Here is a 144,179-nt window from a genome sequence, read left to right on the forward strand (position 1 = left end):
CCCACATCAACGCCAGAGCTTGCACTTGGGCATCGCGTGACACAGAGACAACCCCTAAGGCAGAATGCGCTGGTCCCGAAGGAACTAGTAGTTGTTGGTGACTCTATTGTCAGGGAAACGGGGAACATGCTTTGTAAAAAAGATAGGTGGAACAGGACCAGGGTATGTCTGCCAGGGGCAAAGGTTGATGACGTTGTAGAGCGAATATCATCTTTTAAGAGCACAAAAGGTGATATAGTTGTACACGTTGGCACTAATGATATTAAGAGTAGGAGACCGGCAGAATTACTTAACAAGTACAGGTCACTGTTGAACAAAAGCCGAGAATTAGGGTTGAATTTGAAAGTGTCTGCAATTCTGCCCAGACACGATAGGAGGGAGTATATGATGAGAGCCTTGTCGATCAATTCGGCCCTGGAGGGACTGTGCAAGGCTCAAGGGGTAGAATTTTTTTCAGCCTGGACTGTACTTGTTAACAGGAGAGATTGCTTCTACAGGGATGGGATACACTTAAATAGAATGGGTGCAAGAATATTTGCTGATGCTATCGAGGCAGTGTTAGGTGGGTCGGAAAACTGCTAGCTTGGGGGGAGACAAAGACCAATAGATTGACAGTAGCCACTGGCAGAGGTGAAAGAGATTCTTGCACTGCTTCTATTAGAATGAGCAGAAGCCTGAAAAACAAGATGCATGGTATTTCAGAGACTGCTGGGAGCCATTGCGGTACAAGTAAACACATGGGTTGTGTTAGGGTAGCTAAGAATAGAAACAGGTGCAGGTATACTTGCGTGTACACCAATGCTAGGAGTTTAGTAAATAAATTTGATGAATTTGAGGTATTGCTCAAAACATCGAAGGCAGATATTGTTGGGATATCAGAGACGTGGTGTCACACAGATATAAGGGATGCAGAACTGCAATTTGGGGAGTACAACGTCTACAGAAAGGATAGACAGGATAGGAAGGGAGGAGGGATTATGTTATTAGTTAAGAAACACATAAAAACCAAGGAAGTGAAGCCAGTTGACATCGCTGGACAGTGCAGTGTGGATTCAGTTTGGTGTGACATAAACATTGGGAGATCAAAATTGAGAGTAGGAGTGTGCTATAGGCCTAATGACTCTGATGAGTATAATAAGGAACTGTACAGGGAAATAGAGTGGGCCAGTAAATCAGAGATTCTTATAATGGGGGATTTTAATTTCCCAGATATTGACTGGAATTTGGGGGCTGGTTACTCACACACTAGCAGGACTTTTGTGGATTTATTGGATGATTGTTTTCTACATCAGCATGTTCGGGAGGCAACTAGAGGGAGTAATACTCTTGATTTGATCATCAGCAGTGATTCTTCATGCATTAAGAATCTGCAGATAAATGAACCACTAGGTGGCAGTGATCACAGTGTGCTGAAGTGGGATTTACTCAAAGAGGTAACTACCATTAGGGGTAAAGGGAAGGGTTATTGCTTCCGTAAAGGCGACTACGATGGACTGAGACAGTATTTAAATTCTATACAGTGGTACCACCTGATGATGTTACCAACAGCAAATTCAAAATGGGAAGCATTCAAAGAACTTATCTTGGAAGCTACTAGGCTTTACATACCAACTAAGAAATATTGTTCAAGGTTTAGGCCAAAATGGATGTCAGATGAACTAATGAGGCATATGGCAGAGAAGAAAAATGCATGGGATACATACAAATTAACACATGACACAGAAGCCTATGATAGATACAAGTTGATATGCAACCAAGTTACAAAGGAGGTTAGGCAGGCGAAGGCAGATTACGAGAAATCCTTGGCAAGGGATGCAAAGAAAAACAGCAAAGAGTTCTTTACTTATGTAAACTCTGGAAGGAAGGGGATGAATCAGATTGGTCCACTTGATATTGATGGGTCAAGTGTTGATGATCCTGCTCAGGTAGCTAACAAACTAAATGAATATTTTGCATCGACATTCACACATGAGGAGTTATTCAGCGAGGGGAATGCCAGAGGTGTATTCAACTCTAGCAGTAAGCTACAGAATCTTGAAATTACTGGGAGTAAAGTGGAGGAGAAACTGTTGAAGATAAACACAAGAAAGGCACCCAGGGTGGATGGGATCTATCCAGTTATATTAAAGGAGGCAGCAAAGGAAGTAAGCAAACCCTTAGCCATAATTATGAGAGCTTCCTTGGACTCAGGGGAGGTACCCATAGACTGGAAATGTGCAAATGTGACCCCAATTCACAAAGGAGGATCAAAGGCTGACACAAGTAATTATAGACCTGTGAGCTTAACTTCTGTTCCAGGAAAATTAATGGAGGCACTGGTTAAAGAAGCACTGCAGGATCATTTAGACAAGACTTTAGTTATAGCTCAGACACAGCATGGTTTTGTTAAGGGGAAGTCTTGCTTGACCAACTTGATTGGATACTATTATGCAGTCACAAAAGAACTGGATGCAGGGAATAACTTTGATATTATATACTTGGATCTTAGAAAGGCTTTTGATACTGTTGCACATGGAAGACTGCTACACAAATTGGAGCAGTGTGACATTGGAGGCAAATTGCTGCTATGGATAAAGGGGTGGTTGAGGGGGAGAAGACAGAGAGTGGTAATCAATGGACACTGCTCATCGTGGACTGATGTTATTAGTGGAGTCCCTCAGGGCTCAGTGTTGGGTCCATTATTGTTTTCTGTATTTATAAATGATATTGATGATGGTATATCGGGCTTAATGTCCAAGTTTGCAGACGATACAAAGGTTGGCAGGGTTGTCAAGGACACTACTGACACTATGCTGCTGCAACAGGATCTGGAAAGGTTGAGCAGATGGGCTGAGAGGTGGCAAATGAAGTTTAACATTGATAAATGTAAAGTACTACACATGGGAAACAGCAACCCCAGAGCAACGTATAAACTCTGTGGTACTACACTGACAGTGGTAGAGAATGAAAGGGACTTGGGGGTGGTTGTGCAGGCAGATATGAAGTTCTCTGAGCAGTGCAGACGGGCTGCAAGAGTAGCTCATGGAGTATTGTCAATGATATACAGGAATTTTTCCAGCAGGGATAAGGAGGTGATTATTCCATTGTATAAGGCGATGGTCAGGCCACACCTAGAGTACTGTATACAGGTCTGGAGACCTCATTTCAAGAAGGATGTAGAGCTGCTGGAACAAGTACAGAGAAGGGCAACAAGATTAGTGAATGGAACAAAGGGGTGCTCTTACGAAGAAAGGCTTAAGTTTTGCAAATTACAGTGTCTGGAGACTAGGCAGATCACCTCTATCAGATCACCTCTAGCAGATCACCTCTATCAGATCACCTCGCTGGTGATCTGATAGAGGTGTATAAAGCCTTGAATGGTTTAAGCATGCTCAATGCTGATGGGATTCTTCCTCTAGCTCAGAAAAATCACCTGAGAGGGCATAAATTCAAATTGAGGAAAGACAGATGTAGGATAGACGTGCGGAAATTTGCCTTTAGCCAGCGGGTGGTTGGTTGGTGGAACAGACTTCCATCCCTTGTGGTGGAGGTTGATAGCCTAAATAAGTTTAAGGCTCAGCTGGACAGGTATTTTGAACGAACAGAGGGGTGAAGTGGAAGTGGGTTTTTTTTTTTTTTTTTTTGGCTGATGCTGCATAAGCTTGCTTTCTTGCATCAAATGCCTCTACTAATGCTAATGCTAAAGTTTATTTTTATAGTGAATAATTACAGTGAATTTATTTCAAGTTTGTCTTTTAAATTTATGCTTTTTTCTAATAAAATTATATTTTATTCACAATCTTTATTGAAATTATTAAATAAGATTTTATAATAATTTTTCATTCAATATTTCTCTCTTTCATTGTGGTTTCTGGTATTTGTCAAACTTCATTTATTTCTGTTAAAATTAATGTTTCTGCTACCTGGCAGAAGGCCACAATCAGGTGGATTACTATATATACATTAGTGTCCTATCCGATACATGTTTTTTAATATAAAAATATCTGAAAATAAATAGAAAGTAAATCTAAGGAAATAGAGCTATCTTGTCTAACTGAATAACCTTATTATCCTGTCTTGCTCTTTTCAGTTTTTACACAAAATGAGTGATGTTTCATATCATAGTAATTTGCAGAATTCACAGTATCACTTTTATAATACAAAAAAACCATACCAGGCTTGCCAGATGGTTTCAATAAACATATTGGATATGTATGAGGAAAGTTTGGTGGTGGTGGTGGGGGGCTACTCTATTCATTGGAAGGGGTAGATTACTGAGTAACAAATATAATTTGAAATATAATAAAACTAAAATTTAAACTTTATGCAAAATAATAATCTATAACTTTGAATTTGATTGTGAAACCTTGTAAAAACAACTTCAACTTCTCAAATATCCACCACCCATTCCTTAAAAGCTGATCCCCAGGCAATTCTCTAGCAGGGCAAAGATAACTTAGTTAATTTTAATCCTTCTAAAACTCAGTCCTCTTTTATAGCTCACAAGAGGCACATTATAGCCACAGCAGCTTGTGCCATCAAACCCCCATAACAACAGTAGCTCACAAAAAGAGGCTACTCATCCTATGCATATCTTTTGATGACACTCAGATTTCTACAGAAGATCACAAATCTCTATTAGGGATTACCCTAACTCTTGGTATAAGCATATATTACAAATAGTTTCCCTTTCAACTAAAAAAAACTGGGGTTTATCTTTCACTCTTGGTTTTACTTTTCTTCTAAAAACTACCTGTTCTGTACAAATCTGAAGTGCACCCTACCATGGAATATTGTTCCCACATCTACTGTGGTGTCCCCAAAACCTCTCTCATGTTTCTAATGTTAATTAAAGAACTGTCTCTTCTTACTAAGCCTCTCCACTCTGTCTAATAAACATTGTTTCTGCTGCAAATTCCCTTCCTATAGATACTTGCATTGTCACTATTCTTCTGAATTGTTATTTATAATACCCCCCCCAATCCAAACCAGTCCCAACGCAAACCATAAGATGGCATCCATTTACTGCCCAACTCAAAGAACCAACTTTTCTTCATCCTCACTGATCCCTTAAACTTTGGGTTTCTGGAACAGCTTTCTTTCACATGTATTTCCTCAAAATTACATCTACAGAAATTCAAGTCAACAAGTTCTTCAGTCTTTTTCAACCTTTACCCCATGCATGCACTAAGTAATAACTTTGGGTTTTGTAAAAAAACCCCAAACACTGAATTATTCTACTGTTATGTAAATAATAAAGATATAAATTTAAAAAATTTAAATTTATATCTTTATTTATTCACTTTTTTTTTATTTATTATATATTTCATTTTGGCTGTTCTCAATTTTTCATATCCAAAGTATAAATATAATGAACAAAAAAGTACTTATCCATTAATACACATTACTTTATTTAATCATTCATTTTTCATATCCAAATTATAATTCACAAAAAAGTAACTATCTATTATTAAATATTATATTTTTAATGCAATTCTCATGCTTTATCAATACTTTTGAGTTGCCTAGATTTGTTGAAACTGACAGTTTGAGAAACTGCTCTATTCCATACCCAAAGTCACACTATCTACCACTGCTGGGCCAGTTTACTTTAAATGCCGAGGCTGATTTCTTGTCTCAGTCTGTCATAGAGAAAAACTCCAGATATGGCATGTTGTTGTGTGAGCAAATTCCATCCCTGTAATCTGGAACCCAAAAGTTCAGCTCACTCTTTGAAAGATTTAAATCTTCATCAGGTCACTTAGTTCTCCTAGAATAATCAAATGAAGTTGACTCTCTTTGGTATATGTTCTTCAATTGTCAGACACTTCTGTATATTCTGCCCACCCACTGAATTAAAAATTGAATTGAAAAAAAAAAAAATAAATAATAATAAATAAATAAATAAATAAAATAATATAATAATAAATAATAAAAAAATAAAAAGTGAAAGAAAAATTGAATTGAAAATGAATTAAAAATTAAAAAATCCAAATCATTTTCATGGGCTGTTTTTTTGTTTCTTCTTTAAGACTGTTACTGTTGCTTAAAACAGCCTAGGCAAAAATTGTTTGTTGGCTTAGTAAACATACGAAAAGCCTTCAAGTCTTCATAAAGTAATGGGTTCTGCAAATTTGGCTTATTCAGAGGTTCCAGATGTGTACATTTCTTTCAAGTGAAAAGAGGGAACAAGTGTATACGAGTTACCATTCTGAAGTGCTCCTTTTAGATTTATTTTAGAGGAATTGAACAATCTCAATTCACTTGCTTCATAGACAGCAGCTTCCAGTTTACATATCCATTCATATACTGTTGCAATAAACATCTTGATTAAAATGTTATGAATGCTCTCAATTTCTGTACAAGTAATACAGATCCTGTTCAAAGGCAAATTATTTTTTTAGCAAAATTATACTCTGTTGGATTTGTACATACCTTCAAGAAAAGAGAGTGCATCCACAGCTTCAATTGAAGACTCTAAGAACAAAAAGAAATTTCTCATTTAAGAAAAAATTTCAAAAGAATATACAAATACCAATTAAATACTCTCATTCACAAGTAAATAAAACTCTTGATTAAAGTACTGATATTTAAAAGCATCTCTATGGCCATTTACTTTGAAATGATCAAGGAAAATGAAAGTGTTTGATCTGAATGTCCATTCTAAAGACTAAGTGTATAAGCACTGTTGTTCTACCTCACAGAGCAGTGAACAGCTACAAGAGCTTAGAAAAATTTATGAAAAAAAAAAAATATATATGTACATATATATATAAAATTGATATATATATATATATATATATATACGCACACACACAGTGAAATCTCATTAATACAAAGTTCAAGGGACTTAAATTTTCACGTTTTGTAATAACAAGGTTTGTAGTAACAAAGTCCCCCCAAAAGTGTCAAAATTTTACCTTTTTTTGGTACATACTGTATATCTAAGAATAATAATAATATCAAAAATAAATTAATAAAATAAAATAATAAAAACAAAGGCCTTGTCTATCAATAGAGTAATAGGAACAACATATTTTTTAAAGATTTTGTTTGTAAGATAAACTAAGAAAAAAGCAATATTAACGGAAATGAAAATATTGTACAGTATATATTTTGATATATACAATATTTTAGTATCACAGTAAAAAAAATTACAATCTTAATATAAAAGGAGACATACAATCCATTAAATTTTTAATAAATTAATCTAATTTAAAAAACGAATCCAATGTTGTTTCCACAGTTTTTGTCCTATATGCATTTTTAACTGCAGCACAGACGTTATCAAATGAAATAGCTGTTTCTTTATCAACGTTACCTTTTTTTTTTGTTAGTTGTTGGCACATCAGCTTCTGTGGCCATAATGCACCTGCCAAGGAATTTTTTTCACTACTGTGATCCAAGCCCGAGGCGGGATTCGAACCGGCGACCTTTGGGTTGCCAGGCAGGCACTTTACCCACTCGGCTAGCCCGGTCAGCATCAACGTTACTGCAGGCCAACACATTCTCTATTATGTTCAATGCATTTTGGGTACCTTTTTTTAGATGGCAGTATGCGTGTTTCTTAACTTTCGCTGTTGCTGGTAACAAAAATATCACAGTTTTGTTTGGTACCCAGCAGCTCTTCTGGTGTTGGCGTTGCAGTGGTAGCAACTTCATCATCCACCTTCAAAAACTCTTCAAATTCAACAAAATCCATGTGCTCCTTCAAATTCCTCCATTCCTCACTGTTGCTATCACATTCGTCGGCTGGACCATGTTTTTGGATGATGTTCTCGCCAAAGCCACTCTTTCTGAAGCAGTTGATTATTACACTTGATGTAATACTTTCCCAAGCAATAACAAGATTACGGATAGCATCCAAGTCATTCCAATTTGGCTGCAAATTGTTCCCTCCTATGTTGCGGATCAAGTACCTTATCAGGCAAGCTCTATATGCTCTCTTGAGGTTATAAATAATGCCTTGATCCAGTGGTTGCATTAAACTGGTGGTACTGGAAGGAAAAAACAACAGCCATATATTTGTCAACTTAAGTATCTTGGCAGAATGTGCTGTACAACAGTCTAGAATCATCAAAATGTTTCTTTTTTCTGAAGCCGCTCTTCTGTCCAATTTTGATAACCAAGACTGAAAAATTTTGACTGTAAGCCAAGCACTTCTATTGGCCTCATAATCACAGGGAAGTTGATTAACTGCTTTAAAACATCTTGGCTTGGAAAACTTACCAATCACAAGTGGGTGTAGTTTTGTACTGCCATCTGAACTGCAGCATAACAGAACAGCGAGTCTTTGTTTACTTAATTTTCCAACACAACAAGACTCTCCTCGAACAGCAAATGTTTTGTTTGGCAGCAAATTATAAAATAAACCTGTCTCGTCAAGATTAAAAATATCCTTTGCCTCATATTTTTCAAGGATGGACCGTACAGAACACAACCAGTCTGTAGCCTTTTCTTTGTCGACTAATTCAGACTCACCGCAAACATTTCGCGAAACCAAGTTATTCCTGTCTTTAAATCTTTGGAGCCAGCCACTGCAGCATTTGAAGTCGCTAATCCCACGTTGCTGAGCTAGATAATTTGCCCTTTCTTGCAAAATCAGACCTGATATTGGCAAATCAGACGCACGCATTTGGTGGTACCACTCAAAGTTCTGTTTCAAGCTCCTCGTGTTTTGCAACACAAATTCGTTTCCTGTTTTTCATCGCTGCTCCAGTGTCACGCACTTTTTCAAGTCTTTTTTGGTTTTTCAATATTGTAGATGAAGTAGGTAAAGGGATGTTGCATTCCTTTCCAATGTCTGTTTTGCTTCTTTCCATCCTATCAGCCTCTTGTATAATTTCAATTTAATTTCCAGACTTAATTCTGTCCGTCTATATTTTGTTGCCATAACACTGCTAGATAAGATTTAATATAAACAAATTTTAAATTAATTTAAAGACAAGTTCCGAAAAAGACATCGGCTCAGATAAAATGGCACAAAAAATAGACTGCTATATACGATAGCAAAAGACTCTTTGAACTGGGGTAACAATTGCAACTGACCTTATTCCCGTGTAGAGCGAGGGAGTGCATGTAAACAACTTAGAAAAACTTTTTATTCTTTTGTTAATTTAACAACTCATCCTTCAGAAGGATGTTTTTCAGAGTGCACTTGACATTGCAGCTACCACAAACTGGTTTTGTTTACACAAAACTAATTTCTAACAAGTCAGTGCCATCCTTCAGGAAGTAGGTGGCCAGGGGCAATAATCGGATCGCTCTGCCAAGATTTGTATTAAACAAACAAAATGACAATATTTATTTCTCACGGGGTGAAAAAGAACTTTGTAATACATAAACTGAATTTTGTAATAAACGAATATATTTACACAGAAAAGCCGATGCTTTCACAGGGGAATGGTATGTGCTTCATATTAACGAATACTTTGTATAAACCGAGTTTGTATTAACGAGATTTTACTGTATATACAGGGTGTCTCAAAAATATTGGTACAAACGTTTAGGGGAGGTAGGTAACATCTAAAGGAATGTGAATCGCATAGCAACCCATAACCGGAAACGTCACGGGAAAGTAGTAGCAGAGGCACAAATGACACAAGACAGTAATTAGTGGCAAACATTTATTTCACATTATATTAACAATGGAGTACGAGATGGATTAATTTCATGATGTTACAACAGATGCTTGAAGGTTTCACCATGAGACGCGATGCATACATGACACCGACGCAGCATGGATTGGCAGACACGGTCGAACATACCTGGAGTTTCTTTGACAGTAGCAGCAGTGCAGAGGAGTCTCGCCATGAGATCTATTTCCATCTTCACAGGCGATTCATACACGATATATTTGAGGGCCCCCTACAGAAAGAAATCAAGGCTCGATAAATCAGGTGAGCGTGGGGACCAGGCAACGGGTCCACCACAGCCAAAACGCCTGTTCAAATGGTCACAAACACACCTTCCATAATGGGCAGGCGCCCTGTCATGTTGAAACCAAATGTTGCGTCTCACATTTGCTGGAACATCGTCAAGTAACCCTGGTAGAACTTGTTCAAGAAAGATCCGATATTTAGCGGAGTTCATGCGGGACGGTAACAGGTATGGGCCAACTAAGCGGTCACCGACCATACCTGCACACACATTTACTGTGAAGCAATGTTGTGCCACATGGGGGTGCACATCATGTGGGTTGTCGTGAGCCCACACATGAGCATTGTGCTGATTGAATAAGCCTTCCCGAGTGAAATAAGCCTCATCCGTGAACAAAACATAGGCTGGAAAATTCAAGTCTTGAACACTTTCTTGGAGAAACAACTGTGCAAAAGCCACACGTGCAGGATGATCTTGGGGGAGCAGTAACTGAACCCTTTGGAGATGAAAGGGGTGTAAGGAATTGTTGTGCCACACATGCTGAACACTGCAATGAGACATTTCTAAGGCAGGGGCAATGGCACGTGTGCTGGTAGTAGGATTATTCTGGACGGCATTCAACACACTTTCTTCCATGGCAGGAGTTCGCATCGAACGTGGTCTGCCCGCACTACTCCTGTTACCTACTTAACTACCTCGCCTAAATGACCCATAATAGAAAAAATTTTGATGCACACGTGCAAACAAACGGTGGTCCGGTACATGTCTATCTAGGAAGCGTTCTCCATAAATTCATTGAGCTGCTCGTCCATTGCTCTCTGCTAATCCATACACTAGGTGCATGTCTGCCAGCTCACAGTTCATATATCGATGAATGCTCTTCGTGCGGCGACTACTGCTTGAATGAGTAAATCAGAAATTTTCCCCCTCGCGAACTGATGAACAGCACCGTCTACCGACTTACGGTAGCGTTTCCGGTTATGGGTTCCTGTGCGATTCACATTTCTTTAGATGTTAACTACCTCGCCTAAACGTTTGTACCAATATTTTTGAGACACCCTGTATATATACACACACATGACCTTAACAAAAATGTTTTCAAAATTTAATAGATAACAAGGAAATGTTGCTAAAGACCACAATATTATATAATTAATCTTTACATTTTGTGTAACATTTGAGATTAATAGAATACATTATATAGTATTTAGAATACAAAATTCCAGTTTATCTGAAACACTTAATATACTTAAGCAATTTTTTATTATAAATTTCAATCCACATTTTTCTGTAGGCCTTGTAAAATATAAATTTTCCACTAAAATTCTTACAGCAAAATTAAATTTTTGTAGTTCTCATCAAAATTTACTTTTACATTCAGCATACTGATATCTATACATCTATACATATACTAGTGTGCAAGTATGTATATTAATGTAGATATAATTTGATATGTTCATTAATACTGATTATTAGAACACGCACAAAATGTTTCACCAACTGGCCAGGATATCAAAACAAACTAAACAAAAAAAATCTGTACTGCCCTGGCTAAATCATTCATATTCATATTAAACTCAGGATTATAATCAAGTTTTCTTGGAAAAATTTTATAAAAATTTAAAAAAAATTAATCTAAAGTAAATATAAGAAAAAAAAAATTCCTAGGTTTACCAGTATATATATAATTTCAGTTCTATTATTACAGAAAAAGAAACTTATTTTTATGTATGAAATTTCTGCACTAATGCTAATCTTAACAGCAAAGTTTTGCCCTGTGTAAATAAAAAAAATCAATGTTTGCCAAAGAACTCGAAAGTGACTCAATGAGTAGTAGTGGCATGTGATGCAAGAAAGCAAGTGTATGAGCTTATGCAGCATCAGCCAAAAAAAAAAAAAAAAAATCACACCATTCCCTCCAAATGCCTGTCCAGCTTTCCACCTTATTTTTATTCAACCTATCAACTTCCACAACAACAGATGGAAGTTTCTTCCAGCAATTAACCATCTGCTGGCTAAAGGCAAATTTCCGCACATCTATTTTACATCTGTCCTTTCTTAATTTGAATTTATGCTCCCTTAGGTTCGTAATCTGAACAAGTGGAAGGATCCCATCAGAATTCAGCGTGCTCAACCCATTCAAGGCCTTATACACCTCAATCAGATCACCGCACAGGTGCCTAGTCTCCAGCCACTGCAATTTGCAGAATTTAAGCCTCTCTTGGTAAGAGAATCTATTCATTCCTCTCACCAATCTTGTTGCCCTTCTCTGTACACGCTCAAGCAAATCTACATCCTTCCTAAAATGAGGCTTCCAGACCTGTACGCAGTACTCAAGGCGTGGCCTGATCATTCCCTTATACAGAGGGACAATCACCTCCTTTTCCCTGCTAGCAAAATTCCTACATATCATTGACAAAACCCCATGACCTGCCCTGGCAGCCTGTCTGCATTGCTCCGAAAACTTCATATCTACCTGCACAATTACTCCCAGGTCTTTTTCATTTTCTACCACCTTAAGTCTAGTACCACACAGTTGGTACGTTTCTCTGGGGGTTACTTCTACCCATATGCAGTACTTTGCATTTGTCAAGGTTAAACTTCAGTTGCCACTTCTCAGCCCATCTGCCCAAATTATCTAGATCCTGTTGCAGTAGCACACTGCCATTACTGTCATTAACAACCCTGCCAAACTTTGTATCATCTGCAAACTTCGATATTAAGCCTGATATACCTTCATCAATATCATTGATAAATATACAAAACAACAGAGGACCCAACACCGAACCCTGTGAGACTCCACTAATAACATTAGTCCACGAAGAGCAGCACCCATTGATTACCACCCTCTCTCTTCTCCCACTTAACCATCCTTTTATCCATTGTAGCAACTTACCCTTAATACCATTCTGCTCCAATTTGTACAATAGTCTTTCATGTGCAACAGTGTCAAAAGCTTTCCTGAAATCCAAATATATGATATCAAAATTATTTTTTGCATCCAGTTCCTTTGTAACCACATCATAATATCCTATCAAATTTTTCAGACAAGACTTTCCCTTAACAAACCCATGCTGGGTCTGAATTATTGCTGCAGTCTTGTCTAGATGATCCTGCAATGCATCTTTAACCAGTGACACCATTATTTTACCCGGAACAGAAGTTAAACTAACTGGTCTGTAATTACTCGTGTCACCCTTCGATCCCCCTTTGTGAATTGGGGATACATTTGCACATCTCCAGTCCGTGGGAACCTCCCAAGTCCAAGGATGCTCTCATAATTATGGCTAAGGGTTTGCTTAGTTGCTTTGCCACCTCCTTTAATATAACTGGATAGATCCCATCCACCCCAGGTGATTTCCATATGTTTAACTTCAACAATTTCTCCTCCACTTTGCTCTCAGTTATTACAAAATCATTAAGTATCCTGCTACAATTTGATAACCTTCTGCCATTTTCAAACCTTAATTCCTCATGTGTGAATGTAGATGCAAAATACTCATTCAGTTTGTTTGCTATTTGAGCAGGATCATCAACAGTCGAACCATCAATGTCAAGTGGACCAATCAGATTCATCCCCTTCCTTTTAGAGTTTATATAAGTAAAGAAATCCTTGTTGTTTTTCTTAGCATTTTTTGCCAAGGATTTCTCATAATCTGCCTAACCTCCTTTGTGTCACTAACCTCCTTTGTGACCTGATTACAGACTAGTTTATATCTGCCATAGGCTTCTGAGTCGCTTGATAATTTATATGCATCCCATGCATTTTTCTTCCCTGTTACGAGTCTCATTAATTCATTAGATAACCATTTAGGCCTAAACCTTGAACAATATTTCTTAATAGGTATGAAACTTTTAGTAGCATCCACGATTAATTGCTTGAATGCTTCCCACTTAGAATTTACTGTTGGTAACATTGTCAGTTGATCCCACTTACAAATTTAAAAGATTTCTGAGACCACTGTACTTACCTTTACGGAAGCAAAAACCCTTTCCTTTATCCCTGATGGCAATTAAATCTTTAAGTAAATCCCACATCAGTACACTGTGATCACTGCCACCTAGTGGTTCCTTTATCTGCAAATTCTTAATACACGAATGATCACTGCTGATAACCAGATCAAGAGTATTACTCTCTCTGGTTGCCTCTTAAACATGCTGCTGCAGAAAACAATCATCCAATAAATCCACAAAAGTCTGACTAGTGTGTGAGTGACCAATCCACAAGTTCCAGTCAATATCTGGGAAGTTAAAATCCTCCATTATAAGACATTCTGATTTACTAACCCACTCTATTTCTCTGTACAACTGTTCATTGTACTCATTTGAGTCATTAGGCCTATAACACACTCCTACTCTTATTTTTGCTTTCGTAGTGCTTAAGTCACACCAAACTGACTCAACAGTACACTGTTCATCTATATCAACTGGGTGCACTTCTTTTGATTTTATATTTTTCTTAATTAACACCATAACACCTCCTCCCTTTCTATCCTGTCTTTCCTTTCTATACACATTGTGCTCCCCAAATTCCAGTTCTGCATTCCTTATATCTGTGTGATACCACGTCTCTGCTATCCCACCAATATCCACCTTTGATGTCTTGACCAACACTTCAAATTCATCAAATTTATTTACTATACTTCTAGCATTGGTATACATGCAAGCATACATGTGCCTATTCCTAGTTACCCTAACATATCCCATATACCCACCTATTTCAGGATGACTGCCATCCATCCCTGAAACCCCCAACACCCCTCGCTCCAGGTCGCTACTTATTCTAATAGAAGTTGTGCAAGAATCACCTTCACCTCTGCCTACGGCTACTGTTAAACTATTAGTCCTTGTATCCCCCCATGCTATCAGTTTTCTGACCCACCTAACACTGCCTCGATAGCATCAGCAAATAACATAAAAACAAGTACATAAAACAATTTATATAATGCTGCTGTATATAAATATTTTTTTGGAAGTTTTTCCTTGTTAATAGTATAAGTAGTGACAAATTATGAAAGAAACAAGCTTATACATTATTAGCCAAAAAAAAAAAAAAAAAGCTTCTCACTTCACCTATCCAACCCAACTTCCAAAAGTTTATCTAATTCTTCCTTGAATTTATTCAAGCTATCCACTTCCACAACATCAGATGGAAGGTTGTTCCAGCAATCAACCACCCACTTGCTAAAGGTAAACTTCTGCACATCTATTCTGCACCCATCCATCCTCAATTTGAATTTATAACCCCCCCTTCGTGTGTAGTCTGAGTAAAAGGAAGAATCCATCAGCATTGAGCTGGCTCAATCCATTCAAAGTCTTAAACACCTCAATTAGATCACCTCATACGTGCCTGGTCTCCAGACACTGCAAATTTGCAGAGCTGAAGCCTACCTTGGTGAGAGAACCTGCTTTGTTCCCCTCATCAATCTTCTTGCCCTTCTCTGTACCCATTCGAGCAGCTCTACATCCTTCCTAAAACGAGGCCTCCAGACCTGTATGTAGTACTCAAGATATGGCCTGATTATTGCCTTATACAATGGAATAATCAGCTCCTTATCCCTGCTAGAAAAATTCCTATATATCATTGACAAAACCCCGTGTGTTACCCCCAGGTCATTTTCATTTTACACTACCCTGAGTACAGTGCCACACAATTGGTATGTTAATCTGGGATTACTGCTGTGTGCAACCCTTTACATCTGTCAATGTTAAACCTGAATTGCCATTTCTCAGCCCAACTGCCCAATTTTTCTAGATCTTTTTGCAGTAGCATACCATCATTACTCACCCTGCCAACCTTCATCAACATCATTAAGAAATACAGAAAACAACAATAGGCCCAGAAATGAACCGTGGGTTACTCCATTGATAACATTAGTCCAAGAAGAGCAGTGTCCATTGATAGCAACTCTCTATCTTCTCCCACCCAACCAAACCTTTATCCATAGCAGTAACTTGCCTTTAATTCCACCACACTACTCTAATTTGTACAGCAGTCAATTATGAGCAACAGTATCAATAGCTTTCCCGAAATTCAAGTACAGGCACTCCCCGATTTACGTAAATTCAGCTTTATGTAAGATTTTGCTGGCAGGTGCAAACTGAAAAAAATATGGAAATGTATTTTGCATCCCATAGGAATAAATCGAGGTATTGTGAAAATATCGTAATGTGAGACCCAATAACACTTTTTTTTTTTTTTTTTTGTAATTCATTCCAAGACCTCACAAGTTGAAATTTTTGCTATTTAATCATTTTTATAATGGAAATTGTATTAGTTTTATATAAATTTATGTCAAATAAGCACAACAAAAATATCACTTTTGACTAAAGGATGCAAAAACGAAACACGTGGCCAACACGTTTACAAATGCTACTATTGGCTGGGAGGAAGGACCACGCAGTCTGGCTAGAGAATGCACTATACTTTCATCATTATCATATGTTGTGTTATAAGAATCAATTTTGAATGCCTTTGTGATATTTTTCTAAAGCATATTTCTGGAGGTCACGACCATAAAACTTTAAAAAAAATTTGCACTTTCCGATTTATTGGGCTTTTCTGTTAGTAAAATATATTATAAACTGGTAGTAAACTCTATCTTATCTGGAAAATAGTATTACCTAATTCCCGTGCAGTAGATGACAAACTTTGCAGGACAAAGTTTGTCATCTATTGTACGAGAGAATTAGGTAATACTATTTTAAAGGACAATGCACATATAAAAGAGCATGTTAAAGGACCAATGCATTTAAGATCAACAGTGATCACAAAACAGCTTTCCGGTGCTATATTGAAAACGGAAAAGCTATTAATAATATGGATGGAAAATCAGATTCAGAAGCAAGTGCCCCTGAGTCTAATGGGCATTCAAGCAAAAGCAAAAAGTATTTATGAAGATATTAAGGATGGATAAGTGCAGCAAACCCCAAGCCAAGTTCGTGGCAAGCAATGGGTGATTTAATAGGTTCAAGAATCGCACTGGTTTTCACAACGTCAAAGTAAAATTTTTGTAATTGCACACTTTTGTAATTTTGTACACTTTGAAATTTTTTCTGCAGATGAGATAAAAAAAAAATTGAATAAATAATTCTATTTATATGTTTGTTGAACATTTTTTTTTGTTCAATCATCTAAAAAAACAAATTTTCAGAATCTTCTCTTCATTCCTATTTACTTATTACAATGATGAAGGGAAAGCAACCAACAGAAAGTGGTGGCAATGCTAGGACCCAAACAAAACTGATTTAGAAATAAGGATGAAAATTATTAAGAAGTAAGAAGCAGGACAAAGTTTGTCATCTACTGAATGGGCATTAGGTCTCCTGCTTCAACAGTGAATACTATTTTAAAGGACAGTGCATATATAAAAGAGTATGCTAAAGGACCAATGCATTTAAGATCAACAGTGATCAAAAAACAGCATTTCACAAAACAATGTGCATAGTTGCTGTTATTTGGTTTTTAGGAGCATTAGCAACTAAGGCCATATTGCTCGGGGGATATGCAGTGGTCATTCCCTGACCTTTCTGCATCCTCCGTATTTGGTGGTGACAGGCTCGAACCCTGGTTTAATCAAGAAGCATGTGCTACGCACTGCTGCTCCTTCCCACCTGGCTACGGAAGCGCCATGTGCACAGTTGTGAGTGCTGTGTAAGCCTTTAGGGAAATTCGAACTTACATAAAATTTTGACTTACATAGAGTTACAACGCAACCCTTACGTAAGTTGGGGAGTGGTTGTATATGATATCAAATTATTTTTTACATCCAGTTCCTTCATTACTGCATCACGGTATCCAATCAAATTGGCCAGACATGATTTCCCCTTAACAAACCCATACTGTGTCTGAACTATAACTGCAGTCTTGTCTAGATGATTCTGCATTACTTCTTTGACCAGTGACTCCATTATTTTCCCTGAACAGAAGTTAAACTAACAGATCTGTAATTATTCATAACACCTTTTGATCCTCCTTTATGATTTGGAGATACATTTGCAACTCCAGACCATGGAGAATTCCCCTGAATCCAAGGATGCTCTCATAATTAAGGCTACATAAATATGTACATTAGTATACATGTATACTAATGTAGATACAATTTGATTTAATAAATTAAATTTAATGGTTTGCTTACTTTCTCTGCTGCCTCCCTTAATATAACTGATAGATCCCATCCACCCCAGGTGCCTTTCTCATGTTCAACTTCAACAGCTTCTCTTCCATTTTCCTCTCAGTTATTACAAAATCATTTAGCTCCCTATTATACTTTGATAAACTTGTGGCATCTCCTTCATTAAAGAATTCCTCATGTGTGAATGTAGATGCAAAATACTTATTCAGCTTGTCAGCAACCTGAGCAGAATCATCAACATTTGAACCATCGATATCAAACGGACCTCTGATTTATCCATGTCCTAGTGTTTACATAAGAAAAGAAGTCTTTGCTGTTTTTCTTTGCATCCTTTCCAACCTTCATATACCTTCATCAACATCATTAAGAAATACAGAAAATGATAGGTCCAGCAATGAACCATGGGGTACTCCACTGATAACATTAGTCCAAGAAGAGCAGTGTCCATTGATAACAACTCTCTTATCTTCTCCCACTCAACCATCCCTTTACCCATAGCAATAACTTGCTCTTAATTCCACACTGCTCTAATTTGTACGGCAGTCAATTATAAGCAACAGTATCAAAAGCTTTCCTGAAATTCAAGAAATCTTTGGATTTCTCATAATCTGCCTTAGCTTGCCTAACCTCCTCTTTGCCTTGATTGCAAAACTAGTTTATATCTACCATATGCTTCTGTATCATCTGATAATTTATATGCATCTTATGCATTTTTCTTCTCTGCCACAAGTCTCATCAATCATATGACATCCAATTAGGTCTAAGCCTTGAATGGTATTTATTTAGTATGAAAAGCCTAGTGGCTTCTATGATTATTTCCTTGAATGCTTTCCATTTTGAATTTGCTGATGTTGGTCCCATTGCATACAATTTAAAAACCGTTGGAGACTACTGTAGTCACCTTTACAAAAGCAAATACCCTACCCTTTACCCTCGATGGTAGTTACATCTTTAAGTAAATCACATGTCAATACACTGTGTTCACTTCCACCTAGTGGTACTTTTATCTGCAGATTCTTAATGCATGAATAATTAGTGCTGATAATCAGATCAAGAATATTACTCTCATTTGTTGCTTATGCTGTAGAAAACAGTCATCCAAAAAATTCTGCTGGTGCGTGTGACCAACCCAAAAGTTCCAGTCAATATCTAGAAAATTAAAATCCCCCAATATAAGACATTCTGATTTACTGACCCATTCTATTTCTCTGCACAGCTTCAGATTCATTAGGTCCATAACACACTCCCACTCTCATTTTTGCTTTGTCAGTGCTTTTGTCACACCAAATTGATTCAATGTTACACTGACCAGCCATGTTAACTGCCTTAGATTTTATGTGCTTCTTAACTAAGAACATAACTCCACCATCCTATCCTATCTGTCATTTCTGTATGCATTGTACTACCCATATTCAAATTCTGAATCCCTTGTATCTGAGTGATGATATCATGTCTCTGATATCCCCACAATGACTTCATTTGATGACTTGACCAGCACTTAAAATTCATCCAATTTATTAGTCATGCTCCTAGCATTGGTATACATGTACCACTTCTAATCCTCAGTTACCCTAACGTAGTCCATGTAATTACCTGTTCCATGATGACTCACAGCAGGCCTTGAAATCCTCAGCGGCTTGCTTTCCAGGCTGCTGCACATTTCAATAGAAACAGTAAGAATACTTTCACCTCTGCCTGTGGCTATTGTTGATCAATGTTCTTGTGTCCAAGCTAGCAGTTTTCCAAACCCACCTAGCATTAGCAAATATTCTTGCACTCTTTCTATTTAAGTGTATCCTATCCCTGTAAAAAGCAGTCTTTCCTGTTAATAAGCACAGACCATGCTATGAAAAGTTCCACCTATGAGTCTTGCACAATCTCTCCAGGGCTGAACTGATTGACAAGCCTTTCTTCATATACTCTCTCCAATTGTGCCTGGGCAGAATTGCAGAAACTTTCAAATTTAACCCTAAATCAGGACTTTTCCTCAACAATGCTCTGTACTTGTTAAGTAAGTAATCAGATCTCCTAATACTAGAACTCGTTTATAAAATAAAGTTTTTAAAAACCATTTAAAAACCAAAAGCATTAATGTGTAGGAAACATGTTTTTGATATTTAATGTGCATTATTTACATATCACTTACCCATAGTGTACCTTCTGCTATTTCCCTGGTGAAGCAGTTTAATCTCAACTAATAAATGTAGTATAAAGAAAGAAAGAGTTTTCAGGAGTAGAGTAGAGTATGCTTTACTAATGGAACCAACACATATGCTTCATGGAGGCTAGCAGTAAATACTAAAGATGTTTTTACATCTTTAGCATTTACTGATAGCTTAGCCTGATTAATGGAAGTAAAAAACAAATAATTATCTTATTACTAATGAATTAACAAATAATATATAAAAGAAGTTGTTTTCGCTCACACACACACATCTCAAAATATAATATTTACTCAATGTTTTTTTAACACTTTATGTATTTCCTCCTGGATTTTTAATAAAAATTGAAATACAAATTTTACAGATCATCTGTGATTTAATAAAATAAACAAATAGCAATATGTACCACAGATCATAGTATGCAGTCAACATTTTTATAATGTACTTTACTTATTTTTGTCTGGATTTTAATAACAGTTGTAAATAATAACAGTTGTTCACATTTCTATTGTGATTAATATAATAAAGAAATAGCAATTTTCAAGATATATATATTTAGTAAATTGATAACAAAAAAAAGCAACCACTTTGTGTGAAGAGAACATTTTATCTGCTCATCCATCATATTGCTCATTCATTCCTCCAATTATTGCATTCAAACAAATATCTAGTGCTTCCACTACAACATGGTATTTGGTAATAGCCTCTGTGATATTAATAATTTGTTCCATTTTAATGAAATTTGTGATGACTCAAGAAATCTTTCTAAAAGAGCTAAATATAAAATTTCGTGAAAATTCGGCTACTTGAAGTCAATCTGTTAAAGAAGACAGATAGCTGGACATGGTGAAGGTAAAAGATGCTTTATGCACATATATGCGAACACAGCAAACATGCCTAAAAATGAGCCCATAACTGATCTCACTCATCTTTCAGCAGGTCAATTCTACTTTCAATTTCATGTCATTTTATTTGTAGAAGTGTTTTAGCATGGGTAAATCCCCCCCTCCCAATTAGTGGAAGTTTCATGGCAGACGTTGAATCTACTGCTCTACATGCCCCTGGCATTTAGATAATATCTTCATAATATGGAACCATAGAAGAGATAATTTGGATAGTTTCCATTTCCATTCAGCTTATAAGGTTCTACCATAGCTTATTCCCCCTGGAAATGGAAGAAGATAATTCCATCCACTTCCTGGGATGTACTCATAAGGAACACAAACACCAAATCCACCCACCATATATTGCAATATTGAAAACCCACTGCCAGAAGAGGCATCCTTGATTTCTTCTCCAACCATCCCATTTCTATAATAGTAAGCATCACCAGAGGCCTTATTTTGAGTGTTCTAAAAATCTGCAGTTCTCAAGTATCTAGACCAGGGGTGGCCAACCTATGGCGCATGCACCAAACGTGGCGCTTTTGAAGATTACAAGTGGCGCATTTCATCATAAAATTTCTCAAGTACCCAAAGTCCATATTGCCGATTCTTTGGTTCTATTTCCTTTCATTTCAGGTCCTTCCGCATATGGCTTAAGACACTCACCACCTTCTTTCCACTTACATGCACATAAATGTGTCAATTCCCTCAATTTAGCAAAAGAAATAAGTTAAATAGTCTCCAAAAAATGCATTTCTGAATTTTGACCGTAAGTGATCTATGGCTATAAAAATATATCGAGCACCTAGTCGTCCATTCTTTTGTACAGCCGTTGCCTCTGGCGCGGCCCCGAGTGCCAAGCGAGTGATCAAAGCGAATCTACAAGTGAATTTCAAAGTGACTTCTCTAGAGTTAATAGATTTCAGAGAAATTTCAAGTGTTTCATTTGCTAAGTTATTTATTTTCAGCTCTTCTAAATAAAGAAGTAAGCTTTTCAAAAGAAAGGAAAGGTACCTTTCTTCTTCTTGTATATAGAAATAACACATAACACACTAACCACTAATCTCTAATCGCTTGGTCACTGGTGGCACCGCTCCTGCCTCCACGTGGCGGGGCCGGTAACCTGGAGGAAAAGCTATCCTCTGGGGCTAAAAGGAGCAACCATGGATTATGACAACTTTCCAGTACTTGAGCCTAGACGCTCATGTCATGACTCAAATGAACCCGAACGTGACGAATCACAATCTAAGAGACTACGCAAAAATGAGAATCAGCAGGAATATCCAGCGTTCCTCATATTACATTCTCTTTCTGCCAAACCTGTGAGTTCACTTTCACCATTTCTAATCCAGAAATGTTTGGAAAGTGTGGCTGGTTCACCGAAAATGGTGAAAAGACTCCGATCTGGAGATCTTCTAGTCGAAACAACTAAGCACCAGCATTCTCAGTCTCTACTGAAATTATCCACTTTCGGCGGAATACCAGTACAGGTCACCCCTCATGCCACTTTAAATAGCTCCAAAGGAGTAATAGCAGAGTGGGACCTGATGAATGTCACTGAAGACGAGATAGTAGAAGAACTAAAAGAACAAAAGGTAGTTCAAGCAAAGCGGATAATAATTAAAAAAGATGGTGAACTTGTTCCCACTAGGAATATTATCCTCACATTTAGTACACCAACCTTACCATCATGTGTCAAAGCCGGATACCTTAATTGCCGAATACGTCCCTACATTCCGAACCCAATCAGATGCTTCAAGTGTCAAAAATTTGGACACTCGCAAACAGTATGTCGAGGAGACGCCATCTGCCCAAACTGTGGTTCTAAAGCTCATGCACAAACGGACTGCAATGCAGAAACGCCACAATGCCCAAATTGTAAAGGCCAGCATCCAGCATACTCAAAATCATGTGAACTCTGGAGGGTAGGAAAAGAGATCCAGAAATACAAAGTTGAGCAAAAGGTCACCTACCAGGAAGCTAGGAAAAAAGTTATGCTCAGTATGCCAAAAATTACCTATGCTGCGGCAGCCAAAAAATACCAGTCAGCTGCAACACAAACGGCAGTCACAGTACCTCCATCCATCTCAATTGCTGATTGGGCCCGATCAGTGCTGTCGGTCCCACAGCAGCCACCTACAGAACAATGTAAAGTGACTTGTGCTAACAATACTCCGCTAACAGTCCCACCAACTGCAACTGATACTCTACCAGAAACTGTGAAATTGAAAGCATCATCCCCAAATATTGCACAACAACCATACTCAGGAAATATGGACACAGATGCTGGTACCCCGCATGATGAGACAATATTAGATTTACATGCAGAAGATGATATGGACCTTGGGTGTCCTAGCTTCCCAAAAAAAGAAAAGATGAAACCAGAACGACATAAGCAGGTTGGATATAAAAAACAGACAGAACCATACTCAATCCCAAAAACTAAATAATGCAGAATATTATACAGTGGAACTGTAGAGGTCTACGAAGCAATATATTTGATATTTATGACCTAATCAAACAGCACAGTCCAATCAGCCTCTGCTTGCAAGAAACCAATCTAACTCCGCAGGTGACTCCAGTGATTAAAAATTATAGTATCTATCAACAAGACAGAAGCAATACTAACTCAACCAGAGGAGGTGTAGCCATACTAGTTGACAACAAAGTTCCTACAAAACAGATCTCCCTGCAGACCACATTAGAAGCTGTAGCCATACGTATTGTTTTAAATTTTACTTTAACCATTGTCTCTGTATACCTTTCCCCAAACAAAGAATTCACTGTGAAAGAACTGGAGGACCTTATAAAGCAGCTTCCATCTCCTTTCATTCTACTAGGAGATTTCAATGGGCACCACACTATGTGGGGATCTCCCCAGATAGACAAACGAGGAAAACTTATTGAAACAGTTCTTGAGAGCCAGAATCTCACATTATTAAACACTGGTGCTGACACTTATATTCATTTTCCCACCGGAGTATCTACTGCCATAGACTTATCAATATGTTCCCCAAAACTATTCCCAATCATTCAGTGGATAGTTTCAAGTAACCCACTAAACAGTGACCATTACCCAATTATTTGCAAATTACAAACAAACAGAACCACACATATAGCCAGCCGCATAAAATGGAAATTTTCAAAAGCAGACTGGAACAAGTTCACAGATTCAATTTCCTTTGATAATGAAGTCATCAAAAGCCAGTCTATAGATAAAGTTACCGACCACATTACTGCACAGTTAATAACAGCTGCAACCTGTGCTATACCAAAAACCACAGCCAGTCCTCGCAGACATGCCAATATCTGGTGGAATGATGCATGCCGTGATGCTAAAAGAGAAAAGAATAAAGCATGGAATCGATTTCGCAAGTATCCAACAACTGAAAACTTGATTAATTTTAAGAAACTTAAAGCAAAGGCACGTTATGTGCAGAAAAAAGCGAAAAAAGACTCTTGGATCCGGTTCGCTTCCACTATTACTAAAAATACAGAGATTAGAAAAATCTGGAATAAAATCAAAAAACTGAATGGTAAACTGTTCCCCGAATCAATGCCGATTATAAGCTGGAAAGGTAAAGACTTCTCCACTCCAACAGAAATTGCAAATGCCCTGGCAGATTGCTTTTTCCAAATCTCCGCAGCATCAGCATATGAGTCTACTTTTAAACAGCTAAAAGCTAAAGCAGAAAAGCATAACCTGAACTTCAATACAAGGGCATCTCCTCCATATAACCGACCTTTTACATCATTTGAACTAGAGAGCTGTCTAAATAGGTCGGGTGATAGTGCACCAGGGCCTGATGGGATATACTATATAATGCTTAAACATTTAAACAAACAAGCTTTGAATTCATTGCTAATATACTTCAACCGGATATTCTCAGATGGCTACTTTCCTCTTTCTTGGCGTCACTCAATAGTTCTAGCGTTTGCTAAACCTGGAAAGGATCAATCAGATCCACGAAACTATCGGCCAATATCTCTCAGCAGTTGCCTTGGTAAGACACTAGAAAAAATGATCCACGCCCGTTTAGTATGGTATCTAGAATCTCATTCGGTGATGAATAAGAATCAGTACGGATTTCGGAAAAATCGGTCAACTCTAGACCTTATGGTCAAGGCAGAATCCAACATACGCAATGCTTTTATCCGTAAAGAACATCTAGTCATGATTTGCTTGGATATCGAAAAAGCCTTTGATACCACCTGGCGGTATGGCATACTTCAAAATCTGTATGCCACAGGGCTCCGGGGTCAACTACCCCTTATCATACAGAGTTTTCTAGAAAACAGGACCTTTCAAGTGCGTTACTGCAATTCACTCTCCCGTACATTTGTCCAAGAAGAAGGGGTCCCACAAGGATCAGTTCTAAGTGCAACGCTCTTTGCGGTTAGGCTAAATAATGCAACAGAAAATATTCCGGCTAATGTTGACACCTATTTATATGCAGATGACCTTACTATATCCTATCATTCACAAAGCATGCGGTCCATTGAGCGACAATTGCAGCTCTCGATAAATAAAATAGAATCATGGGCATCCCGCAATGACTATCGTCTCTCTGCAACAAAAACAACTGCTATCCATTTTTGCAAAAAGCGTCAGCTCCATCCAGATCCCGAGCTAATATTAGGAACCCAAAAAATACCACTTAGCAGAAGTATCCGGTTCTTGGGCCTTACACTTGACACCAAACTTACCTTTCAGGCACATATACGACAAATAAGAACTCAGTGCATGAAAAAGATTAATATCCTCAAAGTTATATCTTCCATGACATGGGGAGCCGATCGCTTCACTCTTCTACATCTGTATCGAACCTTAATAAGATCTCGTCTAGATTATGGAGCCCCAGTTTATGATTCTGCACGAAAGACAGCATTGGCTTGGCTCAATCCGGTCCAGCATAGTGCTCTCAGGATTGCCTTAGGGGCCTTTAAGACATCCCCAGTGCAAAGTATGTATATAGATGCCAATGAACCTCCACTACATCTTAGGAGAAAAGTATTGCTTCTTAGTTATGCAGTCAAATTACGTAGTCACCCGTCTCATCCCATCTGGACATATCTTTTTGAACCGCAGTGGGAAAACTTATATAGAAATAAACCCAACGAAAACAAACCTGCTGGTATTCGGCTACAAGAGGTAACTCAAAATTGGAACATCTATCTTGGAAATATCTTTCAAGCTACGGACGCAGTACAGGCACCATGGGCAATGTATATACCTCATTGCGACGACTATTTTCTTCAGTGGGGAAAACACTCCTTATCGAACCACAATCTTAGACAACTACATGCGAATCACGCATTGACCAATGCTCACAGTCTTCGGATATACACGGACGGCTCCAAAACTGATGTATCCGTGGGAGCTGCAGTAATGAGTCCTGCATGCACTGTCTCTGTCCAATTACCACTTGAATGCAGTGTTTTTACGGCCGAACTATACGCCATCAAAATGGCTTTAAAACTCCTTAACGATGTTCCAAACACCCAAGTAATAATATATACAGACTCTTTAAGTGCGGTGAATGCTCTGCAGAATAAATCACAACATTTGCATCCATTCCTCTCACAAATCAGGTCACAGTTATGCCAACTCAACAAAAATAATCGGACTGTTACGTTTTGCTGGATACCGAGCCACGTTGGAATTCCAGGAAATGAGCGTGCAGACGAAGCAGCAAAACACCCCACTTGCTTCGATTCCACCCCTGTTCCTTTTTCTGATTACAAACCAATCATACGGCGGATATGTACTGAGATGTGGTCTGAAATGTGGCATAATCAAACCGGTAACAAACTTCTTGAAATAAAACACAATCCACAGCTGTGGAGATCCAGTTCCCGATCAAACAGGCAGGAAGAGGTCGTGCTGGCAAGAGCACGAATTGGCCATACACATCTTACACACCTATTTCTACTGCTAGGAGAAGATCCTCCACTTTGCCCGCATTGTAGTTCTATACTTACTGTAAAACATATTATCATTGAATGTGCACATTATCATTCAACTAGAATCGCATGCTTCAGATCTTTAATTAGCTCACAAAAACCTCTGCAACTAAGCCACATACTTGGAAATGATGCCACTTTATCAGAACTGTTCACCTTTCTAAAAATGATTAACGCATACAATCACTTCTAGAATAGTCTCCTTTCCTATATTGACAAACACTCCAAAGTAACGGTATAGGCGCAATATGGTCATAGCAGCCCTTGCGCCAATAAACCCACTCCAACAACAACAACAGCCTCTGGCGCCCGACTCTATGCACACAAGTGGGAAAATAAATGCAATACGTGACTTTTTCAGGGGACTGAGAATATACAAATAGATCCTTTGTCGGAAGTCTTTCAAGTTAAAAGGAAACAATGAAATGATAAATTTGAGGTATTTTCATCTACGAGAAATTTCCATCAATCGGATTTTGCCAACTCAAGAAATAGTAGGGGGAGCTCTCTCTCTCCCCCCACCTGCTCATCAGTTCGTCGAAATTTTTCGCCAGTTTACAATTGATCTTCTGCGTGATACGACGTACATACTTGTGATCTGTTTGTTCTTTTTCAACATTTAGACTTCTAGAGTTTTGTACTTTTCTGGTTTTTTTTTTTTTTTTTATTCCTTCTATCCACCACAGTGCAAACGAAAATGAGCAAAAGAAAAGCAGAAAGTGATATTAAACGTGAATTTAATGAACAGTGGGAAAATGAGTTGTTATTTATAGCAAGTTCATCAGGAAAACTGTTTTCATTGTTTGTGAAAGTACTCTTTCACACAATAAAAGACATGATCTTAATAGATACTATAAATCACAGCATCAGACTAACATAGAAGGAAAAATGAAGCTCGTTCTTGGGTCTGAGCTACGAAAAGAATATGTGACTAAGAAAAGGAAGAAATCAGAAGAAGACAAAATATATTTGCTAAAGTAAGTTGTGAAGACTTGGCGATGATAGAAGCGTCCTATGAAATTGCTTTAGTATTGGCGAAAAAAAAGAAACCTTTTTCTGACGGAGAAGAAATTGTTAAGCCTTGTCTCCAAATATTTGCACACCATCTTTGTAATAAAGGTATTGAAAGGAAAGCAGACGAAATTGCTATATCAAGGCAGACAGTTACGAGACGTATCGAGGAACTCTCTCAGGATGTATCTCAGCAACTGGAAGATCTTGTCCATTCTTGTACTTTCTTTTCTCTAGCTTTGGATGAATCAAAGGACATATGTGGTGTAGCCCAGTTAAGCATTTTTATATGTCTTTGAAGAACTTGCCAGTCTGGAGTCATTGCATGGTAAAACAAGAGGATCAGACATATTTGAAAAAGTAAAATCATGCCTAGAAAATCTAAAATTAGATTATTGTAAACTCATCAGTGTGTGTACTGACGGAGCGCCGTCAATGATAGGTAAAGCCAATGGCACTACAACTTTGCTTGAAAATTTTTTTAAATCGTCCTGTACTAAAATATCACTGCATTATACACCAAGAGGCACTGTGGGGAAAAACTTTAAATATGCAGCATGTTATGTTACCGGTTGTGAAATTTGTGAATAAAATTAGAGCAAGAGCATTAAACAGACGAGAATTCAGAGAGTATTGTGAGTTGTTAGATTTAGAATACGGTGAAAAATAGGGATAAAAAAGGAAAGTTAAAAAAGCATAGAAAAAGTTAAATCATAAATTAACTTAGGATACAACCGGGAGTGTAAATTCCCGACCCTTATAGTAAGGGATCCTGGTTATGGCAAGCAATGTAAAGATGATTAGAATGCGTTAAAAATATATAAATGCTTACCACAGTATTTCTTAGTTGGTGTGAAAAGCCTAGTAGCTTCTATAATTACTTTCCTGAGTGCTTCCCTTTTAGAATTTGCAATTGGTAACATCATCAGTTGGTATAGCCAAAGTACTAAAAACCGCGTGAATCGGCATGTGTAGAATATATACCTACCGACCGAAGCCCCCCCCCCTAGGAAAAGTAGTTAATATCGTTGAACGCTATGTTTAGATTTAATATATGCAGTGCCCTCTGCAGTTTTTATGCTGCATAAAGATATACATAGAAAGGCCAACAAATAGATATCTCTCGAAGTTGTTGTAGATGTTAACAGAATAAGTTCCTACCCATAGAGCAAATACAGGTACGACATTTTTAATGCGTGTAAGCTATATAAAACTTACTCCATGTGCAGTGCCTACTATTTACATACATACATGTCCAACAAAAGCTACGTAAGCCAAAGTAACTACCACGAAAAGACCCACAAAGGCTCAGCCGTATCAGTGCCGGTTTAAGACTTTAAAAATAAGACTAAAAAAAAACATATATATATATATATATATACACACACAGAGAGAATCGGATCTAACAGGCAGAAAACTGAGTAAGGGTGCAGCAAAACAAAATAAATTACTTAGAGGTGCCGTTATTAAAAAAAGGTTGAAAACCACTGATTTAGGTCTAAGCCTTGAACAGTATTTCTTAGTTGGTGTGAAAAGCCTAGTAGCTTCTATAATTACTTTTCTGAGTGCTTCCCTTTTAGAATTTGCAATTGGTAACATCATCAGTTGGTCCCATCGCATGAATTTAAAAACTGTCTGAGACAACCATATATCACTCTACGAAAGCAAAAGCCCTTCCCTTTACAGTAGTTATGTCTTTAAGTAAATCCCACATCAATACACTGTGATCACTTCCACCCAGTGGGTCTTTTACCTGCAGATTCTTAATGCATTTAGAATCGCTGCTGATAACAGGATCAAGAGTATTGCTTTCTCTTGTTGCCTCTCTAACATGCTGCTGCTACTGAAGAAAAGTCATCAAATAAAAACAGTATTTCTGATGTGTGTGTGTAACTAAGCTACAAGTTCCAGTCAATATCCAGAAAGTTAAAATCCCACATTAAAAGATATTCTGATTTAATGGCTCACTAATTCTCTGTACAGCTGTTTGTTATATTCATCACAGTCGCTAGGCTTATAACACACTCCTACTCTCATTTTCGGTTTCCCAGTGCTTATTTCACACCAAATTGACTCAACATTGCACTGGCCATCTATGTCAAATGGATACACTGCCTTAGATTTAATATGCTACTTACCTAAGAACATAACCCCCTCCCCTTCCTGTCTGTACTTTCTGCATACAGAAAGTACAGACAGGAAGGGGAGTGTACTCCCCATGTTCAAACTGTGCTCTTATGTCTGAGTGACACCATGTCACCAATATTCTTACAATGTCTACATTTGATGATTTGATCAGTAATTCAAATTCATCAAATTTATTTACCATGCTCATTGTGTTAGTGTAACACAAATATACATGCAGCTATTTTAACTGTTAATATCCTTAATACAGTTCATGTATTTGTCTTTTCTATGAGGAATTCCCACCCCCCGTAGGCCTTTCAATCTCCAACCTATGAGCATTGCTCTCCAATTTGCAGCATGTTTCTATTGAAACATGCTGCAAATCATCACTTAAAGAAACCTCTGCTATAAGTGCAATAATCACTTAAACCTCTGCTATTTAGAACTTATTGGCTCTAAATGCGCATGGAAAATGACTTTTTTAAAATGAAATCTATCATTTTTTGTTTGTATTAGAAACTTAATTGTATTTTTTATAGAAAATAAAATCACATCATTTAAAAGAATAAATAAAATAATAATTTTTATTCATAGCTTCACCACATCACACATTTTACAAAAGCTTGCTTTACCAATAATTCACAAAAATGTTTTTTCTTTAATCTACCAAAAAACTATGAATCATACCTATATCTTTTTTCTGAATAGTTTTCTTTTTAGACTGAACTGTATAGTTGTAGGCTTCTTTAGCTAACGAATCAATAAACAATTCCTAAAAATGAAAAAAAAAAAAAAAAAAAACTAAAAAATAATTCTATAGCATGGTTAAAAGAAACAAGAGAAAAGTTATTGCCATGTGCAGTAAATCCAGGTACTCATAATTTAATCATAATCTAATTTTCAAACTGTTTAAACAAATGATCATAAATCAGTATCAGATGAAATAAATCATGAATCAGTACTCATGTGCCTAAAATTAAATTGAATCCCTCTGGTGGTCACTGATTACGTTAAATAGTCAACTAGCATAGTTATTATAAAATACCATTTATTAGAATTTTTTCATTTCAATAGCAAGTCATATCTATAAGTCAGAGGATTAGGGTGACCAGATTTTCTGAGATGAAAATCAGGATAAAATGAATTCTAAAGATGAAAAGAATTGGGAAAAACCCACTCTAAAGAAGGAAGGTCATGACATTTCCAGGATCCAACTGTAAAAGCCCAGGGTGATTTAATATTTAGTGCTCTTGCTTTCATAGGACAACCAAATATTAGCAATGATACTACTGTTTCATAAACCAGTACTTTCATGCTTTAATAACAGCACATGGTCTATAATTTTATTTATAGTTCAAGTAAAATTATCAATTAGTTAACTGGAGGAACACAAAAATTCAATTTCAGGTGCAAATATAAGAACAAAAAAATTAAAATACATTTTAGATTAAAAGAAAACCAGATAATCTTATTCATAACTATTAGTCTATGAATAATGCAATGTATCTACACCAATATTTAATAGATAATTTTAAGCTCTTATAATATTATGCCTTGTTGAATTTGGATGTATTATAGTAGTAGTAGTGGCATGTGATGCAAGAAAGCAAGTGTATCAGCTTATGCAGCATGAGTCAACAAAACAAAAAAAAAAAATCACACCATTCCCTCCAAATGCCTGTCCAGTTCCTCCTTAAATTTATTTAACCTATCAACTTCCACAACGACTGATGGAAGTTTGTTCCAGCAATTAACCACCCACTGGCTAAAGGCAAATTTATGCACATCTATTCTACATCTGTCTTTTCTTAATTTGAATTTATGCCCCCTTAGGTTCGTAATCTGAACAAGTGGAAAGATCCCATCAGAATTCAGCATGCTCAACCCATTCAAGGCCTTATACACCTCAATCAGATCACCGCACAGGTGCCTAGTCTCCAGCCACTGCAATTTGCAGAACTTAAGCCTCTCTTGGTAAGAGGATCCCTTCATTCCCCTCACCAATCTTGTTGCCCTTCTCTGTACAAGCTCAAGCAAATCTACATTCTTCCTAAAATGAGGCCTACAGACCTGTATGCAGTACTCAAGGTGTGGCCTGACCATTGCCTTATACAGAGGGACAATCACCTCCTTTTCCCTGCTAGCAAAATTCTTATCTCATTGACAAAACCCCATGACCTACCTTGGCAGTCTGTCTGCATTGCTCAGAAAACTTCATATCTGACTACACAGTTACTCCCAGGTCTTTTCATTTTCTACTACCTTAAGTGTAGTACCACACAGTTGGTACGTTTCTCTGGGGTTACTTCTACCCATATGCAGTACTTTGCATTTGTCAAGGTTAAACTTCAGTTGCCACTTCTTGGCCTATCTGGCCAAATTATCTAAAATCCTGTTGCAGTAGCACACTGCCATTACTATCATTAACAACCATGCCAACCTTGTATCATTTGCAAACTTCGATATTAAGCCTGATATACCTTCATCAATATCATTGATAAATATAGAAAACAACAGAGGACCCAACACCAAACCCTGTGGGACTCCACTAATAACATTAGTCCATGAAGAGCAGCACCCATTAATTATCACCCTCTGTCTTCTCCCACTCAACCATCCTTTTATCCATTGTAGCAACTTACCCTTAATACCATTCTGCTCCAATTTGTACAATAGTCTTCCATGCGCAACAGTGTCAAAAGCTTTCCTGAAATCCAAATATATTGATATCAAAATTATTTTTTGCATCCAGTTCTTTTGTAACCACATCATAATATCCTATCAAATTTTTCAGACAAGATTTTCCCTTAACAAACCTATGCTGTGTCTGAATTATTGCTGCAGTCTTGTCTAGATGATCCTGCAATGCATCTTTAACCAGTGACTCCATTATTTTACCCGGAACAGAAGTTAAACTAACTGGTCTGTAATTACTCGTGTCACCCTTCGATCCTCCTTTGTGAATTCCCGATACATTTCCGTATCTCCAGTCTGTGGGGACCTCCCCTGAGTCCAAGGATGCTCTCATAATTATGGCTAAGGGTTTGCTTAGTTGCTTTGCCACCTCTTTTAATATAACTGGATAGATCCCATCCACCCAAGGTGCCTTTCTTATGTTTAACTTGAACAATTTCTCCTCCACTTTGCTCTCAGTTATAACAAAATCATTAAGCACCCTGCTACAATTTGATAACCTTCTGCCATTTTCAAACTTTAATAACTCATGTGTGAATGTAGATGCAAAATACTCATTCAGTTTGTTTGCTATCTGAGCAGGATCATCAACAGTCAAACCATCGATGTCAAGTGGACCAATCAGATTCATCCCCTTCCTTTTAGAGTTTATATAAGTAAAGAAATCCTTGCTGTTTTTCTTAGCATCTTTTGCCAAAGATTTCTCGTAATCTGCCTTTGCCTGCCTAACCTCCTTTGTGACATGATTACAGACTAGCTTATATCTACCATAGGCTTCTGAGTTGCTTGATAATTTATATGCATTCCATGCATTTTTCTTTTCTGTCACGAGTCTCATTAGTTCATTTGATAACCATTTAGGGCTAAACCTTGAACAATATTTCTTAATAGGTATGAAACTTTTAGTAGCATTAACAATTAATTAATTGAATGCTTCCCACTTAGAATTTACTGTTGGTAACATCGTCAGTTGATCCCACTGTACAGAATTTAAAAACTGTCTGAGACCACTGTACTCATCTTTACGGAAGCAAAAACCCTTTCCTTTACCCCTGATGGTAATTATATCTTTAAGTAAATCCCACATCAGTACACTGTGATCACTGCCACCTAGTGGTTCCTTTATCTGGAAATTCTTAATACATGAATGATCACTGCTGATAACCAGATCAAGAGTATTACCCTCTCTGGTTGCCTCTCGAACATGCTGCTGCAGAAAACAATCATCCAATAAATCCACAAAAGTCTTACTAGTGTATGAGTGACCAACCCACAAGTTCCAGTCAATATCTGGGAAGTTAAAATCCCCCATTATAAGACATTCTGATTTACTAGCCCACTCTATTTCTTTGTACAATTGTTCCTTGTACTCATTCGAGTCATTAGGCCTATAACACACTCCTACTCTTATTTTTGCTTTCGCAGTCACACCAAACTGACTCAACAGTGCACTGTTCATCTTTATCAACTGGATGCACTTCTTTTAATTTTATGTTTTTCTTAATTAACAGCATAACACCTCCTCCCTTTCTATCCTGTCCATCCTTTCTGTACACATTGTACTCCTCAAATTCCAGTTCTGCATTCCTTATATCTGTGTGATACCATGTCTCTGCTATACCAACAATATCTGCCTTTGATGACTTGACCAACACTTCAAATTCATCAAATTTATTTACTATACTTCTAGCATTGGTATACATGTACCTATCATTATTATTAGTTACCCTAACACATCCAATATACCCACCTATTTCATGATGACTGCCATCTGTCCCTGAAACCCCCAGCACCCCTTGCTCCAGGTCGCTACTTGTTCTAATAGAAGTTGTGCAAGAATCACCTTCAACTCTGCCTGCGGCTACTTTTAACCTTTTAGTCTGTGAATCCTCCCAAGCTAGCAGTTTTCCGATCCACCTAACACTGCCTCGACAGCATCAGCAAATATTCTTGCAACCTTCCTATTTAAGTGTATCCCATCCCTGTAGAAGCAGTCTCTCTTGTTAACAAGCACAGACCATGCTGAAAAAATTCTACCCCTTGAGCCTTGCACATTCCCTCCAGGGCCGAATTGATTGACAAGGCTCTCATCATGTATTCCCTCCTATCATGTCTGGGCAGAATTGCAGACACTTTCAAATTTAACCCTGACTTACGCCTTTTTTGCAACATTGACCTGTACTTGTTAAGTAAATCTGCAGATCTCCTACTCTTAATGTAATTGGTGCCAACGTGTACAACAATATCACCTTTTGTGCCCTTAAAAGACGATATATGTTTTTTTAATGTCATCAACTTTTGCTCCTGGCAGACATACCCTGGTCCTAGTATTATCATTGGTGGGCAGGAGCAGCAGTGCATAGCACACGCTTCTTGATTAGAGCGGGGTTCGAGCCCGTGTCCACCAAATACGGAGGATGCAGAAAGGTCAGGGAATGACCACTGCATACCCCCGGAGCAATATGGCCTTAGTTGCTAATGCTTCTAAAAATCAAATAACAAATAATAGTATTATCACGTACACCTTTTGGCAACTCTTATATTGTGGGATTAACTTCACAATTGGGTTGTCATGACTGCAATACCAAGGTACCTGCCCACCCAACGAAGAAAGGCCAACAAGTCCTGAAACGGTGCTGTCTAGGTGACGCCCACAGAGAATCAATAACAATAGTGTTCTATTAGTGAAGCGTCACTTATTCGAGGTAGTGCAATACGTGGTAACTCGTTGTGAAGGATGATTACAATGAGATACAGTTAAAATGATGCCTTTTACACTACTTTCGTAGTTTTTGTTTAAGAGCTATCTATGGTGTATCTACACCAATATTTAATAGATAACTATTAGTCATATTCTTCATTCTATTCTATTTTGTTTATATGATTTTCTGTTTTATAAGGAAGTTGAAAATTCCAAACAAGTTAATTTGTAATCAGTTGCTATTTACAGAATTTCTTTCAGCCTAGAGACTTCCATTTGATTTCACTTTTATGTCCAGCGTATGTTCAGAAAATATTTCCATGTTGGCATGATATTTAGAATTGGAAGAAAGGGAAAAAAAAAAAAATTGTTAGTCACATTAATACACACCTTTTGAGTATTGTGTTATTTTAGCATATTTTTTTTAAAGAATGGTAACCATTCGTCTCCATCTTCTCAGCAACACTAAGAAAATGGGTGACAAAAACCCAGCAGCACCTTAGTTTGCATTCAGGCATTGTGATGGCTTGACACAGTCCTGCTTGTTGCAACGATTTGCAATGGTGAAAATACAGTACCACCAGGGCTACCACTACAAAAGTGCTCAAAAATTCAGCGGGTTCAATGTTTGGTATGGTTGTTAAAGAACATAAATTTGAGCCCATTCAAGTAGCAACAAAAAAGCAGTGACCATTTATGACCACTCTATCCCTAAAGTTTAACCATCCCTTTGTCCATACCAGTAACTTGCTACTAATCATTGATCTCTGATTTCTCTGCTACAATAACTGTTTGTGTGCGACAGTGACAAAAGCTTTACTGAAATGTAAATATACAATGTCTGAATATTTGCCTTAGTCAGGCATGATGTCTCCTTAACAAATCTATGTCGTGACTGCTTTAGAGCTCCAGTCCTATCAAGATGATCTTGCTTTACTTCTTTATCTGTTGACTCCATTAATTTCTCTAACAAAAGTCAAACTTACAGGTCTGTAATTACCCACTTTGCCCTGTGGACCACCCTTGTGAATAGGAGAAACATTTGCACATCTTGAATCTGTGGGGACTTCTAATGAATGCAGGGATGCTCTCATTATTACAGCTTCTTCCTTCTATTAACCTGTGAACATCTATATGCGCACTTCAAATTCTAGCACATAGATGGGGTAAAAATTACCTCACGAACGTGCAAATATAATGCATATTCGTGGGGTAATTGTATTCTGACAGGCCTTTTTTTTAAACACAGATCAACGTTGAACTTTGGTGTACACAACTAGCACTACATTACAAAATAATTACAATAACCAAACAGATGTATAATCTCCACAAAAAAGCAACAAAATACTCTTTTAAAATCATTTTAAAGCTTTTCAGTGAAAAATAATGGAAATATTAATATACGTGTGGAATAAACTTAAGCCCTTGGTATGTTATAGAAAGGTTTTCGAAAGGTACTGAAGAATGGAAAAGGCTGTGTGTGCACACGTTTCGAAGTTTCACTGTTTTCAAAACTCATTAAGTAATTTTTACCCCAGCATGTGGGTTCCTGGGTTAGATTTCATTAGTCTTAAGTGTCATATTTACTTTAGCTGGATCAATTTCTCTTCCAACTTTCACTTGGTTATTATAAGATCATTTAAATTCCAGTCAGTATCAAACAGACTTTCAGTATCCCCATCTCTAAGTTTGCTATAACTAACTTGGTATAAATTTAAATTTAAATTATTATTTATACTAATATTGTATTTCAACTGCCACTTTGAGACAAATTAAATAATTTATCAAGCCTTGTTAAAGCAGTATACTTGGTTACTACTGTCTACTACCTACACAACCTCTATTTAAGCATTCAAGGAACTAATCTTGGTGGCTACCAGGCTTTACATACCAACTAAGAAATATTGTTCAAGGTTTAGGCCTAAATGGTTGTCAGATGGACTAATGAGACATGTGGCAGAGAAGAAAAATGCATGGGATACATACAAATTAATGGGTGACATGGAAGCCTATGATAGATATAAGTTGGTCTGTAACCAAGTCACAAAGGATATTAGGCAGGCAAAGGCAGACTACGAAAAATCCTTGGCAAAGGATGCAAAGAAAAACAGAAAGGAGTTCTTTACATACTTGAACTCGAGAAGGAAAGGGATGAATCAGATTGGTCCACTGGATATTGATGGTTCAACAGTTGAGGATCCTGCTCAGGTGGCTAACAATCTAAACGAGTATTTTGCATCTACATTCACGCATGAGGAGTTATTCAGGAAGGAGAATGATGTAGGTAAAGTAAACATTGGCAGTGAGCTGGATGATTTTGTAATAACTGAGAGGAAAGTGGAGGAGAGATTGTTGAGGATAAACATAAAAAAGGCACCTGGGGTGGATGGGATCTATCCAGTTAAATTAAAGGAGGCAGCAAAGGAAGTATGCAAACCCCTAGCCATAATTATGAGAGCTTCTTTGGACTCAGGGGAGGTACCCATAGACTGGAGATGTGCAAATGTAACCCCAATTCACAAAGGAGGATCAAAGGCTGACACAAGTAATTATAGACCTGTTAGTTTAACTTCTGTTCCAGGTAAATTAATGGAGGCACTGGTTAAAGAAGCACTGCAGGATCATCTAGACAAGAATTCAGTTATAGCTCAGACGCAGCATGGTTTTGTTAAGGGCAGGTCTTGCCTGACCAATTTGATTGGATACTATGATGTAGTCACAAAAGAACTGGATGCAGGGAATAACTTTGATATTATATATTTGGATCTTAGAAAGGCTTTTGATACTGTTGCACATGGAAGACTGCTGCACAAATTGGAGCAGTGTGGCATTGGAGGCAAATTGCTGCTATGGATAAGGGGATGGTTGAGTGGCAGAAGACAGAGAGTGGTAATCAATGGACACTGCTCAACGTGGACTAATGTTATTAGTGGAGTTCCTCAAGGTTCAGTGTTGGGTCCATTGTTGTTTTCGGTGTTTATGAATGATATTGATGATGGGATATCAAGTTTAATGTCTAAGTTTGCAGATGATACAAAGGTTGGCAGGGTCGTTAAGGACACTACTGACGCTATGCTGCTGCAACAGGATCTGGAAAGGTTGAACAGATGGGCTGAGAGGTGGCAAATGAAGTTTAACATTGACAAATGTAAAGTACTACATATGGGTAACAGTAACCCCAGAGCAATGTATCAACTCTGCGGTACTACACTGACAGTGGTGGAGAATGAAAAGGACCTGGGGGTAATTGTGCAGGCAGATATGAAGTTCTCTGAGCAGTGCAGACGAGCTGCAAGAGTAGCTCATGGTGTCTTGTCAATGATATACAGGAATTTTTCTAGCAGGGATAAGGAGGTGATTATTCCCTTGTATAAGGCAATGGTTAGGCCACATCTTGAGTACTGTATACAGGTCTGGAGGCCTCATTTCAAGAAGGATGTAGAGCTGCTGGAACGGGTACAGAGAAGGGCAACAAGATTAGTAAATGGAACAAAGGGTTGCTCTTACGAAGAAAGGCTTAAGTTTTGCAAATTACAGAGTCTGGAGACTAGGCACCGGCGAGGTGATCTGATAGAGGTGTATAACGCTTTGAATGGTTTGAGCATGCGCAATGCCAATGGGATTCTTCATCTTTCTCAGAATAATCACCTCAGAGGGCATAAATTCAAATTGAGGAAGGACAGATGTCGGATAGATGTGCGGAAATTTGCCTTTGGCCAGCGGGTGGTTGGTTGGTGGAACCGACTTCCATCACTTGTTGAAGTTGATAGCCTAAACAAATTTAAAGCTCAACTGGACAGGTATTTCGAACGAATGGAGGGGTGAAATGGGAGAGGGTTTTTTTTTTTTTTTTTTTTTGGCTGATGCTGAATAAGCTTGCTTTCTTGCATCATATGCCTCTACTAATGCTAATGCTAATATCAACACACTTTCATATCAACAATGTTATGTCTCCATTAATGTCATTAGCAAATAACAGAAACAGCAAAGGATCCAGACAGATCCCACTCTTGGTCTCAAACCAACTCAGTTCATTTATAATGACAATGGGTCATTTTTATAAATGGCAACAGCCATTTATAATGACCCATTATCTTTCTCATTTAACCAACCTTTTATCCACTATACATTTTCCACCAGTGGTACAATATTCCAATCCATACAAAATGTGTTCACGTGAAACTATTAAAAATAATAATTAATTGTAAATATACAATGTCAGAATTATTCTTTACATCTGGTTATGATTTACCTTTAACTTTGCAGCAGAGGCATTTATGAACTGAGTTCAACACAACACATTAATAAATTTTTTAAATGTTAACATATCTATTAGCATTATGTCAGTTAATTTTAATCCAGCAATAGTATCACTTTCCCTGACAGGGTCAGTGGGAAAATATTTAATTCTGGTGATATTTTCTTGTAAACATTGGCTTAATTTGATTTGTGCAATTAATCCCCAACAAATTTAAATCTAACAGAGATCAAATGTTTCATGTTTCTACTTTATGTTACCAATGTTTTTAGAAATTTAAATATAATTAATATACTTATTTTAAACTCATTAAAAACTTATTTTAATACTCTCATTAAAACTAATAAGTATTTTTAGTGACAAAAAACATAACTTTCCAAAATTTCAATTATTATTAAAAAAGGGTATAACTGCAATTAATAAGCATGACTTAATATGACTGCTAAGCTGAAACCAAAGTGACAGCTGAAAGAAGTTTCTTTAAACTGAATTTAATTGAAAAAAAAAAAAAAAAAACTGCTGAGATCATTCACAAGTAGAAGAAGGCAACCTACAGGATTGTTGCTGCTGCTTTCAGCTGAATATCAGATAGCTTATGATCTGGATTACCCTGATTGTAACACAAACTTCTGCAAATGATGAAGCCCAGAAAGCTAATTTTTATGCAATGTTATCCATATGCCAATTTTTAATATATACAGTATTATAAATTGGCATATGGATAATATATATTATATATACACTGGTGATCAATCAGATCACCTAGGAATTTCACATTTCTAACCCTTTTTCATGATGGTATGGTATGTTACATTAATGACCAGCATCACAAATAGCATTAGCAAAGGCACATGATGGAAGAAGGCAAGCTTACATAGCATCAGCTAAAAAAAAAAAAAAAACAAAAAAACCCTTATTTCACTTATCCACTCGCTCCAAATGTTTGTCAAGTTCTGCCTTGAATCTATTTAAGCTATCAACTTCTACAACAACAGATGGAAGTTTGTTCCACCAATCAACCACCCGCTGGCTAAAGGCAAACTTCCACAAATCTATCCTACAACCGTCTTTCCTCAATTTGAATTTATGCCCTCTCAGGCGATTATTCTGAGCAAGATGGAAGAATCCCATCTGCATTGAGCATGCTCAAACCATTCAAGGCTTTACACACCTCAATCAGATCACCAACAAGACTAGGTACCTAGTCTCCAGACACTGTAATTTGCAAAAACTTAAGCCTTTCTTCGTAAGAGCAACCCTCTGTTCCATTCACTAATCTTGTTGCCCTTCACTGTACTCATTCCAACAGCTCTACATCCTTCTTAAAATGAGGCCTCCAGACCTGTACACAGTACTCAAGGTGTGGCCTGACCATTGCCTTATACAAGGGGATAATCACCTCCTTATCCCTGCTAAAAAAATTCCTGTATATCATCAACATGAGCTACTCTTGCAGACCGTCTGCACTGCTCAGAAAACTTCATATCTGCCGGCACAACAATTACCCCCAGGTCCTTTTCATTCTCTACCACTTTTAATGTAGTACCACAGAGTTGACACGTTACTCTGGGGTTACTGCTTCCCATATGTAGTACTTTACATTTATCAATGTTAAACTTCAGTTGCCACCTCTCAGCCCATCTGTTCAACTTTTCTAGATCCTGTTGCAGCGGCTTACTGTCATTAACCACCCTGCCAAACCTTCATATCATCTGCAAACTTTGACATTACGCCTGATATACCATCATCAATATCATTTTTAAATACAGAAAACAACAATGGACTCCAACACTGAACCCTGAGGGACTCCACTAATAACATTAGTCCACGATGAGCAGTGTCCACTGATTACCACTCTGCCTTCTCCCACTCAACCATCCCTTTATCTATAGCAGCAATTTGCTTCCAATGCCACACTGCTCCAATTTGTGCAGCAGTCTTCCATGTGCAACAGTATCAGAGACTTTTCTAAGATCCAAATACATGATATCAAAGGAACTGGATTCTCTGCATCCAGTTCCTTTGTGACTACATCATAGTATCCAATAAAATTAGTCAGACAAGACTTCCCCTTAACAAACACAAGCTGTGTCCAAGTTATAACTGAAGTCTTGTCTAGATGATCCTGCAATGCTTCTTTAACCAGTGCCTCCATTAATTTCTCTGGAACAGAAGTTAAACTAACAGGTCTGTAATTACCTGTATCTCCCTTTGATCCTCCTTTGTGGATTGGGGTCAAATCTGCACATCTCCAGTCCATGGGTAACTCCCCTGAGTCCAGGGAAGCTCTCATAATTATGGCTAAGGGTTTGCTTACTTCCTTTGCCACCTCTTTTAATATAACTGGATAGATTCTATCCACCCCAGGTGCCTTTCTTGTGTTTATTTTCATCAATTTCTCCTCAACTTTACTCTCAGTTATTACAAGATTATCTAGCTTACTGCCAGAGTTGAATACACCTCTGGCATTCCCCTCCCTGAATAACTCCTAATGGGTGAATGTCGACGCAAAATATTCATTTAGTTTGTTGAGGAGAAATTGATGAAAATAAACAAAAGACATGTGACACAGAAGCCTATGATAGATATAAGCTGGTCTGTAACCAAGTTACAAAGGAGGTTAGGCAGGCGAAGGCAGATTACGAGAAATCTTTGGGAAAGGATGCAAAGAGTTCTTTACTTTGCATCCTTATATTTATTTATATGTATCCCATGCATTTTTCTTCTCTGTTGCATGTCTAATTAGTTCATCTGACATCCATTTAGGCCTAAATCTTGAACAATATTTCTTTGTTGAAAAGAAATATTGTTCAAGATTATCGTATGAAAAGCCTAGTAGCTTCAAAGATTAATTCTTTGAATGCTTCCCATTTTGAATTTGCTATTGGTAACATCATCAGTTGGTTCCACTGTATAGAATTTAAATACTGTCTCAGACCACTGTAGTCACCTTTATGAAAACAAAAACCCTTCCATTGAGTAAATCCCACTTCAGCACACTGTGTTCACTGCCACCTAGTGGTTCCTTTATCTGCAGATCCTTGATGCATGAAGAATCACTACTGATAATCAGATCAAGAGTATTACTCCCTCTAGTTGCCTCCTGAACATGCTGCTGTAGAAAACAATCACCCAATATATCCACAAAAGCCTTGCTAGTGTGTGAGTGACCAACCCACAAATTCCAGTCAATATCCGGGAAATTAAATAATTTCCAGAATAAAAATATAAACAAAAGATATTTATTAATAGTTAAGGCAAAGCTAAGTAATATTTGACAATGGTGGTCTCAAAATATTCCAAAATGAGCATTTGCAACCTTTATACAACAGTTTTGGTAAACACGACAATTATGGCTGAAATGTTATCAGAAGCCCTCAATTTGCTTCAGTTTATTATTTTAAATGGAAAACAAAATGAAAGGTTCACCAGGTGCAAACTAATATTTAGTTGACCCATCTCTGGCCCTGATGACAGCAGCACACCGTCGAGGCATTGACAAGATCAATTTCTGAAGATAATCAACTGTTAGTTCATGGTTCCAAACACAAATAATGGCTTTCTGAAGTTCACGAAGGGGCTTTGGTTTCTTTCTGGCAACTGCAGATTCCACACGATGCCAAGAGTTTTCTGTAGAATTCAGGTCCTGGTCCAGTTGTAATGGACCATTCTTCCAACCATTTTTTCACCTGTAACAAATGTAAACACATTACTGTTGAACCTTTAATGCAGAAATGAAGCTAAAGTAACTACAGAAGCACTTACTTACACTTTTCACCCGATGACAAGGAGCAGAGTCGTCCTGAAAGATGCAGTTACTTGGCAGGTTGAAATGGTCTCTAATGGTTGGCAGCAATTTGCCTTCCAATATAGCCAGGTATCCATTGGCATTTACGGAACCTTTTATAAACTGCAGATGACCTACTCCGCAACACACCCCCATATCATTTGGTTGGTAGGGAATTTCACTGTAGACACCATACAGTCTTGATGGTATTCTTCACCACATCTACAGCAAATCGTTTGTCTCCCATCAGAGCCATGCAGGTTGAATTTCTTCTCATCCAAGAAAATAACTGACTTCCACTGCTCAGCGGTCCATTTGACACGCTCCTTACACCAAATTAATTGGGCCTTTTTCATTTTTTGTGTGGGGATGGGCTTCTTAGGACAATGGGCTACAAGTCCATTTTTGAAGAGGCGTCTTCTGACTGTTACTGCATTTGCTACCACTCCTGTATGTTCTTCCCATTCTCTTTTCAGCTCAGACGAAGAAGCTTTATGGTTTTTAAGGCATAAGCACTTCAAAACATGTTTTGGGTTAGAGACTCGTTTGCATCTGGTTCCATTTTTCCTATCGGCAGAACCAGTATTCTTGAGTTTGGAAAAAAATCTACTCACTGTTGACTGATTACAAGACACTAAGCAATATGACGGAAAGAACATCCTTCCTCATGTAAAGCAACATTAGCACTCTTTCTTTGTGGTGTCAACTGCATGTAACTTGCCATCCTGACACAAGCAAGGAATGACTGCAACTCTTGCAGAGCATGCTTATATAACTGAAAGTAATAGCTGATGCAATATTATGTCATCACCTGCGCGTTTCAATCTGATGCAATCTGTAAGAAATATTGCCATATACTTACATTATTCGGACAACAATTACAATTTTAAGGGATGATGCACTTTCTTTGAACACCAGTGTGTGTGCGTGTATGTATGTATGTATGTATGTATATATATTCAAAGGGATTATTTGCTTAAGTAATTTTTTTAAAATTAAAATCAGTCATATTCTTTTCACTGTCCTTCCCCTAAAATTCTTCAACACAGCTATTAGTGCAATACGAGGGCAGGAGTGTCTATTGTTATCCTAAGTACTTTCCTAACAAACTGCCTCCCATTAGCTGTATAGTCAGACATGGACTGCTTATGGAAACAACATACATTTAGATAAATCAATACAAAAAAAAAATATATATATATATTTATATACATATAAAGGGTACTAGGAAAGTTTTGCAATACAGCTTTGTTTATTTAATTTTTTCAAAGTAATTTCCTCTACATTCAATACACCTCTCCATCCTCCGAAACCAATCTTTAAACCAGTTCTGCCAAGTTTCACTAGGGAGTAAAGCACACTCGTTGTCCCAAGCCCGTAGAAGGTCCTCATCACTGGAAAACCGCCTCCTTTTTAGCTTCATTTTCACATGCGGGAACAGTGCAAAGTCGCAGGGAGCAAGGTCTGGACTGTAGGGAGGGTGCGCGAGAAGTTTCAGTCCTGTCGTGGTCAAATATTCGGTGCAGGCTTTGGGGCGGTTAGCTGGAGCATTATCATGATGGAGGTACCAGTTGTCCATTCTTGACTTTGGCCGCAGGTTCTTCATAGATCCAATGACTTTAGGCAGGCATTGTTCAGTATACCACTTAGCTGTGACTGTCTTCTGCGTGTCCAAAACGACACGTTCCACAATTCCACTCGATTTGAAAAATACAGCTATCATTTTCTTCTTTACAGATCGGGATTTTCTGACAATTACGGGTGTGTCGTCATCATCAAAGACCCAAACTTTGTTTTGAGCCTTGGTCGGCAGATCGTAATAGTACAGCCAAGTCTCGTCACCTGTCACGATGTTGTTCACATACCGAGATTGTCCCTTATCAAACTTTTTGTCCCTTATCAAACATCTCCCGGCACCAAGTCACACGTCGTGTCATCTGCTCTTCAGTCAGTTGATGCGGCACCCAGAGAGAACAAAGTTTCTTCACGTGCAAATGATCTTGCAGAATCGAACGAATTGCTGGTGCATTTAGGCCCAAAGTATCCTCTATCTGTTGGTAGGTCACTCGCCTGTTTTCGTCAAGCATTTTCCTCACAGCAGTAACATTTTCCTCCGTAACTGACGTTCGTGGCCTTCTCGGCCTCTCAGAGTCCTCCAGAGTGAAATTTCCCCTTTGGAATTCTCTATACTACCTGAATATCGTTGTACGATGTGGACAATCATCATCTAGTGCAAGAGTCATTTCTTCTAAGCACTGGTCTATGGTTAAACCATGCACGAAATTATACCGCAAAACTGTCCTTATCTCATTTCGTGACCATGATGCCATCGCAAGCACTTTACACTCTCACTACTAATGAATAACTGAGCCCATCGACTTGGCGCGGCGGCTACTATGCACGTATGAACATGTCTCAACATGCAGCAACAAGCAGCTTCCTGTGATTCATTGTTGCGTCATATTGCAAAACTTTCCTAGTACCCTTTGTATATATGATAAATTGTCATACATTTCTTTACAGAGCTTCCTAATAAAAACTAATAACAGAGGTTTAATAAAGCATAAATAAAAAAAATAAATAATAATCCTGATAAGTAAATTATTTATACCATAAATAAATTGATAAATTATTTATTTATTCATTTATATGTTCACTGCACATTTATTCATGCTATCTATAATTTACACAATTGTATTCATATTAAAATTTTCATTTTCCTATTCATTTTAATATTATTAATGCTAATATCAAATTCTAAATAGTATTAAAAATATACTAGTTATATATATAAGTTTAACTAATACTACATATTTTAACTAATAATATAAAATAATGATAAATAAACACGAACATATAAGTAAACAAATATAAATATATATATAATAAATATAATTAATTTACATAATATATAAACACAAACAAATAAACTAATGATATAGTTTAATTAATACTGTTATACAGTACTTTATATGTAATATGCCTATATCACATTAAATTGCGTACGAGCAAGGTCAAGACAGGTAGGGCCTTCAGAAAAACTGCAGCGGGCATTGTCAACCCAAAGGTTTCGTGTGCGTATATAAGAAAAAAGGTTTTATCATAGATAAAACCTTTTTTCTATGATAAATATGGGAGTTCGATGGCTCGTGTGGTTTTCTGTTAATATTCTATAGGTGCCATTCGACAATTACAAGGTGAAGGGGACCAGAATTTATAGTTTCGCCACTGATCCCATTCCACCGGAAGAAATCTTATTACCGAAAGATACATCATACCGTAGCTCTAGCAATTAGGAACACAGCTTCTTGACTGGCTAACGTAACGTCTGGATCCATTTTAACGAGAGATTTTATTCTAGATATTGGAATACGTAGTAGTTTTTCGCTTTTTTCAGCTTTATCTGAATCACAATTTGGTATAATTTGCTCAGCTAACTCTAATGATAAATTTAACTCATCTGTTACTGAAATATCATCAACCTTTGCCGCCATTTCCTATTTAAAAAATTGTCTGATACAGCGTGACAGAGAGTAGTACCATAGCTTACTACTCCGTGGCGTGACAATCATTCAAATTTAATATGTATTATTAGCTATACGGTGCAAGGAAGCCTGAGGCTTATGCTGCACTAGCCAAAAAAAAAAAAAAAAAAAAAATTCTAAATTACCCTAAGAGAGAGAGAACAAGAGTCAGAAGGAGAAGGGAATCACCACGAAAGAGAAGAACGATGATATCCAGCTGGGTGTGCCAAACCCATACTCACCAGATGTGAGCCCCTACGTGGTTGCTTTCCATTAAGATTATTACTATATTTAATATCACTCATATACAAAGTGGGATTAATAATATAGTTTATTAAGCTATTCGCCTAAACTACTACACATTAAGGTGATATTTCAGGCATCTTACCGATACCCATCATCAGACCATGGGGTTTACAGAAAATAGAAAGGGTTACAATTAGCAATACAGTATTACAATTACCAATATTACAATTGCAATTAATATTACAATTACAAATATACGTTTCTAAAGTAACTCTTTCTATTTTCTGTTCCCCAAACAGCACGGTCTGATGATGGTAAAGTGCTTGAAACCCACTGATAATGGAATCATATTAAACTATAAATCCTGCCATTCTTTCTCAACAAAAATCGCTGTTCTTAAATCCTTCATCCTAAGAGCTTACAGAATTTGTAAAGAAGATAATCTACAACAGGAACTACAAACAATAACCAGGTTGGCCATGAAGAACGAATTTCCTCTACACATTATCAACAAAGCCATAGAAGACACCTCCAAGACTATCACAGAACCCCAACCCAGCAGCCACAAGAACCTCCATACCTTATATACCATCAGTAAGCACTAAAATAGCAAAAAAAGCCAGGAAATTTGGTACTTTCACCTTTTTCAAGAGTTCAGTCTCCATCAAGCAGATCTTAAAAGAGCAGCCCAATAATCGCTACAATCCTAAAGGTCTTATCTATAAAATAGACTTAAGTGTGGGGGCACATATTAGGAGAATCATACAGATGTCTAAACTGCAGAATCAAAGAACACACAAAAGATGTACAATGTGGAAGAGCTCAAAAGTTCGACACAGCCCTCGATGCATACCAAAGTGGTGACATTTGGGATTTCAAACACACTAGAATCCTCTCTACAGCTAATACAACAGAAGAAAATTCGAAGAAGCCTTCTTCATAAAAATGTTCAGAGCCTCAGCAATCAATAGAAAACAGAGAATCAAATTTAACCTACAATATTTCCATCGTTTTGATAAGAAAATAGAAGAAATGAAAATAGGCCAGATGTATGGAGAAGTAGCCCACATTCAATCCCCACCAGAACCAGCATGCACACCAACCTTGATGTGCAGAGTACGAGATCAAAGGATACACCAGTCTTCCACTACACAAGAACCCCAGATCTAGGATAAAAAAACTTGGAACAATTCAATTGGCTATTGGACTTAATCCCTCACCTATAAATTAACTGGTGGCAGCACTTCTTGCCTGTATGCACATATGGTTTCTGGGAGCATCGGCGATTAAGGCCATGTTGCTCCGTGTATATTGTTTGTAAATTGCGTGTGTTCTGAGGTCGGTATACTGGACGAAAAAACCGAGTTACGGGGGGGAACAATGCGACCCCTGGGACCGACTAACTCAGCCACATTGTGAAAAATACTCACAAATATTCCTCCTGTCATTGACGGGATTCGACACTCGGGTATTTTTCGCCCGATGTGGGGAGGAGGCGATCCTACCAACTGTGCTACCCATGAGGGCGGAGCATCGGCAAGAGGAGTCTGCCGGAAAGTAAGAATTTAATCTATTTGGATTTACCCAATTTAACAACTGGTTTCTATTATAACAGTACTTCAAACTTACTATTTTAGAATCGTATATCTGTAATTGTAATTTTAATATTGGTAATTGTAACATATTTTCTTCTTCCCAAACAGATGACAGAAACATCACCTTAATGTATAGTAGTTTAGGCGAACAGTTTAATGCAGCGTTTCTCAACTGATGGTACGTGGAAAAAAGATTTGGTGGTAATAACGTGAATAACGGACGGTTGAATTTTTTTAATTTATGAATTCATGAAAAATAAAACATTAAAATTTTCCTCCTCTAAAGTTAAATAATTACATGTTTTACCTATCTTTTTTCAATCTAACAGGAGTTCACAAATCATGTGTTGATTTTCAAATATTTTGATTGTTCAACCTGCTAGCCGATAGCTATATATTTCTCGGAAAGCTTAAAATCGCGACCGAGTCTTACCTCACCTTCTTTTCTATTCCTTCCTGGAAAATTCTCTTACACGGCAGTGCTGTCTGGCGGTAGCACAGTGGTATTGTCACAGTCTTCCCCACACTGGGCCGGGGTTCGAATCCCGTCGATGATGCGAATAACTTTAATGGACTTTTTTTCACTCTGTGGCTGAGTTAGTCGGTCTCAGGCGTAGATAGTAATGTTTTTTCCCCCTCAGAAACTGGGTTTTTTTTCGTCCAGCAAAACAGTGAAATCAACCAGAGAACACACGCAATTTACAGACAAAATAAATATATGGGTAGATATAATCATTTACAGGGTACCCTAATATCATAATTTGGTTTGGTGGTAATAACGGCAGTGCTGCTGTCAGTACGCATTGTTGCTTTAGTAAGTTACTGCGCTGTGTTGAGGATTTAGTAAAACAACTGCAAATGAAAGGTTTAAAAAATTGGACAATTTTATGACGAAACGCAACATTCTTTGGAAGAATTGCATTGGCGTGTGTACTGATGTAGCTTGGGCTTTAACAGGAAATCATAGCAGTGTTGTAGCTACAATAAAGAAAATCGCTCCTGAAGCAAGTTCACTCACTACAGTATTCACAGTGAAGTATTGGTTGCAAAGGGCTTACATCTGGTGAGTATGGGCTTTGGCACATCCAGGGTCCTGAGCTGGATATCATCATTCTTCTCTTTCTTGGTGATTCCCTTCTCTCTCTCTCTCTCTCTCTCTCTCTCTCTCTCTCTCTCTCTCTCTCTCTCAGGGTAACTCGGGAATTTTTTTTTTTTTTTGGCTGGTGCAGCATAAGCCTCAGGCTTCCTTGCACCATATAGTTAATAATGATAAAATAATAATAATAAAAAGAACTGAAAATTGTTTTAGACAGTCGGTTAAGATTATTAATTTTATTAAATCCCGCGCACTAAATTTGCGAATGTTCAAATTTTATGCCAAGAGATGGCGAATAACCACAAAAAATTGCTATTGTATAGCGAAGTTAGATGGTTGTCTAGAGGTAAAGTTTTAAATCGTCTTTTTGAACTTCGATCGAATTTTCCTTTTTCCTTTTGTTTGGGCGAGTTTTCCTTTTCGATTCAAAATGTGAATTAAAAGACTATTTCTTTGATAAATTGTGATTGGCTAGATTAGCATATTTTGCTGATATTTTTGGAAGACAATGATCTGAATTTAACTTTAGAAAGACCAAATGTGACTCTTTTCACTTTTAGTGACAAAGTAAATGTAACAATAAAAAACTTGAGTTAATCATCAAAGATTTTGATAAAAAGGTCTTAAGTTTCCTATTAACTTTAGAAAATTTTCTTGAAGAAAATAATTTTACATTGAGACATGAATTAGAATCAAATATAAAAGTCATTGTTTTTAGTTAATACATAATTTCAAATTGTATTTCCCAGAAGATAATGAAAAAGAAAACTGGATCAGGAACAATTTTCTTCAGATTAAGTACCATAACATCTTTTAGAAATCTCTGGTGACTGAAATTTAATGGACGATTTCAAAAACAACGTTTTAATCAACTTTTGGATTAAGCATAAGAAAGATTTTAAAGAAATTTCAGAAAGAGCAATAAAATTTTTAATGCCACTTTGTTTGATATATTTATGTGATACAGAATTTTCTTTTATGCCGTATTTAAAAAATAAATGTAGAACAAGCCTCAATTTTGGAGCCAAATTGAAGTTTGAAATTAAGTAAAATACTGTAGAACCAAATATAAAGAAACTAATTACAACACTGTGAAACAAGCTCAAAGTGTCACATTAAGTCAATTATTTTTGTTAAATATTTTTTCAAGTTCTCCCGATTTATTGCATTTAATGTTATTGATTACAATTAAATAACCATATTAATCAAGTATTTTATAGTTTATTTTGTATTGTTTTGTTTAATATTTGTTATTTAGCTTGTTGAATATTTGCATTAAAAATGAAATAAAAATATGTATAATTTATAACATAGCCTTATTATGCGAATATTCTTGGCTTTTCCTCTTAATACAAATACTGTACATATTTTAATGAGTGATACCGAAATTTTTCAATTTTGGTTTTGGTGGTACAAGTATTAAAAAATGTTGAGAACCACTGGCTTAATAAACTATATTATTAATCTCAAGTGGGATAGAATGGTATTGAATATAGTAATAATCTTAATCACTCAAATTGTTTTGTATTCACGAATAACTAATAGATGGCAATGTGCACTCACAGTAAGTAAGTAAGCTGGAAGAATTTGGAAGGGCTATGGCCTCAACCTACGAGGGAGTAACGTGTAATGCTCAGTGCAATAGCATCATTGTTATACGTAAGTGAATTACCGAAATAGCATAGTTTTTATCATATCTCATATTATGACATGTTTGATATTACATTACCTCTAATAAGAAACGCTTCACCAGTGGAGAAGACTGTTGTTACTTATTCTCAGTGGATACCACCACCCAGACTGCCGTTTGGCCTCTCATTGGTGGGTAGGTACTTGATGTTGCAATCATTTTGACAACCCAGACTGGTTATGCTTCATAACTGGGGTACCCAGTTATGAAGTATAACTTCACAATATGAGAGACGCCAGATGGTATACAACGGCACAGACTGAAAGAATTTCGAAGGGCTATAGCCTCAACCTACAGTAACAACAGTTTTCTCCACAACAATAAGTAACAACAGTGTTCTCCACTGGTGAAGCGTTGCTTATTTGAGGTAGTGCAATATCAGGCAACTCGTTGTGAAAGCATTCACAATATGAGATATTATATAAACGATGCCATTTCAGTGATTCACTTACGTATAACTGTGATTCTATTGCAGGATGAAGGTGAAAATCGCTATAAGAAAGGTTAATTTTGACCTATGATGACTACTCATTGCGATAATACTCCTGCTCAGTAAGAAAGGAAAAGCAGGGTTAAATTTGTGTGCTTAGGTTGTTTGGCTCAGCTAATCTAGCGGTTCTCAAATTCTGTGCTTCAATACTTTGGTGTACTATGGCCCACAGATTAGTAAGTCTTAATCCACGGCTATGGCCAGGCTTGAGTTTCAAACTCAAATTAAAAGCATTATTTTTTTTTCCTTCGACACTAACTGTTAGGTAATTTCCTCAGATAACTCTAAAAATGGAATTAAACTTATCAATCACTGTTCGTTGACTTGAACAGTCGGGAACCGTTCCAACTACTTGATGTGTTGTTTCGTCCTGTATCATGTCGCTCTCTAACTTCGTAGTATGCTCGCATGATGAACATATTCATTTCATGCGTTGGCTATTTCTTCCTTCCTGGGTGGCGCATTATGGCCTTAGCTGCCAATGCGCCATAAAAAACCAAATCAAATCAAATCAAAAAATCCTTCCTGGGTGGTTACTATCGCAGTTGTGCAGGAAGCACTATTATTTGGTTGGTTTTGATAGTCTTGCCCTTCTCTTGTGGTAGCCATACAAATTATTATTATTATTATATTAGGGTCACCCGTAAATGATTACATTAACCCTTGTAAGCTGCGTGTGTTCTCTGATCGATTTGCCTGTTTTACTGGACGAAAAAACCTCAGTTTCTGGGGGGAAAACCTTGCCATCTACGCCTGAGACCGGCTAACTCAGCCACGGAGTGAAAAAAGCCTACTAAAGTTCCTCGCGTCATCGACGGGATTCGAACCTGGGCCTTTTCCAGCCATTCAGGTGACGGGGCTACTTGCTGGAGACTGTCCCGACTTTTCGAACCTCTCTTTGCCTGAATGAGAATGACTTTATCCAGCGCTACGCTGGATGCAGTATGTTCAATCTGCTTCTACTTCTCATCTAGCTATGGAGGTAGACAGACCTGTTTAGCTTTGGCTTTTATGTTAGTGGTAGTGATTAGGAGCTACACCAGATGCGTCACTCTCTTCCTCAGCCATCACTTCGACATTTGGGAAGGTAGGTCCGATGAAGCGGCTTTCGCGATTTTCTTTTTTTTTCGAATCGGGATTCGAACTCGGGTCCATCACATTGGTAATCAAGCATCGTCGTCACCACTTGACTAATCGCGTCTCATAATTATTATTATTATGTCTCCCTGATTGGGGGGTCACTTTGTGACGGGTACCGTTACCAAGTGCATAGGGTGGTTGTTATATCCGGTGTTACTGTTGGTCAAAGAACTCTCTATCATACAGGTGTTCAGGATTGTGACTTTTTGGAGTTCCTTAAAGGTGCATAGGGTGGTTGCACCTTTAAGGAACTCCAGAAAGTCACAATCCTCTGGGAGACCTATTGCTGCTAGGCTCTTATGTAGGTTCTTTGGCACCACCAGTGGTTGACACGATGATTGGCATGGTGGCCACTTGTTGCATATGTAACATCTCTTTGACTCATGTCTTGGGTCTGTGTACTTCCTGATCTTTTCCTCGTGGGTTTTCTGACATTGCCAGTGTTGGGCACTGCTATGTCGATCAGATAGGTAACCTTTTCCTTCTTGTCAATAAGAGATATGTCCGGTCTGTTGTCGGTTATTATGGCGCGGTCCCAGTACAGCTTGTGAGTTGGGGTGTCTAGGAGCCTGTGGTTTGTACTTGTACACTTCCTTTCTTTAAACAAACGGTAATTATTATTATTATTATTACAGGTAATTGATTACTGTAATAAATTAATTATTGGAAATTAATTGTTTCACCCACTCTATTGCCAAAGTAACCAGACACCTATATGTTTCAAAAGCACCTTTAATGTTGCAATATTTAAAGCTTAATAAAGCAGTTCGCCTTTGGCCTTAATTATACATTTAATTACAATTAAAGCCAAAATCGGACTGCGTTATTAAATGTTAATAGGTAGGCTACAGGCCAGTTTTTGATAACAGGAAGGCAGTAGTCTATTTTTTTATCCGTTCCTCCTTCAATACAGAGTTCCATTCACCTACTGATTAGGCGCCTCCATAGTCAGGTGGGCTGGAGCAGCAGTGCGTAACACACGCTTCTTGATTAGACCGGGGTTCGAGCCAGTGACCACCAAATACGGAGGATGCGGAAAGGTCAGGGAATGACCACCGCATATCCCCGGAACAATATGGCCTTAGTCGCTAATGCTCCTAAAAACCAAATAACAACAACAACCTACTGATTATGGGCATGTTGGGACCAGAATTTATAGTTTCGTCACTGTCAGTGGTGAAACTGTAAATTCTGGGCCTCTTCGCCAGACTGATGAATAACGTTCACGTGATCTTTCACAACCATATATTAGTGATCGGGCATCTCTGACTTCTTGCGCCCTATACTGTATACTCTCAATGGTAGGCCTAGCAGTGTAATACACTGTTCAACAAAATTAACAGAGCGCGTAGAAAACGTTGTATTACTCGTGCAGCTTGCAATGAAGCGGGACAAAATTTGGTATGGGGTGTACCGTAAAATGAGAATACAGCGAGAAACTCCGGGCAAGTATAAGGGACATTTATAGGGGTTGAATAAGAATTACCAAAAAGCTCACATTACAGAACTCGATACAAGAAGATGCTCGAAAATATGGTCACATGACTTCAGTACGGCACATGATCCCCTCAAAACCTAAACAGGGCTGACAGCCGGAAACGGCGTACTTCTTAAGAAAAACATTGTTAAAGTTTCCTTTCTTCACTTTCCCTGTCGGAGAAATGGGGGGGGGGGACTGATGATTACAAGGGAGTACAGCAAATAGGGTAAATATTCATCGTAGTCGACGTAAATTCAGAAAATAAAAAAATAACGTAACCAAAAAAAAAAAAAAACTTGAAAAAGAAACGTCAAAAATCTATATGGACGATGGTGCAGGCCTCAGTCAAAACTCGTGCTACAGTGGCGGACAAAAAAACTGCATCGCTTGTGAATTTTGCAAATAATATGTTTTGCGCTGCATTGTGGTTGCAGAAATGTTCGAAATGCATTTGTTAGATGGGATATATATCTCTGTGAATGAAATCCAATAAAAAGACTCCACCTGATATACCTAACTGCCATAAATATCTTCCCAAAGGGTAAAATGCGTATTTAATGGAAATATAAGAAATCATGCAAATAGCAATCATGGCAACCAAACATACATTTTATTGCATTTACGTATACTAACTGAAATGGCAAGTTAACGGAATAGTATTATGTACTGTAAATCGTGAAAATAAGTCCTCAATATTTTGTTGTTCCTCCTCGAGCTGCAATTACAGCCGTGCAACGATCTGGCATAGAGTTAATCAACATTGGTGTAACTTTGTTTTAAGCCTTGTGAAACACGAAGGACAGCCATCTAACTTCGCTATACAGTAGTAGTTTTTCGGTGCATTCCCTATCTCTTGGCATAAAATTTTGAACATTCGCAAATTTAGTGCGCGGAATATAATAAAATTAACAATCTGACTGTTCTAAAAGTTTTCAGCTCTTTTGCAACCAATGCTTCAACGTGAATACTATAGTGAGAGAACTTGCTTCGGGAGCTATTTTCTTTATTGTAGTTACAACACCGCTATGTTTTCCTGAATCAAAATATTTGAAAATCAACACGATTTGTGAACTCCTGTTAGATTGAGAAAATATAGGTAAAACATGTAATTATTTACCTTTAAAGGAGGAAATTTTGAATGTTTTATTTTTCATGAATTCAACCATCTGTTATTCACGTTATTACCACCAAATCTTTTTCCACGTCCCACCAGGCAAGATCATATCAATTTGCTCAGGGGTCGGCAACCTTTTTTGAGTGAAGAGCCATTTTTGATTTTATTTTAAAAAAAGAGAGAATCCGAAGAGCCGCACCTCAGCTCAAGCTGGGGAGGGGAAGTTTTTTAAGAAATGGAATTGAGTGGGAAGACGTTTTATTAAAAATATATATTTTTCGAAATGTTATTTATTAATATTGAAAAAACGTAACAAACATCCAGTCAGGTACGAATTAATGTGACTTTCGCTGCTGAACTTGAGCGAGTCTCAACATCAGGCGAGTATGACGTAATTTTCATCTTTAAACATGCTGAGAGATTCGCATTGTTCAAACGGTTTCTTGATTTATTTTTAATGTAGTTCATGGTCGAAAATATTTGCCCCCAGAAATACGTCGAACAAAAAACTGATGGAAGTCCAAACGCAAATATTTTCAAATTTATCTACTTGTCCGGTAAGCTACTCCACGCATCGAACACAATTTGGTCTTGCTTTTTCAACTCAACTATTTGTACAGAATTGCAAGGGCAGCCTTTTGCTTCTCCAAATCCTCAATTTCAGAGTTTTAAGGCATTTAGTCTTGCACTCTACATGTCCTAGATTTTTAAGTTCTCCAACTCCCTTTCAAATTGTGCTTCTTGTGGGCTAAAAGTTAAAGAGCCGCAGGTTGCCGACCCCTGGATTTGCTCATGTTCTTTGTGATGTCCTGTATATTGGCAGAGTGCCAATAATTGCCACGTGTTTGGAGACATAGATGCACAATCGGGAGTTTGCAGTTAACTTTACTTTGCATATGGCCGGTCGGACATATTTTGTTAATATCAGTGGAGTGTACTAATACTTTTGAGAATATAATTTATGGCAAGAAAGGGTAGAGAGAATCCAAATAAAGCGTTTTCTACTAGTATTGTTGCCACTTTATTTGATACATAAGAACTTTAATTGTAATTATTATGTATATATATTTTATTCTTTTTATCTTTTTGTAGTCATTATCTCTATCGTACTCAAATAAGCGCAAATACTAATCTCTGATACCCATACCAAAGTACAGATCAGCTTTTATTCTGTGGCTGTACCAAGCAGCCGCACACCGATAACTCATGACACATCACTACTAAGCGCATGTCTTTCGCTCTCTGACGTGGTTTAATTTCTACTCTTACACCACAGAATAGTGTCTTACACAATCATCGCTAGTATTGCATTTGCAGTACACAGGAAAGTTAACTGACGGGTCCGGTTTTACTCTGTCTTGTGCGTTATTGACGGTACTGAAATTGCTTGCTGTTGACAGTAGTGGAAATTGTATTAAGCCTAAATCATCTCACGAGCCGAGTACCTTCGCCATTCACAATGGAACTATTTCATTTAAGCATCCCTGATTGGCTTCTCTACAGTATATCTGTCCTGTTGGTTACGTTGACCTGTCTGTATTTGTAAGTAGAAAGAAAAAACTCTCGGATTGATCTAGTGAAATTCTCATAAAAAGCATCCTTCAGGTTAACTAAAAAAAGCACGCTGCTAACTGATGCGCATTCAACAGAAGGGTGGGGGGGTGAATATGTAGCCAAATCCATGTCGTTAAAGTAGCAATTTCTTATTTACCTTAAATATTTATTATTGCTATGTCATTAGTCTCTTTCTACACTATTGTCATAACAATAAACGTTGCAATGGTGCTGTAGGCATTAGCGTAGTCGTAGTATTTGCGTACGCTCGATGGTATTTTTTTCAAAGGGTTCACGCACAACCCTTTAAAAAACATACCATAGTAGAACACGAAAGAAATAAAATAAAATTGCTAGTTAAATGAAAATAACTAGCAATTTTATTCCCACCTATTGAGTTTTTTTTTGGGATTTTCATCCCTGTATTATCCCAGGTGCTCACATCTGGTGAGTATGGGCTTGGCACACCGAGGGTCCTGAGCTGGATATCATCATTCTTCTCTTTCTTGGTGATTCCCTTCCCTTCTCTCTCTCTCTCTCAGGGTAACTCGGGAATTTTTTTTTTTTGGCTGGTGCAGCATAAGCCTTAGGCTTCCTTGCACCATGTAGCTAATAATAAACATGAAAATCTGTCTGTGAACATAATACACTGCTGCAATAATGCCTCAGATAGCTGATGCGCCTTTATTAAGGACTGTCATCTCTTTTTTATTAGGATTGGCAACTCTTGAAAAAAAGTATTAAGTAGTTTAAGTTGTAGGGCTGAAACGATTTAATATACAGTATTAGGATAAGATGTCGTATTTATTTACATAAGCGATTTGTAAATTGGAGAATCATAACAAGGACAGCAGTCTCGATCTCTACGCATACCTATCAGCTGGGACTATCATGCACTTGGTTATATTAAAAAAAAATAAATTGTAATATTGTAAGGAAGGCTGAGGCTTTTACTGCACCAGCCAAAAAAAAAAAAAAAAAAAAATTCTGAATTACCCTGAGAGAGAGAGAAAGTAGAAGGGAATCACCAAGAAAGAGAAGAATGATGATATCCAGCTCAGAACCGTGGGTGTGCCAAGTCCATACTCAGCAGATATGAACCGTTGGGTTATGAGCTAACTATGGTGTATTTACACCGATATTTTATAAATTAAAATATATACGTGCATTTAGTTATAGTATAAAAGTTATATGGCAAATGTATGTAAATGTGCGATGCAGCAACAAAGGATACAAAAGTATTTAAGCAAAATTAGAATAATTAAGTGAAAGAAAGAACTATGAGATGAAAATATAAAGAGCACAAGGTGCAAAACTAGTAGGGAAAGGATAGCAAGAAAGAGAAGTATTAATGATGGATGAAAGAGAAAAAAGATGAAAAACCTAAGTGAGATAATAAATTATAAGAAATTAAATGCTGAATTAGAAAGCCAATTAGATGGATGAAGCTGCAAAGGAAAAGTAAAAATAAATGATTAATATTTATGATTACAATAAAATCGAATTCACTAGAGAGGAAGGGCGAAATTTTTAATAAAAAAGTGAATCTAATGATGTGCGAAAGTAATGCAATAAAATCTGATGCTTGCTATAAATAATTGATACATAAACCAGGTATTCTTTGGGGGGGGGGGCTACACCTGGCTGTGTATCAATAAACTGCGTTTCTATGTCTACGTATCGTTATGGATGAAAAAATATTAAATATAGGTATATTCTGATAGAATGCAAATAAAATGTAAATAGGGAAGGTAAAAGCTATAAATTCATCCATAAATATAGGGAGGGTAAAATAAAATTATGGTAAAATTAAATAAGTAGTATAATAAAATTAAAATTAATAAAATAAAATAATAACAAGTCAATGTATGGGGCGATAACTGGATTTGATGGGAGATTAAAGATGAATAAGGTGAATCTGAGGGGAAGGTAAGTTGGTAAATTATAACAGGTTTTATGTGTGATATGACAAACAAGTTGAGTAGAAGATGAATTAAAGATGAAGTATAGTAATATAGACCGTAAGAATAGAAAAGGAAAAATTAAACTGTGAAGAAAAATGGATACGTACAGAGGAACAGAAGTAAGTAAAGGCAAATGGTATTGGAAAAGGAAACTAAGGTGTGGTAACGGAGGCGTAAAATAATACACAAAAAGAAGGCGAAGATATCGTAGAGAAAAGGATAGTAATAACATCCACTTTTTCCTCGTATAGACGAAGTCTAGAAAGCAAAAAGATAAAGAAAAGAATTTTAAAAATACTCGGGCAAGCTAGGAGCATAACTTCCCAACCTCTTAGAGAGGATCCTGGCAAAGAAAGCATTAATAGAAAAGAGATTTAATACATATGCCTGTAACAGGCATTGTAAGGTTTAGGGTATTATATAAATTTTGGTTAATGTTTACAATCGGAAGACATTAACCAAATCCGATTGATCGTTGCGAGTAGCAGTGATTGAAATGCCTAACCCCGCTATGGTCTTAAGGTGTTTATCCCCTACCGCCGCTGTTTTAAAATCGAAAACTCTTTTTCCGATTTTAAAACAGCGGCAGAGGGGTTATCGTTGTTATTTGTTTTTTTTTAGGAGCATTAGCAACTAAGGCCATATTGCTCCGGGGATATGCGGTGGTCATTCCCTGACCTTTCCGCATCCTCCATATTTGGCGGTCACGGGCTCGAATCCCGGTCTAATTAAGACGCGTGTGCTACGCACTGCTGCTCCTGCCCATCTGGCTACGGAGGCGCCAGGGAGGGGGATAAACACCCTAAGACTAACCATAACGGGCTAGGCATGTCAATCACTGCTATTCGCAACGATCAATCGGAAGGGGTACCCCGCTTGTAAACGTCAACCTAAATTTTTAACTGAGTACACATTGCGTCAGTAAAGGTATAAAAATTTACTGTTGGAACAATATAGGAAAATCACAAGGTGTATTTGATTAATGGCGGTCTCCAGGGTTTCCTCAGTATACTGCTGTAGCATCTGAAAAGGCAAAAGGCCAAAGCCGGCAAATATGTGTGGGTATATTTTGTTATGTTGAATGTTGACTCCCAACCTTGGCCACGAGGAGGCGCGCCAGGTCCAAAATCTGAGGAGAGAGAGAGAGCGAGAGCACTAGTAGTATTCAAATTCCGTGTTCCGCTGTGCTTTTCTTTCTTGGATTGAAATCCAGATGCAGAAAAATCCCCTTTGTGCTGTTTAGTGGTAGGAAACGAACCACGTCCTGCAAGAGTTGCGAAAAAAATCATTGTTTTTTTACGCCATTTCAACGCCTGAAAATCTTTGTCAAAAGTGATGTTGAAAGTTTCATTCTAATGTAATTTTGGATTTCGTCAATGGATCACTTGAATCTTTCATATCAGGTAAATCGATGTAGGTGTAGCTTCGAGTTTAACATTAAGTTGCTTTTCTTTTTTGATCACTTACCAGTCTTACTTCATTTCTTATTTATAAATTTTCTGCTTTTTTATCTAAAAGTTTGAAACTTTTAAGCTTCAGAAGAAAAACAAAAAGCTCAGAATTAAAAGATTCAATTAAAGATAAATCGGTTTATCTAACGCGAAAGCTGTTTTATGTAATGAATGTGACCAAATTTTTTTTTTTTTAGAATACACATTTTCTTTTAATTCCAGAAATAATTTCTCAATCCTTATATAATTAAAGTTCTGGAGGTACAGTACTGTTCTAGTCTTCTAAATTAAACTACAGTTAAATGTGTCATTGATACGAAGCTTTTTTTTAAATTGTTTTTGAAAGGCTACAATATTTTTTATTAACTGGGCTTTCAAATCATAAAGACAGTACTCCTCATATTTTCCAGCAACATTTCCTTAATCTGATCATATTGCTTATGAATAGATTCGAACATAGTGAAGAAGCTGTTCCATCTTGTTTCAGCTGGCGTCTTGAGAGTTTTTAAGAACAGTTTTGTAGATTTAATTGTTTAAAATGTGTAAGAAGAGATTTTTTATTATTATTAGCCATATGGTGCAAGGAAGCCTGAGGCTTATGCTGCACCAGCCCAAAAAAAATTCCCGAGTTACCCTGTGAGTGAATGAGAGAGAGAGAGAGAGAGAGATAGAATCACCAAGAGAGAGAAGAATGATGATATCCAGCTCAGGACCCTGGGTGTGCCAAGCCCATACTCACCAGATGTGAGCCCCTGGAGTTATCCAGGGCTGATCGATTGTAAATTGAAGAGAGTATCCAATTTCCGCCTGTTACAATTCAGATGAGTGATACCAAATTATGTTTAATAAGTGTACAAAACACTTATTAAACATAATTTTGTACAAAACAGTTAAAACTTTTAAGGTTTTGTTGATTAAATCATATTTTTATCACTATCGGTTACATAAACTGTTAAGGAAAGCATCTAATTTGTATATCCGAAAACTACGAATTATTGGCGACTTAATATTGTCACCTGTTTTTAATTAAACTATTTCCAACTTGATAGTATCATCTTCTTTTTTTAAAATAGGGAACTATCTCATTGTGTTGTAGATAAAACCCTTTATATATCAAAGACCAAGTTCCATCACTGCACGGCAAAGTCAAATACAAATATCCGATTTTTCTAAAATGACCTGTTCATAAATCTAAAACCACTGTCCCATTTGTGATAAAACCTTTTTTGATTTCAGGTTTAAGTCGAAGTTCCATTGCCACTGTTTTGATATTAGGTAACGCAGTAGTAAGATGGTAGATGACTTTCATCAACCGGTGAAATACCACCACTTTGCTTATTGGAGGCTTCAAGTGGTGAAACCCATGTTTAGTCTCTAGAGCAAAGTTTCCGGCATCCCCCCCCCCCCATACTTCTCCTTCAACCCATGCACGGTACTAAGTACTATAGGTTTTGATACCTTTCGTGTTTGGGGTTTTCATAATAAAAAAAAAAAGATCTGGTGACCAATTATTTGACATCAGCACTAGCAGATCTTGAGCCAATATCAATAAGACACCACAAATTCTACAAATCTTTCCCCAACAACAGACTGAAAGAGTCGTATATCTTTAAACACATTTCACTGCAGTTTTCGTTACTGTTTCTTTTTCTTCTTTAATTGGCATTTTAATGTTGATTTTTTCCAAAATAGCCTTTTCTAGTTTTTAAACTAGATACTGCTGAGTTTGAACATGTGCATGTCTTAAAGATGTACCAGTTTTATGGCTTTGAAAACAAAAGTTTAAGAAAATTTACGTGCTTCGACATCCTTTACTAGTTATTCATTTTCGCTAATCACTTGTCAAATTTATTTGTCCATTAATTTACATACTTTATTTTAATAATTGTTCTTAATTAATATTTCTTTTTTTTTTTTTTTCCACTGGACTAAATTATTTACACTTAGAAACTGAAGCAGCGCCTGACCCTCGAGTCGTAAAATTAACTGAAGATATGATCCATTTTGCGAATAACTCTCAAGTACTCGACTGGATGGGACTTTAACGATACCTCCAATGATATTCGACCTTTTCAGTTCTTCGTGAGCTAATTTGCATATTTCAGAAATGGCATGCTTTATGCAAAGTGTACACATGGTACCTTTTAATACAATTTAGCATTAGCATTAGTAAAGGCATTTGATGCAAGAAAGCAAGCTTATGCAGCATCAGCCAAAAAAAAAAAAAAAAAAAAAAAAAACCCACTTCCACTTCACCCCTCTGTTCGTTCAAAATACCTGTTCAGCTGAGCCTTAAACTTATTTAGGCTATCAACCTCCACCACAAGGGATGGGAGTCTGTTCCACCAACCAACCACCCGCTGGCTAAAGGCAAATTTCCGCACGTCTATCCTACATCTGTCTTTCCTCAATTTGAATTTATGCCCTCTCAGGTGATTTTTCTGAGCTAGAGGAAGAATCCCATCAGCATTGAGCATGCTTAAACCATTCAAGGCTTTAAACACCTCTATCAGATCACATCGCTGGTGCCTAGTCTCCAGACACTGTAATTTGCAAAACTTAAGCCTTTCTTCGTAAGAGCACCCCTTTGTTCCATTCACTAATCTTGTTGCCCTTCTCTGTACTCGTTCCAGCAGCTCTACATCCTTCTTGAAATGAGGCCTCCAGACCTGTATACAGTACTCTAGGTGTGGCCTGACCATTGCCTCATACAATGGAATAATCACCTCCTTATCCCTGCTGGAAAAATTCCTGTATATCATTGACAATACTCCATGAGCTACTCTTGCAGCCCGTCTGCACTGCTCAGAGAACTTCATATCTGCCTGCACAACCACCCCCAAGTCCCTTTCATTCTCTACCACTGTCAGTGTAGTACCACAGAGTTGATACGTTGCTCTGGGGTTGCTGTTTCCCATGTGTAGTACTTTACATTTGTCAATGTTAAACTTCATTTGCCACCTCTCAGCCCATCTGCTCAACCTTTCCAGATCCTGTTGCAGCAGCATAGTGTCAGTAGTGTCCTTGACAACCCTGCCAACCTTTGTATCATCTGCAAACTTGGACATTAAGCTTGATATACCATCATCAATATCATTTATAAATACAGAAAACAATAATGGACCCAACACTGAGCCCTGAGGGACTCCACTAATAACATTAGTCCACGATGAGCAGTGTCCATTAATTACCACTCTCTGTCTTCTCCCCCTCAACCACCCCTTTATCCACAGCAGCAACTTGCCTCCAATGCCACACTGCTCCAATTTGTGTAGCAGTCTTCCATGTGCAACAGTATCAAAAGCCTTTCTAAGATCCAAGTATATAATATCAAAGTTATTCCCTGCATCCAGTTCTTTTGTGACTGCATCATAGTATCCAATCAAGTTGGTCAGGCAAGACTTCCCCTTAACAAAACCATGCTGTGTCTGAGCTATAACTGAAGTCTTGTCTAAATGATCCTGCAGTGCTTCTTTAACCAGTGCCTCCATTAATTTTCCTGGAACAGAAGTTAAGCTCGCAGGTCTATAGTTACTTGTGTCAGCCTTTGATCCTCCTTTGTGAATTGGGGTCACATTTGCACATTTCCAGTCTATGGGTACCTCCCCTGAGTCCAAGGAAGCTCTCATAATTATGGCTAAGGGTTTGCTTACTTCCTTTGCTGCCTCCTTTAATATAACTGGATGGATCCCATCCACCCCGGGTGCCTTTCTTGTGTTTATCTTCAACAGTTTCTCCTCCACTTTACTCCCAGTTATTTCAAGATTCTGTAGCTTACTGCTAGAGTTGAATACACCTCTGGCATTCCACTTGCTGAATAACTCCTCATGTGTGAATGTCGATGCAAAATATTCATTTAGTTTGTTAGCTACCTGAGCAGGATCATCAACAGTTGACCCATCAATATCAAGTGGACCAATCTGTTTCATCCCCTTCCTTCTAGAGTTTACATAAGTAAAGAACTCTTTGCTGTTTTTCTTTGCTTCCCTTGCCAAAGATTTCTCGTAATCTGCCTTCGCCTGCCTAACCTCCTTTGTAACTTGGTTGCATATCAACTTGTATCTATCATAGGCTTCTGTGTCATGTGTTAATTTGTAAGTATCCCATGCATTTTTCTTCTCTGCCATATGCCTCATTAGTTCATCTGACATCCATTTTGGCCTAAACCTTGAACAATATTTCTTAGTTGGTATGTAAAGCCTAGTAGCTTCCAAGATAAGTTCTTTGAATGCTTCCCATTTTGAATTTGCTGTTGGTAACATCATCAGTTGGTCCCACTGTATAGAATTTAAATACTGTCTCAGTCCATCGTAGTCGCCTTTACCTGTTGTGTCATAACTTACTACTGTGTACATCTACCAAATTTTTATTTTGATTTTTATTAATTACTTTGTAAACTATTGAAACTTTTACCTCTTTACCTTAACTTTTGTCCATCAGTGTACTTGGCCACTGCCTACGTTGCAAATAGTAGGAGTTTTTGCCTTCGTTTCTTAGGAGGAAAAAAAAAATAACACGGTAACATAACCAAACATTTCCACAAATAATTTGAATGCGGTATTGTGAAGTTGATATTTTGTATCGGAAATAAAACGAAATTTAAAAAATAAAAGAATTGCAAACAGCACGAGCATTGTATAGTTTAATATTAATGGGGATTAGCGATGTTGGCTCTTTTTCCCCATGTTTATCTCAAGTTTACTCATTTTCAGTAAGGTGATTTTTAGTTAATCTACAAGGAAGCAATATTACCAGATGCTGAAATAATGCATCACGAAGCATGGATGGTTTGTGTACACGCCCACCATACATGCTTAAAGTAAAAAGCAAAAAAACAGTTATTGTAACTAAATTATCTTATTTATTACGATTATTAGCGGTCATAACAGTAATAAGTTCTTAGAAATAAAAAGCAAAACTTAAAAAATGCAATATTTAATAACAAAAAACGCCAGGAGGAGTAGTCTAGCATAACAGGCTACAACACCTGCAGTGTATTTTTCGCAAAATGATTAATAAAAAATATAAAACTTAAAAGAAAGGCAAACCAAAAATAATAATTTTTTTTTCGTTTTCACACATGTATGAATTGCATAACTTTGTAGATTTTCTTTGTAAAAATCATTCTTTTATAATATGATTCTAATGACCGTAGTGGCATTATTAAAATCAATACTTTATTCTGAGCTCGTATGAAATAGGGGAAATGTGAAAGTCCCTAGAGTGGATTACTCAACATATTAATTGAATAGCCGTATGGTAGAGGAACGACTCGACATGGGGAGTTTTCATTCCGATTCATTGTGTGCAGAATGCACGTACACAGTTGTCCCAAATAATATGTGCTAGTGCGAACCAGTTAGGTTATATATATTTATTTATTTATTTAATAATAATATTACTATTTTATGTTTTTACAGTTATTTGACTAGGAATTTCAATTACTGGAAATCAAGGGGAGTTCCTAGTTTAAAACCATACCCAATCTTAGGAACGTTTCTTGAATTGTTTGGAAAGGTAAGGTTCACCCCTGACAATTTAATGGTTAGTAAGCAATTGTGAAAGTTCTAAAAATTTTACACTGAAGTTTAGTATTTGCTCTCAGTTTTATTATGATCTGTTATGCTTGAGCAATAAAGTATTATTTTTTATTCTTAGCCATTTCTTTGTTATCTTTATAGATACTCCACGAAAGGCAACTGGCAATATACATGAAGTATGGAAGATTATTTGGGTAAGTAAAAATAGTTTTACGAATTCAAAAATCTTGGTAGACTCGTAAAGTAGTTGACCCGAGCATGTGCTGTTAACGTTAAGATTTTAAGAATCTGTTAATGTTAATTTGGGAAAAATCAGTGACTAATTTTACCTGATAGTCAAAATAAAAGTGTAATCTTTAGAGGACAAAAGAGGAAAAAATTAATTCTATCTGATAACGCTGAGTTAATTTTACCTTTCATCAGTTTGTTCAACAAAGAAAATCGGAATCGCCATAATTCAAATGTCTACACCAGCATAACATTTCGTAGTATACAGTGTTTTAAAATTCAAAAACAAAAAAGAAATCCTGAATTTTTTCAAATATGTTAGGTAAAATATTAATTGGGTGAACAAATGTAACAAGAATAATCAATTACTGTTGTCAGTCATATACAAACCGTGATACGAGTATATGATTAAGGTTTATTAAAGTTTCTCTTATTAAAACCGCGTTTTCTTATCTTTTTGCATACTTAGTAAGTGGATAAGCCAGAGGTCCTTGAAAGGTTAAGGTTTTTAACGTAGAGCCTGCTCGTGCGGTTTAATGGCAGTACTACTTGCCTCCAGTAAGGAAAGGTCTGGGTTTGATTCGATTCTCGTCCACTGATCCGAGTGGTTCATTCCTATGGAACTTTTCAATTGATCAAGTTAGTTTCAGTTGGAGGTGTACGGTTTTGTTCACCAGAAAATCCGTTTTTCGTTCCACAATCTAGGGAACGCATGCAATTTACAGACATGATATCTAAATTTTTCTTGGTCTTTAATGGTTCGGTGCTTATATGAAAAGAATCAAACCATACCCTTTTATGTTGAACTACTGAGCGCTAGTCAATGACATCTCACATTTAGATTTGCTGCTCTCATGGTCCAAAGAGTCGACTTTATCAGACAACGTTAAAGTTCCCCGGCAGAATAAAATGAACACAACACAGTTATTGTGTGTTATGAGTGCGAATTTTATTAATAGGACACTGTATAACGTAGTAAAATACAGAGTAAACATAGCCCTTTGATACTGTTGCTTAGCAATCATGTGATAAACAACTTCCAATCCAATTCGTCCCTATGAAAGGCTATTAAACATTTCGCCAACCAACACCCAACGTAAGTGCCAATTTTATTTGCATTAGTAAGGGCCAAAAAATGCAAGGCAGTTAGGCGTTTCTTTTCTATGTCAGCCTACAATAAACAAATTAATTAATTTAATAAAATTTTTGTTTATACTCTATACGGCCGTGGCAGAGGCGGCGTTAACGGTTATAACTGCAATAAAAAAAAAACAAACAAACTACAACCTCATTCTAACATTTACTGTAGCCGATACATCTCAATAATGGGACTGCAGTGGTGCAATGGTTAGATTGCTCGGCCACAAGGTGGTTGTGGACTCCAGTCCATACGTTGCTGTGAAAAATGCACAGTATATTGCGAACTGTAGGGCCGACCACCACTTGGCTGACCTCTGCCTTTATTAAGAATAAAGGGAAATTTATTTACTTTTTGTGGCAGTGTATGATCTATTTCCCCGGCAACCTATTTAACACAATCAAAAGTTATCTGATAGACAGACACATAGTTATCAACGCACCCTACCGGAAGGTGACAACGAACGTACACAGAGGCTGCCTTCAGGGTTCGGTCCTGGGCCCCCTGTTCTGGAACCTGATAATGAATAAGTTCTTGGCTATTGACCTTGGCGAGGTTCATTCACAAGCCTTCGCCGATGACGTTATTCTCACTAGAGCTGCAGATTCAAGGGCGCAACTTGAGACCCTGGAAAACCACTCCTTTGGCGTCCTGCAGGAACGGGCACGGCAACATTATCTGACCATATCACCGGCAAAGATAAACTCAATTCTCCTGAAGGGAAAACTAAATATATGAAGACCGCCCCAAATAAAGATAGATAACACCACCATAAAATTTTCAAACAACTAAAATACCTGGGAGTAGTACTGGACCAAAATCCCTCCTTTCAAGAACACCTGAAGTGCTTACACTCTAAAATCAGAAGATACACAGCACTGGTTGTCATAGTCTCTCGAAAGGACTGGGGCCTTGGAGAACAAACTTTACATCTATTTTACAAAGCCGTCTTTATACCTGCTATCACCTATGCATCCGGGGTCTGGTACAATAAGGCTTCCACGGCGGTAAACAAGAGAATCATCGACTCCATGCAAAAACTATCTTACTCACTATCACCCAGGGCTGCTGCACGGTGAGCACCCACACGCTCCAGGTCCTCGCTGGCATCCTCCCCTGGACTTCGAGATCGTGCGCTGTGGGCTGTTGTTTCACCTTGCCAAGGATACTTCACACACTCATCTTGGTTTTACCACAGATCCCACAAACAACAGGAACGCGGAGAAGTGGCTCATGACTCTCCTGCAACAGACATCGCAGACCAGATGGTCAAATTCCCCCAACCAAGAGATGACCAGGAAATTCGTCCTGGTATCAGCCGAGTCTTCTCCAGACTCCCTAGCGGTTTTTGCCAGGGCTCTATGCCACATTCTTGTTCACAGGACATGGCTCCATAAAAGCCAAGCTTTCACTGCTTGGCCTTGAAGAGTACCCATCCTGCCCCTGCAGTAGACTTGAGAGCTGGCAGCACCTCATGTTTGACTGCCAGCTGTATGAGGATCTCTGCAGCATACTCGTCACTAAGTTAACTTACTTACCCGAAGGACAGGAGCACCATCTGCTAGAAAGTAAGGATGAATATTTGGCCTTCTCTCGCTTTGCACGAGACCCTTTTGCAAGGCGAAAAACCTACCTCTCCCTCCCACAGCAACAAGGACCTCTTGCCCCTGCGACAACTGCCCAGCATGGACAACTACCGGATTTGACAAATTCCCAAAATGGACAACCATCGGACATGATCCTCAGACAAATCAACTAAAACCTCACTGGACTGGACATTACAGCAGAGCTATCCGCCGCCATAAATCCTGGTGATCTCGTCGGGCTCCCTTGGCGTACTATTTTTCCCCTTTCTCCCCTCCTCTCCTGGTGGATCTCCTCCCATCGTAGGGTATGCCTTCTTCTACACCCCCTATACTTCTGTCCCTTTTTATTTATTATTATTTTTATGTTTTTTTATTTATTTATTTTACTTGGTCACTGTACACGAAGCTCAGGCGACACTGGCGGAGACCAGACAGAAAATTATGGGCAGCCTGGCTACCTCCTAGCGGCGTGTGCAGCAACGTGGGGTTCCACCAGGGGCCAAAAGCCAGAACACACAACAGAACCCAACACAATACTTCACATACAACACAACACTTTTTCTGGCTTTCACAGTGATACTGTTTGTCTCCATACAGTTCATGTGGCCCTGATGTGGGAAACCACAGGAAGCGCCTTTCCCCTAACACTATGTATAGTAACGCAGATCTCTCAATGTGCTCACCAGAGTCTGCGTACGTTATCCCAAAACCATAGCTGGCCCTATTAAACACTAAGGATTCATTCCTACTGTCAGTACAGTTTTTTTTTAATGCTCCAATTTGTAGAAAGGGTGAATAAATTCTATACAATTTTTTCATTATCTACCACATTCTAAATAAAGTTTCAGTTACTTCCTTTTGCAGGGTTTACGATGGTTCTACACCTAGTCTTTTTGTTGCTGAGCCAGAACTGCTTAAGCAGATCTTAGTGAAGGATTTTCACGTATTCTCCAGTAGAAGGGTAAGTCGGAGATATACATTTTATGTGGTCCCGTATTTGCTGTTCTGTTTCGTAATAAGAAAAGTAATGTTATTTATAAATTCGATAGGCATTCGCTGTCTACATTAAAATGTTTATGTATACGAAAAAGTTAACGTTTCAGAAAGTGAGAACTTCGAGTAAATCAAACCAGCTGCCTACGATCCAGAAAACAGGGTCTCATAAACCATGGAATACGCACAATTTAAAATTGGTATTTAAAAGTCATAGTATAAATTAATCAAATATTGCATTTCTGCGCATAAATGAATCAATATATTTACTTTTAGAGTTAATGTTTTAATCACATTTTAAGTTCATCATAATGAGAGAGAGAGAGAGAGAGAGAGAGAGAGAGAGAGAGAGAGAGTTAAAATAAATCACCCAGTATCAATGAATCTCAGCTATTTCCTGAAGACTGGCTTATCTTTTTCTTGCAATGCATGCGTTGTTAATATTTTTACGATGGATATTAATACTGCAATATAATTCACAAATGGGGGCTATTTCAACGCAGGTTATTGCGAATATTGAAATACACTCATGGGGTAAAACATTATGGCCATCCCTGTCTCCATGAGTAGACGCATCCCATAACACTCAGAAGTGACGTCATCGACCGGCGCAACGTATATAGTGGCGTCACGGTAGTGCCTGTCAGTTCATCGTTACGAATCCCGTGCAATGGGGAAAGGGAAGGACATCGGGGAGGCAACTGCAAGCATTCTCGGCTATTTGAGGGTTGCCGTAGTGAAGGTGTGGCAGAAAGGTCCGAAGAAGGACGCACAACCACTCAACGTACTTGGACTGGGAGATCACTATCGTTGACAGTCGAGGTGAAGAGTGGTTGGCATGTGTTGTTCCGTACAACAGATGGCTCACGATCCTTGAATTAACTATGCATACAGAGAAACGTTTCCGAGCACATCATCCAGCGAACGCTCTTGGAGATAGGCCTGCAGAGTAGGCAACGTGTTCACATGTGCCCAAGTTAACCGAAACTTCATCGAGTTAACCTACCTCCGCCTGTAGCTGGCACGAGAGCATCGATCCTGAACATTGAACGACTGGAAGTCTCCTGGTTTGATGAATCAAGGTTCCCGTTGCATCATGCCGATGGACGGGTGCGTATTCGACGGCAAGCAGGTGAACAGCTGCAACCAGACTGCAATGTTGGACGAAAACATGCCGCGGCAGTGTTACTGTGGTTTGGGGGATGTTTTCGTGGACATCACTGCGCTACCCCTTATTCCCATTGAACACACCCTCGCAGCCAGATCATACTTCGGCATTGTTTTAGACTAAGGTTTGCACTACTTGGTGACTGTGTATCCAGATGGCACTGGATTCTTTCAACAAGGCAATGCCCGGTGTCACATGGCCCGCATTGTACAGAAATGGTTTCAGAATCATGTCCAAGCATTTCGTGTGCTCCCTTGGCTGCTAATTTCTTTCTACATCCATCCCATTGAACATTTGTGGGATGCGGTGGAACGCAGCACCTCGCTCCGTTGCCGAACTCACGACGCCCTTCTGTCCAATTGGTTCAGGATACCTGAGGACATGTTCCATGATATTGTCGAGCCAGATGCAAGCAGTTGTCACGGCGTAAGGTGGCCTAACACGTTATCAGGTAGATGTTCATAATATTTTAACTCATGAGTGTAGCTACTTAAAAGAACGCTTCTCTGCATTATGCCTTTCAGTCGACCGTCTGTGAACACTGTTTTTGTCCTCCAGTGACGATGACAGCACTACAGGACAAAAGGCTATTTAGACGTTTCTAAAGACCCTATCGCTCGGGCACATAGGCCCTTTAGAAACAGCTACATTTGCTCACGTAGTCAGCCTAAAGTAACTAATATCGTTTTTAATCTGATAACATCAACCAATGAAACTGTTATCCATTAAAAACTTGAGGAACTGTTGTGACCGATTTCGGAACTACATGGTTCCCTTCATCAATATCGTTTAAGAAATTCAGATCAAAAACAACGAACCAGAACAGATCCTTTGGGGACTCTGATCCTAATGTTAACTCAATGTGAACAGCAACCATTAAACACCATCAAGCATCAGACAGCAGGTAGCCCATTTGGAAACCTTTTAGCAGTAGATCGGCAGGAAACTTCCGATTGGAAATTAAACTTACATCAGGTATATATTAACTCCCTAATAGGTAGACTGCGTAAGCCCAATATGATTCAGACACGGGGTGCTATTTCAACGTCCATTGAAATAGCACCCCTTAAACCGCAATTCTAACTAGGTGGTTCTTATTGAGTATACGTATTTAGCATTGCTAAATGTGATTTTGATATATGACTTTTAGTTAAGTAGAATTAAGTTTTGTTCTAACAAAAAAAATGTTATTCATTTTAGACGGTGGTTACTGACGATCCATTATTAGACAACATGCTTACTACGTTGCACGGGGAACAATGGAAGAGGGTAAGAACCATCGTAAGTCCATCATTCAGCTCTGGAAGGATGAGAAAGGTAATGGACTCTTTGAATGTGTGTGCTACCGTGAGCTATTTCTTCCCTTAATGAGCACAAATTCCAAATTAATAGATTTTGCAAATCAAATAAGATTTTTTAAATTTCCTGTTTTAATACACATTATTTGTGTTAATACCAAACAAAATGGTTGGTGGAGGGCTAAAAATCCTGAATAAATCACAGGGAATCACTACCCTCTTCATCTGAGATTAACTACTTACAAGTCCAATTGAAGAGACTTAAGAATTTCTCCACTCTCGGAGAGGATTCTAACCCAGACGACTTTCCAAACGAGTGGAAAGTGGAGAAACCAGTATACTGTTACGGAACAACTCCATTCTTGGAAAACCCATAAAATTAGTCTTTTGTAAACGAGGAGAGAGGTAGGAAAGAGTGAAAAATAGTAATCACTTATAATTGTTATAATGTTCAGCTCAATAAGCCTTCAACAAATTCGTCAAGTAATGATAATTAAAAATTAATAAATGAATATAAGGAAAAATTGTGGGCTGGTAATCTTAAATGCCACATACACTTCTGTTCGTGTGGCGATGCATGCTACGCCAAGAGGGAAAGGAAGCAGGCGATTCAAATCCGGGGTCCGGACTCCGATTCTGCCAGCCACGTGAAAAGGCAGGGCCTGCCCAATGAGGCTGCTTTCCCCGGCGCTGTTGATAGCTCTAGACCACCCTACAAATTGCGACGTCGATGTCTGTGGAGTGAATCTTGATACATGAGTCACAATCTCTTTCGTACTGGATTGAAACGGCGATTCCGAGTTTGAAACAAGAATCAACGTGTATGAATGAGAAGCTCTTCATGAATCATTTATAGTCTATTCGCGGAAAGAAGTAGCTGTAAACAAACAAAGGAGGAGGTGGTCGATCATGTCTGATGCAAAGAAATGTAAAATCGAATATCAAATATGTACAATGATGGTGTCCGACAGGTAAATTGTAAGCATGAAATCTGAGATATGACGAAAAATGCTTACCTGACAGATTTTCAAAGACTATTATTATATGGCTCAATTATATTGAATTCGAAGTATGCCTCTATTTTCATGAATCATAATAATGTAAATAGAGAATCAGTCTTTCCATAACTGAAGAGCCAGTCTTGCATAATATAGTAGGTAGTATGATAATTCCACCCCTCCCCCACGACACTCAAACAACTCTCATTCCTCTACTAGGGCAGACATTAGCACATGAAGGATTTTGAGAGGAGGTGATCTAGTTCATTCCCCCCCAAAGCATTATAGAGATGCTTAATCGGATTCATGTCCAGAAATTTCCTTGGCTATTCCATTCGAAAAATATCCTCGGTTTGGAATTTTTCGACCAGATAAAACCTGTGTAGGGTTTCATCTAGTCACCTCAGCTTACGAATGACTTGTCATCATTCTGAAAATCCAGTCCGAATTGTACAAACATCTTAGCTTCATTCAAAAGAAAAGAAACCAAACCTAATAAGATGCGTTTTGTACCACATTAGGTTAGAAAAAGATGGTAGTGTTCACTCTTATAGCCCTCCTTATTTCCATAAAAGTAACCCTGTGAGATGCCTTTTCCCTACTTTATTATCAAATTCTAGCTAATATCTTATGTGTGAAAATCAGTGAAAGATAAGGGACAAATTTAAATGTTAATTTAAAGTAATTCAAATATAAATAGCAATTAAATAAAAACATGCAAATTGGCCATCTTTTCCACTAGTCTTGAAGAGATGCTGGTAGTCATATGGGTAAGATTACGCACAATTTATTGTTATTATTATTTATTTTTACATATATTTTCTACGGTTTCTCGTTTTATGATTTTGCCAACGCATTGCACATCATCTGGGAACTTTTCGAATGTGCTCTACTAAAGGTAAAACCCGCTTGAAATTTTGGGCGATTTTAAATATTTGGATAGTTCTCATATTATATTAGTAATACATGTTAACTGTTATAATGGGCTGTGTATAGTCTGCCACTTAATTTCACGCTATTATTCAGTTGTTATAATTTTATTTCTCACCTCATGGTAATGAATAAAATTCTAATAACTACGTAACTTCCATTCCTCACAACGCTTACCTTCAGCCCTTATTTCTATAAATTAATGTTTAATTTTTCTTTCAGTTGTGTCCCGCAATCCTGGCCTATATTTTCCCATATTACAACTTCTTATTTTGTACAAATTCTATAGTTTTAATTGCATAAAGGGATTTAAATTACTCGTATGGTTGCGTCTTTCATCAACGAAGATATCGGTTGCACCTTAACGAGACAAGTTGAATTTTTTCCTTTCCAGATGACCAAGATCATTAACGACTGTGCCGAAACCATCACGCAAAACTTCATGGAAGCGGCCAAGAAAGAAACATCAGTGGATTGCAAAAAGTAATTATGAATCACTGTTTCCTTCTTTGCATTATAACCTTCTGAAGGAGCTCGATAAATTTCTCTGTGTAACGCCTGCTTTTAAAGAATTTATCTAATGATTTATGTAGCGCATTATTCTTTTCAACAAGGAGAATGGAATAATCTTCATACAGTCGTGTTTTTGATCTGGTAGCAATTAACCTTGCTTTAAAATTGCTTAATAATAGAACGTTTGTGTGTGTAGTATTATTTTATATATATATCAATATGTCTTACCTGTTTTTGAATCAAATCATTTTTATTCGTATGGAAAATTTTAAATATGACTGGCCATAATGAGCAGTTGCCTAACCTAATGGTCGATCCGCCCCTGCTTTGGATACTCTGTCTTTCACCAAAAAATTGTGTTTGAATGACATGGATAACCTCATAAATAGTACTAAAACTTTTCACTCTAGAAAGTCCAACCATTGTGTGCAGTAGTAAATTAAGTACAGAAACAGTTTCGAACGCAAGTCCTCTATTCTTTTCCTGACGTGCAATCCACCACTTCAACTGCTTGTCTTTGAAAGTGAACACGAATACTTAGGTGTAGAAATCCTCAGTTGTTTTATTTTACTGAAAAAGTTGAATCTTTGGATTCAAATCCTTTCGACTTCTGAAGGAAATTTTTTAAATGGCCTTTATACCCGAGGCTGTGGTTTATTGATCTCGGGCAGGGGTTAAGCTCTCTCTCTGTCTCTCGCTATGGAAAAATTCCCCTTGTTTTGCCACGTATCTAGACTGATCATGGATACACGGCTCTACAGTCATTTTTTAATATATATATATATACTATCATTGAATTATATTAAATATTAACATAAGTTAAATTATAATAAAGTAAATAAATAATTAAGCATTCATTAGAGGCAGCGACATGCAATTCCTCCATATGAAGCTGAAATACATCCAATATTTTAAAATAAATAAAATAAAACATAAGCCAGTATTATGGCAAAAACTGTAGAGCGAAAATTAACATAAAAATACCCAAATAAACAAACGAAAAGAAAGAATAGATATAAATAGTAGCCCAGAAACCCTTGTGTAATTTCGAACTTTAAATCCAATTAACAAAATCTATATAAAATTTAGGATAATGCCAATTACATATTAATTTAGCGGTACACCCCCCCCCCCCCCGAGAGGTACCAGTTCCGAAAGACGTGTAATATCACCAAAAGAGGGTTAAAGGAACTACCAAACGATAACAAAATCAAAATAAATTAAAATAAAATAGACTGACCATCATGCCCCATATCGACAGAGGACCACGAGGCCAATAATGGTCATGGAGTCGCTGCATTTCAATCGCTATACAAATCGTCGCCATGGTGAAAAGATCGAAGTACCAATTCACCCTTCCTCCTCCGATCGATCCACCAATGCAGAGGATTTGCACGGCGGTGGTCCTTATGCAGCGAAAAATAAATTATAGAACAGACAGCACTCTAGAGCAGAGCCACACCACTGACATACTGTAAGCTGAATCAGCTTATATAGAAAAAGAAATTGTATAGATTTTGTTAATTGGATTTAAAGTTCGAAATTATACAAGGGTTTCTGGGCTACTATTTATATCTATTCTTTCTTTTGGTTTGTTTATTTGAGTTATTTTTATGTTAATTTTCGCTCTACAGTTTTTGCCATACTACTGGCTTATGTTTTATTTTATTTAATTTAAAATATTGGATGGATATATATATATATAATAGTTTATCATGCCTAAACCTGATCTTCAGCCGATTTTAGAGATGTGAGACCGGTGCGGAAACAATTAAATTCATAATCCACAATGGACTGGTTAATTGCGAGGGGAGAGAGAATGGAGATGGTGAGGTCAGCCATCTTTATGGCTACAGCCATTTGACGGTAACAAAGTAATCTGAGATGGGATCTTTATTTATTCACAAGATAAATAAATCTGTTTAAAACTGCCGATCTAGGTCGACTTTGGAGCAGCTTTTCGTATTGGAACCGATTGCATTTCCAATTTTAATCTATAAAATGTGTCAAATGTTCAAAACCTAACTCTTCCTACTCCAAAGAAATTGAGCATTCCCAGCAAGCTGTTGTAGATACAGTGGACCACATCACATGATTATAGTATATCAGTTGATACTTATTATTAAAGTTGCTTGACACAGATTGTAGGATAGGAAAGATAACCAATCGCCAGGAATGATATTTTTCTGCCTAATCATGACAGCGTTAAAATCAAATCGGTAGTAGTTAAAAACAATACTCAGTTTTGTATTTGGTTAGGCTGTTCTTAAGCGTATATCATATTTTTTTTAAATAATTTGTTTATTGTAATATAAAATATATATAGAAAAAAGCCCTCAGTAATAGACATTAAACTTGGTGAAAGAGGCCTAGGCGCTTTCAAAAAAAAAAAAAAAAAAAAAAAAAAACCGCTCTGAGGAATTATAATTTTTCTTTCAATAGACATTAAACTTATTTTAATTTCTGTTACTGAGATATAGAATTCATACAGTATCATATACAGTACTTGGATTTTAGGAAAGCTTTTAATACTGCTGCACATGGAAGACTACTGTACAAATTGGAGCAGTATGGCATTAAGGGCAAGATGCTACAATGGATTAAAGGATGGTTGAGTGGGAGAAGACAGAGTGGTAATCAATGGACACTGCTCTTTGTGGACTAACATTATTAGTGGAGTCCTTCAGTGTTGGGTGCATTGTTGCTTTCTGTATTTACCAATGGTATTGATGAAGGTATATCAGGTTAATGTCTAAGTTTGCAGACGATACGATGGAAAGTAGGGTTGTTAATGACAGTAATGATAGTACACTACTCAAAGGATCTAGAAAAGTTGAGCAGATGGGCTGAAAGGTGGCAACTGAAGTTTAACATTGACAAATGCAAAGTACTGCATATGGGTAGCAGTAACCCCAGAGTAACGTACTACACTGATGGTAGTGGAGAATGAAAAGGACCTGGGGGTAACTGTGCAGTCAGATATGAAGTTTTCTGAGCATTGCAGACAGGCTGCAAGAGTAGCTCATGGTGTCTTGTCATGATATACAGGAATTTTGCTAGCAGGAATAAGGTGATTGTTCCCTTGTATCAGGCAAATTAAAATAGAAAAATTAGTAATTACTCATATCGCGCAGTAATTTGAAAATTAGTAATTAATCAGATATGTGATAATTTTATTTGGGAGTGCGGGGTGCTGATTTATCTGTTCAGACCTCTCACTCCTGCTGGCAGTACTCATATTAGGCAATTACATCTTTTCGCTATGTGTATTAAGTTCATTGTGGGCACTTGCAAATAGTCTCTGCTATAAAGAAAAAGGTAGTTTATCATTCTCTATTTGGTGCTCTGTAATTATTAAGAAAATATTCCATTTTTGCATTCGTGTTTCTTTCCTAATATGAGAGAGAAAGAAAAAGAGGGAGGACAAGAAAAAGTCATTTTTCTTGAACTCCCACTTAACGAACTATTTGATGATTTTGAATATTTCAGGTTATTTGGGGCTTTCACTATGGATGTTATAAGTAGCAGTGCCTTCGGTGTGAAGATCGATTCCCACAATGATCCCAACAATCCCATGGTAGCAAACGCGAGGAAACTTCTCAGCAGGGACAATTCCTGGAAAACTCTTCTTCCTTGTAAGTGTTTTTTTTTTTTTTTTTTAAATAACTATTTCTCTTTGCGAATTCCTCTTCTTAAAATTAATGAGCGATAGTGAGCTGTACAACGTTAAGATTTGTTGCATAAATAAAATCTACGCTGTATGAGGTAATTAGGATTACCTCATACAGCGTAGCTGCCAATTTAAGTCCTTCAGTGACAAGCGCTGAAGGGCCTAAATTGGCATTTGTGATATAATTTCTTCCTATTTGACCACAGGCATAGACAAGAAAATGATAAATTTTAATCTGAAATTATTTGGTATTTTTTTGCAAAGCATATAACCCTAGCACTGTCTGCTGAACAGTATTGTTCTTCACCAAACTGCAAAATTTATGATAAAGATAACAAAAAATTATTTGTACTGAAAATTGCAATGGTGGCATGCTCAGAGGATCTTATCTCTAGAACAACGAATCTGTTTTCAATTACATGAAAACAACGAAGGCTGAGTGGTGTCCTGCATTAGTGTCTGTAAGTTGCGCGTATTCCACTGTCGATTTTCTGAGCAGAAGGGAGTGGGAATTCATGCAACCCCGCTCGACATTGGTTAAGTTGGCCCCGATTACCACCGGGCTGACAAGATTCGAATCTTTCCTTTTTCCCCACAGTTTGGAAAATGGCGATCGCAACTATTGTGCTACTCGCGAGGACGAATAGGGCTACCGTCTCACTTGTGAAGCACATGGGAAAAAACAAGCCCATGATATCAGACTGACATCACCATTGGCAGCTGTAGTACCTTTCCAGGAAAAACGATATGGTACAGGCTTGGTAACGCTGATGCAATTTTATGTTGAAAAAGTTATGTTGACCATCAGGACAATACTTCCACCACGGTCACAAAGCTCAGTGTGCTACAACAGGGTTTAAAAAGAATAATGTGACAATGATGACTGACCATATTTGACCACAGGCATAGACAAGAAAATGATAAATTTTAATCTGAAATTATTTGGTATTTTTTTGCAAAGCATATAACCCTAGCACTGTCTGCTGAACAGTATTGTTCTTCACCAAACTGCAAAATTTATGATAAAGATAACAAAAAATTATTTGTACTGAAAATTGCAATGGTGGCATGCTCAGAGGATCTTATCTCTAGAACAACGAATCTGTTTTCAATTACATGAAAACAACGAAGGCTGAGTGGTGTCCTGCATTAGTGTCTGTAAGTTGCGCGTATTCCACTGTCGATTTTCTGAGCAGAAGGGAGTGGGAATTCATGCAACCCCGCTCGACATTGGTTAAGTTGGCCCCGATTACCACCGGGCTGACAAGATTCGAATCTTTCCTTTTTCCCCACAGTTTGGAAAATGGCGATCGCAACTATTGTGCTACTCGCGAGGACGAATAGGGCTACCGTCTCACTTGTGAAGCACATGGGAAAAAACAAGCCCATGATATCAGACTGACATCACCATTGGCAGCTGTAGTACCTTTCCAGGAAAAACGATATGGTACAGGCTTGGTAACGCTGATGCAATTTTATGTTGAAAAAGTTATGTTGACCATCAGGACAATACTTCCACCACGGTCACAAAGCTCAGTGTGCTACAACAGGGTTTAAAAAGAATAATGTGACAATGATGACTGACCATATTTGACCACAGGCATAGACAAGAAAATGATAAATTTTAATCTGAAATTATTTGGTATTTTTTTGCAAAGCATATAACCCTAGCACTGTCTGCTGAACAGTATTGTTCTTCACCAAACTGCAAAATTTATGATAAAGATAACAAAAAATTATTTGTACTGAAAATTGCAATGGTGGCATGCTCAGAGGATCTTATCTCTAGAACAACGAATCTGTTTTCAATTACATGAAAACAACGAAGGCTGAGTGGTGTCCTGCATTAGTGTCTGTAAGTTGCGCGTATTCCACTGTCGATTTTCTGAGCAGAAGGGAGTGGGAATTCATGCAACCCCGCTCGACATTGGTTAAGTTGGCCCCGATTACCACCGGGCTGACAAGATTCGAATCTTTCCTTTTTCCCCACAGTTTGGAAAATGGCGATCGCAACTATTGTGCTACTCGCGAGGACGAATAGGGCTACCGTCTCACTTGTGAAGCACATGGGAAAAAACAAGCCCATGATATCAGACTGACATCACCATTGGCAGCTGTAGTACCTTTCCAGGAAAAACGATATGGTACAGGCTTGGTAACGCTGATGCAATTTTATGTTGAAAAAGTTATGTTGACCATCAGGACAATACTTCCACCACGGTCACAAAGCTCAGTGTGCTACAACAGGGTTTAAAAAGAATAATGTGACAATGATGACTGACCATTCAAAGTACTGATCTGAGCTGAACATAATCACTGCTTGGACGAACTAGGAAGTCGTTTGAGGACATGTCCATAGAGAATAATATAACTTGCTTTTTTTTTTTTTTTTTTCATTTCTTCTCTAGTGTTCTAATAATTTTGATAACGTAGTATGCTTGCGATCAGAGGGTGTCGCGACTGAGGCACCTATCGGGCACAAGAGTTAAGAAAAGTGTAAACGCATGATATAGTTAGTGGAAAGAATTGGGACGTACTTCGAGTAACTTCCTCAGGCACCAAAATACGTTGTGTAGGCTGTGCATGTGATTTGATTTCCTTCATGCATTATTAGTTGTAAAATATACAGCTTTAAATACTGTGATATAATATTACGGGTATATCTTATTTTGAGATTTTTTTTTTTCTTGAATTTGTGCGTAATCGTGCTTAGCCACCGTATAAATCTAAACCCCCTCCAACCATTTTAACAGTCGACTTCCGCATCTCGCGTAGTCGATTATTACAATAAAATCAGTATCAAGAACCACTGTTCACTTTCTGAGTCAATTATTTCTGCTCTTTCTTTTAAAATTTGCATTGCAATATTTTATTCCACTGCACAGTAAAATGGAAAGAAAGCGGTAAGTGTGCACAGTACCCAGTTATGTTGAAGGTCACAAAACAAAAGTTACAGGCATAGGTGACGATGTGACATTTCTCTTATTGATACTATATGAGTACATGGGATACTTTGTAACCGAGCCATTCCTTGTTACCTGTTTAGGCTCTACTGCAAATTGGCTTCCCTGTAAACAACGCTTTAATGTGGAGGACGTTTACTACAGGAAATCGAAAAACTTGAAAGTATACTTTTACAGATCTAGAAAAGTAAATCGGAAAACAACTCAAATTCCCTGAACTGTTTTTGTTTGATGAAAAAGATAAACAGGTCTCAGGCATCAAAAAGTGAGAAAACACGCATATTTGTTTAAAAATATGTATTTAATGAATTTTAAATATATTGGTATCAATCCACAAGTGCCTTTTATTCAAGTTTAGAATTTTATGGCCGGCATATAAGTTTACCTTACAAATTTCAAGCTATTTTTAGTTCTTCAGGTCGACTTATACGCCGAAATATACGGTACTTGAAAAACTAACAGGTCTGCCGTTGATTTTCATTTGTCAACTACTGTTCTGGATGATAAATCTCACACCCGAAAGTTTCTTAAGCTGAGATTACTTTTATTAAACTATGGTATTCATAATTTGGCTTAAATTCTCATCCGAAAATGATACAACTGTGTTGTGTGTACTAAAAGAGTTTCTTATGAAACATATTTAGGATAATTAGCATAATTTGTACGATAGTGTGTGGTTGAGTGAAATCACTAAATATTCTATTTTCCCCAGTTTTTTTCCCTCGCCTGGCAAAACTCCTGAGGATTAAATTTTTTGAAGAGAATGTACGAAATTTCTTCCATGACGTTGTTGTACAAGTGATTGAAGAACGGAAACTAGAAAAGGAGGTAAGTCTTTAGTCCGTTTGTTACATTTGGTTAGAGGGAGGGATGTGCGAACTGTACCGGAAGCCCGGATTAAACGAAACGAATATATCCGTTGTGTGAATCACTCTGCCGGGTCATCATCACTTCGATATTAAATGGTTCTAGTGCAGAGTATGAAGTACGTGTACTGTAAAAGAAAGAAAAATCAATGTTTATGAATTATATTTAAAAAATTCTTGATAAATGGCATATTTTCAACGTTAATTGAAAATTGGCTTCTTCAATTCGTTTTTACATTATAGCAACAGAAGGAACAAAAAACAAATGTAAGGCCTATTTAGAATATGAGAAGTACAAGCACAGAAATTTATTGAATTTGCAGTATGTTTGGGAATCTACACAAAATTCTGAAAATGTGAATTTTGAGAACAATGCTATCCAATTATAATGTGCATTGGTTTACGATTTTATTATTTCGTTAAAAACATTCTAATTCGAATTTCTTGTTTAATTGAGTTAACCTGTCTTCAATTACGAAAATATTAGAATCAGGTGCTGTGAACTCTTAATTGAATTTGGAATGGAATACTTCGCGTGCGTGATACACACGCTTCTTGATTAGACCGGGGTTTGAGCCCGTCACCACCAAATATGGAGGATGCGGAAAGGTCAAGGGAATGACCACCGCATATTCCCGGAGCAATATGGCCTTAGTTTGCTAATGCTCCTAAAAACCAAATAACAAACAGCATGATACACATAGGAAAGAATTTCAGAGAAAGTCCACAGATGGGAATTTGGCATTATCGTCAGTGTTCCCTCCAAATAATCCCAGAAAAGCTGTGGTCAACCATATGGCTCAAACAGCATGAGATCTTCCACAAACTGTTTGGTACTTCTGTGTGAGCCAAAAGTGAAAGACCAGATGTCCACAGTTGCCAGTTTTTGGTTTCATAAGAATGGATTTTAAACTCACTAGGAATGACCAACTGTTGAATGTACCTCCAACATGACACTCAGACCAGGTGAAAACGGTGGCCTCTAATTTCGATGGGCGGCCAAACATTCCTAGGTGGCAATCTGAACGGCTTATGAATATTTTCTGGTGAAAACTGCAAAGGGAAACTTCCACATTGGTTTACAGGAAGTTCGAAACAGTTGGGGTAGGTAATTTTATTTTTTGAAGGAAGTACTCAAAATACTAACGGTTCACAGTTAGCATTTTCTACTATGTGAATAGTAAACATCTGAGAAAAATGTTTGGTTAGAGTATAGGAAAGTCGATCAAAAATTTATTTTCTTCGGGCATAAAAATCCAACATTGCTTTTGGGTTATACTGAAAGGTTTATTATTACTAAGACGAAATTCTCACTTTTATTAGCTTCTTCCTCGATTGCATTCAAAGCATGATGGATAATATAATTTCATGCAACTGAGGTGAAATGCAGTTTGAATGTGAGCATGCTTGGCACACAGCAACTTTCTGAATACAGTTGTTTCACTATCCTTATGACTGAACAGAAAAATACGGATAAATGTTTACAAAAACATAGATTATATTACACTTAGAAAAACAATTTTTTGGTGCCTTGTCATTATGCTACGCTGTTTCACTGAGTCAGACAGGACTGGCACAATTTCTGTTAAATAGTTTCAACACTCAGACGACAAAGTGGATACATCTTTAAAAACAAGGTGACGATATTTCTTTTCCACGTTAAAGATAACGTCTCACATCAAGATTTTGTTGTCCATTTTTATAAGCATATTAATGTAAAACCAAAACAGTTTTTCCTTTCGTTAATATAAACAGACTTTCATATTCACCAGAACTCGATAATTAAAGAAATTTATTAATAACAGTTGAGTTGTGCGCAATAACTATAAAGCATTCTTTTTAGGCATTATAATTGTAGAATGTGTTGTTGTTGTTGTTGTTGCATTATAATTATAGAATGTGTAATTTAACTTTCAAACCCATTGATTCATCAGTCATTTTCATAGAGCATCACTTGCTTTCAGTCAGGTAAACGAACCCGGTAATGTAATGATTGGTAAGCTATTACACTGTTTTCTGCACACTGCCTTCACCATTGCATTGCCCCATGGGTAGCACAGTTGATATAATCACTGTCCTCCCACACCGGGTAGAAAAGACCTGAGTTCGAATGACGCGAGGAATTTTATGGGCCTTTTTCACAACGTTGCTGAGTTAGTCGGTCTCAGGCATGGGCTTTACTCCTGGAAACTAGGGTTTTCAGTCCAGAAAACAGCAAATCGACCAAAGAACACATGCAATTTATAGATATATTACATACGGGCCTTTTTCACAACGTTGCTGAGTTAGTCGGTCTCAGGCATGGGCTTTACTCCTGGAAACTAGGGTTTTCAGTCCAGAAAACAGCAAATCGACCAAAGAACACATGCAATTTATAGATATATTACATACGGCGCAATATGGCCTAAGTTGCTGATGCGCCTAAAACCCAACAACAACAATCATTGCATTCTCTTGTTTTAGGTCCCCCTTTGTTTTCGCGATAACATCACGTACTTTTTCCAGAAGGAAAATGTTAATAAATCATCACAGAAAAGAGAACATTATACTAGTATTTATTCCTGACACCGAAGAAGAACCATTTATAACTCTCGGGATCAGTGTTAATAGTACTGTATTTGTTGTTTGATTCGTGATGGTTTTATGTAAGGCATTTTTTTCTTTATTTATAACTGCAATAAATATTGGCTCCCCAGTACTCTTCAACATTTAACAGCTGTTAGCGAGTACTTAGTACAGAACTGTTGCGTGAGTAACAGTTTTAAATATCAAGGAACTGTGCGTATCGAAATATCCATTTCAGAATGAGACTGAAAATCACTGTTCAAGTTTCTGTGTCATCCGGGTTGCGAAATGTTATTTCCCTATTAAGTTATAAAAATTCAAATAAAAAAAATAAAATTCTCGTCAAAAGAATTGAGTATTGACTCCTAAGGTGGATTATGCTGACCGAACTATCACCATCAGATCTTCAGTCTATACAATGCACTAGCATGCTGTTTCTTCCACGTAATTCACTTATTCTAACAAGGAATAAATACTCTTGAATCTCCCAACATCTTAACTAGTGCAAAGTCAAATAAATTGCTTTTCAAAGAAGAGTTTTGAATCTGCAGTCTGCTATTTTACCGAAATACCAGCAGCGATATGATGTCACCAGTAGACAGTCGAGAGTTGAGGTTTCAACGCCCCTTAATTATGTAATTTTTAAATACACCTCTCGACAAAATTAACAGAACAAAATGTTTTTCATGAATATTTTATTGTGAACACTGTTGCCGAAGCGAATATTTGATATAATAGGCATCCTGGCATGCAAATTCCGAGTGTCCAATTGAATGGATCTACCACCTGACAGAGCAGCATATTACGCAAATTATTCATGCCTATAAAAACACGGGTTGAAGCCACATCACTTAATTCTCGTTCTTTTGGCTTACTGAGTTGGATAGCGACATCTTCAGTACTAAGGATGGCAAGTCATTGTCATTTAGATGATTCTTTTAGATGGCGAGCCGTTGGACGACTTGAAGCCGGGCAGTCGCAGGCAGAAGTGGCTTAATGTGTCATACAGTGTCGTTTCAGCACTATGGAAACAGTTTTAGGAGAACCATTACAAAAAGAGCTGCCAAAGTCACCTGAGGGCTATGTCAATCGGAACAGATCGCTATCTGGTTCTAACAGCAAGACTGAACCCTACGATGTCCTGTCATCGTCTGTTTCTTGAGGTTGCTGCAGCCACAGGTGAAAACATTTTGAAGAAGACTCAATTCAAGTGGAGTCTACGCAAGGAGGCCAGTGGTTTGTATCCCAAACCACCGCAGAGCTTGTCGAAACTGGTGCCATGAACATGTGACTTGGAGCCCTGAAAAATAGGGTACAGTTCTGTTCTCTGATGAGTCCTGTTTTAGCCTCCAAACAGATTCTAGACGTTATTTCATCTGGAGACAACGAAGGAACATGGTATAATCAGTCCAACACCAAAGAAAGGAACACACTGTGGAGGCGGTGTTCTCGTGAGGGGCAGAATAATGATAAACGGCTGCACCCCTTTTCATATTTTTTGATAGGATTACCGTAACGGCACAGCGGTGCCGAGAACAGCTCCTCAAACCCTATGTGCAACTTTTTAGGCGTACGGTTGACCCAGATTTTATTTTCATGCACGGCAATGCCACTGTACATAAAGTTTAAGCGGTGGAGGAATATCTTGAAACTGATGATATCTAACGACTACCGTGACCAGCACGATCACAGACTTAAATCCAATCGATTTAAATCGACACACTTAAATACTTGGGCGTCGCATTGCACGCCGACAGCTAACTCCTCAGTCACTTGGTGAGCTAAGTCCTGCGCTGGTAGAAGAATGGGATTTGTTACCACACAATCTTATAGACACCCTTATATTGAGCATGGTTCACCGCTGTGAGGTCTGCTTAGTCGCTGTCGTGCCTGTTTGGAGGGGATCATACGCCATACTGATATCATGTGACTATATTTTCGCTATATAAGCTGCATGAGTTACACCGCGTTTTCTACGCGTTCTGTTAATTTTGTCGAGCAGTGTATATTACCTAGCTACAAAAAATCTTTTAAGTAATACAATGTTTCTTCTATATTAAGTACTGTATTATTGAAAAATGCTTGAATCTCCTTTCCGAAAATTTTTTGGTCGAGCATAACCAGCAATTGACAGTTAAAATTTGCAGACTTAATTTAAAATGATACTTTCCTTTTAAATCGTATAAAAATTAAACTTAATGCACTTTAAACTGATTGCAGTCATTAATTTAGTAGCATTTAACACGAATTCAGAGTCCATCGTATGAAAGTGTAGTATTTAATTTAAATATGTTTCTTTTGTTCTTAGCCAAAGAACGACTTTCTTCATTTGATGATGGAAGCAGCCAAAGAAATGCCAGCAGAAGACGAAGACGAGTATGCGGAGTCTGAACTCGGGAAACAGAACAAGCATGCGCCCCATTATAATCCACAATATAAAAGTAAGAGAATGTGCGAATCGTTATAAATTCTTCAGAGAATGATTTATTTTATTAATATATTTTAATTGAAATATGACTTGCAATAAAAATTCTTGTGGTAAAACCTTATTGATCTTTACATTTAAATTTTTTTTTTTTTAAATAGACATGAAAATAAACAGAACTATCTTTGAGTTTCTATACGATTTAAATCTTTTGATTTTATTAAATAGTTGGAAAATATTTCGCTGTAGCTTTAAATAATTCGTTTAAATAATATAGGTAATCAGGAAATGATTATTTCCACTTCTGTGGACTGAAGAGAGAGAGAGAGAGAGAGAGAGAGAGAGAGAGAGAGAGAGAGAGAGAGAGAGAGAGAGAGAGAGAGAGAGAGCGCTCTGTATTTCTTAAAGTTGTACCTCTTGCTGTCATCTATGCGGAGTATGTTCCACAGAGGAAATTGTTGTTGTAGTAAGGTTTTAGGAGCATCAGGGACTAAGGCCATATTTCTCGGTGTATACTGACTGTAAATTTCGTCTGTTGTGTTGTCGATTTTCAGTTTGCTGAACGAAAGAATCTACACCGATGAGCCAAAACATTATGACCACATATTTAATATGATGTTGGTCCTGCACGTGCAGCCAAAACATCTCGTATCCGGCGAGACATGGACGCTTCAAGATTTCCAAATGTGTCTTGTGGTATCTGGTACCAGCGTGTAACCAGCAGATCCTTTAACTCCTGTAAGATCCGTGGTTGAGACGCCACAGATCGGAGTTGCTGTTCCAACACAAACCACATATGCTCATTGAGATTGATGTCTGGGGAATTTGGAGGCCAGTGCAATACCTGGAAGTCTTTCCCATGTTCCGCGAACCAGTCTCGAACAATCCGGGCGGTGTGGCATGGCGCATTATCCTGCTGAAAGACGGCACCGCCAGAGGGAAAGACCGTTGCCACCTATCTAATGATGATTTGGTTGGTAGTAGACGTCAGAAGACCCAGCACATAAATAAATAAATAAATTTTCTGTTTATACTCCGGGACGACCAAATGATCAGAGGAGTTTACGAGATAGACAGAATACAAGAAACAGCACCGTATTCAGCAGTCACGGGCTTGAACCCCGGTCACTCAAGGCACGTGTACTTATGCACCAGCGCTCCTGACCACTAGGCTACGGCGACCTCGTCATGGATGACTGGACCCGGGGTATCCCAGCAGAACATCGCCCAAAGCATGACACCGCCGCCACCGATTTGTTTTCGTCCCACAGTGCATCCAGGTGCTATCACTTCCCCAGGTAAACGACGCACACATACCCAGCCGTCCACATTATGCAACAGGAAACGTGATTCATCGGACCAGACGATCTTCTTCCAATCACTCAAGGTCCACTTTCGATGCTTGGGTGCCCATTGTAGGCGCTGCCGCCGGTGATGGTTAGCATGGGCACTCAGAGCAGCCTGCGGCTACGCATCCCCATGTTCAGCAGAGTTCGATGTACTGCATGTTAAGAGAGTAACACATTACTTATGTAAACGTTACTCATGTAAACAAGAGTAACACACATTACTCCTATCACCAGCATTCCAATTACTGGCGAGTTGCACCAGAGTCGCCCTTCTGTTGCCACATACCATCCGGGAGAGCCTTCACTCACCTCGAGCATTGATGAGCTGTGGTCGTCCAACACCTCGCCGGCGGTTTGTGTGTTTTCCTTCCTTCCTTGGACCACTTGCGGTAGGTACTAACCACGGCTGACCGTAAGCATCCCACCAGCCGTGCCGTTTCGGATATGCTCTGACCCAGTGGTCTGGCGATTACAATTTGGCCTTTGTCTAACTTGCTTAAGTCCGCTGCCTTTCCTATCTGAAGAATAAGAGTAACACTGATTAACGGAACTCAGTATCAGGTGTCTTTTATACCGTATCCCGACCCGCACACGCGCCGTAGTTCACCTGCAGTTGCTTCGATTTTCATAACGAATCGCTGATCATCATTTTTTGGCTCATCGGTGTATTTTCCCGGAGGGAAACCATGCTACCCCACCTGAGACTCACTAACTCAGCCACGTTGTGAAAAAGGCCCATAAAAATTCCTCACATCATTGACGGGATTCGAACTCAGTTCTTTTTCGCTCGATGTGGGGATGATAGCGGTTCTAGTGGTGTATCCAGGTATCATCGTAAGGGGGTGGACATGACGACCAGGGTTTTGAGTTTTTTTTAGAAGGCCTCCTGCGTTATTTTTCTTTAATTTCAAATATTTGGTTAAGGGGGGGAGATCTGCCCTCTCTGCCCACACCTGAATACGCCCCTGCTACCAACTGTACTACACACGAGGGCGAAAAACAATTGTATTGGGTAGGAAGAAGAGTTGGGGGTAGTCCAAGTTATTAAGCTTAGAGCGCTATTGGATGTTATGGGTCCATTATGTGCTTCTTTCTCCTTAAGGGGAGGATCTGTTAGAATTATGGAGATATTGGAGGTATCATTCTCCTTCGTTATAAGAATGGACAAGGTAGTAATGTTTCTAGCGGCAACAAGTTGTTTCCAAGGGAAAACTTTTAGTTTAGAAAGCATTACCGACTTCGAGATAGTTGATGGGTTATGAGTAATTTTATTTAGCTAATCGGAGGAGCCAGTATTTAATGTTGAGGAATTTCGATACATGATTAGACGGGGAAGATGACCTGATTACAGATGCACACATGAAAACTGAGGTATTGCACCGTTGAGTATATGATAATTTGATATTGTTTGTACTGGAAAGTTCCTGTTTGATGTTCCATAGTGCTGCTAATATTTTGAATTTTGTTTCTTTAAAATGCTGGAGTAATGTAAGGATCTCATCCCAGACGAATCCAAGGCCTTTATGCGATATGATGTCATTTGAGCTGATTAAACTGTAGTTAATTTCGAGACCAATTGAGTTTAAGGAGATTTGTAATTCAACTAATAACTGAGCACTTTATTCTGATGACCCAAATTAACTTGGGTCGTCAGAATAAAGTGCTTAATGTCACTTTATCAGGAACGGCTCAAGTGCAACAGCAAACAACAGAGTGGGGAGAATTTTACCTTGTGGGCCACCTCTTGTAGTGGCGTATTCATGGAGAAATTGTTGATGGGTGACTGAGGGTGTCTCTCGTGAAGGATGGCTGCTACAATTAGAAGAATATTTCTATGGATGTTGAAAAAAATTGGAGAATATTAAGAATAGCCGGGACAGTGACTCTATCAAAGGCAGACTTGATATCAAGTTGGGATTTGTTGTTGACGGCTTCCTGGTGTGTTCAAAAGACGGCTTCCTGGAGTGTCCAAAAGATCGGTGGTTGTCGATCTTTTAGTGAATAGCTTTGTGGAAGTTAGTAAGTCTGTGGTAAAAGCAGCAATTGGAGATTTATTGGATCTGCTTAATTCATTGCAATGCCAAAACATTGTGAACGGTGTTTTAGTCCTCTAATTTTGTGCCATATCTTAAACTTAAGTAGTCTCTAGTCTTCGACAGACAGTGATTTATTCCAGTGGTATCTTGATTCCCTCTTACTGTGGCTCAACAAAATTATGTTTATAAACCCAATGAAATGTAAATTATGTCGCTTCCCCTCGAATCGTGTTCGATCCTTAGTCTTCACTGACTTTTTCTATTGAAAATATTCTTATTAGAAATGCTGACACGTTTAAGGACTTAGGTATCTTATTCCGATCTTATTTTCATCCCTCCTATCACATTGATCTCAAACTTCTCGGTTTAATTGAGCGTTCTTCTTCGACTTTTAAGGATGACAAAGTTGTAATTCTTCTCTATAAGCTTATACTTCCTGTTTTTGATTATTGTGATGTCATTTGGCCCTCACAACAAGAATAGCTTTCATTATTTTTGAGCAAATTCAAATAAAATTCATTAAAACTATGAATCCCTTCACCACTGTTTCAGAATCTCACTTCTCCACTCCAAACGACAACTCTATGGGTCTCTTTTTTTGTTTACCATATCATAAATTTTATTATTCATTCTCCATCTCGAGTAGAATTTATTTTCCACTGCCTGTCTCTCTTATTTAACAGTCGTTAGCTAGTCTTTTTTCTTCCCGTTTCTTTCAGGTAATAAATAATCTATACTTTGATCATACTCATTTATCTCATCTATGTTTAAAAAAATATTTTCCAATCTGTTTCATTAAACCTAATTTTGTATACATTTTAATGTATTATACTGTGTTCTCAGCTTTCTCGTTCGAATTTAGGGTTTGTCTGTGTGTGTGAGAAATATGTAAATAAACAAATATTACATTAAATAATAAGTAAATAAATAATATATAGCTCTCTTACACATGAGAGATACTGACTCAATTGTAAAATCGAGTTTAAGTTTGGTATCTCAAGGAATTCATTGTGCTGTTCCTGCAAGGTCCACAAACATCATACTAACCGCAATAATGAGAGTACTGTGAATTGTTGTTAGTTATACATTTAATATATTTTTGTACTCCCATGTACAGAAAATTGGTGTACCTTATAATCCATATCTTAAATTTGAAACTAAATATCTATAAAAATTTAATTACATAACAATTTGTAGTAAAGTCGTATTGGTAATTCCTTAATGAGAACCCATGGGTTTGCGGCTCTGACGGGTATAATGCAATATAATTTTTTATGTATATATTTCCATATTTTTTAAATGATGATTCTCTCTCTCCGCCTTCCCAATTCTCAGTAGTATATTGGTGTACATTAAAGTTGCATCTGAAGATATATTTTCTAATGCTTCTTTATGGTTGTATTACAGATCTGACACGAGACGAACTGTTATCACAATGCTTTCTTTTCTTCCTCGTGGGATACGACACTACAGCATCTACACTTTCATTTACTGCGTATAACCTGGCCTTGAACTCTGATTGTCAAGAAACACTCATCGAGGAAGTAGACAGGACCATCGAAGAATATGTATGTGCACTTCTTTTGTACCACTACAGTGATCAAACACAGTTTCATTGCTAATAGTTACAGGCCTATGAGTGTTTTTGAACATTGTCAAAATAAGACCTTAATACTACCTATTATTTCTTCAGTAAATTAATGATTTTTATGCAGTTATGGGCAAGAAATTTATTTTTCTTCCCCCTTTCCTTTTGCACTCCAAGTGGTCACTGCTGCATAAATAACATTGAGTTTTTATGCACCACTGGAATTTAAATTAGTGCACTATCCCATATTGCACATCGTTATCATTAATTGCATATCATTTGGAATTAAAATTAAGATTTTTGTTGAGCAAATATAATTTCAGTATTCTGTTGTTCATTTTATTTAATTCACATCCGTGTCGATATTTATACTTTTATTAAAAACAAGATTTTAGTTTCGCAAGTTGTGAAATATTTTATTTAATTTTATGACTTTGTATAATTAGCATTAAATTGTCTCTTCCTTGTTTTTGCTGATTTTGTATTAATTCACATTTTATTACCAATAGGGTGAACTAAACTACGATGTGATTCAAAAGATGAAATATTTGGACTGTGTGGTATCTGAAACTCTCCGAATATATCCTCCAGCCGTAGGGTAATCGCATTCTTATTTTATTAAATCTTTATTTGTTTGAATATGGGGGAACACATAAGAAGACAACACTATCCATGACTTAAAGAAATACTTTACAATCCTGCATATAAGTCTACTTCTATTTTTATCCTTGAAAATTCGCATTGTATATTCGCCGTATAAGTAGATCCCATTTTTTTCAACAGTCGTCCTTTGCATCTTCTCGTGGTGGGAAATTACAGTAAAACTGGATCAGAATCGCAGATTCCTAATTCTGCTTTTTAATAAAAGTGGAATTAGTACTTTTATTAGGGGTGTGACATAAGCACTGGGAAGGCAAAAATGAGAGTAGGAGTGTGTTATAGGCCTAATGACTCTGATGAGTATAACGAACAATTGTACAGTGAAATAGAGTGGGCCATGTAAATCAGAATGTCTTGTAATGGGGATTTTAACTTCCCAGATATAGACTAGAACTTGTGGGTTAGTCACTAGCACACTATTAAGACTTTTGTGGATTTATTGGATAATTGTTTTCTACAGCAGCATGTCCGGGAGGCAACTAGAGGGAGTAATACTCTTGATCTGATTATCAGTAGTGATTCTTCATACATTAAGAATCTGCAGATACAGGAACCACTAAGTGGCAGTGATCACAGTGTGCTGAAGTGGGATTTACTCAAAGAGGTAACTACCATCAGGGGTAAAGGGAAGGGTTTTTGCTTTCGTAAAGGTGGCTACAGTGGTCTCAGACAGTTTTTAAATTCTATAGAGTGGGACCAGCTGATGTTACCAACAGCAAATTCTAAATGGATATCTTTCAAGGAATTAATCTTGGAAGCTACTAGGCTTTTCATACTAACTAAGAAATATATTTAAGATATAGGACTAAATAGATTTCGGATGAACTAATGAGACTCGTGACAGAGAAGAAAAATGCACGGGATGCATATAAATTATTAGGCTCGACAGGTCTTGCCTATTGCAGGTATAAACTGGTCGCAATCAAGTCACAAAGGAGGTTAGGCAAGCGAAGGCAGATTACAAGAAATCTTTGGCAAAGGATGCAAAGAAAAACAGCAAAGAGTTCTTTAGTTATGTAAATTCTAGAAGGAAGGGGATGAATCAGGTTGGTCCACTTGATATCGATGGTTCCACTGTTGATGATCCTGCTCAGATAGCTGACAAACTGAACAAGTATTTTGCATCTACATTCACATATTAGGAGTTATTTAGGGAGGGAAATGCCAAAACTTTATCAAACTCTAACAAAGAGCTAAATGATTTCGTAATAACTGAGAGCAAAGTGGAGGAGAAATTGTTGAAGTTAAACATAAGAAAGGCACCAAGGGTGGATTGGGACCTATCCAGTATGCAAAGTTATATTAAAGGAGGTAGCAAAGGAAGTAAGCAAACCTTTAGCCATAATAATGAGAGCATCCTTGGACTCAGGGGAGGTTCCCACAGACTAGAGATGTGCAAATGTAACCCCAATTCACAAAGGATGAATTGGGGATAATTACAGACCTGTTAATCTAACTTCTATTCCAGGGAAAACAATGGAGTCACTGGTTAAGGAAGCGATGCAGGATCATCTAGACAAGACTGCAGTTATAGTTCAGACACAGTATGGGTTTGTTAAGGGGAAATCGTGTCTGACCGATTTGATTGGATACTGTGATGCAGTAACAAAGGAACTGGATGCAAAAAAATAATTTTGATATCATATATATTTGGATTTCAGGAAAGCTTTCGATATTGTTGCACATTAAAGGCTGCTGTACAAATTAGAGCAGTATGGCATTAAGGGCAAGTTGCTATAATGGATAAAAGGATGATTGAGTGGGAGAAGCCAAAGAGCGGTAATCAATAGACACTGCTCTTCGTGGACTAATGTTATTAGTGGAGTTCCCCACGGTTCTGTGTTAGGCTCATTATTGTTTTGTATATGTATCAATGATATTGATGAAAGTATATCAGGTCCGAGTTTGCAGGGTTAGCAATGACAGTATGCTACTGCAACATGATCTAGAAAAGTTGCGCAGATGGGCTAAGAAGTGGCAACTGAAGTTTAACCTTGACAAATGCAAAGTAATGCATATGGGTAGCAGTAATCCCAGGGAAATGTATGAAGTGTGTGGTAGAGATCCCTTTGTATAAGGCAATGGTGAGCAACGGCTTGAGTACTGCATACAGGTCTGGAGGCCTCATTTTAGGAAGGATGTAGAGTTGCTAGAACGAGCACAGAGAAGGGCAACGAGATTGGTGAGGGGAACGAAGGAGTGCTCTTACCAAGAAAGGCTTAAATTCTGCAAATTGCAATGTCTGGAGACTAGGCACCTGCGAGATGATCTAATTGAGGTGTATAAGGCCTTGAATGGTTTGAGCAAGGTCAGTTCAAGGGATTCTTCCTCTTGCTCAGATTTCAAACATGATGGGGAATAAATTCAAGTTGAGGAAAGACAGTTGTAGAATAGATGTTCAGAAATTTTCCTTTAGCCAGTGGGTGGTTGATTGCTGGAACAAACTTCCATTTGTCGTTGTGGAAGTTAATAGCTTAAATAAATTCAAGAACTGGACAAACGTTTAGAGCGAATAGTTGCGTGAAATGAGAAGTTTTTTTTTTTTTTTTTTCTGGCTCATGCTATATAAGCATGCTTTCTTGCATCAAATTCTCCTGCTAATTCAGTTATTTATGCTCATTAATTTAAATGCACACTTTGACATTTTACTATACTACGCAATAAACTCTAAAAGGAAGCGGTAAGGTCTATAGCACTTCCTCATGTAGATGATCATGGAACGAAAATCTATGGCCGTAGATTATGACGTGACATCTTTTTTATTGATACTATATGTATACATGGGAGGCTTTGATTACATAACTGTACTACATTCGTTTTCTCTATAAATCAATGTCTCAATATGGAAATGTTTGTTATAAAAATTTACAATCTCGAAAATGTACTTTTAGTTAAACAGTATGGTTTAATTCCTATGATTATTTCAGAAGAAAAACTGCCAAAAATAGTTTTCAACAGGAGTTGTACGCATTCACGTGAACGGGTAGATGGATGATATAGTCAACCTTAAATTTGCTCCAAGATTTGTTTTTTTTTTAGTGCTTGATAGGTCGACTTATACGCTGAAATATATGGTTTAGGACAGCTGATGAATTTAAGGTCAAGTTTTGTGGGAAGCATATAAGTCGATAGAATGTTTTAGAGGCAATTTTTGGATGTTCGAAAGTCGGTTTATATGTCGGAATATGTTTTGTTTGAGTTTTATCATATAAACATAACAAGATACATGCCAAAGAGGATTTATCACGAGATGTAGCCTGCTGTATATAATAGGAAGATCGTGGACTCGCTACTAGTGGAGCTTCGTTCACTTGGCATCCAAAATATCTTTGCGTAAAGTTAGCCAGCTGAGTAATGGTAAAATCCTTGCAAGATTAAGATTATTACTATAATTAATACCACTCATATATCACATGAAATTAATAATATAGTTTATTAAGCTAATCGCCTAAATCAGTATACAATTAAGTGACGTTTCAAGCATCTCTTACTGACTCCCATCACCAGACCATGCTGCTGTCAGACTCCCCTTGCCAATGCTCCCTGAAACATTTCAGGTTTCAAATTGTATAGTGATTTAGGCGATTAGCTTAATAAACTATATTATTAATTTCATGTGGTATATGAGTGATATTAATTATGGAATTAATATCACTTCTTTATGGGAAACTATTCTTTATGGAAAATAACCATTTTACGTCCTTCCCTAATTATATTAGACCTTGCAAGATTCCTAAGTTTTCTGATAAAATTAAAGATTAAAAATTAAATAATGAAATTAAAAAAGCTAATCCCATTCAGAGTAAACCCTGTTTATCTGATGGGAATGATCAATTAACTCCGATTTAACAAGATTATTAAGAGATAACTTTAATTCTGTACTCTGAAGGAACCATGTTTTATTACAGCACAGATCGAAAGGTTATAGAAGAGTACAAATTGGGAGAAACTGGATTAGTCCTTCCCAAAGACATGATAGTCTCTATTCCACTGTATGCCATCCACCATGATCCTGAACATTATCCTGAACCAGAAAAATTCATTCCTGACAGGTACGTGTAGAAATTTGCAGTGCGTGTATCCAGTTCTTCAAATAATAATAAGGAATATTTTCCTCACTTTTACTACGTGAGAAACACAAGCTGCAGAATATTTCGAACTGGTTGTTGAATTCAGCATCAAAACAAGGGGTATAGTTCTTATCACATTTTCTCACTTAGTGCAAGTGCGAACAATATTTCTAATATCTTCTACCTACATCTTTTCCACTTCTGAAATTGCATAAGGGTTAACTGTTCAGGTGAGTTATGGAGGTCTAATAAATTCGGGTCCTCCAGCTCTCAGTTAATTATTCCTAATGTATATGGTTTTATTTCTTATAGGATAAGATGGAATAATTCAGAATAATAGGATAAGATGGAATGTATCAGACACTGAAGCCACACAACAGACTAAGCAGATGAACCAAATACCCAAAGGTTCAGGTATGACTGCCCTCAGTTGGAGAACAACTGACTAAAAGGAAAACAGCCAGTTACTGTCACACTTTCTCTCATCTGTCGTCTCTGAGTTCTCAATGTTTAATTATCAGGGAGTGGCTAGTCGCGATCACAAATGGCAACAGACAATCCCATGACCTAACTTATTTTCCCCACATGGTTGGAATGCAAGTCAAAACCTCTGTGGCTTTGGAGTGAAATCTCCAACATGCAAAAGCAGATGTGATTCGTTGCTTGGGCCAAGGCTAGCCCAAAATCTAAATTTACCGATTTTCGAATAGTTTGCTTAATTCTTCTGTTTTCATAAACAATTAAATAATTTCCAGAAAATGGGTTATCAGGTTTGTGAAGTTCAATTGTACTGTATAAACAATTAAAGTTGCCCACAAGATTACTAACCGTAAAATGTCATTTATAAAGTAAATAATCCTAAGCCAGACAGAGATAAGTTATTAGTCTATCCAATTGGAATATTAAACCCATGCCGTTGAAATACACCAGATTTACAAACCTGTAGGAAGTAATTCAAAATCTTGATTTGTAAATTTATTGAAAAAAAATAAAGCGGAAATTTTCTCAATAGTGAAGCGAAATGTAATACATAATTATTTCTACTTGACCTATGTATATTTGTTGTATCAAAGAGTACTTAATCTAGTACAATAAATTGTGATAATGAGTTCATATAAGGCGAGGGGTAGGATATTTTTGAAAATATATCTGAACCAGATGATGAAATGCCTAACAAAAAAAAAAAAAATAATAATAATTCTGTAGCAGGTACATAATGTGTCCTGCCGCTAGCATATTTAACGTGTTTTACATTTAAGAGTCATCGTCAGTTGTTAAAAACGTTTTAATTTTCAGATATTAATAAAATTCATGGATAATAATGTAACGATGTTTTTATTTTATTAAAAATAATTACATATCGGTTATTGAAAGTATTGGTGTGTGATGACTAAAGTAGGATATATAATTTTTACATTGAGGAGTTCACGACTAATTTATTTATTTATCGAAAGACCTGATGACATGTCCAAGTTGAAGAATGTTTTCATAAATGTGCAGAACTCTTTTCCAGCCTCAGAATTTAATTGTAAATTTTAAAAAAATACATTCAATCTGAAAACACCAGGTGACTTGAAACCAGATGCGTTTTCGAAAGTTTTCTTGTATCATAAAACCTTAATATTTCTGTTTCTAAATTCCTCAGTTTTCCAACGATATGCTATACGTCCACATTATCCCGTTTATTGCGTGGGAAAATTTCCTTGATCACATGTTCATATTTTCTACTACCCTGGAAAAATTACTGCAATTTTCAGAGGTTTGAAAGTTTTTCTTCTAGTATAGAGCTAAGATGAAGCTCCGTGCAAAATTTCATTAAATTTTAGTCCAGTAGAAGATAAATTGTTGCAAGAATACAAGTTACACTAATTCGCTTCTATCGGAAGCTGAAGATGACGTCACTTCCGTAACGCTTTTCTCATGACGGTTTTTCGTTACAAAATTTTTGGAATAACCCCAGTAAAAACACTTTTAACGTCAAAAACAGCATTTAATCATTCTTAAAAAAAGTGGTCTTAGAACTTATAGCTGTGTATTGTGCTAGGTGCCTTGATAGTTTATATTTATATTGGGCGTTCTTACTGTCATAACAACGAAACTGTTTTTGTTTGGAGAAAAAATTTGGCGCTTCGCCTATTCTGGTCATACTGTACCAGTTCACATGATTTATCGTGTAATTATTTCGCCAAAAATTTCTGGATACAGAGCAATTTGCTGATGTGTGTTCTGAAAAAAAAAAAAATAATAAATAAATAACTGGAATAACTCATGGGAGCGGGAGACTCCTGCTTTGTCTGAGATCAGCTAATTGCTCGTGTAGCCCAACTGAAAGGAGCCCTTTTGAGGTTTAAGAATTTCTTCAGTCTCAGATGTCTCCAAACTAGTGACAAGTGGTGAAACCACTATACCGTCACCAAGAACACAAAAGAAGTTGAATCCTGTAACTGCAAATAATGAATCTGGATGTAGGTTTCCCCGCACACGTGTTAGAAAATTCACAAATGACATAATGAATTGTGATAATTCTGTTCGGATACATTGATTAAATTCCGGCTTCTGAAATATTAGTCATTCCGTCATCAGTGAAACGATTTATCTCATTAGGCTTCGTAGGACTGAAATTCTAAAATCGAATTTGATAATAGACCTATTCAATTAAACTAGTATGAAATTCTGTGTTTAGTTCAGAATTCAATTAATAATAATCGCATTAAATGTTAAGGAATAATATCAATGATCGAGACTACGTGGAAATATTTAAATTCAGCATATTATATATTTCTGTAAAAAAAAAAAAAGATTACTAGTGTTTTTACATTCCTTCTATCTTTCATATTACATTATTAATGTAATCGACTGGTATCCATGTTAAACTTGAACAATAGTATTAATCGTCTTTCTGCTCAACACTACTTAATAGCTGAAGCATTTATTAGGTGGTTGATCAGATATTCGATCATTAAAATAAAGAAATATCGTAGCCTTTCGATATTTTAGTGCTGTTTTGGTACCCTAATAGCCAGAGTTGGGACGAGGTATTTCTGCACCCAAGGCTACAGTTGAGAATTGTGCCCCTTCCTCTCCAACAAACCATATCTTATGAACTTGCATCATTCGTAAGCAAAAAAAAAATTCGTATAAGTGCCTTCATTATAATACTTTAGTCTCGGCTTTGCTGTATAATACGTAACTGACAATTCATCCTTTCTTTAAGATTTTTTCCAGAGAACAAAGCTCAACGACAAGCGTTTACATATTTACCCTTCGGAGCAGGACCCAGGAACTGCGTTGCAATGAGGTTTGCATTGATGGAAATCAAGCTGTGTTTAGCCAAAGTGTTACGTCATGTCAGATTCCATGTTGGTCCCGATACCAAGGTAAGTTTGGTTTTTCAGATCAGTAAATCGGTCCTTAAACTTCATTCAGTTACAATCTAAACAAAAATTTCATTTACAGAATGATAACTTTGTGTCTTTTCAAATACATTTAGAAAACTTATTAGTTTCGCATATTTGTCAATTTTAATATCATTTATCCCTGGCTTAAAAAAGAAACTGTCATATTAGGGTCACCCGAGGATTACCTCATATGTCCTTGTGTATTATGTACATAAATTGCGTGTGTTCTCTGGTTGGCTTGCCTGTTTTGCTGGGCCAAAGGTTTCTGGAGAAAAATACTTTGCTACCTTTTCCTGAGACCGACTAACTCATCCACGGAGTGAAACAAGCACATAAACGGAATTCGATAAATTTGAAATTTTGGTTGGGTAGTAATACTAACCTGCAAGGAGTTCTCAGGGTTTCGGCAGATAAGAAATCCTGCCGAAACCCTGAAATTTCTTATCGGCGGAAACATCGAGCCAATATTGGACTCAGACATTCTTGCTCGGAGTGAATTTTTTTTTTCCAAGATTAGCAAAATCGTTGATCAAAAAATCAAAAAACAGCAGCCTACCACTGTCGGGCAGAATGTGATATGTTTAAATGTATCAACCAAACAAAACTTCGTAAGCAGTTCCTGGAGAACTCTAAGATTACTTCTGGAGTGTAAATATATATGCATAATACAAATAGTTCTAAGTATCATTCCTTTTGGTATTGCGAAACAGTTGATCTTAGTAGTACGTCATCAATCAGGACCGGATTTAGACATAATGAGGCCCCAAAATATGTAATTAGAGATATTTATTCTCACACAAGGAAATGGCCATGATCCTCCTTAAATAGTGAGGCCCCAAGCCATGGCTTATTTGTCTGTATATATCACCAAAGTGTTACCACAGTGCGACAATCACAGTTATTGTAGTTATTTTCTGTGGTGCTTTGGCAACTAACGCCATAATGCACGAAAGTTATTGTGGAACTGGTTATTACAAATTACTTGCACCATGACCTGGTGATTTGCAAATTCAGAATTGTTGCTTAAACAGAAAAGAAACAAACGAAATACAGCAATACTGTCGTTTTTTTTTTTTTAAATTTTTTTCTTTTTTTATGAAAGGACCTTAATTTTTAGACAAATAAATTTCTCTAAAAATGAATGTGCTTTACCAATTAAGCCGATTTCAGGTATTTTTTTCCCCATCTGACGGAAGAAATATATTTGATGCATTAGAATTTCTTTATTTATACAAATCTGCTTAACAGCGAAGCCTATTTATAATACAAGGGCTAGTTAAATTATATTAAACATTTGTGGAATGTTGTTTGGTTTTTAGGAGCATTAGCAACTAAGGCCATATTGATCCGAGGATATTCGGTGGTCATTCCCTGACCTTTCCGCATCCTCCGTATTTGGTGGTCATGGGCTCGAACCCCGGTCTGATCAAGAAGCAAGTGCTATGCACTACTGCTCCTGGCTACGGAGGCGCCAGACCATTTATGGAATGAAAATACATGCAAATGGCCCCAAAGTGTCAGTACTAAAGGAGAAAACTTGTGAAATGTTTTCTAAATGATAATATTCCGACTAATTCAGGAATCACGTACTGAACGTCTCAGTAGAAATTACACGCGATTAATTTTTGGCACGATTAGATCCAGTATCGAACTCTTTAGATGACTTAGGAGGTTTCCGAAACCCACGAAGTCAATCTCCAGTGTGTTGCTGAGTGTGAAGATGGCTCTGTTTATAAAGTTGTTTCTATGATGTGTAGATTTGCTTTTCTGTTGTTGGCCTATTGCTATCTCATTGAAATTTTTCAGGAAGTAGCTACACACTGGCTTTCTGAGAAATAATTTTATCAAGTATCTTTATGTCGACAATTATTTGTATTCCCTGTGATAGATCATTGGTTCAGGATAGAATTAGATATCAGATTAACTACTTTTTCAGTCTACTGACATATGGGTTAGTGCAATTGCGTCATTTTTATACGTACTAGTAAACATATAAAATGATGAATTGCATCATTTTATACATTTACTAAGTATAAAAATGATGCAATGCACTAACCCATATGTCAGTAAACTCCTTCGCAGTCTAGGCAAAATATCTCTTAAAATTGATAAAATGAGGTCATACTGGTTCCGGAAAGCTTAGCTACATTATAAAGAACCAACTCAGGAGATTGCAAAAGTAAACTCCTGAGTTGGTTCGTTATAATGTAGCTAAGCTTTCCGGAACCAGTATGACCTCATTTTATCAACTTTAAGAGAACAAAATGAAATAACTATACTGCTCTATCAAAATATATATTTTGATATTCGAGTGCATCGTGTCGTATTTAAAGGGAGTAATCTGTCACTTGTTAAGTGACAAAACCATCGTACTTGACCTTTTTTTAGTGGTCAAGTATGAAGGTGTAGAGATACACGTGGTTCAAACCCACATGACTGCTAAATACGTCATTTTCTTGTATCATTCTATCTTATGAAATCCTTTGATATTTATGCGATTGTCACGGAGTATAAACAGATTTTAAAAAAAAAAAATTATTAGTATTCGTGGTGTCGTGATTAGTGCTTTACTGTGGAAAATGCAGATGATGATTGTCTGTGCTCATGCACTGGATGTACTAATTGGGTGTATTTCCAACAGGAAGTACACCCACTTTAGTGCACTTATAACAGGAAGTACACCCAGTGTTTTTATGGATTGTCCGTGCAGATTTCGTGGAAGGCCTGTAATCAATGGTTATCGACTGGAAAACCTAGTGGCGACAAGTCAGGTTGGAGCATAGTACTCCATGATCGGGACTAATATGACTTTTCGTGATATTAACAAAAACTGAAGAAGAATTATGTAAAATTACAGATACCTTTAATACTGGATGAAATATACTTAAAGCACAACTATCCGCAATGCGGTTATACGGCTGTACCGCACTGTATAAGCTTCTCGTGTCTGAGCTGATCACATGCATCAGTTTGAAGTGGTGTCATGAATGGTGATAGTGACTGTAGGCGCATCACAATGTTCCGGTATTGTGTCCAGTTAGTAATGAAATATTCCAGAACGAAAATGCCATTTCGCAAATGCAAGAATTATGCAGTAATAATTTGAAGAGCAATATGTGTATTATTTCCTCTATGTTCAATGTATGCCCACTTCAATAAATTCGGATTGTTACACGTATTTTCTTTCCTTTCTTGAGAGTGAAATCCAAAATGACTTGTATTTTTAATAAGTTAATAAATATGTTCATTTCCACGAACACTCGTTTAAAACACTGCAGTTCTCAATAAGTCATTCTGTTTCTCCCTAGGTACCTCTCGAGTTCCACACTGGTCAGGGTCTTTTGCAACCAAAAGCAGTGCAATTAAAGGTGGAGATTAGAAGTGACGTTCCGGCCACTAAAGAATCTTCCTGTGAAGCTACCTCATATTTGACTCAGCAGGATGGAAAAAATGAATCCATTACAAAATCCTACGAAGAATCGAGTCTTTAAGGAACATTTGATCATCATATGACGTAATGCTGATAATTATAGTACGAACATTGGCTCGATGATAGTCTTTTATTGTTTATTACACAACTTTAATTTTACTGAAGTAGAACATTCGGGCCCTTGCTCACTTGCAATGCACTACAAAAAATAGCAAACAGAAACTAGTACTGCAGTGAGCTTATCCTAGGTGATGGCGACATATCTCTTTACAATCTCAATGACCCATAACTGGTAATGGTGTCAAGCATCTGTACCCTTGATCTCATCACAGCGATCACACAATCAAAAATTTATCAGCTCTGAGTTTTAGCAGATTTCTCTTTCCACAACTTAGTATATCCATTGATGCATTTTTGCAGCTGCTGTCTAAATACCATGAAGATCTACTTTAAGCTACTTCCACCATGTAGTCCATATCCTGTCATTCGGCTTTTGAAAGCTGCGTTCTCAATGCTCTTATTAACAAGTTCCCAGATCCTGTTGACAAGCATATTCCTGACATTCAGTCCACTACCACATGAGCCAGCAAGGTGCTTGTCATTCGTATATTTTTGGATATTTCGTCTATTTTGGGTGCTGTGTAAACCTCAACTGTTTTAATATAGGTAAATTGTACGTAGAACCCGAAAAATATATTTGAACTGTTCATACAAATGTTTAAAATTACAGATAATCTGTGCAATTGATGTTATCTGCATGAAATAAAAATGGCCTGGCGGAGTGAATGGCAATAAAGAAATTTCATCTTATGTTAGCCAGCCAAACGTGAATTAACTCGTACTGCACTAACAAATGCAACAGGATATCGTGGTTTCAAGATAGTTTTCCGAAGGTTGTACAAGAGAACGAAGTAATTACTTTACTTCTGTTACATTTTATATAGTAATATTCTTTTATTGTGTATGTCTTTGTGATAACATTTGTCGTTCTGAATTACGTTTCAATCACTGTTAAACAAAAAAATTCTTTGAATTTGTTTCCTTTCTTAAAATAGGTAAACTTTACTAATTTTGGGTAGAGAAAAACGAATATGACTAAAGAAATTTTTTATTAGCTTTAGTTTTTGAGATACAGTACTTTCGTTATTGTCTAAGAATATAGTAATTTCAGTAGTAGTAGTCGAAGTGAAAAGTAATATTAAAGCAATCTCACATTTACATTTCCTTGATAGAACATAAATCACAGTTGTGTTTAATTAAAACATAAAAAAAAAACAATAACACAAGAAAACTGCACAGGAGTCGATGGTAAAAGGTAAACTGCAGCCATTATCAACCCACTGCAGGATGGAAGCCTCCTCAACAATTCATGTTGAGGGAAATGAACCATAATCTGCTACGCTGGTCCATTGCGGATTGGCAGATCGACCGCATTCAGCAGTCAGGGGCTTGAACCCTGGTCTACTCAAGGAGCGTGTGCTAATGCACTCCTGCTCCTAACCACTCGGCTACGGAGACCTCATTCGAAGGCCTTTCGGAACCGAAAGTACTTTCTCAAAATGTGGCCTATCCATGACAGCACCTTCTTGTCGCTTGTTTTCAACCCCAGCGGCTCGCATCTGGTGAGTATGGGCTTGGCAAACCCAGGATCCTGAGCTGGATATCATCATTCTTCTCTTTCTTGGTGATTCCTTTCTACTTCTGACACTCACTCTCTCTCAGGGTAAGTCGGGGAATTTTTTTTTTTTTTTTTTTTTTTTTGGCTGGTGCAGCATAAGCCTCAAGCTTCCTTGCAACATATGGCTAATAATAATAATAATAATAATTCCACTTCTGGGGCATCTCTTGTTACTGTCCAACAGTAGTCAACAAGCATAAAAGCGTTCCACCTACCCTGATATCTTTCAATTGCTGAAATGTCTTGGTGGAATGTCTCACCGTGCTCGTCACTCACTGCATCACAGTTATCAGGGAAGAAGTCCAGATGAGAGTCGAGAAAGTGGATTTTCAGTGACCTGTTGCAGCCTAATTGATGATACTTTTCTAGAAGGTTGTTCACAGTCTCAACATACTTTCCAGCTCTTCGGTTTCCCAGGAAGTTAAAGCCAAGCTGCGTTCTCATTACCCTGAAGGACTCGCTCAAAGTTTTCATCCTTTAAAAGTTCACGAATTTGCTGACCAAGAAAGATTCCTTCCTTAACCTTAGCATCACTCAACAGTGGAAATTGTCCTCTCAGGTACTTGAAAGCTTCTCCATCTTGGTTCATCCCCTTAACAAAGTTCTTCATGAGTCCCAGTTTGATGTGTAAAGGGGGCAAAAGAATTTTGCTTCGATCAACCAGAGAATTGTGCTGGACATTTTTTCTCCGGGGTACAGATTTTCCCTTATAGGCCAGACTTTTCTCTTGTAGTGTGAGAACCAAGCTCGACTGTCCCACTCGCACAGAAAACAGCAGTACTTCTTGTACCTCAACTGCATGCCCAGCACAAATCTGCCATTAGTGGTATTTGTACTTCATTGCTTTCAGAATTAATTTCAATTTTATATTTTCATATGTTTCCTTCATATGGACAGTGTGTTAGTTGTCTGACGGCACCAGGGGTTTCTCCCATCTCCGCCCTTCGCATGGAGGAATTGAAGGAAGAGAGTTGCCATTGTGGAGCAAAACAGCTTTTTTTAAACTTAGCTTTGATGAGCCTATGAATTGCCTCCAGTCCTGCGGGTTGTGCTCCACATTCAAAGCTGTCATCAAACTATCGACATAACAGCAGGCAACAAGGTTGTTTTCCCTTTTAAAATATGGAGTCAAAGCATTCTGCATGCTCCTGTACACGGACAACTTGGCATTTAAATAAAATAAAATAAATTTTCTGTTTATACTCCGGGACGACCAAACGGTCAGAGGAGTTCACAAGATAGATAGAATACAAGAAACAGCACCGTATTCAGTAGTCACGGGCTTGAACCCAGGTCACTCAAGGCACGTGTACTTATGCACCCGCGCGCCTGACCACTAGGCTACGGCGGCCTCTTTTTGGTTGTAGAAGAGTCCATTGTTGGGGGCCTTGATCCCAGAAATTTTGCTTTATCTTTCGATAGATCTAAGTCTCGAATTAGATCACTTAGTTCACCTTGAGTGATTCTGTGTGACTCACTCGGCGATTCAGGTTCTGGCACAAAATCAGAATCCTGTGATGTTGAAGGCCCAGGTTGACCATCATTCCTCACACTGTCCCCATCTTCATCAGACTCCAAAGTGTACTCTTCTGGAGGGTGAGGTACAGGCAGACTCTCCCCATGTGCCACTGGTCGGATAGCTGACGGGACGTTGGGGTATTCCAGGGTTTGTCTTCATCCCCTACCTTACAGCCAAAATAATGGTAGTAGGCTGTCTTCACAAGTGGAGTCATTTGGCGTTTCTGAGTGGAAAATGTCACATCACTGCACACATAACAAAAATTGTTAATGCATTTACGTGGCATCCTGGCTTTTTACGTAATTTTTGTCCATAAACCTGAAAAAAAAAAAAAAAAAAGAAATGAACATCACTTGCAAAGTAAATGATACACAGAAACACAAATACACAGAAATCCAAAAAAAAAACAAACAAAAAAAAAAAAAAAAAAACATGGTGCATCGTTTCCTGTTTCAGTGTTGCCAACCTATTTATTCTCCAAACTCCAAAATTCCCTAGTATTCACCAATATTCCCCTAAATTATAAGAGGCGCTATATCGCGGAACTAAGAGTTTTAAATGTTATATTCGTTTTTCTCATGCTGAAATTAAGAAGAAATTACTATTTTCGAGCCAGAAACATTTTTGGTGTTGACCAGTGTAATGACATTGGTATGAAATCCATGTAATTTGGTTATAATAAATACGATGCAGATGTTAAGAGTACTACCAATTACTTCATGTACACGGTAAAATGAAATATAAATAACAAAATTAGTGCGATTAGAAACAAGCACATTAAAGAATTTCTGTACAATTGTTAATTGAAAAGTAACTTAGTAAAGCGTAACAAGCATTGAACGAAAGTCGTGGTCTTCAAGTTTTTATTGGTGACTAGTATTTGACTCGTATAAAATGCAAATAGCGATTTTCGGTAAAGTGGAACAAGCAAAAAATCTAACGATCAAGTTACCTTAGGATTTTTTTTCCATTTGGGACCTGTTTAAAGATCACCCTATCCATCACCATTACCAGACGATTTACAAAAATTCATGCCACCTTCGCGGGATGACATAAATAAAGTGCACAAGGCGCTGTTATCTCGTCAATTTTATACACAGGTGATACATTGGACGTAACCTCAAGTTAATAACTAGAGGGACACCACATATACCAAGCTATAAATCGGGAACTATTGACCATTCATAAGGAACCTTTTACCACTCCCTATACAGCTGTTTTTGGCGCTTATTGTCTGTGAGACAATAGACATAAACAGAAAAAAAATCTGAAACGAAAAGACCATCTCAGATATCTTTTATACAAACTGGGCACAACTTTTTTTTTTCTTTCTTTTTTTTTTGACGCTAGGTAAACCGTTAAATCTCATCGAAAGTAAAAGAGTTGTGTGGTGTGGGGGGAACAAATCGGATTCAAATCACCGAAGCCAAACCTAATTAAGAAAGTCATATTAAAGAATGAGGAATGGAAATACGTTTCGCATGGATGGTCAACAGCTTCCTTTTTATAGCCTGGTTTATTTGGTGTTCCTGTGCATTAACTCATTAGGGGTTTCGAACTTGAAGTTATGTCCGTCTTGACTGAATTTAAACCCTATCTTTTCCAAAGAATGGGGAAAGATAGCGATCGATTGAAACCAGGGGGCTACCGGCGAGAGTTTTAGGCATGACTGAAAGCCAGAAATGTAGATTGTTATTTGTTTTCGCTTCTGATGAGAAGTACCTTTCGTTTCGGTACAGCTGAATGTAGTAATTATGCACAAATCTGATGAGTGAATTTAATATTCATTATTCTGGCTTCATATTATTAATTCCCTGTTTCCTTTATAGTCCAAAATGATAGACACATAATCCTACTTCTCGAGTAGCTATTAGCTATTTTAGTAAATAGTTTATGAAGCGATTCAAAAACAAAATGAATAGTAGTACTCGTATAATTAGAATGCGTCTCCTTGGAGGCCTACATGATGAAATCGTTGATCAGATAGAGTTGAAATTTGTAATGAAAAATATTGATACCATGAGAAAATAAAAGGCATTGATAATAATTCCAGAAAACAATACCAGAGTAAAGCTACGTAATAAAAAATATGCAAATCAGATATCCCTGACGAATCATAAAAGCAAATAATCACAGAAGAGAAAAGCATGGTTAACCTCGTGCTTGAAATGAAAAGCATGGTTAACGTCGTGCTTGAAATGAAAAGCATGGTTAACGTCGTGTTTGAAATGAAAAGTTATGAATCATTGGTGAAGCTCTGTTACATTGCCTGTCCACCTCATTAGGAACACAGAGGTTCTGGCAATCTATGTAAAATGTTGGAGCGTTCAAGAAAGTGCTATAAAACTGTGTGACTTAATTAGTGTTCAGGTCAGTTCGCCTGTATATAGCAGAGGAGATGGCTGCACTTTTCATGTCTTTGAAGACCAGTGTCATTCGAGTCTTTAGCAAATCGAAAATTCCCCGAAAATATTCATGAACAGACGCACATGCAGCCGAAAATGTAAGCTGATGGAGCGAGGTTACCTTACATTTTCAGGTAGTAGTCGAGACCCACTAATTAGTGTTCGACTATTACTAATTAGTAGTAGTCGACAAATGATGGAACATTTAACGTCTGCAGGAAAAATTGAAATGTAAAAGTCTGCGAAGTGATTAACCTATTGGGAAGTTGGCAACTCCATTCTGTATGCATTTATGTTATTCCTGTTTAATACGTTAAAAATCTCCTCTAACATAACCATATATAACAGTTTTATCAAGTTTTAACTTAACGAGATCACAATATCATTACTGTTAGATTAGGAACATTTACAAAATCGGAAAACTATTAGTAGTAGTAGAAATTTGGGAACGAGCAGCTCGCAACAGAGATATAAATGCAGATAAAGCAAGCTATTGGTACATTGTCCCTTTACCTTTGTTGGGTTATGCCCATCTTGCATTTAATTCCGGACCATTACAAGGCACCATCGGAGAGTCCTGGATAGAAGGCACTGTAAGAGTACGGGACCATGGAAGCTAATTATCTCGAACTGCAATCGGAACATATAGATAATACGGTGGTAGGAATTTAAAGGATGCGGACAGGAGGAATGCAGGAAAGCCATATGGTTCGGTGAGTCCCGATTTATATTATTCAGCATCGATGGAAAAGTGCACATATATAGGAAATCACACGAGACACTGAAACCATCCTGTTTTTTGACCGGCAGCTTACACTATTGGTACAAAACAGGAAGGATCCAGTGTCTCGTAGCATACTCTTGGTCACTGGATGTTGTTTGTTGGTTTGTTTTTTATTTGGTTTTTACGAACATTAGCAACTAAGGCCATATTGCTCCATGATATGCGGTGGTCATTTTCTGACCTTTCCGCATCCTCCGTATTTGGTGGTGACGGGCTCGAACGCCGGACTAATCAAGAAGCGTGTGCTACGCACTGCTGCTCCTTCCCACCTGGCTACGGAGGCGCCTTGTTCACTGGAGGTTACTATGAACGCCAGAAAGAATCTTCTGAAAATCATTGTAGGCAGTTGCACCTAGCAGTATTGCCTGGTTATTCCAATGCACAGGTCTACTTTCAGTCATCCATACTAATTTTGCATAGACTGCGCATTTCATGAATTTCTCTCTCTCTCTCTCTGTGAGATAAAACTACATTACCGCCAAGTTCGTAACCGTTGGGGAAGAGAAGAGTCAGGAGGTCCAACGGTTGATAACCTATGATTGTTTTAGATGACGTGGGTGCTGTTTGGCATTCTCGCGAAGAAGGAAGAGGTAGATGATAGTTTCACCACTAGCGCGTATGCATGAATTTGTTTTTCATGTTTGTATCGTTACTTGTGATTATTATAATATATATATTTTAACCTTAGTTTGTAAATAAAAGCAAATTGCTTTGATTGATAGGAAAAGATATCTTAACGTTACATTTTTAGTTTTTGATGGCAAAAGGAATCTATTGCCGAAATCGACTGGCTTCAATCTATATGTATGATATTCATTTATTCACATTTCTAGTAACTATTAATATGAATTTGCCTACTTCGTCAATACATTGTATATAATGGAAGATTTATGAATTGAATTAATACAATTAACACTGGTATTAAGTGTTTAATTAAAAATAAAACAGAATTTTGTAAAAACAGGGATTTCGTTTCTTATACTATACAGTTGAAGTGAGAGCATTCCTAAGCTGTACACTGACACGTTTAAAAACGTCCTCTTTGCACCTAGGAAGCCATCCTAGTTAAAATATTGGAGGCTAATTTCCATTTGCCCATTAGTTTTTTAAATTGGTGCAGATCTCTCCCCTCTCAAAATTCAGTGTGGTATGAAACGGTTCTTTATCAATTGTGATCTGTACCCATCTTATCTCTGATATCTCATTGTCGTGCTGAGGCATCAACCCAACCTTTCCAATGCAATCTTGTATATACAGAGCATTTCATAACATGAGCCAGGATCTTCGAAGGAACTGAAAAAAAAAATAAAAAATAAAAGAGTTCGTGTAAACATGTGTATAATTGTCAACTGTACGGAACTATGGCTGTTTGCATTTTAAAAATTGATTATGGTGTTTCCAAGACAAACTGTAATAAATAAGATTAAGAAAAGTTCTACAAGCATTATTATTTTTGTTATTTCTTACTATTGAAAACTACACAACATGTGTGCGGGATACTTTCAAGTTATATTTTTTGCTTTTTTTTTTTTTTTTGTTAATAGAAACAGTCATAGCTTTCATAACTGTTCAAAATTGAACAGCTGATTGTATGAAAATCGATCCTGAAAGTAGTACGGCCCACATATCATGAAACATCCGGTATTTAAGAAAAAAAAATGAGTAAAACTACAATTATGTAAGATGAAAAAAATATCGTAAGATTAAACAGATTATTTCTCCAAGTTTACTGCACATTATCTTCAAAAAAAATCAAGCAATTACCACCGTCAAGAAAAAAGCTAGAAATAATTGAATGTAACGATCCACTCGGAAATATTAATATAATATAATTTTACCTTTAATTTATGATGCTCATAATTTATTTTGTGTACTGCAACTAATTGTGTTGTGTGACGAATGAACATGTTGCTTACATGAAAGTTGCTCTGTTGCTATGATACTAGGACATACGAATATGGAATCGTTTAATACTCATAAAAATAATGATGGCTTGCTGAATTGGATTAAACTTTACTTTTTAAGCGAAAATCTTGATGCCAACGGTGAGTTGGTATGTGGCAGTCTATTCCATAATATTCTCCTGCCATTTTAGTTATCTCCGTGTGTGCGAGATACTTGCAGTTTTATTTGTTGGTGTTTGGACTATAAATTCATTTAGCTCTTCGTATTGTGAACGCATCGATGTGTAATGGCTGCCTCCAGCATTAAATGAGTGGGAAATTGTAGCTCGATCAGTGAATGGGTAGATTCTGATCATTCTATCCAGATACAGCATAACCTGGGAGTGTATACCCTCCAGGAAATCAAGTTATGGCTGTTCTTCTGCTCCTGCTGGAATATTCAAGTAAGTTGCTTTAGTTTCGCTTATTTTAGAGCTAGGACGAGGGTGTAGCGAAGAAGACACCTCCTTTGAAGTGAAAATTAGGAATTTTTATGTTTAATATATACAGTACCTAAAAAGACTAGACCTGTCTATCACTCATTGTTGCAAAGATCCATGAGTAAGAACCTTGCTCTGAAGCCTGACCCTTGTTTATAGTAGTCTAGTTATTTATATTTAGTATTTTCACTGCCTGTCGGCTCAATAAGCACTGAACTAAAGACTGTCTTTAGTTCAATGTTTTCCATGTCACAGGATGAATTTGATCTGAATGGGAATCGCTCTTTGCGATTCATATTGAATTGTCGCAGGTATATTTTTATTGCTGAGTTTTATCAGGCTGTGCAAATAGCTTTCATCATTTTAATCACGTAACATTTGTGTTGTTGATGGTATTGAGAATGTAGGAGTTTGCTTCATTTAGAATAAAAATGATTTGGAATTTTTATTCTATTACACAGTAAAAAGAGAATGCAGAAAATTAGTACATAACACCAGTTGGAGAGAGATGCTAGGCTCTTATCTGTTTCGTTGCCCTACTGCTGCACTGGAAACCAAACCATTCCTGTCATCGTTAAACTTTGGAAATGCACATTCATTTAGAATGTTAAGTTTGTGATGATTAAACTACATGCATCGCCAACGTATGTGTATTTATTCTAAGATATTTTTTAGTAATGAAAAAATTCGAATTATTAAATTAAACTTGTTTAATTCAATGATTTTTGTTCGGTTTATAAAACATATCGCGTATATTTATGCTTAATTTTATGGTTACAATATTGTTATTACTTCAATTCCTTATTAATAACAGCTGCTATCAGAAGCAGAACGAGAGATGGTAACTCTCATATGTAACAGATTTAACACAACAGAAAAAATGGGTAAAGTAGGAAAAGAGTCCTAGATCAAATTAATGCCATCAAATTATTGATTAAACATTACATCTGTCTGTAAAATAATTACGATAGTATGCATGATGCAGATTTAAGATAAAGGATTTGAACAGTGTATAAAGTACAGTAAAAGCTATACAATAGACAGAGCCCTTAGGCCAAATTAACAGAATAAGCATGTATTATGCATACAGAGTGTTAGTCTTTAGGCCAATATGATTTTAGAATAAACGTATTCAGTACAAAAGAATACCAAGTGAGTCATGTGGGGAAAAGACTTAGATAGTCTGAGCTAGTTTATTTTGCTACACCCTAAAAATAAACAAATACTTAATAATAAAATAAAATAAATGCAAGTAAATTAAAGTAAAATAAAATGATGATAACGAGGGAAATTACTGATATTAGAATACATTGATTGGTACGTTTACGTGGGCTAGCACCATTCAGTGCATCCAATCAATAATTGGCAAAAGCTATCTGTTTCTGTTTATTATTTGCTAGTTTAGCTAGGTTCAAATGATCTAAATTTATACAAACGTAAAAATTTATCAGCAAACTGGCAAAATAACAGCTGTTATTTTGCCAGTTTGCTGCTAAATTTTTGTAGTCACCCAAATTGTAGGTATACCACGATAAGTTATGTACATTTGGCTTATAGGCGTCAACCCAGCGTTCTGATGGGCGTCTGTGAGAGTTTGAAGAGTCGGTTAGATGCCCTCAAAAGAATTAAAATGGGGGGGGGGGGGGCACATTACACTCTCAACTGCCCATCTGCACATCACACTCTCAACTGGCATCACACTCAATGCCAGAGCTCAGTCTTGTGCACCAGGGAACACAGGCAATCTTCAGAGCAGGAAAGCGCTGGTCCCACAGCAGCTAGTTATCGTCGGTGACTCAATTGTCAAGGAAACAGGAAATATATTGCGCAAAAAGGATAGGTGAAATAGGACCAGGGTATGTCTTCCAGGCGCAAAACTTGATGACATTGTACAGCAGATATCATCTTTTAAGGGCACAAAAGGTGATATCGTTGTACACGTTGGCACTAACGACATTAAGTGTAGGATATCTGCGAATTTACTTAACAAGTGCAAGTCAATGTTGAAAAAAAAAAACTGCCCAGACACTATAGGAGGAAGTATATGATGAGAGCCTTGTCAATCAATTCGGCCCTAGAAAGATCGTGTAAGGCTCATGGGGTTGAATTTCAGCTCTGCACTTCTACAGCCAGTGATCTTATAGGGCTAACTGAAACGTGATGATATACTGAAATCAGCGACGACGAATATCATTATGGCTGTAGAAGCGCAGAAGAAGCATAAAACCTCACTAAATCTGTGCGCAGTATCCAGCGCACAGATTTAGTGAGGTTTTATGCTTCTTATCTAAAGTGCTCGGAAGCAATCAGATTCACGGTGTGGACGATTAGTGATACCTATAATGGGTCAAACGACTGTGAAGGTATGATACGAAATCTGGTTATACACTAAAATGGGTAAGGAAATTTAATTGCCTTTTAGGCGATTTGGATTTATTTAATTGACTCGGAACAAAACTCTAAACTTCATGCACCAAGAGGAAATCAGATTTTTTTAACGAACTGGGTGATTTATTCAAGCAAATCAAAGAGGAAACACAGTTCGAATGCCCTTGAATAGATTCACACCAAGGGTTTAGGTGGTATGAAGTATACAGGTATAACAGTGCATAACTGATGCGGGTAGTGTCCAAAGGAACCTCAGTGGATACTATTATTATTATTATTATTAGCTATATGGTGCAAGGAAGCCTGAGACTTATGCTGCACCAGCCAAAAAAAAAAAAATTCCCCAGTTACCCTGAGAGAGAGAGAGAGAGAGAGAGAGAGAGAGAGAGAGAGAGAAAGAAAGTAAAAGGGAATCACCGAGAAAGGGAAGAATGATGATATCCAGCTCAGGACCCTGGGTGTGCCAAACCCATACTCACCAGATGTGAGCCCCTGGGGTTACTCGATATGATGAGGCTTCAGTTTCAAAAGGCAATGAGACTTCATATTTGGATCAAGGCTTCATGAAGGACTGGTGGTAGAGGGTAGTCATAAGCTGTCATAATTCAGAGTGGACTAGCATAGCAAGTGAATCCCTCTTGAATCGCTGTTGGCATACTCTTTTTCTTTTTAATTTTCATTAATGACAATGAAGCGATGTACAACTGAGTATGTGACAGGTTGTTTTTTTTTTTTTTTTTTGGGTAGTTGTTGGCGCATCGGCTTCTGTGGCCATAATGCACCTCCCAAGGTTTTTGCAGTACTTTGATCCAAACCCGAGGCGGGATTCGAACCCGCGACCTTTGGGTTGCCAGGCAGGCACTTTACCCACCCGGCTAGCCCGGTCGGCGTGACAGTTTGATAATAGTTTCAAAATTTGGAGACTGGTTAATGACCAGAATCAGGCTATATTGCCCAGAATTGCCCAAATAGTCTGAAAAATGACAACTAAGGTCTAATGCAGTGGTTTTCAATCGGGGTGCCGCAACAACATTCCAGGGATGCCACGTAATTTGGGTTTAAGTTACTTAAACTTATTATTATTTTTTAATTTCTTTATTTCATTATAAAAAGGTGTACAGTATCTTTTTAATTTTGTGGTGATCAATAATTGATGTTTACTTAGTGCCTCTATATAAAGAATAAAATTATATACTGTATATATATATATAATTTGTATTATGAAATGCAAATTTTTATAATTATATTATTATAATAAATAACATATATATTTTTTAATATTATGTGTATATATACACACACAGAGAGATCTAACAGGCAGAAAATTGAGTAGGGGTGCCGCAATATAAAATAAATTATTTAGGGGTGCCGTTATTAAAAAAAGGTTGAAAACCACTGGTCTAATGCTTTTAAAATGTACTGTTTTGAACAGAAGAACAGAAACTGAGGAATAATTTACAGACTGTAAAGAAGGAATTAAAGGTGGTTCAGGACAAAAACTAAATACAAAATATTTTATCCAATGGTGTAAAGAGCTGAATGTCGTTGTTCTTCTATGTAAGACAATGAGGACATTTCACTTGGACAATTGTATACCTGTGTAAGCCTATCTAATTAGAACTCCTAAGAGATTTCAAAGAAAATAAACCAAATTAGTAATTGTTGTTCTTGAGAGGAGTAGCTTAGAACAGTGTTTCGCAACCTGTAGTTTGTGGCCCACTTGTAGTTCGCATTACTTATGAAAGTGGTCCGCGGGACACGACAGTAAAACAGTGCTTTTTTCTTTTTTAGGTAGGCAATAGTCCTGTTAACAGTGATGGCACATATAGGTATTCCTATAGCAACCTAACTTATAGTACATACGATATTGTTATTAATATACAGTATTTGCATGTGTAGTTTAATGTTTTATGGTTCAGGCCTCCACCTCAAATATAAAAAAGTGGTTGTACATGAAAAAAGATGAGGAAACACTGGCTTAGAAGATGTGGGCTACAAACTTGACAAATAGACCTTAGAGGATGACCTGATTAAAAGAAATATTTAAGGTGAGGAGTAAAATAATTGAGGGCGATATATTTTCTGGTAGGAGAGATAAAAACTTGATGGCGCAAACATAAGAACCAGATGATCGTATCTCATTAGGTTTACTTTCGGACAGCCGAAAGAAGAGCCATTGCATACTGGAATAAATCACTTTCCAAGCTGATCCAGAGTTTATTACAATTAAAGGTGGGATTGGGTGGTCACGTTTTCACAATAGGAAAAGTACAATTGATTTTTTATTTGCTTTGTTTTGTTTTTTCAGATGAAGAAAAAGTCCACAGCCTTGCATTATTTTCCCATTCTATTACATTTGCTATGGAAAATGCTAAAAGCCTTCACGGATAATGCATTGGTTATACTCGGTGTCGTATCACACTGCGTGGCAAAACGTCTGAATTCCAATCCCGTCAAAATGTAAAGGTGTTTTGATCTTTTTTTTTTTTGAACGATAGCTGAGTTAGTCAGTCTTGAGCAAGAGCTGTACGCCATCATCATGCCGAAAACTCGGGTTTTTCGTTCAGAGAAACAGACAAACCAATCCTAAAATGCATGTAGAATATTTTAAATCAGGGGTTCTCAAACTTTTCGATAGTATAATCCCCTGAAATGATTAAATAAATGGATTTATGCACCCCATAAAAAAAATTTAATAATTAAAATTTAACATATACAGGGTGTTCAAAAAAAAATGTATACACACTTCATTAGTCCATAACTCAGTAACCTTTTTTTTTTTTTCAGTTGCAAGTTGGTAATAATGGAGAAAACCAGACTTGCATTTGGACAGTAGAAATTTGTGTTGAAGTGGTATTGGAAGTCGGAAAATATCAACGAAGTCCAGAGACAGTTTCGGAGTGAATACCACACTGAACCACCAACGCGTCTCACAATTTCGCATATTCGTGATAAATTTGAAGCGGATGACACTGTGCAAAATGTACACAGGCAACGACCAGGAAGACTTCACACATCCACGAGATCACAAGAGGTGTTAGAACTTTTCCGACAAACACCAAAGAAATCCGTCTGACACGCTGTTCGTGAAACAACTTGGTTTGGATATTTTACTGGCGCATCAGCTTCTATGGCTATAGTGCGCCACGTGGAACAGCAATCCCCAAATCCAGTGTGTATAACATTTTAAAGCGTGCAAAATGGAAAAGCTACATTCCAAGATTAGTGCAAGCCCTGAACGAAGATGATCCTGATTGTAGGGTTGTATTTTGCGAGTGGTTTTTAAAAAAATCTGCAGAGGACGCTCTGTTTGCCAATAAATCGTTTGCAGTGATGAGTCAACATTCAAGTTGAATGGTACAATTAAACGCCACAACTGTTTGTACTGGGCAACCGAGAAGCCACACGTTACTGAGAAACAACATGCGGATTTACAGGACATTGTAGTGTGGTGTGGATTATCATCTTTGGGCTTCACTGGACCATTTCTACTTTATGTAACTGTTACTGGTGCTGTTTACCTCAAATTGCTTCAGAAATCAGTCTCCCACATATTCGTGAGCTATTTGAGGATGATGAATTTTATTTTTAACACGAAGGGGCACCTCCCTATTTTCATCGCGATGTTAGGGCTTATCTGGATGAAACTTTCCCAAACAGATGGATTAGAAAAAGAGGCAGTGTTGAGGTCCCTCCGAATTTTTGAGATCTAACGCCATTGGATTTTTATTTATGGGGATACCGCAAAGATAAAGTTTATGCTACAAAACCAGCAACAATCCTGAATTACGGCAAGCTATTGAAGCAGAATTTGCAGCAATATCAAGTGAATCCACAGGGGCTCATATCTGGTGAGTATGGGCTTGGCACACCCAGGGTCCTGAGTTGGATATCATCATTCTTCTCTACTTGGTGATTCCCTTCTACTTCTCTCTCTCTCTAACACACACAGCGTAACCTCGAAATTTTTTTTTTTTTGGCTGGTACAGCATAAGTCAACCAAACCAGCAACAAGCTTCCTTGCACCATATGGCAAATAGATAATAATATCTTAGGTAGTGTATGCACTTCAGTTATATATATGCTTCAGTTATATATTTGCTATATATGCACTTATATAGTAAAAATATTTCTTAAAAAAAAAGAAAAGAAAATATGAATAGCGAAATCAGTTAAATATTGGTAAGAATACCGAGCAGTTGATCTTCTTACTTGCACTACACTGCTCTGGGACACTTTGATGATGTGAATTTACGTGCTTACATTTACTGGTGTTCTTGTTTCAGCATTTCATATTTATTCTTTATTTTTAGATAGACATATCTCTTGTGGGGGGGGGGGGGTAGCGGCGGCTTTAAATGGGTGAGTAAATATTTTGTCAGATTTCGGCCCCAATTGTCCCCATGTACAATTTCTTAAAAAAATTTGTCTGTACGACCACAAGGTTTTTTTTTTTTTTTTTTAGGTAAACCCCAAACACGAGAGGTATTAGAACCTATAGTACTTAGTACCGTGCTTGGGTTGGAGGTTGAGAAGATGAAAGAAGAAATTTATTGACATTGGACTTGAACTTCTGTAGACTTTAATTTTCAGGAAATACGTATGAAGGAAGGTAGTTCCAGAAAACGGCAGATGAATGAATAAACGAGGAAGATGAAAAGTTGGACAGTAAATGGATGTTGGCTGCACATGTTCGGACTGTTTTCAAAGAGAGAGCGGGAATTATTGAAGCCAATTCAGAAGAACAGTGCCCACGGAAGTATCTGTAGAAAAGGCATGCAGCAGAAACGGTACGTCTATGAGACAGCAAGTGGAGAGACTCTGTTAGAGATGAATCATTAATTAACATAACTGCCTTCTTCTGAATGGAATCAAGAAGCCTGAGAAAGAGGTTTTGGGGGCACCACCCCAGATGTGGGAACAATATTCCATGGTAGGGCGGATTTACGATTTATACAGAGTGAGCAGATGTTTGGAAGAAAAGTAACGCAGAGAGTGAAAGAGAAAACCAAGTTTTTTAGATGCAGAGGAAGCAATATTTGTAATGTGCTTGTGCCAAGAGAGAGAGAGAGAGATTAGAATTCAGGGTAATCCCCAAAAGAGTGTGATCACTGCCACCTAGTGGTTCATTTATCTGCAGATTCTTAATGCATGAAGAATCACTGCTGATAATCAAATCAAGAGTATTACTCCCTCTAGTTGCCTCCCGAACATGCTGATGTAGAAAACAATCATCCAATAAATCCACAAAAGCCTTGCTAGTGTGCAAATAACCAACCCACAAATTCCAGTAAATATCTGGGAAATTAAAATCCCCCATTATAAGACTCTCTGATTTACTGGCCCACTCTATTTCCCTGTACAGTTTCTTATTATACTCAACAGAGTCATTAGGCCTATAGCACACTCCTACTATCAATTTTGATCTCCCAATGCTTATGTCACACCAAACTGAACCAACACTGCACTGTCCAGCGATGTCGACTGGCTTCACTTCCTTGGTTTTTATGTGTTTCTTAACTAATAGCATAACCCCTCCCCCCTTCCTATCCTGTCTATCCTTTTTGTAGACGTTGTACTCCCCAAATTGCAGTTCTGCATCCCTTATATCTGTGTGACACCACGTCTCTGATATCCCAACAATATCTGCCTTTGATGTTTTGAGCAATACCTCAAATTCATCAAATTTATTTACTAAACTCCTAGCATTGGTGTACACGCAAGTATACCTGCACCTGTTTCTATTCTTAGCTACCCTAACACAACCCATGTGTTTACTTGTACCGCAATGGCTCCCAGCAGTCTCTGAAATATCATGCATCATGTTTTTCAGGCTTCTGCTCATTCTAATAGAAGCAGTGCAAGAATCTCTTTCACCTCTGCCAGTGGCTACTGTCAATCTATTGGTCTTTGTCTCCTCCCAAGCTAGCAGTTTTCCGACCCACCTAACACTGCCTCGAGAGCATCAGCAAATATTCTTGCACCCTTTCTATTTAAGTGTATCCCATCCCTGTAGAAGCAATCTCTCCTGTTAACAAGTACAGTCCAGGCTGAAAAAAATTCTACCCCTTGAGCCTTGCACAATCTTTCCAGGGCCGAATTGATCGACAAGGCTCTCATCATATACTCCCTCCTATCCTGTCTGGGCAGAATTGCAGACACTTTCAAATTCAACCCTAATTCTCGGCTTTTGTTCAACAGTGACCTGTACTTGTTAAGTAATTCTGCCGGTCTCCTACTCTTCATATTATTAGTGCCAACGTGTACAACTATATCACCTTTTGTGCCCTTAAAAGATGATATTCGCTCTACAACGTCATCAACCTTTGCCCCTGGCAGACATACCTTGGTCCTGTTCCACCTATCCTTTTGACAAAGCATGTTCTCCGTTTCCCTGACAATAGAGTCACCAACAACTACTAGTTCCTTCGGGACCAGCGCATTCTGCCTTGGGGGTTGCCTCTGTGTCACGCGATGACCAAGTGCAAGCTCTGGCGTTGATGTGGGCAGCTGAGAGCTTGATGGGCCCCTCAATTTAGTTTCTTCGAGGGCATCCACCCTGTCCTTCAAGCTCTCATATAGGCCCACAAGAAGTGGGATTTACTCAAAGAGGTAACTACCATTAGGGGTAAAGGGAAGGGTTATTGCTTCCGTAAAGGCGACTACGATGGACTGTGACAGTATTTAAATTCTATACAGTGGGACCAACTGATGATGTTACCAACAGCAAATTCAAAATGGGAAGCATTCAAAGAAATTATCTTGGAAGCTACTAGGCTTTACATACCAACTAAGAAATATTGTTCAAGGTTTAGGCCAAAATGGATGTCAGATGAACTAATGAGGCATATGGCAGAGAAGAAAAATGCATGGGATACTTACAAATTAACACATGACACAGAAGCCTATGATAGATACAAGTTGATATGCAACCAAGTTACAAAGGAGGTTAGGCTGGCGAAAGCAGATTACGAGAAATCCTTGGCAAGGGATGCAAAGAAAAACAGCAAAGAGTTCTTTACTTATGTAAACTCTAGAAGGAAGGGGATGAATTAGATTGGTCCACTTGATATTGATGGGTCAACTGTTGATGATCCTGCTCAGGTAGCTAACAAACTAAATGAATATTTTGCATCGACATTCACACATGAGGAGTTATTCAGCGAGGGGAATGCAAGAGGTGTATTCAACTCTAGCAGTAAGCTACAGAATCTTGAAATAACTGTGAGTAAAGTGGAGGAAAAACTGTTGAAGATAAACACAAGAAAGGCACCCGGGGTGGATGGGATCTATCCAGTTATATTAAAGGAGGCAGCAAAGGAAGTAAGCAAACCCTTAGCCATAATTATGAGAGCTTCCTTGGACTCAGGGGAGGTACCCATAGACTGGAAATGTGCAAATGTGACCCCAATTCACAAAGGAGGATCAAAGGCTGACAAAAGTAATTATAGACCTGTGAGCTTAACTTCTGTTCCAGGAAAATTAATGTAGGCACTGGTTAAAGAAGCACTGCAGGATCATTTAGACAAGACTTCAGTTATAGCTCGGACACAGCATGGTTTTGTTAAGGAGAAGTCTTGCCTGACCAATTTGATTGGATACTATGATGCAGTCACAAATGAACTGGATGCAGGGAATAGCTTTGATATTATATACTTGGATCTTAGAAAGGCTTTTGATACTGTTGCACATGGAAGACTGCTACACAAATTGGAGCAGTGTGACATTGGAGGCAAATTGCTGCTATGGATAAAGGGGTGGTTGAGGGGGAGAAGACAGAGAGTGGTAATCAATGGACACTGCTCATCGTGGACTAATGTTATTAGTGCAGTCCCTCAGGGCTCAGTGTTGGGTCCATTATTGTTTTTTGTATTTACAAATGATATTGATGATGGTATATCAAGCTTAATGTCGAAGTTTGCAGACGATACGAAGGTTGGCAGGGTTGTCAAGGACACTACTGACACTGACACTATTCTACTGCAACAGGATCTGGAAAGGTTGAGCAGATGGGCTGAGAGGTGGCAAATGAAGTTTAACATTGACAAATGTAAAGTACTACACATGGGAAACAGCAACCCCAGAGCAACGTATCAACTCTGTGGTACTGCACTGACAGTGGTAGAGAATGAAAGGGACTTGGGGGTGGTTGTGCAGGCAGATATGAAGTTCTCTGAGCAGTGTAGACGGGCTGCAAGAGTAGCTCATGGAGTATTGTCAATGATATACAGGAATTTTTCCAGCAGGGATAAGGAAGTGATTATTCCCTTGTATAAGGCAATGGTCAGGCCACACCTAGAGTACTGTATACAGGTCTGGAGGCCTCATTTCAAGAAGGATGTAGAGCTGCTGGAACGAGTACAGAGAAGGGCAACAAGATTAGTGAATGGAACAAAGGGGTGCTCTTACGAAGAAAGGCTTAAGTTTTGCAAATTACAGTGTCTGGAGACTAGGCACCAGCGAGGTGATCTGATAGAGGTGTATAAAGCCTTGAATGGTTTGGGCATGCTCAATGCTGATGGGATTCTTCCTCTAGCTCAGAAAAATCACCTGAGAGGGCATAAGTTCAAATTGAGGAAAGACAGATGTAGGATAGACGTGCGGAAATTTGCCTTTAGCCAGCGGGTGGAACAGACTTCCATCCCTTGTAGTGGAGGTTGATAGCCTATATGAGTTTAAGGCTCAGCTGGACAGGTATTTTGAACGAATAGAGGGGTGAAGTGGAAGTGGTTTTTTTTTTTTTTTTGGCTGATGCTGCATAAGCTTGCTTTCTTGCATCAAATGCCTCTACTAATGCTAATGCTAATGCTAATGCTAAGAGATATATATTTTTTTTTATTTATGTGAACCCCAACCACGAGAAGTATTAGAACCTATAGTACTTAGTACCGTGCTTGGGTTGGAGGTTGAGAAGACGAAAGAAAATATTTGTTGACACTGGACTTGAACTTCTGTAGATTGTAATTTTCAGGAAATACGTATGAAGGAAGTTGTTCCAGAAAACGGCAGTTGAATGAATAAATGAGGAAGATGAAAAGTTGGTTCTGTGGGTTTGAAGTTGGACAGTAAATGGATGTTGGCTGGTGGCGGCACGTGTTTGGACTGTTTTGAAAGAGAGAGCGGGAATTATAGAAGCCAATTCAGAAGAACAGTGCCCATGGAAGCATCTGTAGAAGGAGCATGCAGCAGAAACAGTACGTCTATGAGACAGCAAGTGGAGAGACTCTGTTAGAGACGATTCATTAATGAACCTAACTGCCCTCTTCTGAATTGAATCAAGAAGCCTGAGAGAGGTTTTGGAGGCACCAAACCAGATGTGGGAACAATATTCCATGGCAGGGCAGATTTGCGATTTATACAGAGTGAGCAGCTGTTTGGAAAAAAGTAACGCCGAGAGCGAAAGAGAAAACCAAGTTTTTTAGATGCAGAGGAAGCAATATTTGTAATGTGCTTGTGCCAAGAGAGATTAGAAGTCAGGGTAATCCCCAAAAGAGATATATCATTTTGCCTAGAAATCGGAGTGTCACTAAAGATAAGCATAGGAACAGAAGAATCCTTTTTGCGAGATATAAGACAAGACTGAGTTTTAGAAGGGTTGAAATGAACTAAGTTGTCTTTGCCCCACTGGAGAATTACCTGAAGATCGGCATTTAAGGAATTTTTAGCAGATTTTCGAGAAGTTGAATCTGATTGAGCAGGACAAGGTTTCTCAAAATGGAAAGTTGAATGCAATGTGCTATCATCGGCAAAACTATGGATATGATTTCCAGTCAATGGAAGAAGGTCATTGATATACAAAAGGAAAAGGGTGGGTGAAAAAACTGAACCTTGGGGGACACCAGCATTAGTGGAGAAATTAGAAGACAGAGAGCCATCTACCATCACCCTCAGTGAGCGATCAGAGAGAAAACTGGATAACCAATTACTAAAAACAGTTGGCAAACCATAAGATGGAAGCTTGTTTAGAAGACCTTTATGCCAAACACGATCAAAAGCCTTTGAGATGTCAAGAGCAACTAGTTGTGTTTCACCGAACCTTTCCATTGAATTAGTCCATAAATGGGTAACATAAGCCAGAATATCGCCAGTGGATCGACACTGACGGAATCCATACTGGCGATCGTTGATCAGACGGAAGATTTCTAGGTAGTTTAAGAGTTGGCGGTTAATTGATTTCTCCATTACTTTAGAAAGAGTAGAAGTAATTGCAATGGGACGATAATTGGATGGGAGGGATTTGTCACCCTTTTTAGGAACTGGCTGGATATGAGCAAATTTCCAAGCAGAAGGAAAAACACCTTTGGAATAAGAAAGTGAAAAAAGGCGACAAAGAATAGGAGTAAGTTCAGGAGCACAGGTTTTGAGAACAAGTGGAGAAATACCATCAGGACCTGGAGCTTTCTTAGCATCAAGATTCATCAGAATCCTTCTAATATCCTTTTGACGGAAGACCACAGGAGGCATTGAATGGAGCGTGTTGGGAATGGTGGGAGGTGTTTTACCAAGATCATTAATACATGAGCAGGAAGAAAAATGGGATGCTAGCAGGTCAGCTTTATTCTTGGCTGAAGTGACAACAGAACCATCTGGTTTGGACAGAGGTGGGAGCAGAGATGGGCAAACGTTGCGGCCAATAGCTTTGGCAAGAGACCAGAATGCTCACTTACCATTAGGGCAAGAAGGAAGTTTTCTACTCTTAGCCTGTTCAAACTCTAGTTTGGACTGATTAATAACTGCTTTACAATTGTTGCGAGCTTTGATGTAGGCAGAAAATGAAACTGAAGAATTAGAAAAAGCCAATTATGATATGCAACATTCTTCTCTTGAACAGCCTTAGAACAATTATTGGAAAACCAAGGTTTAGATAAGGGACGAGATTTTAAAGTGGAGTGTGGGATAAAGGATTTAATTCCTGCAAGAATAATTTCACTGACATGATCTGAGCAAACGTTGACATCAGAACTTTTGAAACAGTAATCCGACCAAGGAAAAGAAGAAAAGAAGTCTCGCAGGTCATCCCATTTTGCATTCGTGTAATGCCAAACAACACGAGGTTGGGAATAGCCATAAGATAAAGGTTCCATTGGAGAACAGACAATCACCAAGTTGTGATCTGAAGTGCCTAAAGGACCTCTCACTTCGACCGTGTACTTAGAAGGGTTGTTTGTGAGAAAAAGATCAAGCGTATTGGCTGTATGATTAGGAATGTCCGGTATTCTTGTAGGTAAATGAACAATCTGTGCTAGGTCATTAGTAATTGCAAAAGCCTCAGCATCTCGACCTGCTGGGTCGGTGTGACTAGAAAGCGGAAGCCAGCTGGAGTTGTGAACATTAAAATCACGAAGGAAAATTACCTCACTGTTAGGAAAGTTGGACTGGGAAAGTCAAGTTGCAAAGAGAGGAAGTCAAAGAGTTCCAAGTGATTAGTGGAGTTGGGAGAACTGTAGAGACAACAGATGAATTTGACACAATGAGGTAGAGAGATTTTAAGCCAGAGAAGATCAAAGAGAGGAGATTCCAAATTGCCAAGTCTCTGACAGGGAATATCAGAACTGACATATGCACAAGTACCACCTTTGAGGCGAAAGGAATCATAAAGCGAATAATTTGGGCATCTGAGATGAACAGTAGTTGAATCAACCGATAACTGAGATTCTGTCAGAAAAAGTACATGGGGTTTGGCAGACTGCAAGTGGAAATGGACATCGTTGAGATTAGAATTGAGACCACGTATATTTGTGAAATGAATTAGGAAGTCCTTGGGAGGTTTAGATCTATTCGCAGATAAGCTTGCTCCATTAGTTTGACAATTCATGGTGTATTCAATAGTAAGAAAAAGTGGGTGGGACATACTGTATGAAGTAATGAAATTTTTGGATATGGCGTACACGTGGTAAGAATGTACCCAGATCCTTGACATAACGTGGCCTCGACAATGCTCCCTGCATTCACACTACTCGGACTCCCTCCAGTCACTATCTGTCAGAGTAGTGGTAGCAAGATTATACACTAGCTGATCCGGAAGCTTCCTAGAGAGTTACCAATAGGTTCAGTCCGGTGTACTAACTAGCGGCCGGCCTGCGAACACCGTTTTAGAGCTGTACCCTCGAAATGTAAGGAACATTGGATCTCGCCACGACGTTCATCATAACCTCAAACGTCATCAATCATACTGCATGATGGAAGAGATAGGGAAGGGTTGACCGGAACTTAGCTCTAGAGTCTAAACATGGGTTCCACCACTTCAAGCCTCCAATAAGCAAAGTGGTAGTATTTCACCGGTTGATGAGAGTCATCTACCACCTAGTACTGCCTGGTAACATAGAGGAGCAGCGTTCCTCCATGTGGTGTGGGCGCCACACCTTGACCCCTGCTTACGTTGGTTCAAACCTGGGTGGTCACCCACCATGTACTTATGCATGGAGGTTATACCCAGGATTACTAACAGTCCCACCATCGTGAAGGTGCAAGCAGAGGATTTGGCTGACACAGACCGTCCGGACTTCGCCGAAATTGGGTCTTGTTGACTTGAGTGTCACCCGAATGTCAGTTCCATCAGCGTTTTAGACTCCCAGGTAGCAAGTACAGCTTGTCTGGCATATCTGAGAGAATGTCTGTGACAACCTCAAGGACCAGAACAAACTTTGCGTAAAGGTAAAGCAAACTTTGCGAGTCAAAAGTGGCTATCGAGTTTTGGCCTCCCTAGAGAGAGTTATAATAAATAAATTATTAATAAAAATAGAATCAAAGAAAAATCTTGCGTGCACTATTCCTTGGCAAGCTAGTGTGAGGAATGACAGAAACGATTGGCTGTCTCGATGATAATCTATTTTTTTCTTTCTTTTTTTTTTTCTTTTTTTTTTTTTTTTTTTTTTACTTATTATCCCAAGACTGTGAAGTCAGTTCAGTGACCATCTGTATTTAGTTTTGCATATATAGTCATTGAGAGTTACCGCTTCACGCAGACGTTTATTCATAAATTTTATATTATTTTTATTAGAAATTTATTGGTTAAATGAACAAATAATTAAATGACGTCAAAATCACCGAAAAATATAGAAGCCAATTAACTACTAGTGCATTGTTTCACATTGTTGCGTTTGTACCATTTGTATTATTTGAAATTAACTGTCTTGTCCAGTTCCATTAATTTGCTTCATTTACTTGAAGTTCTTGCTGTGCTAACTGTGCTTAGTGTGCTATTGATTACAATTCGACTGCTATATATTAAATACTTTCTAATACTGTTAATACGACTTGAAAATGGGATGCTTCAACATATTCAGTAAGTGAATTTTATTCTTTTATATTTAGATTTGGTAAGCAAAAAGTGCATTTTATTTGGGAACTTTCCGAATCCCTAAAACTGAAAGTTTTGGAACGTCATCCCTCTTAATTTATTCGATTTTGCTATGGTCAACTTACTGACTTTGCCACTCGGTAACGGCCTTATCTACCTATTTGTGGCTAAAATTATATTTGCTTTCTTCGGAATGCAAAGGAATTCCATTCCAATTATCTAGTGTTTTCAGGTTAAGTTTGATGTACTTCTCCTGATATTGATTATAAGATGTTTCATATTGTCAGTTTTTTACGTTTTACTTTGTAATCCAACATGTGTTGGATTACAAAGTAAGATTCGGAAAGTTTCGTGTGTGTGTGTGTGTACGTACGTATGTGTATGAGGTTTAGCATTAGCATTAGCATTAGTCGAGGCATATGATGCAAGAAAGCAAGCTTATACAGCATCAGCCAAAAAAAAAAAAAAAAACTTCTTATTTCACCCATCCGTTCACTCCTAACGTTTGTCTAATTCAGCCTTAAATATTTATTTAACCTATCAACTTCCACAACAACAGAAAATCTGTTCCAGCAATCTACGGCCCGCTGGCTAAAGGAAAACTTCCGCACATCTATTCTACAACTGTCTTTCCTCAATTTGAATTTATGCCCTATCATGCGATTATTCTGAGCAGAGGAAGAATCCCATCAGCATTGAGCATGCTCAAACCATTCAAGACTTTATACACCTCAATCAGGTCACCTCGCAAGTGCCTAGTCTACAGACACTGTAATTTGCAAAACTTAAGCCTTTCTTCCTAAGAGCACCCCTTTGTTCCTCCTCACCAGTCCTGTTGCCCTTCTCTGTACTCGTTCTAGCAATCTACATCCTTCCTAAAATGAGGCCTCAAGACCTGTATGCAGAACTCAAGGTGTGGCCTGACCATTGCCTTATACAATGGGATAATCACATACTGTACTTTATCCCTGCCAGCAAAATTCCTATATATCATTGACAAGACTCCATGACCAGATCTGGCACCCGTCTGCATTGCTCAGAGAACTTCGTGTCTGACTGCAGAATTACCTGAAGTGTTTTTCATTCTCCACTTCCCTGAGTGTAGTGTCAAACAGTTGGTACCTTTCTCTTGGGTTACTGCTATTCATATGCAGTACATACTTTGCATTTGTCAATGTTAAACTTCAGTTGCCACTTCTCAACCCATTGGCCCAACTTTTCTATATCCTGTTACAGTATCATTAACAACCCTGCCAACCTTCGTATCATCTGGAAACTTGAACATTAAGCCTTATTATAACTCCATCGATATCACTGATAAATACACATTTATTTTGGATTTATTTTCGAAGTCTTAATTAATGTTAGTTATTACTATGATGCGTGGCCCAACCAGAAATTTTGTTTGGTGGGAGGGGTGATACATTATAAAGCGATAGCTTTTACAAACGTAAATACGCGACCTACGATTATATAAAGTATATATAAAAAAATTATGAAGCTTATCCCTTCGATCCTTCCGTGAGTATGTTACTGTAACTGAATGATTGTACTACAGAAAGTAGCACACAGCGAAGTTCTTGCAGCAGGGCTTTAGTCCTGTGAGTCAACCTCTCTCTCTAGTAAGTAATGACTCATTTTGTCATGTTATTTTTTATTTTATTTATTTATTTCGCCAGTATAGTTAAGGCAAAGAAATATCAATGTACTGGATCAATAAATTACAGTACATGTATTTTCTAGGTAGTTTGTCATGTTTTCTGGATGAAATTCTAGATTTTTAAGGCTGAAAAACTAAATAATCTTCTACAGCAACAAACTAATTTTGTCATGGGGTGAATAACGTCGATAAATGCCCATCCAGAGTTGAAGGCATTCGATATCAAATTCGATTACCCGAAATTTTGCAGGGTAAAGTGCGTGTCTGGAAATCCAAAGGTCGCGGGTTCGAATCCCGCTTCGGGCTTGGATCAAAGTACTGCAAAAACCTTTAGAGGATTGCATTATGGCCACAGAAGCCAAAAAAAAAAAAAAAAACAGGTTATCAGGGAAAGGCGGGGGGGGCGGTGTTTCAAATAAATAATGTAGAATTAATTTTCATTAGAGAAAATATTAAAAAGTAGGTAACTATCTACAATGCAAATGCTTTAGCAATAAACAACTATCAAAGAGATCAATAATTAGAGTTTTAACAAAAATCTATAATATAAATATAAAGTTTTAATTGAATGAATATTTTATCTTACTTCGAACTTCGGCTAACTTTTTTTTTGGTTCCCATACAATAATTGTAAAATTGCAAGCAATCAAATTCTTTGAAATTATACTGAACCATTAAAAATTTTTTCAAAGAGTCCACAGCCAATCTATTTCTTTCATCAGTCCATTGAGTGTTCATCATGCTAAAGACTCTTTCAACATTAGCATTGTGGCTTGGTATGGCAAAAAAGAACATATTTTTAAAAACTCCCAAGTCGCAGTTTTATTCACGTTTTTGAAGTAATCTAAACCATTTATCGGATGATTTTTTAATAGAAAATTCGGAATTGGTGTTCACATTATCCAAAAATTTATTTTGGATAATTTATTTAAACTGCGAAAGGCGAAACTGGGTACGCACAGTTATTATTCGTTACGTTTGCCGCTGCTTGCTGTTGTTAGGCCATTAGCAACTAAGGCTATATTGCTCCGGGGATATGCGGTGGTCATTCCCTGACCTTCCCGCATGTTCCGTATTTGTTGGTCACGGGCTGGAACCCCGCTGTAATCAAGAACGGTATGTTACGCACTGCTGCTCATGCCCTTCTGGCTATGAAGGCGCCTCCGCTGCTTGCAATTTGGTGTGTGGAATTTGCGTGATATGTAATATGTGTCGTTGAAGAGAAGCGTTAGATAATCTGATTTTTTGATTTTATTATTTCAAAGTTTCAAAAAGAGTACAATCGGCTTCGATAAGTGGAAAGTAAGAGTACGCTGTTTTACTACAAGAAAAAGAGTACATGCACTCTTAATTTTGTACTGATGGTAATCCTACATATATATACATACATTTTTTTTTTTTCTTTTGTATTGATTTATCTAAATGTACAGTGTATGCTGTTTCCATAAGCAGTCCATGCCTGGTTATACAGCTAATAGGAGGCAAAGTTAGGAAACTGCTTACGATAGCTATAGAAACTCCTGAAGAGCATTGAAGAATTTTGGGATAAGGACAGTGAAAAGGATATGATTGAAGAAAATACATTTTAAAAAATTATTTAGGCAAATAATCCATTTGAATATATATATATATATATATTTTGTATGGTTTGTAGAATATCATTGACAAAACACTATGAGCTACCCTTGCAAACCGATTGCACTGCTCAGAAAACTTCATATCTGCCTGCACAATTACTCCCAGTTCCTTTTCACTCTCTACCACTGTCAGTGTAGTACCACACAGTTGATACGTTACTCTGGGGTTACTGCTTCCCATATGTAGTACTTTATATTTGTCAATGTTAAACTTCAGTTGCCGAATCTCAGCCCATCTACTCAACCTTTTGTAATAGGTGAAAGAATGTTAAAAATCCTAATGCAATTATGAATTAAGGAAATGGGATTATGGAAGAAATAAATGTACCAAATACATTACACAATAAATTACAAAGTGATATCACTGTATTCAGATATGGGAGGGCAATTTTAGAAAGAAAGTCGAATATAGGAATGGCAAATATGCAAAATAACTTTTTCTCAACTGCTTAGTTTGCTTCTAGAACAAAATATTACTATATATATATATATATATATTTTTTTTTTTTATTTTTTATTACTATTTTTTTTCTGTGCCGCAAATGGCGTCGTGTACGAAAAAAAATGAAATGAAAAAAAAAAGAAATAAAATAATATAAAAAAGAAATATATTCACAGGCTGGAGATATCCTTCAGGTCGAGAGAGAATTTTTTGAAAATTTAATTTATTATACTTTTTTTTTATTTTTTAACTCACACTTTTGCCATTTCAGTCAGTCTTGATTTGTGTGAAGTGTATATCTTACTTCGTCTGTCTTTGGCTGTCTCCTGTTATGTTTGTTATTTGGTTTTTAGGAGCATTAGCAACTAAAGCCATATTGCTCCGGGGATATGCGGTTGTTATTCCCCGACCTTTCCGCATCATCCGTATTTGGTGGCTGTCTCCTGTTTTTGCAATTTTCATTAATTAAGTAGGGGCCTGAACGTGATCTTTGCCTCCGGGCCCGAAAAAGGGTAGCTACGCTAGTGTTACATACGTATGTATTCAACTTTTACTTGTCAGTATCTTCATCAGAGTTCAACGTTCTACCCCTGGCATGTAAACCAATGTTTTTTTACTGGCAAGATTAGTTTTATTAACCAAGAACAGTTCAGTATAATAATCATATAATAATTTTCTGATTATTATTGTATTAAATAAATTTTTTAAGTTTATTTATAAGGTAAGGAACTCTATAAGGTGCCTAGTAAAACTCTTTATAAGGTTATCAGGTAGCTAACAAATTAAATGAATATTTTGTATCTACATTCACACATGAGGGAGTGGAATGCCAGAGGTGTATTAAATTCTGACAGTAAGATAGATAATCTTGTAATAACTGAGAGTAAAGTGGAGGAGAAATTGTTGAAGATAAACATAAGAAAGGCTCCTGGGGTGGATAGAATCTATCCAGTTATATTAAAGGAGGCAGCAAAGGAAGTAAGCAAACCCTTAGTCATAATTATGAGAGCTTCTTTGGACTCAGGGGAGGTACCCATAGACTGGAAATGTGCAAATGTGACCACAATTCAAAAAAGGAGGATCAAAGGTTGACACAAGTAATTATAGACCTCTGAGTTTAACTTCGGTTCCAGGAAAATTAATGGAGGCACTGGTTAAAGAAGCACTGCAGGATCATCTGGACAAGAATTCAGTTATAGCTCAGACACAGCATGGTTTTGTTAAGGGCAGGTCTTGTCTGACCAATTTGATTGGATACTATGATGTAGTCACAAAAGAACTGGATGCAGGAAATAACTTTGATATTATATATTTGGATCTTAGAAAGGCTTTTGATACTGTTGCACATGGAAGACTGCTGTACAAATTGGAGAGTTATGGCATTAAGGGTAATTTGCTACAATGGATAAAGGGAAGGTTGAGTGGGAAACGACAGAGTGGTAATGAATGGACACTGCTCTTCGTGAACTAATGTTATTAGTAGAGTTCCCCAGGGTTCAGTGTTGGGTCCATTTTTGTTTTCTGTATTTATTAATGATATTGACGATGGTATATCAGGCTTAATTTCCAAGTTTGCAGACTATATGAAGGTCAACATGGTTGTTCATGACAGTACTCTGCTGCAACATCATCTAGAAAAGTTGAGCAGGTGGGCTGAGAGGTGGCAACTGAAATTTAACATTGACAAATGTGAAGCACTGCATATGGGAAGCAGTAACCCCAGAGTAACGTATCAGCTGTGTGGTAATACAAAAACAGTGCAAGAGAGTGAAAAGGACCTGGGGCTAATGGTGCAGGCAGATATGAAGTTTTCTCAGCAGTGCAGACGGTCTGCAAGAGTAGCTCATGATGTCTTGTCAGTGATATACAGGAATTTTTCTAGCAGGGATAAGTAGGTGATTATCCCCAAATGTTCGTACATCGAACCCATTTCACCCCTCCATTCATTCAAAATACCTGTCCAGCTGAGCCTTAAATTTATTTAGGATATCAACTTCCACAACAAGGGATGGAAGTCTATTCCACCAACCAACTACCCGCTGGCTAAAGGAAAATTTCCGCACATCTATCCTACATCTGACTTTCCTCAATTTGAATTTATGCCCTCTCAGGTAATTATACTGAGCAAGCAGAACAATCCCATCGGCATTGAGCATGCTCAAACCATTCAAGGCTTTATACACCTCTATCAGAGCACCTTGCCGGGGTCTAGTCTCCAGACACTGTAATTTGCAAAACTTAAGCCTTTCTTCGTAAGAGCAACCCTTTGTTCCCTACTCTAATCTTGTTGCCCTTCTCTGTACTCGTTCCAGCAGCTCCACATCCTTCTTGAAATGAGGCCTCCAGACCTGTATATAGCACTGAAGGTGTGGCCTGATCATTGCCTTATACAAGGGAATAATCACCTCCTTATCCCTGCTAGAAAAATTCCTGTATATCATTGACAAGACACCATGAGCTACTCTTGCAGCCCATCTGCACTGCTCAGAGAACTTCATATCTGCCTGAACAATAACCCGCAAGTCCTTTTCATTCTCTACCACTGTCAGTGTAGTACCACAGAGTTGATACGTTGCTCTGGGTTTGCTGTTTCCCACATGTAGCATTTTCCATTTGTAAATGTTAAACTTCATTTGCCACCTCTCAGCCCATCTGTTCAACCTTTCAAGATCCTGTTGCAGCAGCATTGCATCAGTAGTGTCCTTAACAACCCTGCCAACCTTTGTATCCTCTGCAAACCTGGACACTAAGCTTGATATACCATCATCTGTATCATTTATAAATACAGAAAACAACAATGGACCCAACACTGAACCCTGAGGAACTCCACTAATAACATTAATCCACGATGAGCTGTGTTCGTTGATTACCACTCTGTCTTCTCCCCCTCAACCATCTCTTTATCCATAGCAGCAATTTGCTCCAATGCCACACTGCTCCAATTTGTGCAGCAGCCTTCCATGTGCAACAGTATCAAAAGCCATTCTAAGATCCAAATATATAATATCAAAATTATTCCCTGCATCCAGTTCTTTTGTGACTGCATCATAGTATCCAATCAAATTGGTCAGGCAAGACTTTCCCTTAACAAAACCATGCTGTGTATCCGAGCTATAACTGAAGTCTTGTCTAGATGATCCTGCAGTGCTTCTTTAACCAGTGCCTCCATTAATTTTCCTGGAACAGAAATTAAACTCACAGGTCTATAATTACTTGTGTCAGCCTTTGATCCTCCTTTGTGAATCAGGGTCACATTTGCACATCTCCAGTCTATGGGTCCCTCCACTGAGTCCAAAGAAGCTCTCATAATTATGGCTAAGGGTTTGCTTTCTTCCTTTGCTGCCTTCTTTAATATAACTCGATAGATCCCATCGACCCCAGGTGCATTTTTTATGTTTATGTTCAACAATTCCTGCTCCACTTTCCTCAGTTATTACAAAATCATCTAGCTCATTGCCAGAGTTTACTTCACCTCCGGCATTCCCCTTCCTGAATAATTTCTCACGTGTGAATGTAGATGTAAAATACTCGTTTAGTTTGTTAGCCAACTGAGTAGGATCATCAACAGTTTAACCATCAATATTCAGTGGACCAATCTGATTCATCCCTTTCCTTCTAGAGTTTACATAGCTAAGGACTTTTTCTGTTTTCCTTTGCATCCTTTGCCAAGGATTTCTCATAGTCTGCCTTTGCCTGCCTAATCTTCTTTGTGACTTGGTTACAAACCAACTTATATCTATCATAGGCTTCCATGTCACCCATTAATTTATATGTATCCCATGCATTTTTCTTCTCTGCCATATGTCTCATTAGTTCATCTGACATCCATTTAGGCCTAAACCTTGAACAATATTTCTTAGTTGGTATATAAAGCCTAGTAGTTTCCAAGATAAATTCTTTGAATGTTTCCCATTTTGAATTTGCTGTTGGTAACATCATCAGTTGGTCCCACTGTATAGAATTTAAATACTGTCTCAGACTATCGTAGTCGCCTTTAAGAAAGCAAAAACCCTTCCCTTTACCCCTGATGGTAGTTACCTCTTTGAGTATAACCCACTTCAGCACACTGTGATCACTGCCACCTTGTGGTTTCTTTATCTGCAGATTCTTAATGCACGAGAATCACTACTGATAATCAGATCAAGGGTATTACTCCCTCTTGTTGCCTCCCGAAGATGCTGATGTAGAAAACAATCATCCAATAAATCCACAAAAGTCTTGCTAGTGTGTTGAGTGACCAACCCACAAATTGCAGTCAATATCTGGGAAATTAAAATCCCCCATTATAAGACTCTCTGATCTACTGGCCCACTCTATTTCCCTGTACGGTTTCTTATTATACTCATCAGAGTCATTAGGCATATAGCACACTCCTATTCTCAATTTTGATCTCCCAATGCTTGTCACACCAAACTGACTCGACATTGCACTGTCCAACGATGTCGACTGGCTTCACTTTCTTGGATTTTATGTGTTTCGTAACTAATAGCATAACTCCTCCTCCCTTCCTATCCTCTCTATCCTTTCTGTACACACTGTGCTCCCCAAATGCTAGTTCTGCATTCCTTATATCTGTGTGACACCACGTCTCTGATATATTTGATGTTTTGAGCAAAACCTCCAATTCATCAAATTCATTTACCAAACTCCTAGCATTGTCGATCAATTCGGCCCTGGAAAGATTGTGCAAGGCTCAAGGGGTAGAATTTTTTTCAGCCTGGATGTACTTGTTAACAGGGGAGATTGCTTCTACAGGGATGGGATACACTTAAATAGAAAGGGTGCAAGAATATTTGCTGATGCTTTCGAGGCAGTGTTAGGTGGGTCGGAAAACTGCTAGCTTGGGGGGAGACAAAGACCAATAGATTGACAGTAGCCACTGGCAGAGGTGAAAGAGATTCTTGCACTGCTTCTATTAGAATGAGCAGAAGCCTGGAAAACAAGATGCAGGGTATTTCAGAGACTGCTGGGAGCCATTGCGGTACAAGTAAACACATGGGTTGTGTTAGGATAGCTAAGAATAGAAACAGGCGCAGGTATACTTGCGTGTACACCAATGCTAGGAGTTTAGTAAATAAATTTGATGAATTTGAGGTATTGCTCAAAACATCAAAGGCAGATATTGTTGGGATATCAGAGACGTGGTGTCACACAGATATAAGGGATGCAGAACTGCAATTTGGGGAGTACAACGTCTACAGAAAGGATAGACAGGATAGGAAGGGGAAAGGGGTTATGCTTTTAGTTAAGAAACACATAAAAACCAAGGAAGTGAAGCCAGTTGACATCACCGGACAGTGCAGTGTTGAGTCAGTTTGGTGTGACATAAGCATTGGGAGATCAAAATTGAGCGTAGGAGTGTGCTATAGGCCTAATGACTCTGATGAGTATAATAAGGAACTGTACAGGGAAATAGAGCGGGCCAGTAAATCAGAGAGTCTTATAATGGGAGATTTTAATTTCCCAGATATTGACTGGAATTTGGGGGCTGGTTACTCACACACTAGCAGGGCTTTTGTGGATTTATTGGATGATTGTTTTCTACATCAGCATGTTCGGGAGGCAACTAGAGGGAGTAATACTCTTGATTTGATTATCAGCAGTGATTCTTCATGCATTAAGAATCTGCAGATAAATGAACCACTAGGTGGCAGTGATCACAGTGTGCTGAAGTGGGATTTACTCAAAGAGGTAACTACCATTAGGGGTAAAGGGAAGGGTTATTGCTTCCGTAAAGGCGACTACGATGGACTGAGACAGTATTTAAATTCTATACAGTGGGACCAACTGATGATGTTACCAACAGCAAATTCAAAATGGGAAGCATTCAAAGAACTTATCTTGGAAGCTACTAGGCTTTATATACCAACTAAGAAATATTGTTCAAGGTTTAGGCCAAAATGGATGTCAGATGAACTAATGAGGCATATGGCAGAGAAGAAAAATGCATGGGATACTTACAAATTAACACATGACACAGAAGCCTATGATAGATACAAGTTGATATGCAACCAAGTTACAAAGGAGGTTAGGCAGGCGAAGGCAGATTACGAGAAATCCTTGGCAAGGGATGCAAAGAAAAACAGCAAAGAGTTCTTTACTTATGTAAACTCTAGAAGGAAGGGGATGAATCAGATTGGTCCACTTGATATTGATGGATCAACTGTTGATGATCCTGCTCAGGTAGCTAACAAACTAAATGAATATTTTGCATCGACATTCACACATGAGGAGTTATTCAGCGAAGGGAATGCCAGAGGTGTATTCAACTCTAGCAGTAAGCTACAGAATCTTGAAATAACTGGGAGTAAAGTGGAGGAGAAACTGTTGAAGATAAACATAAGAAAGGCACCCGGGGTGGATGGGATCTATCCAGTTATATTAAAGGAGGCAGCAAAGGAAGTAAGCAAACCCTTAGCCATAATTATGAGAGCTTCCTTGGACTCAAGGGAGGTACCCATAGACTGGAAATGTGCAAATGTGACCCCAATTCACAAAGGAGGATCAAAGGCTGACACAAGTAATTATAGACCTGTGAGCTTAACTTCTGTTCCAGGAAAATTAATGGAGGCACTGGTTAAGAAGCACTGCAGGATCATTTAGACAAGACTTCAGCTATAGCTCAGACACAGCATGGTTTTGTTAAGGGGAAGTCTTGCCTGACCAACTTGATTGGATACTATGATGCAGTCACAAAAGAACTGGATGCAGGGAATAACTTTGATATTATATACTTGGATCTTAGAAAGGCTTTTGATACTGTTGCACATGGAAGACTGCTACACAAATTGGAGCAGTGTGACATTGGAGGCAAATTGCTGCTATGGATAAAGGGGTGGTTGAAGGGGAGAAGACAGAGAGTGGTAATTAATGGACACTGCTCATCGTGGACTAATGTTATTAGTGGAGTCCCTCAGGGCTCAGTGTTGGGTCCATTATTGTTTTCTGTATTTATAAATTATATTGATGATGGTATATCAAGCTTAATGTCCAAGTTTGCAGATGATACAAAGGTTGGCAGGGTTGTCAAGGACACTACTGACACTATGCTGCTGCAACAGGATCTGGAAAGGTTGAGCAGATGGGCTGAGAGGTGGCAAATGAAGTTTAACATTGACAAATGTAAAGTACTACACATGGGAAACAGCAACCCCAGAGCAACGTATCAACTCTGTGGTACTACACTGACAGTGGTAGAGAATGAAAGGGACTTGGGGGTGGTTGTGCAGGCAGATATGAAGTTCTCTGAGCAGTGCAGACGGGCTGCAAGAGTAGCTCATGGAGTATTGTCAATGATATACAGGAATTTTTCCAGCAGGGATAAGGAGGTGATTATTCCATTGTATAAGGCAATGGTCAGGCCACACCTAGAGTACTGTATACAGGTCTGGAGGCCTCATTTCAAGAAGGATGTAGGGCTGCTGGAACGAGTACAGAGAAGGGCAACAAGATTAGTGAATGGAGCAAAGGGGTGCTCTTACGAAGAAAGGCTTAAGTTTTGCAAATTACAGTGTCTGGAGACTAGGCACCAGCGAGATGATCTGATAGAGGTGTATAAAGCCTTGAATGGTTTAAGCATGCTCAATGCTGATGGGATTCTTCCTCTAGCTCAGAAAAATCACCTGAGAGGGCATAAATTCAGATTGAGGAAAGACAGATGTAGGATAGACGTGCAGAAATTTGCCTTTAGCCAGCGGGTAGTTGGTTGGTGGAACAGACTTCCATCCCTTGTGGTGGAGGTTGATAGCCTAAATAAGTTTAAGGCTCAGCTGGACAGGTATTTTGAACGAACAGAGGGGTGAAGTGGAAGTGGGGGTTTTTTTTTTTTTTTTTTTTTTGGCTGATGCTGCATAAGCTTGCTTTCTTGCATCAAATGCCTCTACTAATGCTAATGCTAATGCATTGGTGTACACGAAGTATACATGCATCTCTTCCTATTCTTAGCTACCCTAACACAACCCATGTGTTTACTTCTACCGCAATGACGCCCAGCGGTCTCTGAAATACCCTGCATCTTGTTTTCCAGGCTGCTGCTCATTCCAATAGAAGCAGTGCAAGAATCACTTTCACCTCTGCCAGTGGCTACTGTTAATCTATTTGTTCTTGTATCCCCAGCTAGAAGTTTTCCGACCCACCTAACACTGCTTCAATAGCATCACAAATATTCTTCCTCCCTTTCTATTTAAGTGTATCCCATCCCTGTAGAAACAATCTCTCCTGTTAACAAGTACAGACCAGGCTGAAAAAAATTCTACCCCTTGAGCCTTGCACGATCTTTCCAGGACCAAATTGATTGAAAAGGCTCTCAAATTAAGGATTTAAGAAGATATGTAAGGACCAAAACAGAACTTGAAAAGAGGAATTTACTAAACCATTAAACAACACAGATATGTCTCCTTTGTTACAATATATTTGACCGGGAAAGGCACAGGATGTGATGTTGAACAATTTCGTTAATTTTGAAGCTACTTGACGTTTTTTTAAAACTATTTTTGCATTTTTCTAAGAAATGAGACATGACAGAAAATTTTTACTGCCGTATTCGTAATCAGCTCGTAAAAATTAACAAAAAATGCTTACTTTTACTCATGTTAGAAAAACCTTGTTGACTAGTGTAATTATTGCTAAGGATTTACTTACTTCCTTTGTTGCCACCTTTAATATAATTGGGTAGATCATGTCCACCCCAGGTGCCTTTCTTATGTTTAATTTCAACAATTTCTCTTCCACTTTCCTCTCAGTTATTGCAAAATTATTTAGCTCCCTGTTAGAGTTTAATATACTTCTGGCCTACACTTCCCTAGAGAATTCTTCATGTGTGAATTTAGATGCAAAATACTCATTCAGTTTGTAAGCTACTCGATCAGGATCATCAATAGTCGAACCATCAGTATCAAGTGGATCAATCTGATTCATCTTCTTCCTTTTAGAATTTACACAAGTAAAGAAGCCTTTGCTGTTTATATGTGCCATACTCCTGATTACCCAAATCTTGCATTTCTTCGATTCTGTTTTACTTATATTATTAGTTTAGTTATTGAATTGTATTATTATTATTATTATTCTTTATTGTAGATACTATATAAGCTCTATTTTTGTGCTTCATTCTGCATTTTATCAATAATGCTGCTACTAACTGGTTTACAAGTCGTAGCAGCGTTTGAATGCTATGGAGAAAAGTGTGTGTGTGCAGTTTGTTTCGTGATACCGTTTAGAAAACAATTTATTAATATAAAAACATTTAAGTTGTGAACTTAAAAATGTTTGTGAAGGTCTTCTGAATGGAAAGAAAGTGATGTTTAATTTTTCTCTTCTGTATAATAACATACTTTTCTGTGTCATCCTTAGTAACAACTGTGAAATATTGTTTTGTAATAATGATTCATACATTCTGGATAAAATCTGATGAGTGGAGGTGATGTATAGTTGAGCTGTAACTCATTCTTCATCTAGGATGCTATATACAGGTATTGTATTGCTGAACAAACTACAAGCATCTACAAAAGGTAACTATTTACTTTGCTTAATATCATCCTCTGAATGGATAACATTTTTCAAAGAAGTTTGCCCAACTTTTTATCTGCAAACCATTTGTGCATTAAATACAGCATGATTAAATACCACAATTTTTCATGTTAAAATTGACTAAACCATATAATTTCATCTTGCAGGGAAAAAGAGGAGGGAAAAAGTGCAAGGGAGATTGTCATCATGGAATACAGTGTGGAACCTGCAGAAAGATCTCTCGTGTCCACGTCGCCAGCAGCCTCAAAAGAAGGTAGAGTTTGTGCCTCCAGATGATCGGTATCATGATCAGATTCTGGAAGCACCAATGAAAGGTAACTATCTGCTTTCTTTAATAGCATTCTCTGAGTGAATGACATTTTTAAAAGGGTTTTACCATTTAAAGGAGGTATTTTTCAGATTTTGAATTTTGCCGATAAAGAACTTTTTATATGCAAACCATTTGCATAATAATGCATTGTTTGTGTTAAAATAGATTAAACCATATAATTTTACCTTACAGGCAAGGAGAAGGAGATGAAAAGTGAAGTCGTTCACCACAGACTGTCGTCGTGGGAAACTGTGTGGAATCTCCACACAGTTTTCCAAGACGACACATCAGACCTGACAGATGTGACAGAGTCAGAACCATGCCACGAGGGTCCTTCTTATAAGGCGGTATTTATACCTCCAGAATATCTGTAAGTGCATTAGATTTTTATTAATAGGATAGAAAAATTGTAAGAATTAACAAAACTTAAATGAGTAAATTTCAGAATATAATCAAAAATTATTCCATTACATAGTATTGTATAATGCCAACTTTAGTTGTGATTGCATCGTCTAAACTATTGAATTTCAGTTAGCATTATATTGGTAACATGATGCTAGGAAGAAAAGACTTAAAAAAAATATGCACACTTCATTTGCCCATTCTCTCTAATAATATGTCCAGCCTTTCTTTAAATTTATTCATCTACCCACTTCCATAAGAGTGGGTGTATGTTTGCTCCAACAATCACCTTTGGCTTAATGCTATTTCTGCACATCTATTCTGCACCCATCCTTTTTTAAATGTAAATTTGCCCTCTTGTATATATCATCTAAGAAAGAGTAAATTTTCTATAAGCATTTAGTTTATGCAAGTGTTTTAAAGCCTTGTCCACTACGATTAGATTGCCACATAGATGCCTAGTTTCCACAGATTTTAAATTTATTTGACTACCCACTTCACAACAGTAGGTGGAAATTTGTTCCACCAATAAGTTATCCTTTAGTTGAATACATATTTTTGTACATCTGTTTTATTCTTCCTATTCATCTGTTCTCCGGTCTTTTTTGTTCTTCCTATTCATCGATCTACACGCAATGGAGATCGATGCTGTTTTAGTTCACTCTCTGCACAGGCCTTATAAAAATTATTCACGGGCCGTAGGTTGAACACCACTGCTCTAGATTATTACTGTCCCGACAGCTGTGCACTGTTTTAGAGACTCAAATTTTGCTCATTAGTAAGCCAAGTTTGATTGATCATTGCATTCCCTACACTTTGAGCACAGAAATGTATCAACATCAATTAGCAACAGTTCAGCATACATGTGACAGTTTGTGCAAGGGAACAGACAGAACTGCCAGATGAATCTCTAATGGCACTTTTCTCGTGAGACATGCTATTCTGAAACATGTTATGCTTGGCTTTTCTGTTTTATTTTCTAGATATTCTTTTACAACATATAGACAGTAAAATTTGATTTATTGAAATTAAGAACTCTTATAATGTGATCAATAAATCACTGTTTATAACACAATAATCCTAATTTACAATTTCTTTAAGAGATTCTTCTTCAAGCCAAGCTGTATTACTCAGTGTAGTTTTGTTATTCTATATTTCATTCATTCAAATTCTAGTCATTTGCACTTATTTGATTCATATCACAATAAAATAGAGTAGGATATATGCTTGTTTAAATTGATTTTTCTCTTTGGTATTTTTTACTTACCTACAGGGACATCATGAAAACTGCAGGAAAGAAGATACGGATTTTGTTTCCCTGTTATCTCGTATTATTTTTTGTGATATCAGCAGCATTAATTAAGGCCATATTGCTACTGGGATAAGTATCAATCTTGACAGATCAGGTG

General features: G+C 37.7%; 2 protein-coding genes across 3 annotated transcripts; one reads left to right on the forward strand and one right to left on the reverse strand.

Moving 5' to 3' along the window:
* Positions 1-5,672: 5,672 nt before the first annotated feature.
* On the reverse strand, positions 5,673-47,086 carry PolE4 (DNA polymerase epsilon subunit 4). Of its 2 annotated transcripts, none has more exons than XM_090373573.1 (4): positions 46,860-47,086; positions 30,829-30,913; positions 6,415-6,456; positions 5,673-5,749 (listed from the first exon to the last, which is right to left on the reverse strand). In XM_090373573.1, exons 1-4 carry the CDS (start codon positions 47,073-47,075, stop codon positions 5,721-5,723), a joined length of 372 nt encoding a protein of 123 aa, XP_090229699.1. In that variant the 5' UTR covers positions 47,076-47,086; the 3' UTR covers positions 5,673-5,720. The 2 variants fall into 2 exon arrangements, with proteins under 2 accessions (XP_090229699.1, XP_090229700.1); XM_090373574.1 differs by having other exon boundaries at positions 46,843-46,935.
* A 10,178-nt stretch (positions 47,087-57,264) lies between these two features.
* Positions 57,265-105,102, forward strand: LOC150085907 (cytochrome P450 3A56-like). Its single transcript, XM_090373575.1, has 14 exons — positions 57,265-57,498; positions 66,346-66,442; positions 66,607-66,659; positions 70,282-70,378; positions 72,779-72,895; positions 75,199-75,287; positions 78,807-78,952; positions 82,663-82,778; positions 87,690-87,822; positions 92,599-92,759; positions 93,289-93,377; positions 97,348-97,491; positions 100,724-100,886; positions 104,216-105,102. Exons 1-14 carry the CDS (start codon positions 57,416-57,418, stop codon positions 104,396-104,398), a joined length of 1,671 nt encoding a protein of 556 aa, XP_090229701.1. The 5' UTR covers positions 57,265-57,415; the 3' UTR covers positions 104,399-105,102.
* The last annotated feature ends 39,077 nt before the right edge of the window (positions 105,103-144,179 follow it).

The sequence above is a fragment of the Mastigoproctus giganteus genome, chromosome 5 (genome assembly GCF_048544385.1).
Source record: "Mastigoproctus giganteus isolate SK-2022 chromosome 5, ASM4854438v1, whole genome shotgun sequence".
NCBI classification, from domain to species: Eukaryota; Metazoa; Arthropoda; class Arachnida; order Uropygi; family Thelyphonidae; genus Mastigoproctus; species Mastigoproctus giganteus.

What these genes read in the sequence shown, in the direction of transcription:
- PolE4 (XM_090373573.1), bottom strand. Translation starts at nt 47,075, where the DNA reads ATGGCGGCAAAGGTTGATGATATTTCAGTAACAGATGAGTTAAATTTA. An exon ending in TATTCAGAAAAAAGATATAG is followed by an intron (nt 6,457 to 30,828) that starts GTATGATTCATA and finishes TTTTGTTCTTAG; the next exon opens with AGTCTTCAATTGAAGCTGTG. An exon ending in TGCACTCTCTTTTCTTGAAG is followed by an intron (nt 5,750 to 6,414) that starts GTATGTACAAAT and finishes TGATTATTCTAG; the next exon opens with GAGAACTAAGTGACCTGATG.
- LOC150085907 (XM_090373575.1), top strand. Translation starts at nt 57,416, where the DNA reads ATGGAACTATTTCATTTAAGCATCCCTGATTGGCTTCTCTACAGTATA. An exon ending in ACAGGACCATCGAAGAATAT is followed by an intron (nt 92,760 to 93,288) that starts GTATGTGCACTT and finishes TATTACCAATAG; the next exon opens with GGTGAACTAAACTACGATGT. An exon ending in ATATATCCTCCAGCCGTAGG is followed by an intron (nt 93,378 to 97,347) that starts GTAATCGCATTC and finishes GTTTTATTACAG; the next exon opens with CACAGATCGAAAGGTTATAG.